This window comes from Syngnathoides biaculeatus, chromosome 2, assembly GCF_019802595.1.
Source record: "Syngnathoides biaculeatus isolate LvHL_M chromosome 2, ASM1980259v1, whole genome shotgun sequence".
Classification (NCBI taxonomy): Eukaryota; Metazoa; Chordata; class Actinopteri; order Syngnathiformes; family Syngnathidae; genus Syngnathoides; species Syngnathoides biaculeatus.
In genome coordinates, this window is record NC_084641.1 from 1997136 (window position 1) to 2141314 (window position 144179).

At 40.9% G+C, this 144179-nt stretch overlaps 5 protein-coding genes across 9 annotated transcripts in view; 1 reads left to right on the top strand and 4 right to left on the bottom strand.

Annotated features, from left to right (window-relative positions):
* Positions 1 to 213: 213 nt before the first annotated feature.
* On the bottom strand, positions 214 to 101603 carry cacna2d3a (calcium channel, voltage-dependent, alpha 2/delta subunit 3a). 2 transcript variants are annotated; one of them, XM_061812428.1, is made up of 36 exons: positions 101272 to 101603; positions 101048 to 101129; positions 80849 to 80965; positions 70095 to 70154; positions 58810 to 58972; positions 56747 to 56878; positions 56206 to 56417; positions 54039 to 54113; positions 51036 to 51125; positions 50480 to 50593; positions 49123 to 49201; positions 46324 to 46457; positions 38150 to 38221; positions 37331 to 37411; positions 36526 to 36600; positions 35616 to 35699; positions 35470 to 35541; positions 34029 to 34090; positions 33896 to 33963; positions 32164 to 32209; positions 31403 to 31500; positions 31239 to 31332; positions 31050 to 31145; positions 30321 to 30442; positions 29658 to 29735; positions 15600 to 15661; positions 15110 to 15154; positions 14959 to 15021; positions 12801 to 12871; positions 10440 to 10515; positions 10256 to 10308; positions 9655 to 9710; positions 7709 to 7823; positions 3496 to 3608; positions 1113 to 1195; positions 214 to 991 (listed from the first exon to the last, which is right to left on the bottom strand). In XM_061812428.1, the coding sequence occupies exons 1-36, from the start codon at positions 101388 to 101390 to the stop codon at positions 899 to 901; spliced, it is 3255 nt and encodes a 1084-aa protein (XP_061668412.1). In that variant the 5' UTR covers positions 101391 to 101603; the 3' UTR covers positions 214 to 898. The 2 variants fall into 2 exon arrangements, with proteins under 2 accessions (XP_061668412.1, XP_061668403.1); XM_061812419.1 differs by lacking the exons at positions 214 to 991; positions 1113 to 1195; positions 3496 to 3608; positions 10256 to 10308 and having other exon boundaries at positions 7720 to 7823.
* On the top strand, positions 22339 to 25230 carry LOC133496628 (leucine-rich repeat and transmembrane domain-containing protein 1). The gene is made up of 3 exons (XM_061812437.1): positions 22339 to 22577; positions 22668 to 22873; positions 24722 to 25230. The coding sequence occupies exons 1-3, from the start codon at positions 22381 to 22383 to the stop codon at positions 25228 to 25230; spliced, it is 912 nt and encodes a 303-aa protein (XP_061668421.1). The 5' UTR covers positions 22339 to 22380.
* An 8305-nt stretch (positions 101604 to 109908) lies between the features above and the next one.
* On the bottom strand, positions 109909 to 128934 carry atp6ap1lb (ATPase H+ transporting accessory protein 1 like b). Of its 2 annotated transcripts, XM_061807622.1 has the most exons (8): positions 128838 to 128934; positions 128324 to 128695; positions 119653 to 119690; positions 119080 to 119162; positions 113845 to 114083; positions 113486 to 113536; positions 112389 to 112632; positions 109909 to 111795 (listed from the first exon to the last, which is right to left on the bottom strand). In XM_061807622.1, exons 2-8 carry the CDS (start codon positions 128455 to 128457, stop codon positions 111559 to 111561), a joined length of 1026 nt encoding a protein of 341 aa, XP_061663606.1. In that variant the 5' UTR covers positions 128458 to 128695; positions 128838 to 128934; the 3' UTR covers positions 109909 to 111558. The 2 variants fall into 2 exon arrangements, with proteins under 2 accessions (XP_061663606.1, XP_061663615.1); XM_061807631.1 differs by lacking the exon at positions 128838 to 128934 and having other exon boundaries at positions 128324 to 128714.
* Positions 128935 to 132295: 3361 nt separating this feature from the next.
* On the bottom strand, positions 132296 to 140119 carry b4galt3 (UDP-Gal:betaGlcNAc beta 1,4- galactosyltransferase, polypeptide 3). 3 transcript variants are annotated; one of them, XM_061812449.1, is made up of 7 exons: positions 139830 to 140119; positions 138245 to 138739; positions 137559 to 137794; positions 136816 to 137006; positions 136474 to 136596; positions 135087 to 135191; positions 132296 to 133938 (listed from the first exon to the last, which is right to left on the bottom strand). In XM_061812449.1, exons 2-7 carry the CDS (start codon positions 138528 to 138530, stop codon positions 133587 to 133589), a joined length of 1293 nt encoding a protein of 430 aa, XP_061668433.1. In that variant the 5' UTR covers positions 138531 to 138739; positions 139830 to 140119; the 3' UTR covers positions 132296 to 133586. The 3 variants fall into 3 exon arrangements, with proteins under 3 accessions (XP_061668433.1, XP_061668442.1, XP_061668451.1); XM_061812458.1 differs by lacking the exon at positions 139830 to 140119 and adding an exon at positions 139607 to 139742; XM_061812467.1 differs by lacking the exon at positions 135087 to 135191.
* Positions 140120 to 142128: 2009 nt separating this feature from the next.
* Positions 142129 to 144179, bottom strand: part of bgnb (biglycan b) — a 7154-nt gene continuing 5103 nt past the window's right edge. Inside the window, exons 5-7 of the mRNA XM_061812481.1 lie at positions 143931 to 144024; positions 142498 to 142636; positions 142129 to 142420 (exon numbers count right to left, since the gene is read on the bottom strand). Of these exons, the coding sequence (XP_061668465.1) occupies positions 142220 to 142420; positions 142498 to 142636; positions 143931 to 144024 (434 nt within the window). The 3' untranslated portion in view covers positions 142129 to 142219. The remainder of the gene's footprint in view (positions 142421 to 142497; positions 142637 to 143930; positions 144025 to 144179) is intronic.

The following is a 144179-nucleotide window of genomic DNA, read 5'->3' on the forward strand; positions in this document are numbered from 1 at the left end:
CGGTCAAAAGTGTATAGTGTACACCAGAGGACAGACGGGTTCAATAACAGATCTACACGCACAACTGCCAAATTTCTGCTCACATGCAGAACGAAACTCGAAGAAACAAGAAAAAAAACCTGTCTGGAATCTGGAAAGACAAACTTCAGGAAAGCTCTTTATGCGCTTTTATACATGATTTTATTTTGAAAAAGTACACAAACAGGACCAATATCGCAGAATAAGGCAAAGCTTAAACTTGAACAACTACTCACAACAGAGGACTCAAAATGTCATAGTCACAGTTTATGGTTGCCACTTGTAAATTAAATAATAAACTCTTTCAATACTGTACAGAGAGAACACAAACAAAACGGAGAAGTGGATTTTTCTTTTTAAAATGTAAGCGGCTGAAACATTTTTGTTTTGAAATCTCAGCCAAATATACAGTTGTTTTATAGTCATTGTTTTTAAATATTCAGTATGTTAAATATCAATGACAAGTCATTTAGAGAAGAAAGTGCACCAGTCTGCAGCTAGTGGGTAGTCCGTGACTTGAATACTTGAATGCCCACCTCTGAGACCACTTTCTCATCACGCAAAAATCTGAACAACCCGAAAAAAAAAAACAAGTTCTTGTTGCGTGTCATATTGCTATAGCACCTGACTGATCACAGTACATTTGGAGCTTTCAGTCCTTTCCTGAATACGTGTCGTCAGGAGATAACTCAGGAAAAGGTGGCGAAAGAAGCTAGAATTGGAGCTCTAGGAGTGTTTTGGTGGCGGGGTTCAGATGTTTTTGTTTTTTTTTGTTTGTGTGCGTGACTTCTTTGTGATAGTTTTACATGCCAAATGGATCTGATAGAAGGTTCTGGATCGATGGATGGATGGATGGATAGATAGATTCAGCCAGCTCTGGTCACCTTGGGAAAAGTGCAAGGAGGAGGCTGAGCAGTGTTGCAGAAAAGGATGACGTGAGAGTGTGAGCTCCTCCACACTCCATTGAGTTCTCCTGCAGAAAGAAGTGAGCCAAACAAGATGATGTATAACAGATATGAAACATTTTAATATGACCCACATGCTGGCTCAGCTGAGAACAGAACATGCAGAGGTTTCTTCGAGTGTGGAAATACCTCTGGGTGGAACGGGTGACAGGTATCTGGACGCCTCCGGTCCTTTTGCATCTTAAGTCTCTCACACTTCAGAGATTCGTTATGTGAAGGAAAGGTTAAGGTGGTAAATAGTGATTGTTTTCTGGATTAAAATGTGTCCCAAAAGTTTGTTTGCACTTCTTTTCTCTATTTCATGTTAGACAGACGTGAGGCCATCAGCATTTAACAGTTCAGGTATTGCAATTTTGAAATTGATATCAGTCCTTTAATTCCAGCAACTACATTTTTTTTTAGTATTTTTAGTTTAGCACCAGTTTGAGATGCTTTATGGCCATTTCACTGCTCCTTAACGCAATGTTAAAAACCCCAAACTCAAACAGCAGACAGGCAAGGTCTATTTAAAGGGCTGCAATGAAATTCAGCACCAACAAAAGCCTGATCCAATAAATACATCTGACAGGGAACCTGTAGCTGTACCAACTTCAGTTTGTTCAAAGGCATTAAGATGAAGAAGTCACTACAGGTCAAGCTTTTTGACTCTCCAAAGTCTTGCCTGATTTCATTTGGTGATAGGACAGAAAAGAGTACATTAGCATTTCCCGACATTCAGTCAAGTGTCATCACCAGGGATAAAAAGACAATAACGCTCGGGAGTTTCTTTCATGTTGATGCCGAGTACAAACACCATACAACATACAGTAAAACAGCATCCAGTGAATCAAGCTTTTAGAGGATGATAATGATAGTAGCAGGCCAAGAACATGGTTGGTTCAACCATGTTTGGTCAAGCGCAGAGCCTCATTCAGAAACTTTTTGAGAGTGAGTGAGGGAGAGGGAGAGAGCGAGAGAGAGAGAGAGAGAGAGAGAGAGAGAGAGAGAGAGAGAGAGAGAGAGAAAGGGTAAATTGTACTACACATTGGCCATAAAGCTTCTCTAATTGAGTTTTATTGTTGTCAGGGGGAAAAAAATTTCATACTAGAGCTTAAGTCATTTAACATCAATACTTAATGGTGAGAAATGCAAATTCTGAGAGCACAGCTGACATACTAAGAACAGTCATCTGCATAATAATGAAAAGTTAGATTTGTTTTTATGCCCCTAAAACAATTGACCCCTCCGTGGATATTGCGCAATCCGCGTCACTGACCAATCAGAGGCCAGAGATCTGCATAAACCAAAGCCCGTTTTTGCTCCCGTCATTTTCTCAAGACAACATTGCATGGTCCAGTATAGGTTTAGTTAGCGTTTTATCACGTATTTGGGTTATTTAACAAAAAATATGGTTAAGAGGTGTAGTCACGGACTTTGTAATAGTGACGACAGGTATCCTGAAAGGCTAGTTGGTGGAGTTCGATTCGTACCCTTTCCAAAACCGAAGACCCAGTACGAAAAATGCCTCGGATGGATCAAACTTTGTGGAACACTGCATCATCAACTAAATCCATCTAATATCAACCGGAACACATATGTTTGCACGAAGGTATGCCCTATATTTGGTTTTCAATACATGTCTCGTATAAATGAATTCGAAGTTCTTCGCTAGCAGAACACTGCTGCGTGTGAACGATTGACACACTTATCCTTTGTTGAGCGATATTTAGCGATGATCGGACTGCACAAACGTATTGATTTCTTGCTGGCTCGCGGCCGGAGCTTAACCAGACTGTGTTTGCACGAAGATATGCCCTAAATTAGATTTTTAATACACGTCTTGTATAAATGAATGAGACGTTCTCCGCTAGCATAACACCGCTACGTGTGAACGATTGACACACTTATTCTTTGTTGAGCGATATTTAGTGATGATCGGACTGCACAAATGTATTGATTTCTGGCTGGCTCGCGGCCGAAGCTTAACCAGACTGTGTTTGCACGAAGATATGCCCTAAATTTGATTTTTAATACACGTCTCGTATAAATGAATGAGGCGTTTTCCGCTAGCATAACATTGCTACGTGTAAATGATTTAATGAAATCAGAAGCATGGCGTCTCTCTCAGTTAAGAATGTATTGTATTTAGAATCTATAATATATCGTTGATTTGAATGAAATCAGAAGCATGGAGTCTGTCTCAGTTCAGAATGTATTGTATTGTATTTGCCATTTTAACTGTTTGTCTTACGTCAGCGCACGTGGCGTGACGTCACTTCAGGAGGCGTGCTTAAGTGCCCTGTACGGAGGGGTCAATTACAGACGGTACTGCAGAAAAAATTGTGAAAATGACAACACTTCGGCTGCTAATATTTTGGGAAATTGGACATTTACAAATTAACACTTATTATTCATGACAGTGAACCTTTAAAATATTATCAGTCTTTGTGTTAAATGAGTGAACACCCATCATTGGCATAGAATCCTGTCCTGCATTTGACCCACAGCCCAGGCTGTTCTCAGTAAAGGATATACATAATTTCAACAGGATCCATGGTGATTGGATCAAACATGCTGCAATCGCACTTATTGTCCACCACCACCATGAAGAGATTACTGCTGGGGATCTGCTGAATCACAAAAGACCTGCCAATCAGAGCCAGATGCAAATCCGTCAGAATAGATATTGACATTGGTAGACAGAGATCACAGTGAAAAAATACAAGTCTACAGTTTTGCGTTAGAAATCTCTGGCGTTGAAGAAACTCCGCTGGCTTCCCATCAAAACTCATCGCCAGATGTCAATCAACACATAAAGACAACACATGTCATCCTCCTCAATTTGTCCTCTTCAATTTTTCTCTTGTACGCAATCCAAGGTGCGCTTCAATGAAGTGTTGCCCAATATAAAACATGCTGAAGTAGACAAAGGGGAACCACTTGTTCATAGTGTCATGACTCCCGCTTACTGTCTGGCCGGCTCGCCCCAGCACCCAAGCCAACAGTTTATGGTAAATTTCACAAAGAAGAGAAGCCAGACAGATGATCTCTTCTGTCTGTGTCTTTTTTTCCCCTTTATCTCTTAGGGTCTCCCTCTCATCTTTCTCTCTGGCAGGTTGAGTTACTGAAGTCACAAAGGACGTTTTATTAGAGACAATGAGAACCACTAATATGAAAAAAACAAGATGTAAATATATTCTTTGAAAGATAATATTGCTCAGTGTTTGAGCTGAAGGAGTGCACTGCATCATACATTCCCTTTCATATCTTATTCAAGAAATATTGTCTTCATCAAGGCAGATTTTTTTTTTAAATACAACTCTTGGACTTCATCAGGTTACTGAACTCAAATCACTATCACTACTACTATTACTCCTCCCAGTACCGATTCGATTTGCATATTGCCGGTTACATATCTTCATTTTTCTATCTCATCTCTCATTCACCCTGACGTGTTGATTCCATGTCCTACCCACAAGGCTCAATGTTTCTTCCTTCAGAAACCTCTCTAGTTAAAAAAAAAAGAAAAAAAAAACTGTCATGGTTATTTTTATTGTGTCTGACTGTAAATAAAACAGAATTGAATTGAACTAGCAGCTGGGAGCAAAAATTACTTAATAACTACATGAACATTCTCCTAATTTAATTGCATGGGCATTTTGACCAACCGCAAGCAGCATTCACTTGCGGAATTGCACCACACTTTGAAACAGTCATCGCACTGTGGCAGACCAAAGCCGCCATGCAGGCCAAGCCTGTCACACTCATTGTGAACAGGACACGCTGATATTTAGTCCGCTGCTTTTGGAGGAAAACATTCGCCGACTGTTCGGCCAATGACCTTGAACATATCGTACCCACAGCAGCACCCCATTCGCATGTCTGTGCGTGCACACACATATTAAAGGTGTAAAGCCTTGTTCTGTTTGAACAAAAAACAAAACAAAAAAAAGTGCAGTCTTGCATACTTAGTAGGAGGTGAAAAACAACAACAATGAAAAAAAAACCCCGTCTGTTAATACAGAACAACATTTCAGGTTAAGACTATGATAATGAGAGTGAAAATGCTATTAGGTTTGCGTACTTTGTTATGGACCAAGAATAATGTAATGCACCTCCTTTGCTCACTTTTAACTTAATGAGACTGTGGGTTAATATTTTCCAATTCCATGTGTGGTTTTCATCTGTCATCATAGTTGAGAAATAGGATCATTATTACTGTATGCGGTTCAAAACATTAATTCAGTGAGGTTTTTCTGGGTGTGATTCTTGGTAGTTCAAACACTTGAAACATTACCATGAAATAATAACATAGAGACACATTTTTTTTGGACACACCAGCAAAATTGGTTCGTGGTCAAGAAATTCACGTTGAAATAGCAGTAGAAGTCAGAGCAAAAGGATGCAACGAGCAGCAGAACCCCCATTAGTTTTCTACGGTCCGGCTGTTGAAACCACGGATAAAGAGCTTAACAAATAGATCTAATCATTTAATTATATTTTTAAATTGATACAAGATTGTCGATAGTTATAATCAAGATATAATATTATAGTGATTTATATGATAACTTGCTTTACAATTTTGTTTTTTTTTAAAACTACATCTGAAATGAATATTAATTACATTGTGATCATACAAAATATTGCTTCGGTTAAATAGCTTCTTTATACCACTATCTTAATCATGATAGAAAAATACTTTTTTTTTTTTAAATTGGGGTGATTACCACTACTCTTAATTTCGAGCAGCCGTGGCATACATCTTAAATTGGTTGCTGCTTTCATAAATTTGTAGAACACTGTAGATTTTTTACTCAAGTTAGTCTTTGTAACTATGTAATCTGTGTCAGATAACTAAGTAAACATAATGTATGGTGATTTTATTTATTAAAAAGACACGAAAAAAAATAGTCAAAGCTTTTTGGGCCTTTAAATAAAAAAGTAATGGCCCGGCCTGTTAAGAAAAAGCCATTTCTTTAGGACACTAGTGGAATACAGTGCGATCCATTGAGGAGACCGATCCACAAATGAATAAGTTGGTGGACCTTAACCCAAGACCAAGTAACCAAGGATGACATCTAAACAAGTGCATGCCTCCCTTTCCTCGGTTAAGGTCAAAATTTGTGACTAAACAATAAGGAAAAGACTGGGCAAATATGGTATCAATGACAGAGTTCTGATACCAAAATCAGAGCTGACCAAAAAGAGATGTTACGTTTGGGAAGAAAAAAAAAAATATTTGAATGATTGGCAAGACTTTTTAGAATATTCAATAAAGTGGACTGAGGAGACTTTTTGGAAAACATTCTGGTGTTGTCCCAAAAAAAAAAAAAAAAATGCCTTCAAATCAGATTAAGGCATTCTAACATGATTATTTCTGAACATAACTCCTCAACCCTATCATTTCATCTGCTCCACTGCCATCCCTTTTCCAATTGGCTGACGAGTTTCAGTTAAAGATATCGACTAATAAATTTCCAATTTGATGTGTCAAAATGACCAATTAACTCAAATGTTTTTCCTTAACAAAGATAATTATCTTCAGTTTTGGTTGACACTGTCAGAGAGACATTCACATATATGTTTATTCATGTTTAGTACATCGGTTGTACAACTGCACTGTCGTATTATGATGGGAACTGTCTAATATTTTAGTTACCTCAAATCCAACCACGACCGTAAAAAAAATAATAATAATAATGATAAATATACAGACCAATACCTCTGATAGTGTTGCTTATACCGTGTAAAAACAGTTTACGTGATAGAATATTTTACGTGAGCGTTGGAATCCTGTGGCTGACTCAAACTAATAAGGAACTCATTGGCTCCTTTTTCGACACATCAGCAGGTTGTATGATATAACCCAGATGATACAAGTGTTGCACAAACAATAAACATATCATTGGTAAATGAATTTCCCCCTTGATAGTATCTGTTAGAACTTTTTACTTTTTATTTTTATGGATGCATCCCTGCAGTGAGATTGTATAAAGAGATGCATGAGGACTCCACACATGCATAGTTCTCTGGCAGCTCCACAGCTGGGAGCAATGAAGGCCCCGTCGGAGGGTTCCGGAAAACACCCCACAATTGCCTGACAGAAAAGCGCAAATTGTTAATGGGGACCACACTCATTTTCCCATTTTTAAAAGGAAGCCTTTTTTCCCACCTCTCTATTCCCCTCTCAAAATGCCTCGCATATCAAACTGCAAGCATGTGTTACCAGACAAATGACTTATTTGGATAATACATTAAAAAATAAAAAATAAATATATATATGTGGGAATTCGTTCTAATGAGATCTCAGAGGCCTCCTGACATTTCTGGAATTTTGGAAGACCTTATGGTACATACTGACTGTTGCTGCTTTAGAACCAGTGTTTCCCAACCAGCATGGCACCAATTTTGAAGCAAAATAGTCACAAAATGAAATATTCATGATCTCGTCTTGATTTATTCACAAATTATCTTACATAGTGTGAACTTTGGAACTGTTTACCTCGTTAACCTTGTGTGAATGTAAAGGTTTACTGAACATTCTGCCATCTAATGGAAGTACAAGTTCTGTCTGTCATTATGGAAAGATGAATTATATATTTTCAAGTTATAACTAATAATGATTACAATTAAGGCACCATTGACTATCTTTCATGGCACACCACAGCGGCCTTGTTGGGAATCACTCCTCGAGAGAGTGTTCACGAGAATGCACGTTCAAGCGTTCTTTGGAGTGTCTGGCGTACTTGATGCAGCTGTCACAGTTGACGTTTCCTGTGTTTTCTTTGATGGTCCTCTCTGAGACAAAAGCCGGGTACTCGGTGTCACATGGGACCTGCATGGTTCGGCCCATCCTCTGAGCTGAAAGAGAAAAAGGTGAGAGGAGGAGATGGATGAGGGTATGAGAAAAAGAGAACGAAGCAAAGCACTTTGCGAGGAGTTCCTGGAACCTGAACTGCCAAAATAGTTGTGCAAATAGAATGCGAGCAAATAGTCAGACACACCACATCCTAGTAAATATACACGCTTGAGAGAAAACAGCATTTGTGAAGTAAGAGTTGTTTAGAACATGTACAGACAACGTGAACCCAAATTCGGATGACTACATGTTGAACTCTCCTGCCACCCAGAGGTCTGAAAGCAAGTTACAGTGTAAAATGTTTTTTCAAATGTTCTTTCCGGGTCAATGTTTCAAGGCGGCCTCATCAAAGCAGCAGCTAATCCTACTTTGCATGCCAAAAATAAACATTGAAACATTAAGTGGCTTCCTCCCATAAACTCTTAACATATTTTTCTTAGGCAAGCCTTTGAGGGAAGGTGGATTACGTTTGTAATTTAAATGGTTTCCTTTAATTGTTGACCATTAATATGTGCATGTGTGTGTACAAGGCCCATGTGTATCAGTGTGTGGCATTTAATTCAAGCTGCTTTATATGGGTGCGTGTCATCTGGGTGTCACGGGTCTATGTGTGCATTGTAAGAAGCTGGAGACCGCTGCTAAGACCTGAGGGCAGCCAGCTGTGAAATTGTCCCGGGCTGTTCGGGAAACAGAAGTGCTCAGCTTCCCTTCTTCGCGATAAGAGCCTGTGAGGAAAGTATTGACTTTATTCCCTCTCTCTCTCATCCAAACAAAAAATATCACCATTCATAACTGAGCTTTATTTCCAGACTGGCTTTCAGTATTCACTATACCCTAAATTATCGGCCGTCACAATGTTTCAAATGTCGAAAGGATCAAATCAAATGTGTACGTGTGAAGAAAATTGAAGCTAACAAAGAAAATAAAACGCATACATGAGTATACTCCATAGTAAGATAGTGCTCACCACAAGTTCCAATGCAATGCACAGTTTGGTACATCACCTAGGCAATTCTTTTTGGACATCCAGATTGAAAAAAAAAACATGTGCTGACAGATGCATACCACGGCTGAGGTCGCTTGGGGCAATCTCATGTTTTTTGCCGCTTTTATTTTTGCCTTTTGGATTCATGCCTCTTCTGTTCTGTTTTTCCGTGGTCAAACTGACGTAAATGCAGTCAAACAGTCAAAGTCTTTGCTCAGTGACTTTTGTTCAAACAGTTTTTGGATCAGTTTACATTTTGGTCTGTGGGTAGGCCTTTCCAGATGGAAAAATAGTTGTTATTAATGCTTAATTTGAAAGAGAAATGTTCGTGTTTATATTTCTCATAAAGTACAGATCTTGATTTATTTCTTTATTTATCTTTCATATAAGATGGAAACCAGCAGTACAGTAAAAATGCAATGTTTTGTCTAAATGCCAGCATTTAATGACTTATTTATTTGATCATTCATTCCTTCACTCATTCATTCAAAGCTGAGCTCCTTAGTTCAAGAACATTTTGCTATGATCACCTCCAAAAAAAAGACTTCGTTTTGAGACTTGATCATAAAAACTAAGTTATTTTTTTTTATGAAGGACATTTAAGCAATGTTTAAAAGTATTGCATTTTACAGGATCAGATGTTTTCAATTAATTTTCTCCAAATATTGTTGATGAGTGTCAGTCACAGACAGAGTTATTTTTTTCTCATTAAAAATATCATGAATAAAACAAGCCCAAGTAAAAGCGTTTGTGTGTGTGTGTGTGTGTGTGTGTGTGTGTGTGTGTGTGTGTGGTGTGTGTGTGTGTGTGTTGTGTGTGTGTGTGTGTGTGTGTGTGTGTGCCCTTACCTTTTGTAGTGACGTCAGACTGCCACCAGCTGTACAGGTTGAACTCAACCAAAAATCTATTTAATGAAGATAGACTGGCTGTAATATTACACGATGAATGTAATTCAACACATTCTGTAACAGTATGAAGAGCAGTTATCAGTCTAAATTTTGTCCATTTTCAACATTTTTGCAAGTGATTAGGTAAATATTTATCAATTATAAATAAAGTTTAAAGTGCAAGTCAAGGGGAAAAAGAACATCCAGGGAACATTCTTCACATTAAAAGAAAGTGGAACATTGATGGAAGTTGACATTTTAATGAAAAACACAGACAGCATAAAATTCACACTGACTGCTCACTCTTGCCAAGATGCACTGTGGTGACAACAAACCACCCAGAACATTCTGCCACCACAGCGTGGCATCACAGGCATGCGCTGGCTATAGGGCACAGCAGGCAGCGACGACCACGTCGACATGCAATGAGCAGAAGCTGACAAACAAATACACAAATGGTACGCAAAAACACATAAATGCGATGCGAATCCCCAAACAAAAGACAACTTTAAGAGGATTTCAATTCCAACCAGAGAACGCACTCCCACATCACAAGTCTTACATGACAAGCTCGGTAAGGAGCCACTTCGCAGCTGAGAGGAAGGCAAAGTAAGGCTGAAGGGGAGAAGAACAATAAGTATAGTAGATGGCCTCACTGCAAAAATTGCAATTTCATGTCTTGATGGAGCTTAACCCAGAGATCGTAAACAAAGAGGTTAGTCATCCAGGACCAGGAATATACTCACATCCAGCAGCATGTGTCCACTGTCACTACTTTCTGAATACACCCAGCACAGAGCCTGGTAGTCATATAGAGTCACCCTGCAGAGACAAAAAAAACGATGCCACTTTTATGAGGACAATGCAATCATAATAAAGTCACTCATCGACGTTTTGGATCACATAACTTTACTATTAAAGATGGTCTTTTCAGGTGAGGTCAAGGAGGCCAGTCATTTGACCACAACCTTCACCGTTGCACATAATACAAGACAAAAGTGGCAAGAAACGATCAATCAGTGGGTAGGTATGAGGGCGTGTGGGTGTGAGGGGGTGGGGTGGGGGGGGGTTCTTGAGAGATCCTTCAAGTGATAGAGGAAGCTGTGTGTCCACAATTTGGAGATAGTTGGAGGGCAATTGATGCATTTAAGGGTTTATCAAATGCCCAGAGTGAGAAGTCTGCGCTGAGGTTAATGAATGTGGATCAGACATACACAGACATACAATCACGGAGACATGCTTAGCCATTCATTTCTTTCCATCCATCCATCCATCCATCCATCCATCCATCCATCCATCCTACCATTTTTTTTAGCTGCTTCCTCACGGGGGTTGCAGAAGTGCTGGAGCCTATCCCAGCTGTCAACGGGCAGGTGGCAGGGTACACCCTGACGTGGTTGCCAGCCAATCGCAGGGCACATAAAGACAAACATCCGCACTCAGAATCACACATATGGGCAATTTAATGTTGCATGTTTTTGGGATGTGGGAGGAAACCGGAGTGCTCGGAGAAAACTCACGCAGGCACGAGGAGAAAATGCAAACTCCACAGAGGGGGCTATGGGATTTAACCCGGGACCTCAGAACTGTGAGGCCAACAATTTCCAGGTGAACCACTGTGCCGTCCCATTCATTTCTATTCACGGTAATCAAAACATTTACTTTGGAAAGAGGGTGTGCACACTTGTGCAAATAAATCGCCCATGTTTTTTTTTTCCTCAACTGAGTTATACAGGTTATCAGTCAGATAAATTATACATTTTTAATTGATTTCTCTTATTATAATTTTTATACATCATAAATACCTGCCATTTGAACAGGGGTGTGTAGACTTTTTTTTTTATATCCACTGACTACATCACATCTAAAAAACAAAGAATATTGGCAAAGGTTTGTGCATTTATTTTGGAAAAAGTGCTACTGCTTTCATAAGAGCCGTTAGAAAGCTGGCTTATATACTGCTTACGACATGGTATGCAAATGATATGGAAAGAAAAAACTGAGCGACCGCATACCTAGTTGAACTGCTGGAGAAGTAGAAAATCTTCTGGGTCTGGTTATATGATGCACCTTATACGTGAATGTAAAAACATCTCTGCGGTTAAACCAGTTCCATCCGCAGCCTCGGGTCATATTAAAACCTCAGTCACAGTACCAATGACACAACTGCAACACGTCACCAGGAACCAATTAGCACTAAGCCAGGTGCCTTTATGTTGTAAGCAGCAGACGAATGTTTAAATACGATACATCAGAATAATATCATACATCTTAGATGTTGCAAGCCTTTGAGAATTCCCATGAATTTGGCTTTTGTATTGCTTGCATTCGGAAATGATCGTCACGTTTAATCAGAAAACTGGGCTGAAAAACAAAAACTTAAATTGATCCTGACAAATGCTGTAAACTGCCAACTTGTGTTGAACTCAAAGTGAGGATTATTCTGACTCAAAACTGAATCAAAACATTAGCGCACTGATTCTACACACATGGACATAGTAGGAAAGGGTTAACACAGTACTGCTTTCATTATCATTAAGATCTACCAGCAATATTATTCACACATCACATCATGCTCAACTTGAAACTAATCATTGTCATCCAACCACAAAAATTTTTTGAAATCTCTCACGGGCCTCGTTGACAACTTGTAATGTCAGCATTTCAGGTCCATTCCTATAATAATTGGAATGGTCCTTCTTTACATATTATTTTAGCGTGTGGGACGGCAAAGTAAGGCAGCCACACTTAATACTGTAATGCAGTTATTAATAACTCAAGGCAACATACTGTACAGGTGTAGCAAATTACAGTAATATTTTTTTTTTTTGTCCATCTCTACAACAACAGGCTTTGTATCCGAGAATGTGTGCAAATTTGGTGTGCCTGAGATTTCCAGTTTCTCCTTCATTTCAGCAAAAAGATTTGCGGTAATCCCCAAACCAAGAAAGCTGCGCAAAGGGTCGGAGTTCGACACTTAATAGCTCAACGTGATTGGGCGAGTTAAGAGCTGTCAGCGCCATTGGAGACGTTCTCTCATTCTGTGGACCGTCTGTGCGCCGTGATGGATTTTCTAACATGCACGCACAGACAAAAATGTGACTTACCTCTTGAAAGAGCCCATCTGCAGGAGCTTACTCATTACAGCTCCCTCGGCTTCTCCAAAAAAGTTCCCTGTCTGAAAGACAGAGACAAGTCGAGCCAGCTTTATTTATACATCGGTGATTCTCACAAAAAGGGATTTCGATGCATGTCCATGCCAACTAGACACCACGTGAGTAAGTGCTTCGGCAATGGAGGCAAGGAGAAGCTGCCTCTTAGGAAGCAACCTCCAACAGAAACAACCCTGACTGGTTGGCTTGAAAAGAAAAAAACTGCTGGGTTGAGGGATCGAGAGAATACAAAAAAAAAAGCGAAAGAGAACAAGAGCAATTGGTAAATGATTGAGTAGATTTGTTTCAGTCAGAGATTATTTATTAAACAAAACTGTTTTATATAATAGGATAGTGTATGTTTTAATGATGCCTATTTTACCCAAATATCCTACTCTACCTGTACATTACCATCTTCATTATTACGTTATGTATACCACTTGGGGGCAGTATCGGTCTAAAGCGGGTGATAATACTAAGCAGCACATATTTCTAAAATGACTGGCTCAAACATACTACATACTGAGTTTGTAGAATTGTTATTTGTATTTTGACTTGATGCTTACTCGCTAAATAACTTGGATTACTTTTTCATGCTGTTTCAATATTTATAATTTAAAATGCCCATTTAATCTAGATTATCCACATTCTTCTTCTCTTCTTTTCACATTTGTCCTGGACACTGGAGTTTAAAGCCAAAGTGTCATCCCTATAAATATTCTAAAATAGATATTGAAATGAAAAATACACATAACATTATTCACTTCAATGTCTATACGGAAAAATAAATATGAGCAGAGAGCGCGTCATCCATGCGCAAAGTTGTGGAAGTGTTATTCGACATCCAAGTGGTTGCCATATTGGCTGCATCTACTGCCCGTGATGTCACCCCAGACATTCGCCATTGAAAACACGTTGTGGCCCCTAAAATGGGAGACGAACAAGCCCCTTCTGACACGGAAGCTCTTTTCGAAGAAGAGAACATCTCACAACCGAGTGAAGTGACCGGGGCAATATTACTCCATTGTTTTGAGCCATATTTCGATGATATGCGGATCACTTCTAACTAACAACAGACTCCCAGAGAGTATGTATGAGCCAGCCTAGCCAAAGTCGTGCTCGTCCGCGGTCCACGGCTTCGGCTCTTCCGCCCACCTAGTATGGGACACGGAAGCTCTTTTCAAAGAGGAGAACATCTCACAATCGAGTGAAGTGACCAGGGCAATATTACCCTATTGTTTCGAGCCACATTTAGATGATATGCGGATTACGGCCAAACCACCTCACTGTCCGATCCACCTCCGAAGTCGTGATCGGCGGACACGGCACCGACGGGCACATCGACACATTTAGCACCTCTGACTTACAGACGCGGATCTTATGTTTCGTTCTGAAAGGATTACATCCCCCACGTCCACGCAAATATTGTTTTTTTTTAGTAGCTCTATACACACCTACCTGTCATTTGGAACCCACGGAGCTCTCGTCCTTTGCACCTGTGCAATCCATTTTTCACGACGAACCGGGTCTCTTGGAAACTTACGAAGGGTAAAACCATCCTCCCGAGTGTTCGAGCAATGTCCGACAATGCAACAAGCCGGCATTTTGGCTAACACGAAGGAACAACGAGCTACCTTCCTGGAGGTAAAACTAATAGAAACAGACGAGACCGCTTGAGTGCACTACTGCCCTGTACGTCACTTCCTGTTTCTTCTAAAAGACAAATCCCTCGAGAGGATTTTCATGGCGGAAGTTACAAAAAGCTATACACGTCAAAGTCATGTTTTGTGGCGAAAAAAAACGATGGGTCCATACCGGCTGCCTTTCTGTCACTAATAACATACTAAAAATCATCCATTTGATGATAGTGGCCCTTTAAAGTCCAATAAGCCTTTGTCTCATGTATTTCTTTAACTTTTTTAAGTTGGCGAAATTCCGTGCCCTAAGGAAGACAGATTGCATCGCCAAAAGCAAGCCAGGACACCAAAACAACTTCTCTGCTACACACACGTTATGATCTTGTTAACAACCATATGTATCCGAAATATGCATTTTGACGTGTGTAAAACTTGAATGGCGCCATACAAAATACAGTACAGTATGCGTGTCTAACCAGAGTATAGTCCTCTGCCACCAGAATGAACCCGTTGTTGTCAATGAGGTAGCAGTTAATGTTCTGTTGGAAAAAAGACAAAAAAACAAAAATCACGTTGAAGTGGATTGACGAGAAAGTGACAAGTAACGTTGGTACAAAGTTGACAGACCTCATCGTCACAACTTATGGAGCATTTCCCATCGAGGGCAGCACACTGTGAGAAGAAAGAAGGAAAGGAAAGCAAAGCATGTACAATATTAGGAAATCTGAAGAACACAAAATTGCTTGCCAGGTGCTCGCTTTTATTATCTTGTAAAATCATGCTTTTAAAAGAATTACATTTCATGCAGTGATTAACAACCCTTGAAAGTCAAATGAAAAACACATTTAGGAAACATTCACAGCCAATGCCCAGAGTACTAATGAGAGAATGAAGTGTTGTTCTTTGGATACCCAACAAGTTCGTTTTCTTCACAGTTAATTGACTTGATTTACAAGCATTCTCAAAATAATTTTGTACCTGTCCCGCCCTCCTCCAATAACATTTGTATCCAACTGCGCTTCAAAATAATGCCTCCAGTGAAATATTTATTGCATTTTTTCCCCTCTATACCTTCAACTCATTCCTGTCTTTGTAACGTGTATTTGTGGTTGTGTACCTGTCTGCTGGCTGTCCAGAATTTCCTCTGAAAGAAGTCTAGCTTCATTTGGATGCCAACGGCTGAAAAGCACAAAATGCTGCCAGTGAGATCATCAGAAAAAGGTCCTGTACAATTTCGCTGACTTCAAAACACAACCATGGCTAGGAAAGAAGATAAACAAGAAATTAAAAGGTAAATTGTAGTCACGTATTTGGAAGTATTCATTAGCACAGAATATATTCACCTCCACCTAATGTAAATGTGGGACTATAGATTACTGGCATACCAGAACGACCTTTCACACCAGACCACGCCTCGCTGCACAAACGTGAAATTGCCTATCCAGTCGCTCTGTTTTTTTGTTTTGTTTTGTTTGTTTGTTTTTTTACTTCCTCAGAGGAGTTGATCTCTCTTCCACAGTGCCAACGTCATCTTAGAATAGGCAAAAATATATTTACAATACTCATTTTCAGAATTAATATTCACCATTTTGCTTAAACTTCTCTCATCGCATCCACCTACAAGCTCACCAAATGCAGTTACTCTGCTAGGAAAAAAAAAAAGGTCAAAACCGATATTGATAACTGATATTGTGGATTCGTATTGAGGTGAGCTGACTACATTTTCAAAATAAAATAATCGCGGGTGATTCATTTGACCGAGAGCACGGACTCAGTTCCTAATCTTTTTCGGTTTGAACGTGCATAAGCATGTTTTTCTGTCTTTCATCTTGACTGCTGACCAATCCAAGGTGTAGTATGGTTTTCTCTCAAACTCATTTGGGACAGACTCTAGTTTACACAACTGTCAACAGAATATGTGCTACGCAAATAGAATAGCAGAATAGATTATGGATGGAAGGTATTGTCTAAAAGAAACCTGAGGAAAATAAAGATCCTGTTCCTTGACTGTTTTTGTTCTCCTCCCGTCTGACATGTTGCCTCGTCATTAAAAAAAAATCTTGCAACATGAACATCTTTCTCAAATAGAGCAGTTGTAGTACACTCAAAAAATGATGTGAAGTACACATGATGTGCTAGTCTCATCATAATTCTTTGATTGAATTATTGACACGGTAGCTGCTGATTTTTTGGTGATGCTAATAGGCCATTGACTGCCAGCACTGATAAATGTTGACCATTTAATCTTGCTGTCAAATCATAATAATTTAGTAAACAGCCTGATGGCAGGCAAATATTATTTGTGCCCAGTGTGGGTGCTATTTCCCCAAGGTGAATTATGAATTAATTATTACAAGTGTGATTACAAGTGCTTCTTGTCTGCCACATCCACATGCAAGGGAATGGGAATTCAACCCAAGGCCTTCCCATGCCAGGCAGGGAGGAAATAAGACATCTTGCATTCTTGCATCAAAAGCTGTACAGTGGCTACTATTAAATGTGTACACACCCCATTCATATACCAACATTTTGTGATACTTAGGAAAAAGACCAGATGAGATGAGAAAACCAGAAGAGAAGACCAGATGAGACATGATGATGAGAAATGTAACCTATAAACTGTACAATTCAATTGCAAAACATCTTCACTCTTTTCAAAAGGGGAACTGAAAATAAACAACTGAAATGATGGGGTTGCACACCCTCTTTTAACTGGCATATGGCCATGCTCAGGATTAGCCAATCACAAACTCGTGTAAAGCTGGAGTCAGCACACACCTGTCAGCATTTAAAGTGCCTCTGATTAATCACGAATCAAGTTCTCTGCGCAAACCTCTATTTAAAATGAGTTTGAATGTGATTGGTCAATTCTGAACATAGCTCTCGCCAAGTCATCATAGGGTGTGCATCTTTGTGGAACAACATTTTTTTTTATAGTTGTTTACTTTTATTTTCCCCCTCGAAAAAGTTCAAATGAGTTTTGCAGGTTATAGGTCACATTAATTATCCTTGTAATGAGCGTTCAGCTGCTCAAATACATCATTTGATGAAAGGGGAACTTATCGCGCTCTTCTGTATATTTGTGCAATTGTTAAGGGCAGTGGTGTGCCGCTGTGGCCTGTTTTAGCTGTGCCCCAGAGGAACAGGTGCAGATTATCTCATCATAAGCTTTGCCAGATCCTTTCAGCAGCCCACCAGTTTTACACCCACTTGGAAAACCCAAGAGGAAAAGCTAATTTAAGACATTGGGCAATGGAAAGAGAGACTAGATCATAATGCCAAAACAGATACTACTGTATATGATTTGACCAACCTAAAAAAAAAAAAAATAGTGACTGAGAGAAACAAAAATAAGAAAGGTGGGAAACAATCAGTTCTCGTGCAAAATGAATGAATGAAACACCTTTTCTAGAACCTCCGTGCAAAAGGGACAAAACTGTCATGCTCACGTTTCTTCACTCTAGGAGAAAAATACATTTCCCATTGTATGATTTAAGCATGTGGGGGTAGTCCAATCTTATGCTATGAGCTGGCGAGTCATAAAATCCACTCCAAATCCACCCATTAGCAACATCCCAGCACAATCCTAGGCAGGAAGAGATGACAACAGGCTTAATGCCTAAAGTTAATTGGAATTCTACTGCGGATTGTAAAACCTGAAGATATTTGAGTGAGTGCGGAGCTAAATGCAATACAAAGCCAAAGCAGTGGTGTGAGAACTGAGTATTACTCGTAGCAGTGCGTATTTTTTCCAACACAGCGATTTTCATGGGATCTTGCACAATTTGAGAAAGTCTTCTTTTTTTGGTAGGGTGCAGGGGGACAGTAAATGTATGTAGAGGTTACTGGATTCAATTTTAGAATTCCTGTGTTGATTTTATAAAAGCTAAGTACTGTATTGGAATAATAAAACTCAATTCTTCTAATGTTATGATTCTTACAGCCTTCAAGGGGCAAATTGCAATCATATCAAATATGTTGTTATAAAAGGGGGCAATGCATTAACAATGAAAAATATGAAATTCTTTTTCTCTTTCATTTTTCCATACTTCATCATTACATTCACACGTAAAACAATTTCATCGTAACTCTGGGTCTGAATACAAAAGTACCCGAGTCTCGATATGGTTCGCCTATTGGAGACGCTACGGTATTGAGTCTATATTATTTTAAAATGTGCAAGTCACACCAATAACCAAAAAGAATTCTCTTGTGTTTTTCGACATTTGTTCAATAAAGCTGACTCTGATTCTGAAAAAAATGCTTTTGGTTTCTGTGTATGTCCACCATGAACTGGATAACCAACAATATCCGCAGGCATTTAACATACAAATACTACAACAACTGCGTTTTTAAGTATTCTAATGTGTATGGTAATTGAGTGCGGGACTGGGTCATTCTCTCAAATGAAATTGCTAACATACTGCATAAGCATGTGGCCTAAATTTTATTTGGCAGAGTGAAGGAAAACCATTCATCCAAAGATAGGATGTGGATATGGATGAACAAGAGGGCGAATAGCATAGAGGACAAAATCCAAGGTCATGCCGACAGTTTAAATATAATAATAACCATGGAAATATTCCCTCATTAATCTGCTTCATCCTTTGTCCATTTTTGCCTCGCCTTCAAGTGACCTAAGAGCTCAAGAGAGCTTAGCAAAAGAAATTCAACGTAGATTTACCACAGCAGCTTAAAATCGTGCTTGTCTACATGTGCATATGTGCATTCGTGTGTTTTGCTTCCTTTTTTTTTTTTTAACTGTGCTGGAAGCATGTTCCGCTGTCCCCTCTGCCCGTGTCTCATGCACATTAGCATTAGCGGATGCCACCACGTTGGGGATGTTCTCAGTGTCTTCTTCCACAGCATGTAATTATTTGAGTATTCGGCTCCAAATTCAACTTTAAGCTTGTGCCATAGAAATAGGAACGGATATGAATATCAAAGTGCACGTGGACCTTAAGATTTAAGAGGCACAGCTGTCCGCTGGGGTATGACACTTTACCTTGAGCAGGCAAGCAGAATCCAAAAAAAAAAAACACATTAAGACAACAGTAAGCGAAGAGGAAAAAAATATGATGAAGCACAAAAATGGCATGATGGGAAATAAAAGAGACAGAAAGAAACAGGCTGCGGGCAAGTGAGAGAGGAAGAGAGAGAGAAAAAGAGAGAGAGCAAGGGAGCGAACAAGAGAGCGAGAGCGAGACAGAGCAAGTCTGAGAGACAGACAGAGAGAGAGAGAGAGAGAGAGAGAGAGAAAGAGAGAGAGAGAGAGAGAGAGAGAGAGAGGAGAGAGAGAGAGAGAGAGAGAGATTCATTGATTCCCACACTGGCTGTCTGGCTGGCAGTCAGCTCTGTGTTCTGATCCGGTCCCTCTGATGGGGTTTCATGCTTGACGGCAGTGTTGAGGATTCTGAAACCAACACAGGCTTCCAAGCCTCATCTTGCCTCGTTTAAAAACTTTAAAAAATAACAGTAAATACTCATTGACCATATTAGCAAACCAAAATGACACTCAGGACATCTCATATCAGCCTCAACGACAGCTAATGGATCCTGAACAAGGGTCAGTCAGTAGGACCCAAAAGGGTAGATAAGAAAAAAAAAGGATAACTTCAAGTGGCCAAAGGACGACTAGCAGATATGAGAGGTAAGACAGCAATTCCCTAACATTTAAGTTCAAAATTATGCATGTGTGCATGAAGGTGGGCTGTTGGGATCGCACAATATTGGAAAAACGGTCATCTGATTCAGCCAAACCTTACTACTTCTACACTAAGATTAATAGATTAGATTTAAATAGCTCTTCTGACCCAAGGAAGTTACCAATGTTCGTAATCATCCCTGATTTAAGAGTTGAAATACAACAGCAATCCAACTGACGTTGTTTGGTTTGTTGCTGTATTTTTGCATCACCTCTCATCACTTCCTGTTCCAAAAAGCTAATGTGTTGGAACGAGGCTGACCTCAAGCAGTAGCCACTTGCCGTGGGCTTTTTGCGCCCATCGTTGCAAGCCTCTCTGCATGCAGCTACTTGGGGCTGGAGGGACACATCCGAGCAAAGAGCCATTCCCCAGTGCTGACCTTGTTCTGGAGCTACAATGCTCCACTGAGGTTGATGCCGTTTATGTATGGCCATGCACGCACTCCGTATAGACGGACGAGTGTGACAGGGGGAAGGAGAACACACGTTGCCGCACTCTTTCAAGGAAACGCTTGTTCATGAATGTGTATGAATCATGCTAAATATTTGTTCCTCACAGGTTAATCACGATTCAAGTGTTTGTGATGTTTAAGGGTGCACTTTGATTCATACTGATTGAAGAATTTGAGTTAAAATGATTAAAAAACCACAACACAGCCTAATTGTGTTTGATTATCAGTGATTGTCATGCTTGCACTGAACTTGGGATTGTGTTGAATGTTGTGGACGTGAGCACAAATTAGACTTCATTCAGTTCCTTAGTGTTTTGACTTGGAGTGCTTCGAATTCCGTTAGGTTAACATGGTTAAACGGTATAACTGAGATACAAATGAATGATGAGGCTCCTAAACTTTATTTCACTGCAATGTTTACATTTGTTGTGGTCGTAAAGGAAATCATGGTGTGTCAATCAGTTCAGAATCTGTAAATAGACTCAATAGTTAGCTCCGTTATCAGGCTTAGGCCAGAACGGCATTACATTTGGTCTCAAGCTACTTCAGCCTGTGCTATAAATACTGCTGTGATGTTCCAGGAGGAATGGACATGTGAAGTCAACTCAAAAGGAATCAGACACCCAATATCAGCTAAGTATGGATTTGTGTGTGGGTAGCGAGTGGGTGAGGGGTTAGACTACGACATTTTGACGTCACAGAGGGCCCAGCTTGGAGAGGTGGGAGTCAGCATCATTATTTTTCTTTCTCAGACATTTGCTGCATTCAAAGTAGTAGTATGTACAAAACAATTTAATGTTATGTTTAACACCATAATAATACTTTGAGCTTGTCACGCTGCCCTGGACACGCTTTGCTTTATGATGGGAGTTGAAGATCAGTGTGTCTGGAGAAAGTGATGAATAATAACCAACGTCGTTATCCCAACAGATGAAATCAAAAGTTTGAATATTCTAAAATATTTGTCACCAACATGGTGTCCCCCAAGGGTCACAATAGCTGCCTGCTCTAAAAATAGCTAGCAAATAAGATACGTTTTTTTTTTTTTTTTTTTTTGTGTTGTTGAAGTTTAAAAAGAAAATAAAAGTAAGGCCACTTACTGATGAGACACTATTGTTTTTATTAAAAAAAATCCCCCCAAACTCAAATTATTAATTTGACATACATCCAAACAAATACGTGGTGTGGACGGCAATAATTGTACAGTGAGAAATGTGAAAGCGTCTTCGTTCATGCAACAAGCACCCGGAAAGTCTGTCTGTCGGTCTGTCTATCTATCTACAGTATCTATATGTATTTATTTATTTATTTAAACACTTGGTATTTATAATGCCAGTAGCACCATCCAAACAGTAGAAAGTTTGGACACATTCCAAAACGCTATTGAATACATTAGGTAAATACAATGCTTTGTTTTAACTTTTATTTTTGATTGATGTAATTACAGTATAAGATGTGTCTATTGCGCTTTTAAGTCCTTTGATCCAATTATTTTTATCGCCTGGTTGCACTTCTGGATGTCTAATTCATAATCGCTATTGTCTGTCTCTGCAGTGGTACTGGTGTGTTGCCTTCTCTCCTTGCTATCGCTGTCACGTGCCTGTCCAAAAGAGTGCAGCTGCAACACAAACACCAAAGCTGTGGACTGCCGGGGTCGAGGCTTGTATGACATTCCCCGCCGATTACATCCAGACACCCAAGAATTATATCTCCAAGACAATCGTATAAGAGGCCTGGGATCGATGGCTTTTCGAGAAATACCCCTCGTTCGTGTTCTCGACCTATCGAATAACTCCATAACATCTGTTTCCCCAACTGCTCTGCTAGGGCTCAGAACTCTGCAACATCTCAGTCTCGCCTCCAACAGCCTGAGAGAGCTCGATAAGCGGTTGTTTGGACCCATTCACTCACTTTCACACCTTGACCTTTCACACAACAGGTTAGACACCACAATCGTCTCAATTGGATGGAATTGTCATTATTACGGTTATTGGATATCATGTTGTTTTCTCACTGTCCCTTCATGAAGCCTGTGGGGTTTGTCCGGAGCCATGGGAGAAACTCTGAGGAACCTGAGCCACCTGGGGCTCGCCCACAACAGACTAACACGAATGGACCGGTCCCTGCTGGAGGCCTTGGGCCACCTGGACAGTCTGACGCTACGAGGCAATCCGTGGAAATGTGACTGTCACCTAATAGGTCTCAAACTGTGGCTTGAGACCTACCTCTTTAAAGGTGCGTGCACGCAAAATGTTTTGGTTTATTACAGTGTCGTTTCTATATGAATAGAATACACACATTACTTTATTGATGTGAATTGCCAGTTTTAACAAAAGAAGGTAAAACTCAATTGGATTGTCTAAACCCACATGAATAGTATAATTGTTTCAAAGCCTTACATAAGATGTTGCAGCATATCCAATATAAAAAAAGAAAAATGTCTGTATGTGTGTGTGTCATTCAATCTGTAAGTAGAGGGTAACCTTAAAGTGATTATTTCCAACTTTGGCTTTGCTATATTTCGCTATATATATATATCTATGTATCATTCCCTTGCCCACAGATCTCCAATTGACATTAGAGCAGTGCTGTAAATGTCCAGCCTGGTAGTAAGGGTTTATATCCCCACTTTGAGAAACTTTATTAATAGTCCTTACACAGCTCCAACGTGTAGTTCAGTTCACACAATCCATGGCAAGATTTTTGAAACAGGATCTGGTCTTGACAACCACGCACCGGAAGGCCCGCTACTACCCCCACTTATAAAAACACACAGCTTTTAGAGAAGGCGTTTGCACAAAGCGAGGGAAAGTCTACCCGTACAGGTCTACTGGAACTCACCATCAATGTACCTTTACCTGTACCAGCTTCTTTAAACAGAAGATTAAGATGCTCTGCAACATGAAGGTGGTACTGGTAAAGCTTTATCACTCAACGAAGCATCAGCTCAAACAAACTCTTGTTGATGCTAGAGTTCAGACACGGCCCAGTGTATAGACTTTCCTTGGCTTTGTTTTCATCAGTGGGGGTAGTTGAAGACCTTTCAGTGTGAGGTTGTCAAAATCAGATTGTGTTTCAAAATACAATACAACATAAATGGCTAGCGTATATTGTACTTTGTGTTGAAGCAGTGTGATGGCCATACAGCTCGTCAAACTGGGGTCAAATTGTAGCTGGGGGACAGAAAAACATCTTGCCAAGTGGCAATTTTGCAACACTGCTCCAATGTCAGTCAATTGGCAAGCCACGGGCAAGGGAACAACATACTTTGAAAAATGGACAAATGCTGATGGCCTCACGTCCCTCAGAAGAGATGCCTGAAACGAAATATAGTAATAGCATATCGTGACTTTTGGGAAATGTTTTAGAGTGAGGGGATCACAGTACACTACAGTGCTTTCGGTACTTTGTTCGCGTTAACCTTTAGTCTGTTGTCTTTTAACAATACTGTTGATGTAAAATTTACACCAAATTTTGGGGGAGTTTGCTGTGGTAGAATGATGCTTCCTTGCCACTGTTAATAAATTAGTAGATCTACTTTTAAAGTTCTGAATGAAACTGAAGTCATGTGATGTTAGGAACACAAGAGTTTCATGAACTCATACAAATTCTCCACTGTTAAATGTGTTCATGTTATTGTTGGAGCTATCCTGGAATCTCCATTAGATTTACAGTATATAACAAAATAACCTTTGCACAGGGAACGCGATAGTCCACAGCCTGGCTGGTTTAAAGGCTGTAAATTACTATTGCCACAAAACGGAACAATGGACCTTGAAACAAGAATGTGTGGTTACGAGAAGACCAGTGATTACCCGGGGAGAAAGGAAAAATGTGTGCTGACAGCAGGAGACAAATAAAAGTCTGACTCAGAGGGTCGACATAGGGCGACCTTTGAAGTACTATCGTTAATCATAACACGCCCATATAGGCCATTCAAGAAAGACATTATAGGCAAGATTAATTAAAAGTGCCTGTCAAGACCATGAACTGGTTAAGGCTGAGCTATGACTGATGTCATCTGTGTAGTGTGACGCCAAAATGATTATAACATAGCTGATGATGGGTGATTCTCCCCTCAAGGTGGCATGGTGGATGAGGTGCTTTGCGCCCAGCCCACAGAGATGCGGGACAGAGACCTGCAGAAGATCCCTTACCAGCTCTTCCACGCCTGCATGACCACAAGTTACCATTACCTGTTTGCCAACATCCATCATCTGGAATCAGAGAGGCTCCTGCGAGGCCACATCCATGGCAACCACGCTCATCCCTCAAGCCACGCGCTCCATGTCCCGATGGCTATGGGGGAGGGATTTGGGGGCGGAGGAGGTAATATTCCAGAGTGCGAGACTAAGCAAAGGCACAGACCAGTCAACTTGCGCCACGCTATCGCCACAGTGATCATCACAGGTGTCGTGTGTGGGATCGTCTGTCTGATGATGCTGGCTGCAGCGGTATATGGTTGTGCCTATGCGGCCATCATGGCCAAATATCAGCGGGAGCTGAAGAAAAATGAGCAGTTGGCAGCGGCTCGTGAAGCCGTTCATGCCAGGTTAGATGAGAAGGAACCACTGGAGAATGCCATTGCCTAGGAGATGGCGACATAAACCCTGAACCTCAAACTTGGGCCTCAACCCTTTAACCTAATCATTTTTGGATGACGTGTGTGCGTGTGTGTGTGTGTGTGTGTGTGCTGTGAGAGGAGGTGGGGAGGGGGAAAGTGTGAAATTTTTCATGTTTGCGTGAGTTGACATTTTTTAAACTTGGGTAGCTAATAAAATTCCACAGGTATATGACTATGCACTGAAAAGAACTGCTACAATGCGAACTCACAGGGGCAGGCCAAAGTAATGAAGTAATGAATATATTCCATTTTGTCTAAGAAGCGCATATCAGAGATGCAGTAGAGGCAAAATTCTATATTTAATACTCTGTATTTGAAGGGTTTTGTAAAGCTCTGGTATGTAAAATTCATTTCAGAATGTGGTTGTCTTTAAACTGTTGTTTATAGTTTTGTTGTCTAATATCAAAGTTATTTTTTAAATGCATAGCTGGCAGCTGGTGTCCATAATGTTTTTCATTTGTTTGTGATGAGAAAAAAAATTGTGATTGTGTGTGTGTGTCTGTATTGAATGCATATATTTCTGGAGGATTACATTGTTTGTGCCTGATAATGTGATATACTTTTGAAGACAAATATGTTTTATCAAGAATATTTTTCTGACAGCTTTGAGGAAATGGTGGGAACTTCTTTAAAGCAATAACAATTTTACGGGTACACTTATATTATTTACCATTATTGTACCATTGCACAAAATCACAAACACATGGAAAACGTTTACTGAACTGTCGGTGGAGTTGTTTGTGTCTCATGCCAACTACGTATTACATCTCTTTCAGTATGATACAAAATAAATGTAGATATATTTAACCAAAGAGAGTATTTACATCAATTGACCAGTAAGAAGGTGGACATGCTCAAATTGATATATTTGTACAATTATGTAACTACCCAAATATTAATCCTTCAATTCCAAAGCAACAGGAGCAATATTACGCTAAAAAAATGAAGAATTGATAACTTTCTTAACAGAAGCCAAAAGAGGAAAACAGTTACCATTAATCATGTCTTAGAACGGAAAGAATAACATTAATATAAGGTTTTTCCTCCATTTAGAGATTTGCATAAGAAAAATCACATGGGTGCTCCAGGTACACCCAAATGACCATTTTACATGAAAGAAAAGGAATTTGGCCAAAAGATAATGACTATTTTTCAGACCTCAAACGGATATCAGCCATTTGGAAATCACGAAAATTTTAAAGGATTTCAGAGGAAGGGACTGTTTAAAAGATAAACTATGAGCAAGAAGCGATATGAACAATAACATGTTCTGTCACTACACTTTAGCATTCATTCTGATGTGATTGATGAACATAAATACATTCCAAGTAATGAGAATAAATTTATAACCCTTCTGAAGGATTTCACTTTGTAAAACCAATAAATTGTGAGATGCTTTTTCCTGACTGTAGATAAAGGTGTCTTTTTTTTTTTTTACAAACATCAATCCTAACCCAAATAAAACTCATAATAGAAACCAAGAATCAGGTTAATTTTGTAGTTTATTTCAAAATTTTTACAATAATACGCTCATAAAAAAACAGCTAATTCCCACCATTTGCAGTTCTATGTTTTCATTTTACAGTTGCATTTGCGATAAGATATCAAAATGCATTGAATTCTAGTTTACTGAAGCATGTACAGCAGATATACTCAGATGCTGTTGCTCTTAACGGCTGACCTGACATTTATGTGCTTTGTGCATTATGCCAGCAAACGCACTGCACGTGGCACAGGATCTGACACGCGCGCAAACACCCTAACAGATACGCTGGCATTCACGTGTGTGTGTGTGTGTGTGTGTGTGTGTGTGTGTGTGTGTGTGTGCGTGCGTCGGGCAACGTTGTGACTCAAGAGATGTCTGCGGGGCACTGGGGCGGAGGATGTCGGGGAGGGGCAGGATAGGCTGACGGGGTTCCGTGGCGTGTGATGTCATTAGCCTGTCCTGTCAAGTTAGTTCGTTAGCGTATTTGCAAGTCTGCAGCTCAGTCGATCGCAGGCCGGGGAAAACTGGCCCAAACCGGCCCACGCTAAATTTGCATTCCAGCCTACAGATCCCCTCCCATCTGACTCTCTTACATAAAATCATTCTTCCTGACATCCTCCAATCTGACAGCCGTGATCATCATTACTGTACATCAGCAGCCTTTGTAATGATAGGCTCTCCTTGTTAAAGTGAGTCGAGTACTTGGATTGCAGCTTCACAGATCTGGCACAAGGATGCAACCTTAGAAGAATACTGAGATAAGAATACGGTTTGCTGCATGTTTACCGTTCTGTCAGGACTCCGACATATCTGTGTGCGTGTGTGTGTGTGTGTGTGGGTTGTGTATGCGTGCTTCCTTGTGTGAGAGAGAGAGCTGTGGCACCACACAGACTCTCCCATCTTTGTCCTTCTGCTCCAATGGTTTCCCCCAGGCCTATAGTACCCACAATGCACTGCTCTCGTGTCAACGCAGTCAGGCACCGTGAAAATGTTTCTCTTTTCTTGCCCTTCTCTGTTCCTTGGCTTGTCTCACCAATTGGTTAATCCCGACCCAACGGTTGTTCTCTGCCAGGATAAAGCTTTGTCCGGTGATTCTTGTGTGGAGATAATCATCTGTGAATATACTTCAGTGTATTACATAATATTGCCCAGAGAAGAATGCTAATACCCACTGGACTGTAGAAAGCCGTTTTTGCATTAATTACCTAATCTTTTATACACTCCATCAAAATTTTAACAGCTAGACTGGATATGTGTTGCAGATATCTAGAATTTAGTTTTGCCATGTCAAAACAAGACATCTAATATATCCACAACTACTTTCCTGCTGTCCTCATTTGTCCTTTCAGATATGCGCAACGTCATTCAGTTGTTCGAGATTTTGACCTGTCACTTTTCATTCTTAATGATGTTATAACTATTTTAATCTGGAGTTGCAGGTATCTACAATTCAGTTGCCAATATCTTCAACTGAATTTTATGCATCTACAATGAGAATACACATACATACAATACACAGAGTACCAAGAGAGGAACTGTGGTACTGCATGCGCAAGTCTGTTAGAATAGTACAGGACATGTACAAGGGCAGCAAAACAGCGGTGAGGAAGTGCCGTTGCTGTGTCAGAAGAATTAAAGGTGGAGGTGGGACTGCATCACGGATCCGTGCTGAGCCCCTTCCTGTTTGCAGTAGTAATGGATTTGTCCCTCTAATGAGTCTGTTTCTAATTCTATCCAACCTGTTCACTCCAAGTCAGAACCTCATCATCTTCATTTCTGCCAATTCCAGTTCTCCTTCCTGTTGTTTCTTCAGTGCTACAGTCTCTAATCCGTACATCATGGCCGGCCTCACCACAGTTTTATAAACTTTGCCCTTCATCCTAGCGGAGACTCTTCTGTCGCATAGAACACCTTCCGCCAACTGTTCCACCCCGCTTGGACCTGTTTCTTCACTTCTTTACCCCACTCTCCATTGCTCTGTATTGTTGACCCCAAGTCATCCACCCTCCCTATCTCTTTTCCTTGGAGCTTCACTCTTCCTCCTCCAACTCTCTCGTTCAGACATACATTTTGTTTTACTTTGGCTAATCTTCATTCCTCTCCTTTCCAGTGCGTGCCTCCATCTTTCTAATTGTTCCTCCGTCTGCTTCCTGCATTCACTGCAGAAAACAATATCATCTCCGAACATCATAGTCTCAGGGAATTCCAGTCTAACCTCATCTCTCAGCCTACCCATTACTACCCCAAATAGGAAGGGGTTCAGCGCGGATCCCTGATGCAGTCCCACCTCCACCTTAAATTCTTCTGACACACTTACAACACATCTTACCACGTTTCTGCTGCCCTCGAACATGTCCTGTACTATCCTAACATATTTCTCCGCCACACTAGACTTGCGCATGCAGTGCCACAGTTCCTCTCTTGGTATTCCGTGTATATTGTGAGGGAGGACATGAGGACAGTGGATGTTAGAATGTTAGGGAAGAAGGTGCACGAGATAGGCTTGGATGGAAAAAGATGACACATTGTGACGTTATATTGGATGAGAATTGTGCTAATTATGCCACAAACTGGAAAAACACACTATTTATTAACCTAACATCTATGAATGTTTTTTCAGTCTTGAAAATTCCTCGGTGCAAGAATCTGTGCACTTTTACATATTCACCTTTTTTTTCTGGACGCACATTCATACAGGAGCAAACGCACATTGAGAGGAAATGATGGTGAAAGAAGGAGGGGCCGAAAAATGGAGCGCAGCTCAGCAGGCTAAATATTCCTGCATGATGGTTAGAAGAGAATTTTACAGCCATTGTCAACTAAAGAATGTGTTGGGGTGGAGTGGGGATGGGGAGTGTGTGTGTGTGTGTGTGTGGAGGGGGGGGTAGAAGCTGCCATCCTCTACTTACCCGCAGCTATGGGTGATTTCCTCTCATCTTGGAGCTGAATGGCAGCGCTGGCTAATACAACACTCTTGTTTTCGGATCCTACAAGCGTAAACAAACCCACACACATGCACACAAATACAAACTTCATGAATCACTTGAAAATTTTCAATTTTAGTTCTGAACTGATCACTGGGTGACCAGTGAGATATGCCGTAAACATAAATGCCAAAGAGTATTATTTCATGGCTGCAGCTTCCTTCCATGAGTGAGCGAATCCAAAGCGAGTCAGTGGCAGTAAATAAGAGGCTTTGAGATCACTTGCATTAGCTGAGACTAATGGAAACCCTGAGGCTGACGACTGATAAAAACAAGGTCCCTCTTTGAAAGAAAATGTATGTAGTTTAGCTATGTGTGTGCAAGTGTGTCACTACAGAAATGGCTGGAAGGTTTCCAAATGCATCTCATTTCAACCCAAAGCAATCAGACACATCCACGAGGACACAACAAGGGATTAATATGAAAGGATGCAGGGGTGCATTGCTATACAGTAGGAGAAATACAAATATTTGAGTGAAGAATAACTACACATTGGAGACCTAAATGTATGTAGTTTTCATTATTTTTAAGCATTTTGATTGATTCCTTTTTTTCAAATTCATTTTTGAAGACCAAAAATGCACTAACCTGTGTTGAAAGGCAAAGAGTAGACAAAGGTGCCAGGAACTTGCTCTGCTGCCCTTTTGTACCACAAGGGGAAGTGATCGGCATTGAAAACTCCTTCTTTATCCTCAGCTGTCAGGAAGTCTCTTGAGACAGGCGGAAACCACAGAGATAATCCATGCGTTATTCAAAAATGTACATAAAATCATCGGGACAAGTTCCAGCCATCCATTTTCTTAGCCGGTTATCCTCACAAGTGTCGTGGAGCGTGCTGGAGCCTATCCCCGCTGTCAATGGGCAGGAGGCGCGATACAACCTGAACTGGTTGCCAGCCAATTACAGGGCACATAGAGACAAACAACCGCACTCACAATCACACCTCGGGGCAAGTTAGAGTGTCCAGTTAATGTTGCAAGTTTTTGGGATGCGGGAGGAAACCGGATTGCCCGAAGAAAACCTACGCAGGCACGGGGAGAACATGCAAACTCCACACAGGCGTGTCCACTATTGAACCTGGGACCTCAGAACTATGAGACCAATGTTTTCCAGCTGAGCCAGGACAAGTTATTTATTGCGTAAAACACAAGAACATATTCATCTGTTTGACACTTTTAGCGAGGTAATGCAGTATAATTTAATGTGCTCAATATTGTAAGTTAGTAAGCAAGACAGTACTGTACATAAGGTATTCAAGTTGCAAATATTCCAAGGACTGATTCAAATCCTGTATCTCAAGAGACACGTCATACTTACTGGCTCGTAAGCTTGTCAGGTACTACAAAAAGGTTGATTCTGGACAGGCCGGTCCTTGTGCCCAGATAGGCAATCTCAACTCCTTTGTCAGAGTTCCTGTGTTCCCAAATGTTTTGAAAAAAAAAAGTACCTTTCGTAACAGGTAAGCATCACATTAGTCCGCATGTGTGGTGTGCGTGCGTGCCATACTCAGACTTATTGAGCACCAAGCTGGTCCAATAGGCCTCGAGCGGGGCAGTTACCACAGCATCAAAAAGGACCTCTTGAATCAACTCATTATCACCTGACAAGAGAAGAAACACGCCTGAAACTACTTTCCAAAGTCCATGAGTAAATTCAAGTGGATCACAAACATTGCAGTTGGGGGTCATGTCCACTGAGGTAGAGTTTGATTGCCTCGATCTGCGTTAGGTAGCGGTGCTCCGGGTGCTCATCTGTATTACAGTACGTCCTGTTGGGAGATGGATAAATTAATGACCAATAAATATGCTTCCAATTGACAGCCGAATTTCGAGGTCCAACATCACATTTTTGGGAAAACAAACTCTGGCCACTATTTTTTTTGGATCATATTTTTACGGGTTGGGTTTGCAATGTTGCTACATTTTTGTTTTAAGCTAAAAATCATCATAATATCAGTTATGTTACACCAAGTTTGGGACATGGTTTTCTGTTCCCATCATAGCTAGAATGGAAGCTATGTAAAGAGGTTTTAATTCAAAAGAAACGTTAGGGTTCTCAAAAATATAACATTGAATACCTATGACACTGGTCAACAACAAATTTATTGTCTGATTTGTTTTGCTCACATGTACAGATATTTTCGTTTTAGGCTTGAATTTTAAACAATGCGGTCGGAGCATTCAATTTAAAGGTACTTAATTTTTATCAATGTCTACTATTTACTTTACAGTGAGCAAAATTTGTAGCATTTGATTAATAAACTGTTAACAAATTGGCATTTAAAAGAAAATGACTGAAAAACGTGGCACAAAGCTGTCTTAAATCATAAAAAAACTTGGACAAAAAAATTTCTCCAGACTCAAATCTAGTTGATTTCACTTTAATTTGAACAAAAAAAGGAATGTGGAAGTCTTCCATATTTATACAGTACCATTCATCTGCAAGGGCAACATCAGGATGCTCTAAGTCGTGAAGACCTGAAAGAAAAAAGATCAAATCAGCAAGCATGAAGTGTAGCCGCAGAAGCTGTTAAAAGCCTTACACTCTTAAATACATGCAGCATGCGTGAAAAATGTATTTTGTGTCGGGTTTTGGCAGGTCTGATTGGATCAGGAAGAGCCAAGTCATGCTCAGGCGGCTGCCGATGATGGATATGTTTGGAGTTACAAAGAGACCACCGTAACATGAATATTTACATGCATGAGGCTGGAGATGGAAGCTAGACACTGTGGTCGACATAATCATCGATCAAGGTATAGCCAACACATCTAAAGAGCCACTAAAGAAATATTAAGCTTCCTTTTTAATTGCGAGGTTTTATGTTCACTTTACTACTTCAACATGTGTGATGGCAAGCTGAGAAGTGAAATTTAACCTCATATGTTGACTTGGGTACCGAAGTTGCGTTCTTGACTCGATTTTTGGCAACTTTAAGCTACTCAATTGTGCTTTACCATGACATTATTAACTACATCTTAACCAGTAATACCAGTATTTTCTCACACCAAATTATACATTACAGCATGAGAGATAATTATATCATTGAGAAAAGAGAAGGGGAGTGACTTAAGACTAGTAAATAAAAGTATAAGTCTACACACCCCTGGTAAAATGTCAGGTCTTTGCAATGCTAACAATGTACATAAATATTAATAATTTAAAACCTTTTTCCACCATCAATGTACCCTATAACCTTAACAACTCAAATGCAATAAAAACTAATTAAGGGAATTAAAAGGAACTGGGATAATGTGGTTGCATCAGTGCACCCTCATAAATAGGATGTGGCTGTGTTCACAAATCACCAGGCACATTTTTAATCTTGGGTTAAATAGGAGAAATAAAGTTCAGTTGTTCTAGTCGCCCTCTTTTTCTGACTTCTTTTTCAAACATAAGCCTCAGAGTTTTGCGCTCCAAATGATTCATAATTCCCTTCCACCTTGTCTTGGGCCCCGCATTCAGCTGAAGAAAAACAGCCCCAAAGCATGTTGCATGTGCATATGTCCTTTTGGTGGTGAGCAGTGTTGAGTTTGCGCCAAACCTATCCTCTGAAATTAGGGCCAAAAAGTTCAACAGTGGTGGCACGGTGGGGCCTCTGTAAAGCTTTGGCTTTACAGTTCTGAGGAAGAGGGTTCAAATCCCGGTCCTACCAGTGTGGAGTTTGCATGTTCTCCTTGTGCCTGCGTGGGTTTCCTCCGGACACTCCGGTTTCCTCCCACATCCCAAAAACATGCATTCATTGGACACTTTAAATTGACCCTAGGTGTGATTGTGAGTGCGACTGCTGTCTGTCTCCATATGCACTGTGATTGCCTGGCAACCAGTTCAGGTGTGTGCTGACTCCCAATTTACATGACTGTGAATGGGATGAATGGGATTGGTTAGGTGTGAACAGACCCATATGCAAGTTATCAGAGAGTGTGCGCACTAGTGCAACCGTCTCTATTCATCTGGTTATTTTTACTTCCTCTTGGGAAAACATTAAGTTCTCTCTATTTTTCTGAGTTGTACGGGTTCTAGTTTCCTATTCAAGGTACAAACAGTTTGGGGATGATTTACCTTGATCTTATTTTTTAATTACAGAAAAAAATATGGCATTTTGAATAGAAAGACTTTTTATATTCATGAGTAGCTTTCAAAAAAAAAGTTGAAGTATCGCATACCTTCCTCTACAGTGACATTCCCTGTGAAGAAGAACTTGCCGTGGCCTCTGGAAAGTGCAACTCCAAGGCTAGCAATAGAATAAAGCAACTCTTTGTAGTGTTCATTGAGCAAAGCTAAATGTCTTTTTCTCACCTGAAAGGAGTACCCTGGATATCTGTGTAGTAGTAATCATTATGCAGCACCAGTACACGTCTCTGTAAAAAAAAAAAAAAAAAAAAAACGATTATACATTTTCAAACATGGGTAGTAACACACTCCATTTACTAGTTATTTTTACTCATATATCATTCTGGATGATTTGTATTAGTCAGAGTAGTTTCAATACACCATATGTTTTACTTTCACTTAAGTATTCATAAGAAGTAGTGACACTTTAACTCTGTTAAAAGGATTACTTTTATTTATTCATTATTGCATGTGCAGTCTATTGTAGGACTTCATCGTTGGCTTCCTTATAGGGCGCTGTTGCCCCAATCCATCTGGATCACTTGTGTCTTTTGACTGCAGTTTGCCAGTCAGAAGCCACAAGGCAGTCACATGATCACAGGCAAATCAATCGTAGGTCAATCAGGCTAACTCATTTTAGGGACAAAAACAAAAACATATATACAGTAGTATAGCATACTGTATATAGTACAGTATAGAGTGATGTAGTCTGGTCCTAAATGGTTTATGGGAGTTTAAAATTAAAACAGTGGTGCATGTGTGTGGATTCCCATTGATTCTAATATTATTTAATATTATTTTTATTTTTTTATTCTAAGATTATCAATTTATTTTAAAAATCTTAATCTGCCTTTTTTTTAAATCACCATTTTCTCAAGAGTAAGTTTTTATTTGAGTTGTTGTGTACTTTCTTGGTCTTTAGTAACCGTACTCTTACTTCAGTACAATATTTGGCAACTCTACCCGAATACCTCTACATTTTTCATATATCCATGGTTAACAACGCATTCACAGTGACTAGTTGTGCAGTTCTCTATCTCATGGGATTTCCTGCAGCATAGCTCCATCTAGCGGTGATGTAACTACTTGCTAGTGGCATGTAATATTTTTTTGCACTGTGAATTTTTGTATTCATATCTATAATATGAATGAGTGTTCTGTGCCTGAACGTGTCTATTGTATTTGGAGATATGTATTTGCATATTGACTGCTTATTAATCAGCTGAAAGTATAATGTTCTTTACAAAGCTTTGAAAGTGCAACACAAATACACTCGGGCTAAGCCAGACACACACACAGAGACACACGCACACAGACACACACAAAGAGACACACCTATGTGTGTCTCCAAAAGACTCATCAGGCTGCTGTCTCTCTCATATTCAGCAACATGTGCATGCCGGAGATAAGCGGCTCACACACTGAGGCAGACAACTCGTGCATGCAGAACAAACCAAATCAGACAAATTCCCCAGTCAATGTTGTACATCACTGTATAACCTCTTAGCAAAGGGCTGCTTTCCTGCCGAGAGCTGCCACTGAAAACCCATTCAGGATCTCGAGAAAAGCTTTTCTTTTCATGGTGTTCATTTAAAAAAAAAAAAAGGTGGGGGTGGGGGTTGCTTACCCCTTTGTCTACGCTCTTTTTCACCTCCATTGAGAAGGTCCCTGTCTTCCTGTTGACCATGGAGTTCCTCAGCTATGAGCACAAAGAACCTGCTGAGCGTCCGCCGTCGGTTTGATGACGGCAGAAAATGACAACGCGAGTCTCACCATGTCATCCTTGTCCTCCCATTCAACCTCAGACAAATCCACGCTGCTGTAGTTTGGCTTCCTTCGCTTCTTACCGTCACCATACTGGACAGGCAGTAAACGTGCACAGAGAAAAAGAGAGGAAAAAAAATGGAAAAAGATTGCGACACAATGACTTCCTATTTGTGTGAAATTTTGACTGAACGATTTCCAAAAGCTGTTTTGACATTGCTTGAATGAAGTGAGTATATCTTATATTAGTTCAGGTGAAATCGATGTTTTTGACAGTATGTGGCGGCCCAACAGCTTTCTAACCCACCCTATGTTGTTTTATCCTTTCTTGCAATTTGTTTGTCAACATGTTTGTGCTGAGCAATACAGCATGTGTGTACTCCAACGTCTCGTTCGTGTTCATCTATCAGCGGAGATAGCCTCCTAACCCTCATTATAAATGCTCATTAACATCTTTAATTAGACCGCTATTAGACCATCTGTCGATCTGTCTCCCTGCCTGTTTTCTCTTTTCCTGCTGCTCCACATCTTTTCTCCACTCATCCTTCCATTTTTACTGTGTCGTGTGAATTCACTCATCAGCCTCCCCCCACTCCTGCACTCCTCTGCTTCATGTATGAGAGGGCCCAATTAAGACAGTAGGGTTACAGTAATCACAACCATTTAGACATTATATCTTTGTATATATGCAAAGTGCAGTGAAGGACTCTGAAGACACTATCCTCATCCCCAGAACATACATGGTCCATTGATTTTCATGTGTGACATCAAAATGTATTGTCACAAGTTGACTCTCACCTAAAAAAAACTGCAAAGTAATGAGGGAATATGTTTCGGCAGTAATGTATGCAACGTAGAAGTGGCGGTCAGAAATGAGTGAACTTGTTAGAGTCGTTCCCAATGAGTCACGAGTACTCACAAGTGGACGTAGATCTGGGTGGGTGAGAATGTAGCCGTTGTTGGTGATTGCAAAGGCATAGCCGTGAATCCCCAACTAGGAGAATAAACAGGGAGAAAGAAGAAAGCAATGTTTTGTCTGACCATAAGGTCTTAGTGTAACAGTTAGTTAATTATCAGCACTGGTTCACAACTTCAGTGCTTCATAGTGAGAGGTGCATATTTTTACAAATACTTTTAGAAACACCAGCCCACGATGCAGAGTAATTCCAAACTGCAACGCAAATGATAAACATTGGAAAACTGACGCAGCATACTGAAAGTGTCAGTGAAAGCTAACAACCAGGTTGATTTTGATCCAACAGTCCTAACGAAACCTTTGCAATAAGCAACCAAACCCAAATTAATCACAATTCTCACTAAAAATAAATTCCAGCTCTGATCATTTCCTCTGATTCTACTAGATGTGAATATAATTCGTCATTTGCAATAAAGTATCCTTTCATTCTTACTATTGTTTTCTCTCATGATATGTGATGGACTATATAAAGGTTGAAATTATCCCACAATTTATGGACAAAAAATACTTGCACATTAAGAAAATAAAATAAATATTTTTTTACAAAGGCGACATTAATGTGAAGTAGCATTAGTAAGCATTATGTATAATTTACTTAACTACAGCACTACAGCAAGAAGGCAAACACAATAAGCATCAAACCTAATCAAAATCTCTTTTTCATCCTCTCCACAGTTTGGTATCCAATTACTGTGTCTATGTCTATAATTACGCTGGGGATTTAGAAAATAATAATAGCATCAAGTACCTTGTATTTGGGAATAGTCTTGAGTAGCTCTGAAACAGGGACATCTGTTCCTACAACCCCTAGTAAAATGCCGTGGTTCCGCTACAAACAGAAAATCAAATGTTAACATTTTAGAAGTATTCAAAGATTACCCACAGAACACTCATCGAATGTAATCTACTTTTTTGTTAAAAAAAATTTTGTTGTGTCTGTGCGCATGTGCGTTTCCGTGTGTTCGTGGTGGCGGGGGAATGCAGCACCAGGGGCGGGTGTTGCTCTACATGCCATTCAGGCTGGCACGTCCACTTCATTTCATATGTTTGAATTGCATTTTTAAATAATTAAATATATCCAAAAAATAATGTTAATTTTTTAATGAATAATACAGTCTACTTGCAGATAACTCGTCCTGCCTTGCTCAAGGGCACCTCAGCAGTAGCCAGGAAGCAAACTCGCATCTCTCCAACATCAATTATTCTTTTCTGAGGTGGCAGGGTTGGAGTCTGATGTGCAGCCATTTTTTTAAACAATGCACTGATCTACTAAGATGAGCTCACAGTTTGCAAGTTCATCTTGGGGTGTAGTAGACAAATGCACTAAGGACAAATGTTGAAAAATACCAAACATTTTCAAACCAATGTTTTTAGAAGCTCACAATGACAAGTCACTTTTTTGAACATTCATATGATTTAATCATGTGTAGGCCTGTAAGATCAATCATTTCAATCAAAAACAAACTGGGACCATTTTGTTCCCCAAACAGGCTCCCAAAGAAAGAGATAATTCATTTCAAATTGGTTCAAACCTGAATCATGGTGGAATAAAGGTGCTAATACTTACAGTCTCATTCTTAGTACTGAACACTGGCATTGCCACAGTGGTCATCAGCACCGGACCTTGACCATCATCCAGCTAAGCAGATATTGGGTGAGTAGATGAGGAGGAGAAAAAAAAGAAAGAGGGAGGAGAAAAATGGGAACCAATAGCGGAACATAATTGAAGAGGTTTAAATGAAATGACAACGTTGCCATTGTCATACACATTCTCTGAACCTGACTTGTAATGCTTTTTAATAGCAGACCTGGGAGTAACTGTGCACTAGATGCAGTCATCCTCAATTAGCTTCTTCAGTCTACACCAACTTATATGACATGTTTTATTCATGTTCATTATTTGACTAAAAAGATGTTGAAGCACAGCCTCTCTTTGATCTCCTTCAGAATAAGCTTGTCCAAAAGTCAGAGCTTCTAGTTAGGATGTGAGTATCTTTCCTCCCTCAAGACCGCCGGAATAATTATGATATTTATCTTTCCAGCGGCTGCCCATCTACGCTTGTGATTTCAATTTCTTGATGAATGCTTGACAGTGTTGTGCTGTGGAGGCTGCTTCACAAGGTATTATATGCTTGTCCACTAAGAGAGCATACATACTTTGAAAATATACTTTGAAGTATTTGACCTCAGTGGCGATATAACAGCTTCTTACTTGCGTGGTACCCTCAGAATGTCTGCGTGCTAACACTTCCACAGGTCGAAACATTTCTTTGTTTCCTTTGCTTCTTGGCTTGTCAGCCTACTGTAGTGACAACTGAGGTCAATGTAATTCCAGTTTTGGGAACGCAAACTACTGTAGTTCAAGGTTGAGTTCACTGTTCCAGAAATGAACTGGTTCAGGTGATAAGTCAAAAAATTTGAACTAAGTTCACCATTCCAACACCAAATTACTTCTAAAAATATATGTAATTTATTTTTATATTTATAATGTAATGTAAAATATTGGCACCGCATTTTCACATTGTTACCACCGATTCTGTCAAAACTAGTAGCCAGCTGCAGCTTTCACCCTACAATCTCAAAAATATGGAGAAAAATGTGTATTAATGGTGTATTTTTTTTTTTAATGAAAACAGCACTTTTGCATTTAATATGGAAAAAAGCAGTATTTCAGGGAACTCATTTTTTTCCAGCTCTTCCTGACTAATTTCACAAGATATTTTATCGTATGTATTTCTGCAATAAAAGTCAATTCTATCTTGCCACAGTGTTTGAACTAAAACATTTTGATGCAGATAAAAACATTCCTAACCACTGTACTGTAGTTGGCGGAGTAGCATGTGAGTCATGTCAAGTTTGCATCCATCCAATGAAAAATCTATGAAATAAAGGAATCACATTCTAAGATATGTATATTTGTAAATGTTTGGCCACTTATAATAACAACTCACAATTTCATTATTCTGCTGCATTTTATTCAGAACTGCAGGAGTCTGATGAGAACACCAAATGATAGCGATACTGACCCTGTTAAATGTTTCCCCACTTCTGCTGCAACAATCAGTCAAACTATTACATGATACTAGAGATTTGCACATTCTGAAAACACCAGCTCCATATCACCACCAATAATGACAGTATACTACGAGCATCCGTTCGGTCTCCATCAGATGCTGAGGAAAAAGGAAACAGGGACCTGAGCTTTGACAGAAGGTAATAGCAATTGAGGACACGGTATTGAACATCAAAGGTAGAAAGTAAGTACTGGGACTGTGATAACGGCAATACTTTGCTACTTGATCAAAGGACAGGGGCGAATGGGTAGGACCTCATCTAAAATAAAAAAAAAATCTATTTCCAACCTCAGGTACAGCATATTGGATCATACATCAGAGGTCTGTAAACATGTGGGCTCTGAATTATTGTGTACTGCCATCAACAGTTGTTGAGCATCTCTATCTACTGGCTAGTGGCTGCCCCTTTGTGGCTGAATGTTCATCCATTTGTTGGAATTCAGGCTTGTTGTACGACACTGGAAATGGAAAAAGTGTAGTAGATAAAAGGAGCTGCCTGGAGATAGACAACAGGCAACATTGTTAAAAGTCATCATCACCATGGAAGTGGAACTTCTACTTTTCTTTCCCCGGGGGAGGAAACATCAATTTGTAATCTTTCATCATTCACAATCTCAAAGAAGAAGCCCCATCCTTTTTCAGCGATCTTTTTTCTAGCTTTGTGTACATGGCCTCTCTCACCCTTCCTCCGAATCATGTCTTCCATGTCGAGAATATACACCTTTTTTTGTTCCTCGAAAGAGTACTGCTTCTGTCAGAGCTGCAGGTAGACAGCTGAGTCTTGACCTGAGGAGTTTGCCCATCGGTGTTGTGCCATGCGTTTGCTGAGTGATTTTCTTGAGTTGAAACAATGACTGTGTTATAAAATAAAGTTTTTAGCATGCTAAATGTGTGATTGAACATCTTTCTGGGAAGCTACAGCTGTTGTGTTCATGTGGGAGCACAAGTGCGACAGTATATGATTGCTTGGGTTGACAAGCTTTGTGATGAGGACGGCACCTGCTGCTGCATTTTTGCAATTGTAATCAATGACGCTCTAATAAATTAGTGATTTTTCTGAATATTCAATAAAAGATTGAATATAATTTTGGGGTGCTCGCTGTTGTGTTCACGCAAGACCACAAAAGTATACAAGAGCAATCTAAGGTTTCATGCCAACTTGAACAAAGCAGTGTATGAAAACTCAAGCAAGATGTCAGCTCTTTTTTTGATGGCCAAGTAAGTAAACAACACATTTGTCTTTGGTAGTTGGAGCCGCTCTAGTATGACATACATGTTGAGTACGACACCAGACAGACAAGGAATTTTTTTTTTATGGACCATTAAAATTCTCTGTAAACCTTTGACCTCAAAAAGGAACACATAGTAGGAGAGGAAACTGTAGCTGCATGGGGTAGATTGCACCTTAGGGGGACACAGATTGATGCCTACCCCTTTTTCTGATAGCTCACGGGCTCAAAAACATTTCTTTTTCAGAGACACAAACACAGACATTGCAACATCCCTCTCAAGACACTGACACAAGCCCATGCCGTAAACTTAATGTCTAAGGGGATACCTTATAATCGAGGTTCAAGAGACAAATGCTGGTGAATGTGGTGACCCTTGTTTCCTTCGAGACTGAGCTCAATAACTTTAGTGTGTTAGCACAGAGTAGAGCGCAATGCACCCATTTAGGATGCCGCTAAACGGTCTGTGGCAGCCCATGTCCGATCCTTTATAAAAATGAGTAAACAGTAAACCTTTAAAATTAAGCATCCATCCATATTCTGCACCAATTATCCTCACGGGGGTTGTGGGCCTGCAAGAATGCGGACTACCAGGACAAAACCTAGGCAGAACATGCAAACTTTACATAGGTGAGGCCAGATTTGAACTCAGATCCTCAGAACTGTGAGGTAGATGCAACAAACAGTCGTCCAACATTCCACATTAAACTAATGTTTTAGGTAGAACCCTTTTGGAAACCTTTTTGACTCCTCGCCATAAATGATGTGTCACTCGCTGTGGTGGGCACAGAGTTCGATGTCTGGGTCTCTATAGCAGACAGACATACAAATAAAATCCAGCCATTCTGAACAACATCCAGCATCGCTAGACTCTGGTCTGGCTGAAGAGTATGTCCAGCACCAGAATTCGATCTGTAACCTGTTCCACAAACCAAAAACACAAAAACTAATTTGTTCCGCTGATCCTACGGCTTCACTGTACAAATGGTCATTTGGGATGTCTGAAAAGTCAAAATCATCTCAGTCCACATCAGCGTCACAATCTTTCCAACATTTTTACATTCTTTCACTGAGATTGTGCAAGACAAATCGTAGTTAAATATTTTTTGTCAAAGTAGTCCACAGGGTGTCAATTTGAGTTTGTGCATTTCATTTTGTTTACACGAAAAGCACCATGGCAGGAGCTGTGTTGGGAAGATAGCAGGCAAATAAAATTAAACACAACCACAGTGACAGACAACAGTGTAGCTATTTGTCATTTCTGCTGAGCTGCCCTGGTGTCTATCACACGAACAGTGTCAAATTTCTGCCAACTGGAATCTACGCGAAGTTTATGTTCATTGTGCAATCAAATAAAACAACTGAAATAAATTCAAGAAACCAAAAAAAAAAAAAAATCAGAGCACATTATCCAATCAGTCATTATAGGGTGCTGAATTACCATTCAAAACATAAAAATGAGATATTCCATAAAATCGGACAAATACCAGAAGTAGGCTTTTTCATACCCTCCCAAAAAAAATGTTAACCTTCATTATGGTCACAACACCAGCTCTCGAAATTGTGACATGCATGGCTGACACGGCACATCCACTGATGAACGAGAGTTCAGCATTTGTACAAATGTGTTTGTATGTTTGAGAAAACATGCAAAGGAAACACCGACAACAACAATTACTATAAACGTTTAAAGTGGGCCTGTCATGAAAAGAATGATTTTTGGTATATTATTAATGAAAAACCCACAGCCAATATGGTCCCATGTGTTTTTTCGCCACAAAACATGATTTTGACGTATACAGCATTTTGTAACTCCCGCCATGAAAATCCTCTCAGGGATTTGTTTTCGAGATGAAGCAGGAAGTGACGTACAGGACAGCGGCGCCCCCTCGTGGACTTGTTTGTTTCCATTAGTTTTGCCTCCCAGAAGGTAGCTCGTTGTTCCTTCGTGTTAGCCAAAATGCCAGCTCATTGCATTGCTGGACATTGCTTGAACACTCGGGAGAATGGAATTACCCTTCATAAGTTTGAAAGAGACCCTGTTCGTTGTGAAAAATGGATTACATGGGTACAGAGGATGAGGACTTCGTGGGTTCCAAATAACAGGTAGGTGTGTATAGAACTCCAAAAAAAAAATAATAGTTTGGGGCGGACTACGTAATCGGTTTCTCTCATAACGTAGCAAAAGATCTGCGTATGAAATGTGTTGATGTGCCCATACAGCTACTAAAAAAAAATTATAGTTTGGGGTGGACCTCGTAATCGGTCTCTCTCATAACGTAACAAAAGATCCGCGTATGAAATGTGTCGATGTGGGCGTCGCCCAGCCAACAATGTCTCACTCAGCCTCGTCTCAATAGTGATCATCGCGTACTGCGGCGGTTTTGAAGATACCCCTAAAAGCAGCATGGCTCGGCTCCACCTCCTCCTTATATACCACGGCGCCGAAAATCAGCCGCATTCGGCGGTCACAGCTTCTGCGAAGGCTGCGCGTCAGGCTTTGCGACGGTGGCGGCTCTGAAGAACCCAGCCGAGAATGCGTGACTCAGTCGCGTGCGTGCATAAAGTGCCCCGGCTCGACTGTGTTGCTCAGTACTGCGGCGTCTGTGAGCACCCCCCTAAAGCAGCACCGCTTGGCTCTGTCATAAGCCACATCGGCCGGCTGCGATGAGCTGCGATGGCTCATCTCCGAAGCGGAAGTGGATCAGACGGGGATGCGGTTTGGCCGTGATCGCATATCATCTGAATATGGCTCGAAACAATAGTGTAATATTGCCCCGGTAACTTCACTCGGTTGTGTGGTGTTGTCCTTTTCGAAAAGAGCTTTGGTGTCAGAAGGGGCGTCGGAAAATTCCCAATATTTTTGTTGTTTGGCTTCCATATCAACGGCAGAAGTGACAATGACATCAAGGACAGAGGACACGACTAATATGGCGACCATTTGGATGTCGAGGGACACGCAATTGTGCAGCATTGTGCATGGATGACGTGCTCTCCGCTCACTTTTTTTTTTCGTATAGACATTGAAGTGAATACCGTTATATGTATTTTTCATTACAATATCTATTTTAGAATGTTTATAGGGATGACAGTCCCACTTTAAAGAAACAACAGCTGAAACAAGAGTGACAATAGGACACTGAAGGCACTATTTTCATGACTGGCGAAAATCTGGCAGTGTTAAGCATAAATCTGCATGGAGGCAGATTAGACCAAGTTTCCAGAATTTCACAGACACACGCAAGCCGTCATATTTACAAAAGAATCGTCTGCACAAACGTGGGAATGAACCAGACTGAATTTATTCATTCTCTATTCAAGCGGCTCCTCCCATTTCTTTTAAATGAGTCACAGTGACAGTTTGCATGAAGATGTCTCTGTGAGGAAGAGGACAGAGCGAGCCATTCATAACTGGAGCACTGTCACTGCTTTTAGCTAATACGGCAAGAGAAAATGTGAGCAGGTACCCTTACTAAATACAGATTGAGCTGCTAATATTTGTTGGCCAATTAAATACTGAATGTTCGCAACCCACCCTGATCAAATTCTCCAAAATCACATTAGACCAACATTAACCTGCTGTAGCGATTTTCAGCCACCAGATTGTTCCATGTGGCGGGGGCATGTCAAAGGATGCACCGTCATTGCACCAGCTTGTTGTAGAATCAAGAAAATCAAGAAACGCCAATTTTGTTCTGCTGCTTCAGAGCCGCCATCTACAAAAATAGAGCCCCTAGTGTAAGTGTAATGTAAGCCCCTTAGTGTTTCGTGTAGTTGTTTCTCCAAACCAGACTGTCTGACTTATTGTTTTGGAATCTAAGAGCAAAATCACACACACGACCAAGCATGGTCATCACCACACAGGCCACGACACAAAACATCACAACACTGCAACGATCTCAAATCACTATTTTCATTTACCTTTTGTGCTTGAGGGAGCTAGCATCAGTTTAAGAGGAAAAAAGAAGAAGAGGGTGAGAAGGTCACTGCCTTTTTTTGAATTGGTGATAGAAATCATACAAATGTTTTTCTGCCCAATAAGGGTTCAATAAGCAATGGGACTAATACTAATATTAGTATATAATTAGTATATAATAATAATACCGCTTGGAGACCACAAAAGACTGGGAGGTAAATCTGATAGATGATACACACTCAAACAAAAGTAATGAGAATTGGACCATGAATTTAAAAACTTTTGATATGATTTCATGGGTTTATATGGGAAATTTTGGCCCCTGCTTTTATCCAGAACAAAATGAAACAAGATGCATCATATTAGATGTCACTCGTTTGGGATCTCCATTCTCGTTCATCCCAAAAGTTTGTGAAGGGCTTTTGGTTCTCAAGCACCTTAGTACCAAACTCTACTTTTTTTGTTGACAGAAGTTTAACACACAGAAACGGTGGAATTTGAATTTTTCCTCAATGTGGGATAAAAGAACAAAAGATAGAGAGGATGATTTGCTGAATTGCCCTTCTGGGACAAATAAAATATTGTCAATCAGAAGCTGTATCTTGGAATTTTTTTGTGTGACTTTTGGCCTGCATGTATTTTGTGAACAGCATCCTTTACTTTAACAATTGGTAGGTCTTGAGCCATCTTAAAACCGCTACTCATGTGTTCAGAGTCACAACAGAGACTGGAGCCACATGCTGATGACTCACCATGGGCAATTGTGGACAGCAGAATGAGGGAAATTGATCGCACACCAGCAGCATGAAAGTCAATGCGTTAACCAATACAATAATAATGACAGATAGAATTTCTTTTGTATACCGTATTAAAATCGACAAACTGAAGTCCTTTACTCTTATAAAGAGCAAAAGGTTACACTGTACCATGGGCGAAATCTTGGTTTTGAGGAACAGTCTACAATACAAAATTCAAACTCATCATGATAATACATTTATGAGCATTTTTCATTGCTGTCATATATTATTAAAGTTAGACTGAGTTGTAATTTGTTGCCGTTATGTAGGATCTTACATTGTGTCTAATGGGTGCAGGAAAGCTACTGGATCTGGATCTAACATTGCAGGTGCTTCCTCACTGATTTTGCACGTGGCAATATTCAAGAGCCATACAAATACTTATGTTGATGAATGGGTGTCAATATGTTTGTCCATGCCGTGTAAATAGATAAGTAAAGGCACACAGCAATGGGTGAAGTCATTTTGGTAAAAATTGTGCAAAAATCACAAGAGAACTTTCCAAAACACATACACACACAAAAAAACACACACACACACATATAGTGTCCATCTCTTAAATGTACACAACAGAATAATTGTTTGTTTAAACATTTTCTGTTTTGTAAATGCTTTGGCCTACTTGGTAAAAAGTTAATGTACATTAAAACGAAAAAAAACCAAAAAAAACACAAAGTATGCATATCTTTCTGATTGACTATCTAAATTCCAGTTCAGCAACTTACGGTGCTATCAATGTAGGCCTCAGTCCAAATTGTATCATGTTCCCTGTCGATCACCTTGGGACGACTCAGCACGTGGAGATACTCCATCACATTCTCTTGGACATCTGCCAGTGTGGATATTTGAGTGAAGTAACCTGTTGAGAAAAGTTGGACAAGAAACTACTGTGAATTACCAATAAATCTACCAGTAATATAGTTGGAATTTGCTGAGTCTCCTCCCTCACATTTCTACCGGTCTCACTTCAAACAGGGATGAAAATTTTTAAGTGCATCATTAAAAAAAAAGACTTGTATTACAGTCCACCCAACATTATCCAAAAGCACATGAATCTTCTTCATTTCTGGCAGTTTACTCGGAAGGACGCTAAGGAATAGCATCCAAAATACAGTTCAGCAGGTGGCACGAGATTGTGTCGCTGTGAGATGAAGCTCGATACATGTTCAAGATATTGCAAGATCATTTCCTGAAGTCAAGTGAAAGCAAAACCAGCATGGGTTTGGAAATAGGTGAATGATATGGAAATGTTATGCAACAACGTCTTCATTTACTACAGATGTGATGCTATTTGGTATTACGATAATGTCGCCATTATGATGCTAATGTCCATGTGCAAGAGGAAATGCGTTCTTATCTCAACAGGGGGCAGAGAGACTCGGGGAAGTCAAAAAGTGACGAGGATAAGGGAAACGAGAGAGGCCACATTTCCACTCGTCCATAAAAACAAACTGTCACCATCACCATGGGGCAGTCAAGGAGAAAATCATAGCTAGAGGAAATAGATTTTGGGGTCAACGGTCCAGGCAGTGACCTTTATTCCACATGGAGAAAGGGGCAGTGCCAGAGGAGTCTAGACTAATACAAAGCATCAACGTGTGATGGGCAAGAATCAGTCAAAACTTCAAAACAATCGCAAGTCGGAACAGGCAATAGGGAAAAAAAGGTTCAAACATAACTTTAACTTGTTACAAAAGAAGGTATGAAAGTAGCAATGCAAATAATTCAAAAGAAAGAGATATGGCATGACTTTCCATCTTGACCAGGAAGTGAACCGTGTTTTCTTTTAATGCTAAGACACATTGGGATGGAACTATCATTTCACCAGATTACAGTCAATTACTACATACGCAGACACACGCATGCACACGCACGCATGCACACACACAGAAAAGGCTCACTTAGGGCACGAAACAAGCTGCCTCATTGGAGCAGCATCGTTTATCACTGTGCTGAGTGAAGAATGACGAGTCCCTCTGGAGGCCGAAGGGCATCCTTCGGGCTGAGCCACAAGGGAGACGAGTTGAGAAGCAATAAATAAATAAATAAATAAAAAAGACGCTTCCTTGCTTCTAGTGACAGGGTACACCTGTCATTGATACAAGCCAGGACAGCAGTGATATGAACTGTGCAGGATGAACGTATAAATATATATATATTCTTAATTAAGCTCTTTTGGCTTGATGTGTTGGTGTTGTCAAAGTATGTCATTGTCAAATCAACTAATTTTAATTCTCTGTAGATGTACCGCTTCGGTTATTGATCATCAACTTTTGTTCTGATAAAAACAAATCTATCCATTTTCTCAGACGCTCATCCTCACAAGGGGCACGGGAGTGCTGGAGCCTTAGCCAGCTATTTTTGGGCAGGAGGCGGGGTATACCCTGAACTGGTTGCCAGCCAATCGCAGGGCACATTGAAACAAACAAACATTCGCACTCACAATCACACCTATGAACAATTTAGAGTCAACAGTGTTGCATGTTTTTGGGATGTGATAGGAAACTGGAGTACCCGGAGAAAAGCCACGCAGGCATGGGGAGGATAAGCAAACTCCACACAGGTGAAGCCGGGATTTGAGATTTCAGAACTGTGAGGCAGATGCTCTAACCAGTTGTCCAGCATGTCACCAATTTAAAAATAATTGCATGATTATAATAAAAATCAACACTTTTTGTATTTGTGAGGCTAACGTGAAAACAAGTCCACCAAATCTAATCAAGTGATAATTGGCAAGGTCATTGGCCATTGATGGAACCTTTGAAAATTTTCTACCAAGAATATTTGAGCGTACTGTCTCTTCTTTGTTTGTTGACTCTTTGGCGGAGAGCATGAGGGCTTGTTGTTCCATGCGCCTTAATTGGCAGCTTGTTCTCAAACAGGATTCTTAGTTTCTCCCCATTTGACACTTTCCATCTTTTTTCCATCAGGCTGGGACGTTTGCAGTATTGTCCCTGGCACTCTATTGAGCGGAGAATTTTGGCATGATTGGCCTTTCCACATTTGTCTCGGGTTCAGGTTATTTTTATTCATCTCCTCCAGTGAGAAATTTCTCTCAGAGTCGAGGAAAAGGCACATCACATGAACGACGTACACGGGAAACAAACAACTAACACAAAAAATACATCAATTTGAAAGACTGGAGTGGCTTAGATGTTGACCAACACTGGACGCCTCTACTGATGCATTGCCTGCACTTATACACCTCCACATCACCTACAAAATTTCTATCAGAACATCCACGTGAGGATTCCCCTCACATCATCACACCAAAACATCCATTCTGTCATCAATATGAAAATGCAATGTCAGCAGTATACAATAATTGCCCAACACAGAAACACTGGACTCATTATTGAGCTGTTCATGAGCTTGGTTGAAACTGGAACAAAATAATGTATGTAATGCCCAAAGAAATACTGTAAGAACTCATGTTTCTTTGCATCTCACATTAACATGACGCAAACTCTCTTGACAAAAATAAATACATAGATGAGCATAGTATAGCTCTGTGTTGATCTTACCTTTGTTAGCACATGCCATCCATTTCAGATTATCTGCAAAGGCTGATTCTCGGCCAATCAGGTAAGGGAATATGCGGACCTGCGGTACAAAAGGAGATAGCAACTGCCAGTCATCTTAATCAAATTTCCAAGGGGCCTACCCCCGATAGCGTGGAGAAGATAATACAGTCAAAACAAGATTCATTCATTCTGTTTTTGGGAGTGATTAGCTGGGCTCCTCTACGGGGCTGGAAATTGATTTAGTTATTTTTTTTACAATGAAAATCAGCTCTAGTTGTAGTTTAGTATCATTAATATCATGTTTATGAATCCAAACACAGACCAAATTAATCAGTGCAGAATAATGCCACAAAATCATTCAAGGAGATTACAGAAAAGTTGGGAAAGTCACCATGGCAAGATATCATGGAGAGTAATGAGAAGATCCTCAATACAAAATCAGTCACGTCAAGTATAGCCTGCAGAAGAGTGTGTTTATCTATGCGTGTGTGTGTGTGTGTGTGTGTGGGTGTGCGTGCGTGTGCATGTGTGTGTGTGTGTGTGTGTGTGTGGTGTGTGTGTGTGTGTGGTGTGTGTGTGTGGTGTGTGTGTGTGTCTCAATCCATACTTTGCCAGATTGGACCAAATGCAAGCCCTAAGGGGCACAGCTGCCTTAGCACCCAAGCTTGTTATTCCTGCCTTTCTTTACCCTGACGGCATGTGTCTGCTTTTGTATGTGTGCGTGTGTTTACATGTGTGCCCGTGGGTGTAGGCTGATACGTCTACCGAATGGGCCACTACATGTTTAAATGAGCGTGTGTTTATTTTGAATAGCTGCACTTGACATAATCATGTATTTATTAGATAACTTCACTTCAAAAGCCTGCCTCCAAATAAGTCAACATTGAGTCTTTTTTCCCCTGTCACTATGATGAATCATATATACTCATAATAAAAACTGTATATTGTTTTGCAGCATTAAGACAGAAACGAATATAGCGAGCCACCTGTTGCCGAGTCCAAATTTCCTTTTAGTATGGATAATGATGCTTCATTGTCTGCTGTTCTAAAACAGCTGCTATCTACATAAGTACACCATCTGGGCAATAAACATTTACATTCATACAGACTTGGAGCATTTGTATTGTTTTCTCACTATCACACGTTAAACCAGTATGGGTACATTATAGGCCTAAGGATAAAAGACGTCTCAGTAGTACACTTCTCTGGTCATTGAGAAGTCAAACAGAAAACTGCCCTCAATTTTGTTTAATATGAAATGCATTCATAGTCTGCTGTTGTGTAGGATTGTGACCTTGATACAAAATTCAACATAATCTTTACAATAATGTGTAGTGTGCGTAATATATAATGCGACCTTCCTTTCTGGCCAGTTGTACTTGGCAAAGATGGCATCATAGGTGTCCACTGCTCCATCTGTAACCAACATAATGGCTTGGCTACACTCGCTGCCTCTGCCGGTCTCGTTGAACTGGGAAAACGGAGAGCCGGGGAGAAAGGACAACAGAGTTACTTGAGGAGACAAAAAGAAACAGCACTTCGTTGCACCACAATGCATATAAAAAAATTAATTAATAATAAATCACAAAACAAAATAAAGCATTGAATATGATCCAGAAGGCAATGCATTGCTAATCAAATGTCATTATCTTAATCAAACTGAAACTGATATTAATAGCAAAGGTTTTTCAAAGACTGATGATATGTCGTGTCAGTAGTTCACTGAGATATAATTATTACATTCCCTGTTTAAGTTTAATTTTGTATTTCTTCTTAAATCCATACTGAAAATTGGCATGTCTGATTACGTTCTCATTGTGATAAATCATCTTATATATTTTGCCGAGATCGGTTTGATTGATGGACAATGAATTGCAGCATCGTGATAATGCATCTCTGTAGTACTTACTAACCTCTCTGAGAAGAATGAAGGCCTCACTTAAAGCGATGTCTAGCATTCCAATGCCTTGAGCAAACAGCTTGTCAAGGTGCTCCCGGAAATGCTGAAAAAATTTAGTTAATGTAATATAATAATCGGTTTCACTGGCATTGTAACAAATTGTGTCATTAAAGCACATTGAGAAAGCAAATGTTTAATTTTAAGGGCCAAAGGTTCCATTACTACAGATGTCAGCGTACAAACCAGTACCAGTACCAGTAGTTTATCTTGTCATAGTGTACCAGTTGGTACACTAAATTATATTCAATTTTTTTTTTATTTAATTGTAGAGTTCAAAAGGAGATGTGGCATTGCGCCCTACACAGATAAGATGACGACAGAAATGCAAGTAGTCATTAAGGTCGTATTTCATGCTTCTTTTTAATATTCCCATGCAAAAAATAGCAATAAAATGAAACAACACAATATGGAAATATAATGAATCCAATGTTCCCATACCTTTACACTGCGTATTTTTTAAGTTACTTTTTTTCCCCCATTTTAACCATTATCATGCTCTTGCTGGTATCGGTTGCTACAGGGTTGAGGCATATTCCACGCACTATAAATCAAAATCAAATGAACTTTAGCTACAGGCTTAGAACATTTTGAGGTCTTGGTTGCATATTGTGCAGACAATTCTGGTAGACATTTTTGTAATTTACACAGCCAAAAAGGGAACATACATTTTTACACCGTTTTACTTTCTGGCATCAATGTCTGAACATTCTAGCCTCACCATAACCAATTATTATTTCTCCCCACCTTTTCCTTCCACTGCCTCTCTTTTTACCACCTCAGGTCTTTGGCTCCCCTGAGAGGAAAGAAGTTTCGCCACGCTCAGTGGGAGGCCGTAGCTCTGTTAAGGCCATCCTATCAGTGTGTGTCTGTCTGCCCCCCCCCCCCCCGACACACACATGAACTAACATTATACAGTGAATGCGTCAAAATATCCTCAAGCGTCCCTGATCCAACTTGAAATGGCATAAGGCGCAACCTCTCCTTTGGCGTGAGGAAAAAAAGGTTAATCAGTTTCAATAAAAGGTTTCACCCTGGAGCTCAGCACCTATTACCTGCTGCATTTGAGTGTGACAGAATGAAAACCTGTACAATATTTTATGTTCAGGAGTTAAGATTCCAATAAATGTCCCAACACAGCGGGAGATGCACTTCATTTCGCAGCAGTCTGGAAGAACGTAGTACTAGTACTGATGACATATGGCCTAATATTAGTAGAGGCTGCATCAATCCCAGTATAGATGATATTGATACTTAGGTCAGTGTTAATATTGAGACTTAGCAGTGAATTAGATGGTTGCTTTCAGTTTCTCTTGTATGTACACTGGTGCGGTTTCACAATTTTTTTTTAAATCATGAATTTGGGGATTGTTTAGCTTTGGCAATGTTATTCATTGTATTTTATTTTTCCTGTGATTGACTGCCAACCAGTCCAGGGTGAGCCTGTCTTTTGATAGGCTGCAGCTCCCTTGAATAGCATCACAAAAGTAAATACATGAAACAATAAATTCACAAAATGTGATAAACACGTCTCAGTGTCTACTGACAACGAATACTGGGCACAAATCTGGAGGAATACATTCTTAATGGGGGATGCAGCATCTACAACTGATCCAGTTTAAAGTACTCTATATAGGACACATTGCATAATATAGTATGCATAAAATGTACTCTTCAAACTCAAAATGCACTCATTGTGCTGAAAAACTGCAGACACTTCCCTTCACACTCTTTGGACTTATTCACCAGTACAGCACTTCTGGTCGATAATTGCATAGAAACTCACCTCAGTTTTGAACTACAGGATTCAAACTCCTTCTACTCTTTGTCTATTGGTTATCCAAAAAGAATAAACATGCTCAACTGATACTTGTAATTTTAGCTCTCACTAAAAAACCAAATTGTTAAACTGGAGAGATAATCCACAACCTTCAACCAATGGATAAGTCTTATCATAGAACACAGAACACTAGCAATGATCTCTGCTAAAGGTAATAACCAAATAGATAACTTTTGGAAAAACTGGTCACTTTTCATTAAAATGGTGAACCTTAGTCCTTGATTCTTGATTCTTGTCTGGCCAGGCAAGAATGTGATTGAGAAATGTAATGTAACTGCAGTAGTACTCTATGTCTTTTCATCTATTTGTATGCAACTCGAACTATCTTTTTTGCTCCGGATCTGCGGTCCAGGGCCTCTGGGGGAACTGGGCCTGTCCCCCCTCCTCGTTCTCATTTGTCTCACCCCCATCACTCTCCCCTATTTTAATGCACGACACTCCACCGTCCACAATGATGGTACAAGGAAAATCGTTGCCATTCAGGGACTTGGGAACTATCGAAACAGGGTGGGTGTTGGGTTTTCACATTTGTATTACTTCATATTTCTGGTCAGGGCTGGTCGTGGCTATTCGGTATGGCTAGGGGACCACCCGGATCCCAAGAATTTTATGGCGGGATTCACTGGCAACCAGGGTGTGTACCACGCATCCTGCCCGATGAAAGCTGCACTGCCGCAACCCTTGTGAGGATAAGCGGCTCAGAAATTGGAGGATGAGTGGATGGATGAATGGATGAATGGATGGATGGATTTAATTTCAAATGAAAAAAACAAAGTTAGACTATACGGACATTTAATGTCTCATGAAAAGGGGAGCACTCTGATCATTGTGATTAGTTCAGAGAATGGTTAAGGATGTATTTATTGCAGAAGATAAATTCTAGAATCCATGCATAAGCAATTAATTTCATATACTGTCAATTATTTTCATATTTCACAGCCAAGATTCAAATGTTAGAGTTAGAGATGATTCTACAAAACAATACCATTTACCTGATGAGAATATAATTTTGAAACCACCCCTAATTAGCTTCAGCAAATTGAGTCATTTCATTTTTTTTTTCTTAGAAGTGTCTGTCTTTTGAGGGATGGAAAAATTGGAGACTGAAAGAGGGCTCACATCTTTGTTGGCAACATCAGCTTGGACCAGGGTTCCATTCAGACATGGCTCCACGTAATGCAATTCGTCATTGTACTGAAACAACATTAATAGAATCAGTAATTTATCATTAGTAGTACCAGTATGTACAATACACTTGTTTAAATTGGTGGTTAAACAATGCTTTATGGCCCCATCACACCATGACGTTCTGGTCAGCGTTCTATAGCGTTTGAGGAAACATTGGTAGTCGCCCATGGTCGCCGGGATACCTCCAGAAGAGCGTTGTTTGAACGCTAGTGAACGTCAATGATCGCTGGGAATCAGCGGAGAATGCCGGTCCGGAAAAAAAGTTTTGAACATGCACAAAAGTTCTCACCGAGACCAGCGTTCATCAACGTTTAATTTTAAACGCTGCAGAACATTCAAAACGTTCGTGGAACGTTTTACTAAGGTTCACCGAGCGTTGCACGCGTTTGGCTATCATTAGTCAGTCGTAACTCTAGTTTTACTTGGTTGTTACTTAATCGTTTGCTTTGCAGTGAACGACTCACTCGCAACCTGTCAACGCCCACTGAACAATCCCCTAGCGCACACAGCGTGTAACTAAAGTCAAACAAACGTCGTTTGGAGTACATTGAGCGTCATTCGTGCGTTTCCTGAACTTCCCTGCATATGGGTATATAAACCGATGCTTTGTAAGCAACGTCCATTTAATATTAAGCTACAGTAGAGAGCACCTACTATGGAAGATCCAGAAAGCAGCAGTTCGTTTTCGCTGAAAAACTCCACCGGACTATCCTCAAGAGCCCGGTCCAGGATCCTGCAATCCTTTCTCTGCTTCTTTTGCCTCTTTGTCGGACCGTCCTCACTGGGGTTTGTGAGGTGTTTAGGGTCCCCAGGGGGTGTCACATGGTGCGTGACTTCGTGGACGTGCTCTTCCTCCTGCTGTTGTTTTTCCTCCAAACACATTGCTCATGATGAAAGAGGCTTAGCTTTCTTACTAGCAGCGCTAGTTGCTGAAGTCCGCGCCTTAACTTTTTTTCTTCTCGGCGGCACGATGCTCACGCTCTAACTCACGACAACAACTGAAGTGACTATGAACTTTCCGGGGTTTTAGTGCCGGTTCCACTGTAAAAATTACACGCCAGCAAAACGCTTTTCTGTCGTTATTCACCCATTGGTCACACGCTCAACACGCCTGTCTTACGTTGACAAATCGCTCGTCGCGCCCAATTACGCGTTTGCACAAGCTAATGGTTTTTACGGGTATCTTATTTGGTCGCTGTTACACGCTTTTCGTGCGTTAGACACACGTTAAGTCATGCGTTAGACACACGTTAATCACACGTGTGTCATCCGCGTTTGAGAACGCTGAAAAATAGAACAATTGAATTGTTCATAGGACGTTGACCAGAACGTCATGGTGTGACGGAGCCTTTAATGTGAGGATGTGCAATGTGCCGCACATCCATAAACTGGAACCTCTGCCACTCCATGATAATTAAAATCCTAAAAGTGCAACAACAAAAAAACAGACATTGGCTAACAACCTCTTTCCCCAATTTATATTTGTACAAAGTAGTATTACAGTATCACAAGAAACTATGATTACTTTGGAAAACTCGACAATCGAAACAAAACATTTTTCAAGGGTTTGAAAAGTTTTTGTCTGATTATAAGCAAAATGCAACAGTAACAATTGAAAATAATAAGGAAATGAGACAATGAGGCAAATAAATCTGGGAAACACATTTTCCCAATCTTTCTTCTCCTTTCTAAAAGAATAATTTTCTAAATAATGTGATTAGGACATGCAATGATAATGACAACTTTGTTCTGTGGTGAGACAGAATGTGGGCTGGCAATGTGACAGGCTACATTTTGATGTGAAATAGCATCAGACACAGACGTGTGTGTGGTGACACACACACACACTAACAATGGTTTGGATGCCTGAGGCGGGATCCAATCAACAACTGTCTTTTTTGTGCTTCAAATCTTCATTCAGCAGGCTGCTAATTGGCCATGAGCGTGATAAGGGAAGAAGCTGATTTGTTCCAGCATTTCTTCATATCTTAGTGAGAGACGATCTTGGCTCGTCTATCGGAAGCAAAAACTGACTAGTTCTAAAAGTTAATATACGAACACCATCCTTTAAATAGAGCAGTGAGCTGTTTGATCTTACGGCGATGATGTTGAAGAAGTCGTCATCTCCTAAAGTGTCCAATATGGAGGAGACCGTCTGCCTGGCGATGGTCATTCTGAGACCTTTCATGCTTCCGCTGACATCGACGAGAATAACGACATCTTTCGGTGATGTAGCCGCCTGGATGTACCACTTCCTGTTACGGCAGTCAAAAGCGATGACTCCGTGTTCATCCGGTTTCCATTTGATCCCTTGGATAGTGAAGAAAAAAATTACATTATATTGCCAGAAAATGTCACAAGAGCACCAAATAACAGATTCTGTTTCAGCTTGATTGCATTATTTGGAACTTTCAGAGCATAAAATAAACTGAAAAAGATTTTTTGTTGTATCGCTCCGTCTAAAAATCGATCAACTATTAATTTTACTTCCAGCTATATAATTATGTTACCATATGCTCATGTTCGGGCTCCTTCCCTGCTGGCCCCACAGACCCACATTTTCCCCAAAATGGTCACAAAACACACACAGTTACCCTCCTGCAAAAAGAAAAAAAAGTGACATGAAAGAAAACCCTTACCTGGATATTGTCTGAAAAAGCCTTTGGCACTGCCAAAGTACTGCCATATGAGTGATGGGTCTCGCTCAAAGTTATCCACAAAGACTTTATTCAAGGCTTCCGACCAGTACACTCCATTAACGATGGCAGAGTCTAATGACGATTCATGGTGGGCGAGAGGAGCGAAGGGGGGTGGGTGGGTAGAAGTAGGGCAGAAGTAGGCAATAGTTCAATTTGAAGAGAACATTCACTTGATTCAGATAAGTACTGACATTCGTACACGGTGTTTTTGTGGTTTTCGTCAAACTGCTGTATGAAGCTCACTCTAATGTTGTGCATGTATCGCCAACTAATTTGCATTTTAACGAGAAAATGATAACTACTGCCTTGCACAGAAAGTGGCAGAACTAAAATGGGCCAAACTAACAATGGAAAGTCCATCAAACACAAACACATGAGCGTATGGATACAATATTTGGTTTGCTGGGCTGTCTCACTAACATGAGACAAAGCAAATACAATGTGCTCCCAGCACTTTATCTCACTTGGGAAAAAAGATCAGAAGTCAAATGAGTTAAAACTCAAGTGTTCTTCTACAATACATAAAATAAAAATAAAATGAAAAATCAAGATGAAGGCCTCTGAGAAACATAGAGTGTAGAAAAATGTGGGGTGATTGAATTAAGAGAGGTGAACACAGCACACTCATCAAATAAGACCCAGGAGCCTGACATAAAGAGAAAAATAAGTGTGGATGGAGAGGCGAGCAAAAGCATTACTGAGGAGACACAGATATGAAATGGAGACAGAAAAGCAGATAAGACGTTCCTCATCATCTACGATGCTTGCATCATTGTTGTGCTGTCATCACTCGGGCCAATAAGCAAGGAATGAATTTGTCTTTTGGAAGGTGGCGTGATATGCAACAGCAAGCCACCTCCGTGGATTGGAGGGGAGACATATTTGGATCGCAACCATTTGCACAACAATACATCTGCTTTTTCCAATTTGAATCTCTATAACAATTTCACAGAATTTAGCTGCAAAATCAGTGACCTTACAATTTTGGATGCAATACATGCAGTAAAAATTCACAAACGTCAAATCCAATATTTTGTGGTATATATTGTTTAACCATATTAATCTCAAGCACATTTGACTTTAGTTTGCCTTCAGTCGCAAGTGCAACAGGATGAGGAGTCCGTAACCACAAGAGTTCTGGGAATTAGAGACACACGACCCTGACTTCAAAGCGCAAGTGCTTAAATAAAAATGTTCGAAGAATCATTCTTTCCTCTAATCCAAGACTCTTAGTCTTCTTTTTCTTTTCCCCAAACGGGCGAGTTGTTGCCCACCAAACAAGCTCCCTGCAGTCCTGGCAAATACGTGCACATTCTCACTAGCCGTGAACAAAGCCCGAGGATTTAAAAACTCTCCAAGCTCTTTCCCTCTCTGTCTGTGCGCCATTCTATTCATTTGCCGGTGAATCAAATCAAGATTACGCTTCCTCTCCTCGCATTAGCCTGCCAGTCTCACTCTCATAGAATTTTCATTCACTTCCTTTCCATTTCATTCAGTCTCGTTCTGTCACTATCATTTGATTTTTTTTTCTTCCCCTCCCATCACCTAGCAATAATTAAACTGTTTCTCGGACCTTCCATCAGTCTGACTTAACCTACTTTCTTCCTTCTTACGCACCCTCAATATAATTCTGCCTCCGGTAGCTGACTTTAAGCCCACATGACATGTAGTCTGTCCACTAAGCCGTGTTCAAAGGGCCAACTTGATTTGGTTTGACTGTATGAATTGTGAATTCGACCGGTGTTTGACTTTCGAACAATTCATTTACTGAGTATGTGACCAAAATAATCGAAAGTGCGACGTTTAATAAATGCAAATACGGAAGCCAGATGCAGAACGCAAATTTCATAACTATCTATGAATTATTCAATACAATTATATCCTGTGAAGCAAAGAAAATCCACATAGCGTTGTGGACTGAAAAAGTAAAACAAATATTTGTCTGCGTGACAGTGTGATGTCATTTATTTTCATTCTTTTGCAAAAAGAGGAGGCAACCATACCCTTGTTGTACATGTTAGTGGGCACCTGGACCACGCTGAGGCTAAGATTGACTGACAGGTTGTTAAAGTGGTCATTGGGTTGGAGGACAAATTCTCCGCCGAGCTCGACGTGATTCCCTTCCTCATCCACTTCATTGATCAGCACCGCATTGAAGTACTCGTACTGGGGACGAGAGAGAGACATAAGGTTGGCTTTGGTAAGGAACCTTCACACAAATTAAACCTGCAATCAGTGCCCGGAGCATCTCAGTCAGCGTATTATGGGTGCTGAGGTAACCTGAACCCAACCAGACATGTATGATATTAATGTGGAAAAATGCTGAGGTAATGATTCGCCCCTTTTGCCGCCGCACTCTTTCGCTATCAACATGCTGCGCGCAGTACTGTATTTTTAGAGCTGTACATGCTGGAAAGACTATTAATAAATGATGGAGCTCGATAAATATAGCACATTTGGCTCCCTGCATCCCCGAAGCTGAGATAGCACCCATGGCTGAGGCCTGAGGGGAGAGCGCAACACGCAACTTGCACCACTTAAGCAAGTGCCGACAGAAAAACTTCACAGTCAAGTAAAACATCAATACATGTTAGTATTAAGTGGTATCAGGGCTGGCCAGCACAGCGACATCGTGGCGAGTACACCTGCCTCACAGGCCAGAGGTTCAAGGTTCCAATTCCAAACTTGCTGTGTGGAGTTTGTGCGTTGTCGCTGTGATTTGAGTGGGGTTTTTTTTACATTACTGAGGCTTTCTGACAAATTCCAAAGGCATGCATGTCAGTTTTATTGTTCACGCTAAATTTTCCATAGGTGTGAATGTTTTTCTATATGTGCATTGTGATTGGCTGGCAATCAACCCGGGGTGCACTCTGTCTCTTGGCCAACATCAGCTGAGACAGGCCCCAACTCCCAAGTGAAACACTGACCATGAGCGCTATGGAAAATTAAGGAGTGAATTCACCCAGACAAGATCGTAACAACATATACATATACTCATTTGCTAGTCTTTAATGACGTGCATGTTATTTCATACCTTCAAAAAGAAAGTAATGAGTGCAGCACAAACATGATTCCTAGAGTGTCATATAAGTTTGCGCTGCTCAAGTCAGGACACGAGTGGTCTAGTTTTTGAATGCCTTGAAATGTAATCCAGTTGGTAATTTGATTTGAGTATTCATATCATATGTAAATTCAATCAATTTTGATTTTAGAAGACATGATGTTGATAATTGATTGATGGTATCTTACTTTTTCTCTCGCACTAAAGTCCAGCAAACCAGTTGGAAATGGACTTAAAGACTTCTTGGTTGAACATAACCTTGAGCTCTTATTGCAAAAGGATAAGATGTGTTGAAGGTCATAAGGAACCATTAGGAACACTCTACTCAAAACATCTTCTACAGAAACCCTTCTACCAAGCATCAGTTCACTGTTGTTAAAGGAAATGGATATTTATTCTTAGAGTGCATTTCCTACATAAGGTGAATCATGTGCGTACATCATTAACAGCTTTTAAAAACAAATAGCAAAAACTATAATACAAAAAAACTGCAGAAATCTAAGACAGATGACTAAAATTACTGAAAAGGGTGCAAAAATGAATTAAAAAACCATGGATAAGCTCTAAAATGTTCAATCATAAGCATGAAATTTGAATACTCCTTGTTTTTCTCTTCCTCTGCATGCACCCATTCCCATAAAGACTGGTTTGAGTGCAGCTGGACGAAGTTAATTGTGTGAGAAGATGGTGGGAATGAGAAGAGGGGAGTTTCTTTTCTAGTTTTTTTTTCTTTTCTTCTCTGTCTCTCTTCTGTATAACTGTTTTTTTTTTTTTGCTTGCACTTCAGTTAGAGGTATCGACTACATGTACCTTTTCCTCTCTATCCAAATCTTTCTTTCTTTCTCTTTCTTTCTTTTCCTTGTAATAAAAACCCAGAAAGACAAGATTTCTCTCTGAGTTATTCTGTTAGAAAAGATTTTGGCAAAACAGCAGCTCCTATTAATTTTGAAGTTAGTTGAATAAAAATCATCATGATTTCATGACAGGGGTCACTGCACATGCACGTTCCTGCTCCGTGTGCACGTGTAATATACTGCGTGGATTAAACCATGAAAGGATACGCCATGTACATGCTGATGGTGGGTAGCGTCCGGGAGTATTTTTTTTTCATAAAATGCGTTAATGAAAGAAAGGTCTTTTGGGGTACATTTTATTGAAAACCACACTGCATTTTTATGGTCCTCCTTTCCTGCCAGTATGCCCAAAAATCTACCCTTCCGATAGAGCTCGTGCACCTACGTCACCGAAATCAGTTGACTGACCATATTGCCGGTCAAACAAAGCATTGTTCAATGCTAAGTCTGTTGAGACGAAACGAAAGTATGATACCGTTAAACATTTAGAAAGTGATAATAAAGGAAGGTATATAGAAAAATTAGAGACACTTGGCATAAATTATATTCGCCGATAAGAAGTTGAACTGTTAATTCGCTTTCGCTTGTTTTGGACAACCAGATACACACATGTATCCGTATGAACATGTATCTGGTGAGCAAGTCGTTGAGATTTACACGGAAAAGTTTGAAAGCGAATAAAAGTCTAGAAGCACAGAAATACTTCGTTGCTGGAGCTGTTCTCCACTGAGAGACGGCTCGGGAAGGCAGAAGCATACTCGGCTACACGTTAACCTTTGCCAAAATCCATCGATTGTTTCAGCTGGTATTCAATACAAATACAAATATTTAAATAAATGACCCCTGGTTTTACACAAACTCGCATTCCTTAACTATGATTGAAAAAAAAGACGACGGCTTGACGGCTCGTGAACGCGGAAGTGTATTCAGCTACATGTTAACCTTTGCCGAAATCCATCGATCTCTTCAGCTAGTATTCAATACAAATATCAATATTTAGATAAGTGACCCCTGGTTTTACACAAACTCTCCTTCATTAACTATGATTGGGAAAAAAAAGAGGACGGGGAGTCGGTTCCTTCATACATGGAAGCGTATTGTGGCCACACGCGGACACACGCCTCTAAACCTCTCTGTGCGACAGATGTTTTTTTTTTAATACGCATTGTTCTCAAATGAGTCAATTTGGCATTATAAAAACTTTGTAATTTTAGATTAAGAATAATTCCTACCTGAAATGAAGTGATCACTACACAGGTCGTGCATTTGGCTGGGGCCATCACGTTTAATTGCTGAAATCCATCGCTCCTTTCTGGTCTTTTCTGATGGTATGCTATAGAATGATCTCTTTGAATATCTGTCTCATCTGTTGTGACAACCAACAGCACACCAGGTCTCGGGTATTATAAATATTCTCCTCCGGTTCAATGTCTCACACAATGTGGAGCAGCTCTGTTTGACCGACAATAGGGCGCCATGAAAATGGTGACTTCACGAGCTCTATTAAATCCCTACCTCTTCTGCATTCTTTGTTCATGCTGCATCTGACAACCCAGTGTCCATTGTCTTCATCTCTCATCAATCCCTTCACTCTTTGACTGGTCTCAAAATGCAAACCACAGGTTCATCTGATGGTTTTGCCATTTTTCTAATCTGAAACTACCTCAGCCTTGTCCTCTTTCATGTTTTATTAACTTAACGTAGTTTCACTTCCTCGTGGTTAAGTACAAATCTCAAAGGCATGGGGAGAACATGCAAACTCCACACAGGGAGGGCCGGGATTGAAGCCGTATCCTCAGAACTGTGAAGGTAACGCTTTACAGCTGCTCCACCGTGCCGCCACATATATTATAGTACCCTTACTGATAAACATCTAAACTGTGATCATGTAGCTGAAAATGTCACTAATATAAATCCATATTATCTTGGTGTGACAGAACACCTCCTGATAAAGTAATTGAATATGTATTCAATATTTAGACACAGTGTTTGGACTTTAATCTATCCGTTCAAAGTATGTGGAATGTACAGTGAGATGAAAGAAATACCACAACAGTGGTTAATGAGGTTCTTAATAGACTTATTTAAATTCACAACATGTGGGCTTTAATTTTGATTTAAATTACAACCATTACCCTGGGAGTTTCAGCAGTTTTGGAGTGAGTGTGGGTGTGTCAATGTGTGCATCTGCGCAAGCTCCAGTGCGTGTCCGCTCAAGTGAGATTGTACGCACGTGTGCCAGGTGTGGGTGTCGGTTTGAAGTCAATTATGCAATTCCAGTAGTTCAGTCAGAGAAGGAGTGCCCACTGCCACTAATGCAGTCCCTGATCATGGCATTAACAGCCTGATCTTGATGCCCAAAGACCACGTATCCACCATCAGCACCCACTCAGTGTGGGCCGGATAGAAGACGAGAGGATAAGGAGGGATAAAAGAACAAATAAAAAAATGGTGCATATATCCATTCCCTTTCAAAAATATATATTTACATACTAGTACATCCGTTGTGTGCCTTGTTTATCTGTAATCTGATGCTGTAAAATGGATAGGTTTCATTAATATTTTCAAATAATTTTTGCCACACTTATTGGTGATCACAGTATTTGATCTATGTTTTGTAGTTAAAAAAAAAATGCTGATTGTGCGATGCATTAAATCAGATAAATCCATCCAGCCATTAAACTGGAGGGATTATAAATTAAAAACAATCTGTGAGCGTCCGATAACAGAAAAAGCACGTTTTTTTATCGCTGATTGACCAAGATCACAAATGGCGAGCGGTAAATTTTGTGTTCAGGCTACGACATTGCGTGCTCTTGGTGGGCGTGTTGCACGTGATCTGCTAAGATTGCAATGTTTTACTGAAATCCCCAACACCAGGCATTTAAGTGTTTGTTCACTTACTCCAACAGATAGTGGTCACTATTGGCAACAGGTGTAAAAGTAGAGGAGACGGCTATATTCAAATTAGCGTTCTGCATTTTATGTCGCACTTGTGGGTTGGGGGAGATTAGGGACAGAACTGCAAGTACAAAATGAGTTTTTGAAGTGATGGAATTGGAATCGCAAGTGGTAATGAAAGACAAACAAAACAGCTCCAGAAAAAAAAAAAATCTATTGCGCCAAGAATTTGTGGTCAGCCAACAACAGCATAAAACAATGTTTTGTCATGTGAATTGATTTATATGCCCCTCTTGTAAAATTTTGCAATTATTATTTGGCACCGCACACATGGGAGACTCCAGCTTCAATTTTCACTGAAACCAAATGACCAATGTACAAGGAAATGCAGCATTGAAACAATTTTTGTCTGAGTGACTCCTTCTTGAGATGCAACAAGACCAAGCCGGTGGCTTTAGATCATTCAGAAGCTCAAAAATTTAATTTCTGACCAAAAAAAAAAGAACTGTGAAAATTAACTAACTTTCATGTTAGTATTTGCTTCTAGCACAAAAATGTTAACACCATCAGAATCAGTTCTCACTGTCACCTCTCATGTTGCCTGCATTGCTCTGGCACATTTGTTTAAGTTTATGAATGCTTGCAGGAGTTCCTTCAACATTGTGGAAAGAATTTTCATTGGGACTGAAATGAGGACTCGGTTGGCCAGTTAAAAACATTTGACTTTTTCCTCCTCAACCATTTATATGTGCTCCAGATACATGCTTATGGTACTTTCATTGCTTAGAAGGCTTTCTCTTTTCTTCCCTTCTCTTCGCTTCTCCTGTTCTTTCACCCAAACCTACTGAAGCTCTATTATCACACTTTGTTCTATAAATCCCTTGGTAACCCTCTAATTTCATGAATCAAAAGCTTAATGCTTAACTATCGGAGTGTTTTTGTTTAGAAGCTTCCTTTAGTTATGAAAAGAAACAGGGGTGTGCGTTTATACTCCAAATACAGTACAAATGTTTTCTTGTGTCTAACAGTCTTTGGATGCCATATTTAGTATTTTGGCAAGCAGTTTCATAATAGCAAACACCCTATTGTGGTGAAAACTTTGTGGCCAATTTCAAAATCTTTCACAGAATGTGGATAGGTACCCTTTGGCATAAAGGAAAAGTGAATTCAAAGTTCAAAGACAAAAAGTCCAATTTCCTACTATAATGAATGCACACACTTTATATAAACTATTTTGTGTTGGCTTCCCACACACGAAAAAGCATAAAATTGAAAATCACAGCCAAGAGGAGGGAAGAGATAGGGCACCGGAAAGGACCGTGACGCCACAACCCTCTGGTGTTCACTTTCAACTTCCACCACTCCCAGTGTGTGAAAATGAGACTGGAAAACAACCGGGGGCATGGATACAGGTAATATGGGGGTAAACACAACAGTGACAGAAAAAACCTGGAGGGGAACCCCCGGAGGGGTTCATGATTTGCGCTCAACGCCATTCTTTATGCAAAAAATAAATAAACAAGGAATGAAAATAAATAAACAAGGAATGAAAAGGTAGGGCAAAGTGGAGCAGTGGTGTTTATAGTTTTCCTTGAAACGGCTCTGCTGCAGTCATACTGCTGTGTCTGCGTCAAATAATTTTGTATTTCTACGACTAGGTGAAAACAAGGTTTCCGTGGTAGTGTTGGGGTTCCAAGAGTCTAAAATAAAATTTCTGATTTCACTGAGGTCCAGTAAATGTCATTACTAGTTATCATCAGCATCTCTCAGCTGCCCAAGTTCTGTCCACTGGAAATTAGTAATGAACTCAATTACAGGATAATTAATTATCTCTTCAGATGCTCCTTCAACTCACCAGAGGAAGTCGTGGCAGTTAAAGACCAGCACATCTTCATACAAGTGAAGTCAAACATAAAACTATCAACATTTTGAACATTTCACGTGCAGCAGGCCCTTGATGTACTTAAATCACAAATACAAATCTTGGACAACATCCATCCATCCATTTTCTTTGTCGCTTATCCTAACGAGGGTCGCGGGGAGTGCTGGAGTCTATCCCAGCTCTCAAGGGGCAGGAGGCAGGGTACACCCTGAACTGGTTGCCAGCCAATCGCAGGGCATATAGAGACAAACAGCCGCACTCACAATCACACCTAGGGGCAATTTAGCGTGTCCAATTAATGTTGCATGTTTTTGGGATGTGGTAGGAAGCCGGAGTGCCCGGAGGAAACCCACACTGGCATGGGGAGAACATGCAAACTCCACACAAGCAGCTCCGGGATTGAACCCGGGACCTCAGAACTGTGAGGCCAACGCTTTACCAGCTGAGTATGATATCCTTTGGAATCCTATAACAATTATACACAAAGTTTTCTGTACTTGTCTGTGATACTGCCAAATGAGATGAAAACTGATCGAATTGCACAGATTTTTGGGAGGATTCACTTCATTTTTTTGCTCATTTCAATGATATTAATTAATTTTTGTAATTGATTGTAATTGATATTTCGTTTTGGAGGAAGTTACATTACAGTGCTACTTCAAGATAATAAGTTACTGAGGCAACCAAGAAGAACACAACAGTATATAGACAGTACTGTCGATTCGAATAACAGAAGTAATCATTGTCATTGAAAGCGTATACGTCTGACAATGGGTTGCTCTGCTCAAGTCACAGCACAAGTACAAGTCAAATATGCTTTGATAATGGAAAACAAACAAACTGGCACATCTACAAGCATGTGGCTTCTTCTATGCCCTCCTTTGGTAGTGACAAAAATATGACGTTTATATTCCCAACTCCATCTGCAGGAAGCAGCACTAGGTTCTGCTATCGGTTGTTTCTCTCTGTCTTCCGTGGATGGACTTCATTGGCTCCACGGGGCATGGCAGACTGCTCTACGCTTTCCTATTTACAGTACAAGAGCATTGCGGGTAAAAGAGCGAGGGAGGGAAATCAGAGCAGATTACCGTGCCAATTTCTCTTGGAAGCAGAAGAGCTCTGGAATGGATAGATAAGGAAATTCCAAGCAAACCCCTGCCAGCCAAATATGTATCCAATAGCCAAAAAACACACAAATACACCCTAAATCGTGATGGAGGAGGTTTCACCCTACAGGGTGGATGGGTATTTTTAACCCAGCTGGTGATAATTACCATGTATTTACCGTGGTCTGCAATAGAAAGCAATATCAGAAATAACACCGCTAGAGCTGTGGGCATTTAGGCACGCATGTATGTGAGTCTTTGCAGGTGCAGAAATACGTGAACAAATATATACCCACAGGATTTTTCAGTTACGTTCTCAAGTGAAAGAAAAAAATAGGCAATTGAAATTCAGCTGTACTAAACTTGTTGACCTGCATCACATCATAACATTAAGTGTGTCCGAGGTAGTGGATCAATCACAGATTCAACCCGATGCCCTCCCCCTCCCATGTCGGTGCTGCAGATTAATTACAATCCACGACGACAGTACAACTCACAAATATTTGTTACTTTAGTGTCACGGTAGAACAAAATGTCTTCCTTCTGATTATGGTCAGAAATTCGGGTGTTACTTTAAATTGGGGTGCTTTGGACCGTCCCAGCGTTATTTGCTTTAACTGTTATATTGGAGCACCATTTGCAATTTGGAGTTTGTGTATTATTATTATGTCACAAAATATTGACCGTATAAGGAAGAAAACCAATTCTATACAATATAGAAGACATTTAAAAGGGATAGTCAGAGTTTTATTACAATTTCATGTGCAGAGCCAAGAGAGTGAGTATATTGGTAGAAGGTTGCTGAGGATGGAGCTGCCAGGGAAAAGAGCGAAAGGAAGACCAAAGGTTGATGGATGTTGTGAGGGAGGACATGAGGACAGTGGGTGTTAGAGAGGAGGATGCACAAGGTAGTCTTAAATGGAAAATGATGACGCGCTGTGGCGACCCCTAACGGGACAAGCCGAAAGGTAAAGAAGAAGCAGGAGAAGGATATTTTTCACCAGCTGTCTAGTAGTAAAATGTTTAAATCCACATTTTGTGATATTGCTACGGTGTTTGTGGGTGATTTCGTGAGTGGGGCAATTAAAAAAAAATAGCAAAAGATCTGTCCTGAGTATAGCCTCCACTACTATTTCCCACTACCTAATTGTGTGGCTATGTATACTCGTGTGGGTGTGTGTGTCCTTGTGCGTGCGTGCGTGTGTGTGTGTGTGTGTGTGTGTGTGTGTGTGTGTGTTGTGTGTGTGTGTGTTGTGTGTGTGTGTGTGTGTGTGTGTGTGTATACAGTATTTACCCTTGAGGCTAAAAGCTCTGTGATACCCCCATTGCTTTTTTTTTCTCCCACAAATTGAAACACAATAAAACAATACTTTGTACACAAAAAGCCCATACGTTAATTTCTGATAAAAGGACTTACCATACAAAACAGAACCATGTGACCAACAATACTCGACTTGGGAGCACAAAGAGAACACCTATTAAGTGATTGAAATTTAGAACACCGCCACTCCAAGTAGTTTCAATAAATAGACCATAGCATGAACAGAAAATAACATGGCAGTCGCTCTGACACCTTGAACGGCTGACAGCATTAACACAAATTCACTGAGCACTTCCCCAGACTCCAAAAGTTGTGGAGTAGCAACTACTCCCAAGTCGGCTTTGCATCACATTTAAACCTCAACTTCCTGCTGCGTCTCCTCCTACGTTTCTAAACTCCCAACTGAGATGTGTGCTGTCGACAAAAAAATAAATAAAATCATGACAGGAGCATACAACCACACACATACATTGCTATTTAATTTTTTTTCCCCACCGCCAGCTCTCGCACATACGCAAACATATAAAGCCAAATTGCACTCTACAAATTAAAGCTGCTCAAATTGATTTGGAGCAGAACGGTGAGGGGAGCAATAGATGTTTGGATAGTTATTAAAGAGCTGTAAACCTAAACACAATTTAAGATTTATGAACATTCTACCAGCAAAAAAACATTCTGAATAATTTATTCTTCTCTGAGAAAACTGATGAGTTCCCTCCCACGTATAATTTCATCTTCAGTAATTCTTAGTTAAGATGATTGTGCCTGAGCACAAGAGGATGAAGGTTAGGATTTGTGTGAGCGCCTGACAGAGTTAAATGTCCGAGGTTACACGATGCCTCCTGAATGCAAAGAGAATCCAAAATAAAGACAGAGGCAGATTATTCACGTATGGATTAAATGCTCGAGTTGTATCATACATACCAAGATTTCGGATGTATAATTTCCATTTTTTACCCCCCATTAAATTCATCAAACGTTGTACGTATAAGTTTGTATGACTGTACACCGGTACTTTGAGGAAGTGAAAAACGTGTACTTTTATTTCAATGTGATGTAATGTAATGTATAATATTATGAATTTATATACAGTATATGTAAACATTTCGTTGCTCACTGAGGGTGTGCTGGGGAATTCAATCTGACCCCCTAACTCTTCTCGAAGAATGCGCGTTGACGACACAAGCACATCTCAACAATGTTTTGAGTTTCCGAACAGTCCAGAGAGTCGCAGAGCAGTGCAGAAGTGCATTTGCGAATGCACCCTGAGAATTGTGTTGATCGCATTCAGCGTCTTGTGGGGATTTATTTCTGGTACTGCCACTCCACAGAGTGCATCCCCAAAATTCCAAAGTTGCTCTGCTGCTTTTAAAAAGAAAGTGGGAACCAAGCGAAACTAATGGAGGAAATCCGAAAAGAAGGTTTCACCTGGTGAGACTGTACTGATTTCAACAGTAACCTAATATACGTATACGTACATAACATCGGTAGAAGGGACATCTTAAATTTGGGGGTGCATGTACAGTGCTAACGCCCTCTGGCAAAAGGGTACTCATACATCAGACCTACTTACTTGATTCAGTAGAGATTTTTGTGATATGCTGCATGCCTGACAAGGATCTCAGGTTTCAAAAATTCTACGATAGAAGTAATTGCACACTTTAGTCTGAAACGCTTGCAGAATGAGCTTTTACTGTTTTCGTTTTATATAGTCTCTCATCAACACATCTCGTCGGACAAATAAAAAATGGTTACATGCTTTCATGTTCATTCTGCTGCTCAATATTCAACAACACCCCTCACAAAATGGATGGATGCAAAACAGTATGTATAATAACATGGCACCTTTAGATTTTAAATCATGCAGCTTTGTATCTAATTCTGTTCATCTGTTGGCATGGTAACTTCTGGGGAAGTGTGAGCACCTGATTAGATGACAGGTACAAGCTGATACATTTACTGCAAAATGGAATTAATGAGAGATGCACAGGAGCAAAGAAGAAAAAAACTAAATCCTGTAGAAGAATATTCACAATCTTCTCTTTGCCACTGTCTTCATGGTCTTCTTTGATACTTAAAATATATTATTTTGACTGACCAGTTAACAGAAGAAGCAATGTTGCTATTGCCCTTGTGTTGATGACAGCAAGTGTGCATGCTCACCTGCAGGTCTGGATCCTCTTCGTGTTGTAGGTGGGCTTCCTCTGCCGCCACAACAAGTCTCTGGTGATGTAGAAAACAGGACGGTGTCAGAGCAGAAAGAAATGACACTAAAATCAAGGAAGACTGTCTGCTTGCTACGACTAGACTAGACTAGACTAGACTAAGATAGGCTAGGCTAGGCTAGGCTAGGCTAGGCTAGGCTAGGCTAGGCTAGGCTAGGCTAGATTAGAATAGAATAGAATAGAATAGAATAGAATAGAATAGAATAGAATAGAATAATGTTTTTGTAAGAGCAGATACAATGAAAATGGGGCACAACACCAGGATTTGAAGAATAATAATGAGCAATAAAAATGAAAAGGAAATATTATGACAAGTGATGTTGATTGTACCAAATGAGCATTACTAAACATTGACCCCTACTACCGTTAACATTTTGGATGTCATACTATTCAAAAAGCTATAAAGTTATTGCTCTGAAAAATATTTTCTATTGCGAATACAGCCAGTGCACTGGAATTCTATATTGGATTTTTTACTTCAGCTTCCTTTGCCACATTGGATTTCATTTAATGTTGTACAAAGTTTACAACTCTACACACCCGTTCTTGGTAAATCAATACCGAAAACCATCAGGACAAACATAAAGCTGGCAGATATTTGGCCATCTTGTAAAAAAGGCTATTTTCCTAACTGGTTTGGCAACTGAAGTGATGGCTAAAGCCAAATCAGTGGAAGTTATAAAACAAACTCACTCTTTACGTGATGCTGTTTTACACATGTCAACACTCACCCTAACAACCCGTAGCCGCTAATGTCTACTTATAGATAATTGAAGGATTATAGACATGCAGCCGCTACCCTGGCTGTCCATGCTTCACCGCTGGCTTTGGTGACTTCTGGGACTTTTAGTGATGCGCTTTCATTTCACATTTCCATTCAAATGACTTCATTGGTAAAACGATTGCAATTTCCCATCTTCACCTGTGCCGTGTTTGCATTTGTGTGTTATGCTATCACTCGCAGTCTGATTTGAGAAGCAAAGGTGCTAATCCAATGGTGGCCAATCATTTTTCCACCACAGCAACACACCTGCCGTTTGAATAATGCTTCATATTATTCTGTCGGTGATGCAGACACTGTATATTTATTCATTTCTATGTTTATTCAGCACTATTTCTGACAACCTTAAACTTTTCTTTTTTAAACCCTAAAAGCACACACTAAACACTTCCCCATATGGGGATAGAGAGGTGGGTTGTGCATGTGCCTGAGAGCCGGGAAACAATGCCTTTAGAACACATAAAGATTAGGACAGTGTAGCAAGGGGAGGGAGAGAATGGAATACGAAAGTCACTTTCTCCAAAGGTCTGAACACTTAGATTCACACTAACTGCAAAATGTCAGGCGCCACCTGTGAAGTCCGTGTCAATAGAAATACTTAAAACTAGACTTTTGTGCGAGTGGGTGGTGTGAGGATGGGTGTGCATGTGTGTGTGTGTGTGTGGTGTGTGTGTGTGTGTGCCTGGTTGACTGCCTTTCCCCTTTTTCTGATGTTTTAAAATATTAGCCTTTTAAGAGATTCTCTATTCTGCTGCCATTTTTGAAAATGTCACTGTATGCGTGACTGAATGTAAATAGTGTTGACTATGTGTGTGTGTGTGTGCATGTGTGTGGGTATCACTTTTATAAAGACGTTCACCAAGCTTGAAACTTCACTGAATAACTTGAGGAACATTTTCTTCCTTGCGTTTAACAAAATAGTACAATGTTGGACAAGTATATTTTAAAAAGAACTTATTGTACAATTCGCCATCAGCATAAAAACACACACTGACATACAACACAACTGTGTCCACTCACTACAAGTCAGCACACACCTAAACACAAACACAGAGCTTATCCTTGTCATAGGGTGGGAATAAAATTTACAGGAGTGAAGAGTACATATTGTTCATGTTTTCTCCCACTTCCAGATTCTTTCAAGTTATTTCACCCCTTCACCTTTAACATCACATCTTTCTGCATCCCACATTTTATGGGATTTATCACCTGCTGCATGACCTGCTTGCATTCTACTGACCCATGCTTCTATACCACTGCCTGAATTAAAAAATATATTTTTTTCATTAAAAAAATGTGAAATCTAAATTTAAAATAAAAAAAAGAAACAAGCTACAGTGTGTGACAAATTCAGTGTCAAATTCAAAATACAGGGCAACCATGAATTGCACTTTTTTATCAAACACACACACACACAAGCACAGACAGACCTTAGTCCTCATCTGATTGGGGCCAATCAGGCACAGCTTCCATCCCAAAATAATGTCACACATGCGTCACGTTTTACATGTTCAGAGCATGCATATTACACATTATTCTCAGAAAACCACAAGAAAATGTTGAAAGTGGACATCAAAATGTGTTCACTATACATACACCATTCCTCAGAAATATTGTTGACACTTTTATATTTAAAAAAAAAAATATCCACAGTACCAACCCTCCATAAACTTTCATGGAAATGTGTTTTGCAGTGGCTTAAAACAGAAGCCTCCTTGGCATCAATCATTATTTCACAGGAGTTACTGTATAATTTTCTAACCTGAAGCCATTACTATCCCTTCAATGATTTCCTTTTTTTCCCCCATATCATAATTTTCAACACACTCCCGTCCCAAGTCAGGTAAATTCATCTGACATTTTGCATTCATTTAGCACCTTTCATTATGTGACAAGCTGTGATTAAAATTTGCCTGATAAAGGATTTTGATTGTTTACACTTTTGAAATTCAAATGAGGACCCCCTTTTCAGCCGTCAACTTGATTGTCTCATTGTTTTTGAAAACATATATCTTCCTGCACTGGAAGAATAATAAATGCAGGCTAAACCTCAGCTGGATCAGGCTCAGTTGGCTCGATCTTTCACTATAAGTTTGATGTTTGGCTTACGGTGCATGGCTGAGTTGCATCGGGATCAGCACTGTTTAGCTCCTCAATAGGACTGGGGAAAGCAATTAATATTGCTAGCGCTCCCAGTAGAGAGTTGCAGCCTCAACAAAATGGAAAAGGGCTCTGTTTCACTTTGCTTCCTGCACTTGGCACATTGGCATTGACTGAGAGCCAATGGGACAAAAGGATAGCGGTGGAACAGAAACAAAACAAACGTGAATAGAGAAAACCCATGTCCTGCATTACATCTTTCCTTAAAACTATGACTAAGTTTTTTTTTCTTAACTTCACATGCATCTTTTCCACCACTCATGACTACATTTACCTTCCATTCTTCCAGAAAATTTTCATTCATCTTAAAAAAAAAAAATTGACCCAAGAAAGAAATCACTGTCGTGTTTGTTTTTAACTGCTGGCTAACATACTCATTTCAAACATAAGTGTTCTAGAGACAGGACAACACAATGATCAGCATCTAGTGAGGGCCAAGAGGAAACTTCAGGATGTGACATTTGCAGACCAGAAGTTGTCTTGCAGAGTAATACCGCACCCTTATTGCTTCTGTCCCAAATAGAAATGAACAAGTCAAAATCTTCTTGGAGCCATTAGCTTACTGTGGTGATCTAGAACTCTTCTTGAAACAGCCTTACTTTAACAACACCACTCTGGGTTTAGACAAAAGAAACACTACCCAAAGTGACTCAGCAAAACAATTTCAATGTTACATTTTTCTCAACTCTCTCACGTCAAATGCAAATTAACGGTCCACTAGAGAAGCAATTTTAAGGTTTTGTCACTTACCATGTAAAATATTACATGGCTAAGCACCTTCCTACCTTGCTGTCTTGGGGTACTGTATGTTCTGTTTCGAAACTTATATTGCAACCAGCTGGCATTTTAATAACTCTTTTGAAGGCCAAAAAGAAGTCTGGGGGTTCTACAGCATTTTCTATTCACGCTCCAGTACTCTGGAATGCCTTACCCATGCTATTCTTGTATAAATGGTCCAAACAGCCTTTCTGAGCAGTTGTGAAGGGACTTAAATTCTGCAGCTTGGTGCCTGTACGTTGGGGTTCACCCCAGTAGACAAGACCGTTACCACCCTCTTCTTTTGTGCCGGAGAGCGCTCCAGCTGGACAATGAGAGTGAGATCTGGAAGGGTGTGATCGGTAGAACGGCCAACTCTATCAGAACCAAAGTGATGCTTTGTTATGGACCTCTGTGTTCGTCACAGATTGTCCATAACATGCACTTTGGGCCAGGACATCCATGGCCACAATGATTGACCTTGTAGTGGTCACATTGGACTTGCAGACATATTTGTCGGACACTCGGGTGAAGAGAGAGAGGTGGCAGTCAAAATTATTCTCATTGTCTGCAGAGAAAGTATGGCAAAGACCCCTGTCATAAGGGGTTTTAATTGTCACCTTTGACAGACTTTACGATGCGGGAGCAAACATGTTGAGCTGGGCAAACCTGTGCAATGGCCGCACTTCTTCTTGTGCCAACAATTCCCAAACCTGTTGGTGGACACCTGTGGTGAGGGATGCTGTCAAGCTGAAGAAGGAATCTCAGTTGCCCTTATGGGGCTGTAGTACTCTGGAGGCAGCTGATGGGTCCCAGCAGACAGAGCTGGTTGCAGCTTTCGTGGTTGCTCAGGAAAAAACTTGGGTGTGGGAGGAGTTCAATTCCAAGCATACTGTATTTATAAACCATATTTGCAAATACAGTACAGAATGCAGCCCTATGGGAGCACAAGCCAGTGCAGTCTGTATGCCGGTCCCAACCCAGGTTGAATGCAGAGGGTTGCGTCAGGAAGGGATCTTAACATATTTCCAAACAAATATTGGCGTTCTTCTAAAGAATCCCATACTGGATCAGTCGTGGCCGGGCTTAACAACACCCGCCCTCAGCATCATTAACCTGCAGGGCGTCGGTGGAAATTTAGCTAGTGTGGGTCAAAGACAAAGAAGAAGAGGAAAACGGCTTCGTCGGCAGAAGAAGACGAGGAATCCACAGAGCTTACAACTGAGTGTAGGGACTTTGAATGTTGGGACAACGGCAGGAAAAGCTCAGGAGTTGGGTCACTTGATGATTAGGAGAAAGGTTAATATATTGTGTATCCAAGAGAGTAGATGGACAGGTACTAAAGCCAGAGGTTTAGGAGCAGGGTTTAAATAATTTTACCACGGAGTACAGTGAATACTCTGTTCTTGAACGTCCCCGTTCTCGAACAAATCACTTTTTGAATGAAAATTTCGAGATTTGTTTTGTTTCTATTTTCGAACGAAAATCGGTACTCGAACACCCCCAACAAAACCCGGAAATAACATAATGTGAGTGGCCCGACCAGCTGACCCATGACACGCTTTGTTGTGAATTCCCACGCCGCCAAAAAAGTCAGAAATAACATAACATGCGCCACCTGACCAGCTGACCTATGATGTGCTTTGTTATTGTGTATAACGCAGCCTCTGCACATAGACGTGTCCCTGTACCTACATTTACTGCCTGTTTTTTCTTCCCATTGAGGATTATTAACCCCCAATCATAGCTCCAAAGAAGTGACACTAAAAAGTTTCTTTTGGAAAAGAAAAGAACTTCCAGGGGGACGAGTCACCCCCAAAGAAGAGATTTGATACAGTAGTTTATCGTTTTGCATTGCTTGTTTCTTGTGAATTTTAATAATGCTCTGTACCATTAGCATTTCTGCATTTCTCTTTTGTTTAAATGATTTCGTTAACTCGAATTACGAGTTAATGTTTTTCTATGTTACTTATTGTAAAATATTGCTTGTTTAAAGTTATTCTGCACTTTTGTTAAGAAAAAAAAATACAAGCCTGGGGGCCAAGTCGCAATGCACTCCCAGCTTAGCCTACTCTACTATTAAAGCATACATTTTAAGCAAAAAATATATATTTCTTAAATATATATATATATATATATATATATATATATATATATATATATATATATGTATAACATGTTTAAACTATACACATATTCCTACTAAGCAGTTTATTATCAGGAAAAGCTTAAAAATGCTTTGAAAAGCCAATTTTTTTCAAGGCTTGGAACGCATTATTTCTTTTTCCATTAATTTTAATGGGAAATATCGATTTGGTTTTTGAACAAATCACTTCTCAAACCGCCTTCTGCAACAGATTGTGGTCGAGAATCGAGGTTTTAAGGAAAGAGCTAGCTACGTATGTCTTGGAGGTAAAAAGAGTATTACATCGAGTGACGAGGCTGAAACTTGAAATTGAGGGTGTTATTTATAATGTGATTTGTGGCTATGCTCCACAGGTAGGATGTGACCTAAAGTTAAATTCTGGAAGGAACTAGATGAAGTAGTTCTGAGCATCCCAGACACAGACAGTTGTGATTGGTGCAGATTGTAATGGACATGTTGGTGAAGGAAACAGGGGCAATGAAGAAGTGATGGGTAAGTACGGCATCCAGGAAAGGAACTTTGAGGAAAAGATGGTGGTGGACTTTGCAAAAAGGATGGAAATGGCACTTTTATTCCAGAAGAGGCAGGTTCATAGGGAGGCGGCGGTAGAAGCATGTAGGTGGATTAAATTTTGTGCAGATGATGTAATCTGAAGGAGATTACTGACTGTAAAGTAGTGGTAGGGGAGAGTGTAGCTCGACAGCATAGGATGGTGGTGTGTAAGATGACTGGCGATGGGGAGGAAGATTAGGAAGACAAAGGTAGGGCAGAGAACCATGAAATGGAAGCTGAGAAAGGAAAAATGTTGCATGGCCTTTCAGAAAGAGGTGAGACAGGCTCTCGGTGGACAGGAGGAGCTCCCGGAAGACTGGACTATTACAGCCAAGGTGATCAGAGAGACAGGGAAGAAAGTACTTGGTGTGTCTTCTGATAGGAAATACAGTACAAGAAATACAACTTTATATCACTATTAATCTGTAAGTGATGTGAATATGAGTGGGTGTGGTTGTTTGTTTACACGAGCCCTGCCCACTGACCAGTTCAGAGTTTACCCTGCCTCTTGCCCGAAGATAGCTGCGATAGGCTCCAGCACACCTATGACCCCAGTACAGAAGACAAATGAATGAATGTATTAAATAATTCTGGTGCCTGCTGTAATAATTAAAATGTCAAATTCTAGGAAAAAGAAATTACATTTGAAGTCGTATGTGTGTGCTTTTATTTTTCACATATCACCATGGACATGTCCCCTGCTCGCCACTGGTAATCAGGTCGAAGACTACACAGGCATGATTTCCACAGGAAAAAAGGATATTAGGAGGGACGGACTGATAGTAGAAAATGTGCCACTAAAGGACGAATAGTGCTGAAAATGGAGGCTTTTGAAGTGCATAGAGTACGGCTCAACTTCAAACAGTGTTACAAGAGCTCCACTTTAACTTGGATAACACAGTGATTGCTGGTTCCTTGTAAGCATGTGTTGGCATACAAATATAGGCAGTGCATTTTTAATGTCTATGCAACAGTGGTGGTGAAAACTAAGACGCTTTTAGGATATATTGTATACCTCCTCTATCTCTGACACAATTGGTTGACTGTTATGATATTCAGCGAGCATACTAAAAAAACACAATGCCAACAACTACACAGGGATTACCTTGTTGAAGTAAAAAGATACAAATTTGAAGAAACACCTGACTATAATGGAAACACACAAACAAAGCAAAATACAAACAACCATTTCATAAAGACACACACACAAGCTAACAAGTAGTGCTTTGTCATACCATCGCCCCCTTTTCAGATCAAAACCATAACTGTAACACACACTTTCACTGAAACATTACTTCTAAAAGACACATATTTACAGGTGCACCCCTTATCCCTCGGCAGGTGGCACCGAGAGATAAAGAGGCGGAATTGACAAAGAGACTGGGAGATAAAACCACGGTGACGGACAGGGCTGAGCGCCTGCACGGAAATTGAATCTCTGGAGCGCCACATACACTAAAAAAAAAAGAAAAAGAGGAAACAACAGCGATGAGGGAGAGCGAGAGAGAGAAATCAGACAAAAGAGAGAGGGATTTTTGAGGACAGCTGCAAGCGTGCAAGCTAGAACTGACAGATGAGCATTTTGCTAATATAGGCAGAGGGAAATTGCATAGAATGTGAGATGAAGAGAGAGGACTTGCCTTGGACTCCCATTGTGCATTCATGACTAATAATTCCACGGTAGGTGAGAAAATGAGGAAGGTTGGCCATGAAGTGGAAAAATGATAGCACCTGATAAGGAGTAAAGTCTCCATTCATTTAAGTCATACAGCCTTTCTTCCGTTTTCCACATTTCCAAGTTTCTCTTTCATTTTTTTTCTGTCTTCATCATATCCTGGATCAACGTATATATGCCCCTTGCAGCTAATCAAATGCCACTACACTTTCTCCATTATCTGAGGCGCTTCTCCTCATAAGGGTCACGGAGGTGCTGGAGCCTATCCCAGCTATCATCGTGCAGGAGGCAGGGTACACCCTGAACTGTTTGTCAGCCAATCGTAGGGCACATGGAAACAATCTCTCACAATCAGACCAGGGATAATACAGTCTCTAATTAATAAATGTTTTGAGGATGTGTGAGGAAACCGGAGTACCCAAAGAAAACTCCACATGGGCAGGCCTGGGATTTGAACACCCATCCTCAGAACTGTGAAGCCAACGCTCAAACCAGTTGCTGCACCGTGCCACCGCCACCAGACATATCAAGCCTTTTTTTCCCCCTCAATAAAAGCTGCATTTTTAGATCAGACCTCTGTTGGGAATCTGCCTCTTACAGGATTCAGTTCCATTTGTCATGAATGGCAATTTTCATTTTAGGAATGAAATTAACACTTCCGTGGAAATAAAATAAGTGTTTTTGTTGTTCCTGCTGCTGTTTTGTTGTGGGTGTATCTAAACCACTCACACTGCAGGCAAGGTCATTGCATCCAGTTTTGATGGATCAGTTTGAAGCTTATTTTATGTTGGTGTTAAATGACTATAGACCAGCTCCATCCCTCCATCGCTTAGCTCTCAGAACATTTACTTCACACTCACAATCCCCTGAGATGAACAATTATCAGGCATTCTGCATCCAGGAAGAGGGCTTGAAAGGACCCATTAACCAACTGAGTCCTTATATCTACGGGCGTTTTACGCACTCTCCCGGAGACGACACACAAAGCGACTCACAGTATGACTGGACTCCATCCATCTTATCACTGAGTGCAAAAAAATTAGTCACATCAAAAAGGCACATTCATCTCCCAGTGGCAACAGATTCAAAAGAAATATCAGTAATAATAAAAAAAAGAGACAATTATATAAGTGAGACAAAGCAAATCTTCTAGTAAGGATTAAAGTGTTTCCAAAATTGAATTCAGTATTTGAGAGGAGTGGCTATCGACATTTTTCAGTTTCAATCACCGTTGTGTTAAAGAAACAAAAACCTGAAATGGTTTCCAAAATAATTAAAAACTGACAAAGGAATACAGAAATGTATCAAAAATTAAACCGTTTAAATAATGTCTTGTTTAATATTTATGCAACTATTTGTCTTAATTTGATCCCTTTGGCTCAAATTCTGCTTTCGGACATTGACAGAACATTTTTTCCAGGAATCATTGATAGTCTTGAGATGAACTTGTACACTGTGCACAGATTCAGATTTGTTTTGTGTTGTTGTTTTTTTTTTTTGTTGTTGTTGGGGCGTTTCTGTGTACACCTCATACAGGCAAAAATGTTTGTGCCCTTCTTTTAAACTGCCACTAGAATTGATGGGAAATTTCCAAACTCCGTATTGACAATCCTATTTGCCAACTCAGATCAGCTACATGTGTCCATGAAGCATACATTGGAAAAAAGCATGGAAATGTGGAAAGGTACCTTAAATGATAAAAAATAATAATAATAAGAGAATGGAGACAAAGGTAAAGCTAAAACATGTAAATGGTTTAGCACCATCTGTGGTTGTTTATTTTCTGCCTGCCTTCCTTTGACTGGACTCTCCCGGAAAAATCTAATTTGTTGCCCGTGCCATTTTGTCCTGATAGGATCTATCACCTGGAGCTAGACGAGCATGCATCCTGAACCACAACAGATTAACACATACATGCACATACCCAAACCTGAAGATGTGCTCACAAAACATATTTGCAAGAGCAGCATTGAGAATCGATCAAGCACAGAGATGATTGTGCATATTTAGCAACATACAGTAAAAGGCAAAACAAAAACTGAACATTGTTGTTAATGTTAAAAACATTTCCATACTATCAGATACAATTTGGGATTACAAGGAATTTAGACGAAGACTTCATTTAGTCTAACTAAGGATCCTAAACAAGAACAAATAGCGACAGTAAGAGCAGTCCAGACCTGTCTCCGACTGAAAATGTGTGTGGACACATTATGAACCACAAAATACGACAACAGGGACCCCGGACTGGTGAGCAACTAAAGTTGTATATCAAGCAAGGGAGGTAACAAATTGCACTTGCAAAGCTTCAACAATTAGTGTCCTCAGTTCCCAAATGCTTCTTGCTGTTAAACGGAAACGTGGTACAGTATATTAATGTTTTTATACGGTTATATTCAATATCCCAGCTTCACTGGAACTTGGGTTTGAAGGTCATTTAAGTGAAACAATCTTTCTCGCTTTCCTAAATTTCAGCTGACACACTTGGGAATTGTGCACATGCAGATATATAACAATCCAAAGTTAAGGTAATGAATTTAATAAATGTTTTATGGTTTCATAATTGATCCATCTTCTTAATAATGGAATTCATTATATACTTTAATACAGTATGTGCAGTACCTTCATTGCCTGGGCTTTCTTGTGAAACATCTCCTCCATGTTCTGGGCCAGTCGCTTCACCAGACGCAGCCCATCAATCTCCTCCACACGCACAGCCCTGTCGAACTCCTTGTATTTCTGCAGGGGGGGAAATTATGTACCGAGACCATTAGCACCACTCTCTTCACTGATGTTTTATTCATATGACAAATGAGCATGACAATTAGCTATTTGAGAGGGTAATTGTTTTTATTATTATTATTAGTTTATTTTCAAGAACAATTAATCATTTGATCATCTTTTTTTTAATCAAAAAAATAAAAGAAATGCCCCTCAAATAATACGAGAGATGTGTTGATATCTGTTGTGTTTGCAATGGAAATGCTGCAAAAAGAAAAAAAAAAGGGTGGGGGGAGGGAGGTCACAATCAGCTATATAGCTTCATCCTGATCTAGATGAACCGTATACATTTATCAGCCCACTACCACTTCAACCATACAGGAAGTGGTAGTGACACACCGCTTCCCTCGCTAGCTAACCCACGCAGAATCCCATTAGCCCACTAAAAATCCATTCACACACACGCTTGCCATCAACAGCACCTTAACTTGGAACGGTGACTTTAAATCCGGTTAATTCCAACAACCACACATGCCCCATACAAGTTTAGTTGTTAAGCAAGATAGATCTATGTCCCCATAATATGAGGAGTACCTGATAAAATTTACATACACGCACACACAGATAAGTAAGGAAGCATAGACTATATGATTTTCTAAAATATGTGCAAAGCTCCGGGTAGGGATTTTTCACTCTTGAGGGGATTAAATGGGAGATTACGGTCAGATCATATGGTGCACCCTCCCATCTTCTAGGCACACGCTCTTCGCTGATCCTGTACAGCAACAGACAAAAGAGCAGGGTGACAGGGGGTCCAAGTTTGTGGGAGGGTGGGAATGGGTCCAGCAGTTTATCAGATTCAAGACATTGACTAGGAGGAAAAAGGTTGTTCTCAGAAAAAGGTAGTATGACATTGTAATGAATTGCACTTCATAGAAAATAGATGTGCTTGATTCGGCTTGAACAAATGGAGGATTTGTAATGAATATGCCACAACAATAAATACATAAATAAATGTAAATATTTTGCTGCATGCCCAAGTGTAGAGCTTTCAGGCACGTCAAATGCATGGCCAATTATGTTTGTGGTGTGTGTGTGGAGGGGGGGAGGGGGGTGGGACACACCAGAATTTATTTAGGTGCATATGCATTCAATTTGAGCAGATGCCATGAGGCTTGTGTTGCCAGAACAAGATACAGTTGTAAACAGATAATAAACAATATTCTGCATGATTTTATTTTTTAGAGGAGCCTCTAAATTGAAATTAAGTGCAAAGAAGATCTGAATACTTTGTTGCAGTTTCAAGTTGTAATGCAACAAAATTGCTACACTCTCAACTGCAAATGCACAGAGCAAGATCACACAAGTCGGAAAACATAGTTGAAATATAAATGTGATACACTGTAGTATGTATAACATGGAAAGGGATAATTTAGGCATTTAAAGATACCATTAGGACGGGCAAACATATGGGCAGATAGATACTGTAGATCAGGGGTGCTCAATACGTCGATCGCGAGGCAGTTTCGGTCGATCGCAACAGCGTGCCGAGAAAAAAAAAAGACATCAGTCGTATTTTTTTTTTTAACTTTAGCTCACCGTGCATGTGCAAACAACAACAGTACAGGAAAACACGCTGTCAGTCAGTTCCTCCCTATTTTAAGCTCTCGCATAAGAAATCTTAACAGACATGAGTATGGATGCTGCAGTAAAGAAGACAAAAACATATCACTTTCATACGGAATGGGAGGCGGACAATTTTTCAACAATGTCATTTACGAAGTGCGTTTGCCTCATCTGCCAGTGAAGTGAAATGTGGAGCGGCATTTTCGAACTGTTCATTGAAATACAACTCTGACATTCTGCCGAAAAGCAAGCTGCTAAAGAGAAAAGTGAACGAACTAAAATCCAAAGTGGCTGCTCAGCAGTCACTTTTCAATAGCGAAAGCCGCCACGGAGCCATCTTTCCGGGTTCATCACATTATCGTTAATAACAAGAAGTCCTTCCATGACAAAGAGAAGGTAAAAGAGGCATAGCTGACTCGTTGTTCCAATCTTTTAAAAATAAGGCGGAAATACTATCTTCAATAAAATCTTTGCAGCTGTAAAGGAGTACAGTTACACGGTGCTGTGAAGCCATAGCTGGTGTGTGGAAGGACATCGGAGAGTGAGTGTTTCTCACTGCAGTTGGACGAATCCACTGACATGAGTGACACAGCCCAGGTGTGCATTTTCATTCGTGTGGTGTTTAGTGATCATCAACGTGAACTCAGATAGTTACAAAAAGTGTTTATAGTTAATTCTGTTGTGCTGTGCAATATTGGTTCATGGAGTTATGCAAGGCACACAAACATACATTTATGCATAAAGAATCCCCAATATACTTGAAAATAAATATGTTTTGCGTTTTTGTAGTGGGTAGATCTTTGTGACTTTGACATTCTATTTCGTCATTGGTCATTCTGAAAAAAAAAAAAAAAAAAGCACCCCACCCCACCCCTCATTGATCGCCAGAGGCTGGATGCTTGAGAAGTCGATCTTGGGGTAAAAAAGTCTGAGCACCCCTGCTGTAGATGGTTGTACAAGAACCAATCGGGGTCAATGTTCATGCAGTATAAGGTTGCACAAGAAAGAACTGCCATCAAAGACGGAAAGGCTCTTAAGTAGACAACATTTTAGAGCAATTAGAGAGATTACAGGAAAGTGAGTTAGACTGCTCCAGGCACTATTTTTAAGGAGTCCAATTTACAGTACGATGGAAGGCAGATAAAACTCCTGTTTGTAAATGTGCACGTCTTCAAAGGATTTCTGTCTTTTTCTGTGTATTACGGCAAGGCAACCCCCCACCCCAAAAAACATCTCTTTAAAATGCACCAACATGGTACGTAAATATTGTATTGTTTTGTTGGCTGTAACTCCAGTACAGTAAGATTACAAAAAAATAGGAAGCAATGCACATCTAATAAAGAGTAAATATAACCTCAAAATAATTTACATGAGTTTTCTTCTGTATGGTTTAGTAAAAATATAGACCCCCTTTTCCCTTCCCAGAGGCATCCATGCAACCTCGCTGCAAAGCACATACAGCATACATGAACTTTCAGGGACATTGTAACTGATGACTCAGCAGCCAAATCACTGCATCTTCATCCACGTGAAGTCATAGCAATAATCCCCCTGAGTGGGTGACAAATCCAACACTTGACTTCAGCATGTGGGTGGCGTTGATCCCGGGGAGTCAGGCCTTCAAACCGGGTTTTAGAACGTCGTCCCTTCCTGGCTTTTTTAAAATCGTTTTCACAAGCGTTACAATGGAACAATTTTGTTCCACCTACCATTCTACCTACAATAGAGTCTCTTGTAAGGACTTTGGGATGTGTACACCAAAATAAAGACTACTATAAAATAGAGACAACACTGAGTGTATGCAAACTCAGTGAAGAAAATGAGAAATTGAATGACTTGTGTCCCTCTGTTTAAAGCAACCTCACACTCTCGGGTTAGCATTTGGAATGACATCAGAAGAAAGGCTAGACTAGACTAGAACATCAAAGAGTGACTATAGCAGGTAAGAGTTTGAAAATTCATGTCTATGGAGGAAAACTATTTTCTATTTGAGAAAGAGCTAGCGGGTGAAGCTCTTAATTTGTGGACTGTCTAACTCATTTCATTTTACCCAACTCTGTTGAAAAACACCAGAAGATTTGACCAATGCCCCTGTTAATACAAGCTAAAATGTTCTTTTAAAATGCTGTACGAAATCACTGCTTGTCAATATATTTGCTAGAATGTTTGGGCATTTCTTGTGTCTCAGAGACCTACACTAGAAAATAAGCTAAGTGTCAATATTTCAGCCTCTCGTGAAATGAGTTTAGCGTTATAAGTCATGAAGTACACACATCTATGCTTTGGCTGCAGCAACTTGATTTAAAAAGGAGCATCTGTTCATGTTCACCAGTCAAGCAGGATGTCCTGCTGCGCACTGTGGCACAAAATGCGATTTTGCCTCACTTGCCAGTCAGCAGATGAAAGCAAATGTTGCCATTGTCACAGAATCACTGCTTGCCTGTCATGGCTCCAGTTTGTGGACTCGGTTGGAACAGTATCCTTTTTTTTTGTTTGTTTGTTTTAAATACAAAAAGTTGTTTTATTTCCATCTTTAATACGAGGTTATTTTAGATAATTTTAGAAAAATAAATAAATAAATTGAGCCAGCAAAAATCAATGTATTTATTTCTGAAACAATGTTGATGAATTTGTGAATGACATCAGGGGAGAGAAACTCTATGGTCCTTCAAAATATATAAATAAGTAAAATAACACAAATCAACATTGATTCCCAACAGTCAACGATAGTTTTTCAACAATTGTATTTCTAGTCACCAATAACCATTTGATGGATATTAAATTGTTCCTTTTAGTTGTGCACAACTGTGTTTGATGTTTTGTTTTGTTGTTTTCCAGTTAAACTGGTTTTAATAACCTAAAGACAAGTAAAACCTCTCAGATGTAGCATTTAAACGTCTTTTATCAACGTGGTGTCCGCTGGATGGGTGCACTCACTAGCCATTTTGGCATTGGTAATTCTGATGGTCTTCTGATAAAGACCAGCAAAGACTTCGGACGTCCCACCGCCGCCCTGTGCTTCTCGGGGACTTGGCTTTGTGCGACTGTGCCCAACGCAGCCGTTATCCTACCTGGCCTTGAACTGCACCGGGCGGACCGTGTCACAGAGTTGTCGGGGAAAACAAAAGGTGATGGGATATGCTTCTATATTAATGAAAAATGGCGTACATATATTACACAACACAGCAGACACTGCAGCCCCCTTTTATAGTTGTTGTTCTTCAATTGTAAGCCATTCTACTCACCGTGTGAGTTTGCTTCCTTTATACTTGTATGCGTGTACATTCCACCTCAAGGTAGCATGAACGCAGCATTGTTAACGCACGCTGAACAAGTAAATGAGATTGAGAAAAAACACCCTGACTCAACCCTCATTATTCTTGGAGATTTTAACAAAGCTAATTTCAACCACGAAGTCCCAAAATACAAGCGGCACATAGACTGTCAGACCAGGAAAAATAACAATTTAGTCTACTGCTGTACCACAGTAAATAATGCATACCATGCGATTCTCCACGCTGCCCTAGATCCCGCCAACCACTGCTTAATCTACTTAATACCTACAATACATACAGGCAAGGACTCAAATGTGTGAAGCCTTCAATAGAATCTGTGGAAAAAGTGGACCAATGGGGCAAAATTAGAACTTCAAAACTATCACGGCAGAGATTGGAGTATCATTGAAAATTGCCAGCCTGGACGAATATACGGACACTCTTACATCATATGTCAGTTTCTGTGAAGCGGTTTTTATAGTATATTCAGACATCCAATAACAACAAGCTGTGGTTCACTTGCAAACGTAAGCATCTTCACCAGGCTAAAGAGGTCGCATATCGTTGTAGGGATAGAGCCCTGTAAAATCACACCAGGTGACTAAAAAAATTAACATTGCGAAGACGAATTATGGAGCAAATCTGGAAAAATAGTTTAGTGCTAATGACTCCCCATCAGTCTGGCATGCATTGCAATCGCTAACCAATTACAAGCGATGTACAAGCGGAGAATTATAGTAGGCTAGCCGATGACCTGAACAGCTTTTACTGGAGATTTGAAAAGGATAGACTGAAATGATTTCAAGAGTAATTTCAAGCAATTTTTTTCCACACTCAGCAAATTTGACTAATATTGTGACAATATTGCAGATGTTTATACATTTGTTTACAACAATAGTTCATATAGGTTCACCTCTAAAAAGATATTTACTATGAACACCCTTTTTTTATACGTACAGTACAGTGTATGACCATCACGTCGACCATTAAGAAAGGTGGTGATACTGGAACCAATTGTTTCAATTCATTTCTCTGGGGAAAAGCAGACCCAAATTTTGAACAAATTGGAAGTCAACAAGCATTCTGTTCAACCTCATTGGTTCCAATCTCCAATATGCACGGATAGATTTTCTTTTGGAAGAAAATGTTTAAGAGCTGTTGCCACCCTTTTATCACATTCTATGTTGACGCGTTATAGCATAGACAAGTGAGTGACGTCATCTGTGACAATCTGCATTAGTCCCTAAGGAGTTGATGATCAAGTGATTAATGGAGGAGCAAAAATTTCATTTCACCCAACGACTGAACCCCGATCTCCCAAATCCTAGCTCATTTAACGCATGACTGTTACCCACTTCATCCGAGCCCATTTTCACACAATCTCACAGCTGTTTGATTTTCTCTGACTCCCTTCGCCAATCTTGATTCAAAATGTCAACAGGCACATGTTGTGCTAACCCCTTGATTTTTATTACAATTCCTCTGTGCTATATTGTTCATAAGAGCCCAGTTCTACATACTTCTTGATGGAAATTATTAACTCAGTTCAACTTTCGAAGCAGAATTTGGAAGAAAGAGCCCAATGAGGCAGACATAGTCGCCTGATGAAGAACAAGTGTGTAGGATGATATTTTCTCTCATTCAAGCTCATCTTTTTTTATGGTTTATGCTTTACTCATAAAGAGCAGTCTTGTTCTTTAAGACCGTCTTCTGTTGGTAATCAGGCTGCAAGTGGAGGAATCTGGTGGTGATTAAAAAAAAAAAACTGTCAAGTGCAAACCATGTGCACACTGTGGGAAATTGTATCCAGCAAAAATTTTGAAGGTCTTGTTCCGGTTGTGGACCCAATTGGCCGGTCTCTGTATTTTCTGTTGAGACAGGTCAAGACCAGCCCTGATCTGGTATTTTTTAACTTCATGAAAGTAAAGGGGAAGCACACAACTCATAAAAAGCACAGCTCAGGACTGGACTCTTGATCATTTTTATTCAAATGAGCAAAACATTTGCTATCGTGATGTGCGAGGATTGGAGCAGGATTTGGGGGCAAAAACCATGACAGATTTCCCTCAACACCACACGTTGAAACTGAAAGTACTCTCAGTTCTTCCCTCCTCTAACCCATCGTTATAGGACCTCCTTTAGGTCTCAAAGGCTGCATGCAGTCTCTGACTCTGTAAAAGCGACTAAGCTTTGTGCATATCCAAGAGATTAAAATGTTTGTAAGAATTGAGTTGAAAAAAATGAAGTTTTTTAACATGTTGTGCTTTCAAACTGTGTCATTGGTTATCAAATTACATAATCATTTTTATGGTCTTGGTTTCATCTTGGTCTCGTATTTTTTCGGTCTTGGTCTTTGTCTTGGCCACTGTGAGTTATGGTCCTGGCCAATTTTTGGTCTTGGAAAATTTGCTATTCAAAACCTGTCAAAAAGTTACAAATATGGGAAGTTCACCCTGAAAAATTACTGCACAAACTCCCATGAGGGACTCTCACAAGCCGGAGGGATTTTATCTGTGAATAGGGAGTGAAGAAGTGTTGTAATTCCCAAACGGTGTGCCACAGCACATTAGTGTGCTGTGAGATCATCATTATCAGGTCTGAAAATTATTTTTCATTTATGACAAATATTACATTTTTGGTCATCTATCTAAGCCTGTGACATATAAGGGCAAGAAGAGCAATTAACTTGTCTTCCACAAGATGGCAGAACATCCAATTGAACAGTGTATCCTGAAATAGCTTTGTGTTAAGCAAGCCCAGATTTTGACATGGCATAATTTGAGACAAGATCATCGTTATATAAGTTCAAGTAAATGATTTTTGTCTTGACTCAATAAAAGCTGTGAAACGCTAGTGTGTATGGGTTGATTAGGAAATCCTTTCTTTGCTCCATATGCACAAGTCCAAGCATCCTATATTGTCATTACTTGTACAGAGCAACACTTGACTCCCCAAAGCCATGTTTGTAATTATAGTTTTATCACCGGGAGGATAGAGTGACGGAGTGACGAGGGCAACTGCCGACATGGGGTGATAATAGAGCACCACCTGGTTCTAGTGAATCTGTTTTTCTGACATATTCCTTGGAGCATTCATGTGTGTCTGAGAGGGCAACCACATGCAGATGATGACTAAACATTAACTGATGTTACACTCCTACAAAAGTGGGTGGCAGGAGCTTGGGCCCGAATCTAAGCGCGAAATCACAAGAACTCCCAAAATAGCAAAATCATGATTCTGCCCTCCCCCTTTCAAAGCCTCCCTCATGTGCCAGGCGACAAATTGTCCCATCAAAAGAGGAACGCTGACTGGAGACCGTGTGGAACAATTAATTTCACGCTTGTCCTGGCTGCCTCAAAAATGTGTTGGTCCGAGTTCGTATCTGGTGGCACAGAGAGGGAGGATTGCAGAAATCCCTCACATGGAGAGCGCATATAACTCATGCATGTACTGTAAATGCTACACACACAGACAAAGCTCAATCATAAACAGCAGCTTTTTTCTGAAATGACTGTCCTCGCTAGAATCTTTCAGAAATTGAGTAGCATCGATTTGTGAGAAATAATTGCAGATGCATGGAGAAATTTGAAGTCATGCATAATCTTTTGACTAAACATTGAATAATACTGTGAGGGCAGGTCATGTCTTGATTGGAGTCAGGTGACCGCAATCAATTCATATCGTGGGCGCTGGCCTTATTTTCTTTGTTTCATTTCAAATTAAATAATTGATTCATAAAAGGCTTACTGTATTCTATCAGGTGGTGAATAATTAAATAAACCTGTAATTAAACTATACACCAATATTATCGTCCTGATCAGAATTGGCTGATAATTGGCATTATATGATGATCGGCTGATCGTCTTTAATGTCATATTTCGCCAATCCAATCAATGACATCATTGATCAGCTCCGCAAAAGACACTCTGTGTCACAATCATGTGCAGTATATCTGAATCCAAAAGCTAGTTTTATTTTATAGTAGTATTGTTATAGTTTGTTGTTTTTTATGTCTTTTGATGTAGTACTGTAAATATTTTATGGCCAATAAAGTTATTTAAAGAATACATGTCACTGGAGCTACTTTTCATTTCTGCCGCTTGTATCCGGGCTCCTGTTCTTTCGGTCATGACCCACAGCTCGTGACTGTAGGTGAGAGTAGGAACGTAGATCAACCAGTAAATTGAGCGCTTCGCCTTTCAGCTTACCTCCTTCTTTACTATAACGGACCGATACAAAGTCTGGCTCACTGTAGACACTGCACCAATCCGCCTAACAATCTCCTGTTCCGTTCTTGCCTCATTTATGAACAAGACAACAAGATACTTGAACTCCTCCATTTGGGGCAGGATCTCATTCCCACCTTGTAGAGGGCACCCTACCCTTTTTCCTTCTGAGGACCATGGTCTCAGATTTGGAGGTGCTAATTCTTATCCCAGCCGCTTTATACTCGGCTATGAACTGCTCCAGTGAAGGTAGCAGATGACAGATGGATGAATCCAACAGAATCACATCATCTGCAAAAAGCAGAGATGCAATGCTGATGCTACCAAACCGGACCCCTTCTACGCCTTGACTGCACCAGGAAATTATGTCCATAAAAGTTATGAACAGAATCGGTGACAAAGGGCGGAGTCCAACGCTGACCGGAAATGGGTCTGACATACTGCCGGCAATGCGGACCAAAACCTCACACCAGTCATACAGGAACCAAACAGCCCATATCAGGAGGTTCGGTACCCCATACTTCTAAAGCAATCTCCACAGGACTCCCTGGAGATACGGTCAAATGCCTTCTCCAAATTGACAAAACACATGTAGGTTGGGTGTACTTCTATGCACGATTTGACCCACTGTTTCACGGCCAGAACAAAAAGCGCATTACTCCTGAATTTGATATTCAACATCCTGATGGACTCTTCTCTCCAGCACCCTTGAGTAGACTTTACCAGGGCACCTGAGGAGTGGGATGACCCTGTAGTTGGAATAAACCCTGCAGCCACCACCCCAGTCTGCCAATCCAGAGCCGCTCCCCAATGTCCACAGGTTGTTGCAGAGGCGTGAAAACCAGGAGAGCTTCACAACATCCAGAGCCTTTAGGAACTCATCCACCCTTGCCACCGAGGAGCTTTTTAACCACCTCAGTGACCTCAAACACAGAGAACCCAGACTCTTCTTCCTCATGGGAAGGCATCTCAGTGGAATTGACGTATAAATCGTATTCTCCCGTCTGACTCACAGCATCCCGAGTCGAGGTCAATGGTGCCCCATACCTTATACATAGTGTTGACAGTGTGCTGCTTCCTCCGCCTGAGACAAGGGATGTTGGACCAGACTTTCCTCAAAGCCGTCTTTCTCCGGGGCCTCACCGAACCCGAATTTTTGCTTCAGCGACGACCAAAACTGCATTCCACTCAGCCAAGTGCTACCTACCCATCTGCTGCCTCAGGAGTCCCACAAGACAAAAACGTCCAATAGGATTCCTTCTTAAGCTTCACTATTGGTGTTTACCAATGGGTTCGGTGATTGCCAGCAATAGGAGTTGAAATTCCTTTTGACAGGGGAATCTGCCAGAGCACCCACCCTCGTTAATGTTAACATTCATTAATAATAAGAATAACACCAGCAAACCAAAGAGAAAAGAGTGGACAGTACAACCACTGGACAAAACCCATGTTGGTCTTTCTATTAATTTAAAAAATGTGCACCAACATTTATGAACTTGTCCAGACCTCCTGTGTGCATGTGCGAGTGTGTGTTTCTGCAGCTTTAAATGCTGCCTGAGGCTTATTGAGTGGAAGAGCAGAATAACAGCTGTGCAATAACATGAGCATGCAGCACGCGCGTATGCGGCGGAAGGCCCTGTCGTTGTTGCTGCTCAGAGGAGCTCGGAATGTTTCCCAGTGTGGACGGCGTCTGTTAGATACGCACCATTGCCCGTAAGAGTGGAAGCCAAATTTCTGCTCTCTCTAATGGCTGCCATGTCCGTGCAATGTGATCAACATGTCACACACACGCACGGACACACACACACACATACAAGTACTCCTGATGACTTTGGCAACTTTATGGATGAGAGAACAAAATGACTTTTCTGTTTCAAAACCAAATCCTGTATAAACAGAGAAAAACTGTCCACATTATAAGATATAATTGCATAAAACTAACTCAATGATTTTAGGAAACTGGAAAAATTTGAATTGATATTATTAAAGCTGAAACAATCTTTAATAATATAATATTGATCCTTCTGTACCGCTTTTCCTTATTACGGTAAACCGGAGCCAATCCTAGGTAGTTTTGGATAAGTGGTGGAGTACAACTGGACTAGTTTTCAGACAATTGCAGTGCAGTAATTATCAATCGACTGTGATGATTCCGACAGTCTCACAAAAAAGCACTGATATAGTCAACAAAAACAACATTCCCAAGTTAGCCAAAAACACGGACTTCAGTTTGCAACTAGTTTGTATGAATATTCCAAATGTTGCAATTTATTAGTTGACTTGTTATTTTTCCCACTACCTCTTTTGAGGATGTAGAATTGTTTCTTAAAGTTTTCAGCTGTTTCAATCAAGCATCTTCAACACAAATTTCACTATCAGCATTTTATTGTTGCAATTATTGACGCTTTGAAAATATGGACATGGGCGTCCAATGACAGACAACAATGAGAAAAGCCGACAGTGACATCACTACTGCAAAGTGTTGAAGTGAATTATGCAATTTTAGTTTTCAGTTACAGTATCAAGTAGATGTATGCATTTTTATTCGTCACAGTCATTGATAGCTAATTGCAAAAAAGCCAGGGAAGGTCTCCTAGAACATCTGAAATAGATTTGGGGTTATTCAGAGGCACTTTAAATGATGGAAAGTGTGTGATGACTTCTTTTTAACACAAGTTTGAATATGATTTCATTAATGTTGAACACAGCCAAGTTCCACTTATGAGGGTATACATACTTTTAAAAATCACAGTATATTCCCTTGACAAATTATTTTCATTACTTTTTTTTTATTGTTGAGTTGTACCATGCATAGATCATATTAATGGTAAAATGGTTCAGAAATGATCTAATTTGACCTCATTTTTTGTATCACAAAAACTGGGGTGTTTACACTTTATTTATCTGCTTTGCCTGCAGCTCTGCAAATTAGACCTCCAAGTAATAAAAGCAATGCTTGAAATAAATAGAGGTTTTTGTTGCAACAAAATACGCACTTTGCGCATGCTCCGATTATATGCAGTCGCACTGCTGCTGTCTGCAGCCAAAAGGTCGAAAATGCGTTGTTTACGTGAGACGCCAGCAAGTGCAGGTGAAGGTCGTCAGTGGGCGGGGCAATCGCTCTGCTCATCTAGAAGCTCTATCTGCTGAGGCGTGATGTGCAAAAAGAGGCGCACTGTCGTGCCCTGCAAAGTTGAGTCCAAGTAAGAGCATTTGTGTTGTTGTGGGTGATGGCATAGCGGTCGACTTGGCACGAATATTGCGACTGCCAAGAGAGTGACACCGATGCAGGACATTGTGCTGGGCCAGCACAACTTCAGTATAGTGAGGCCTCATGTCCCGAGATCCCCTTCCATGTATTCTTTAGTGCCGTAGCTGCATTGTATCCATTATTAAAACAAAGCGATGGCAGGGGAAGAGGGGGAGATTTTGAAGGGTTGCCAAATAATTGGGGTTGTTGAATACTTCAAATAAGGGTTCAAGTTTAAGATTTTCCCTCAAGACTTTTTTTTTATAAATGCTTTTACACAAACAACATTTTGACTTTTATCTGTTAGCTTCCCTCTATTTGTAGACGTTACAGTGTTAAAAAAAAAAAAACAAATTGTCCGTCAAAATGGAATAAGTTTAAAATAATGAGCATGTGTGTGTGGTACTGTATGCTCTTCTCCTGAACTCTTGTTTTTAAGAAATCAATTACCTTACAACAAATGTCAATTTAAAACAATCGAGCACATTAACTCCGTAAACTAACCTTAACCATAACCACCTAAACGGAAACATCTTTTATCGACATTATTCTCGACTTACACTTGGCAAAGCTGATGTGGATCCCATCCCATGAATATGTTCACAAGAACCTCTGGTGTCCGTCTTTACCTTCAGGAAACTGCCCCAAAACTTATATAAGTATGATCGATCCAGAACTCAAAAAGTGCGAGCCCTTCGCACAAAGCTGCACACACTTTGTGTTTCTCGGCCCTCCCTTTTACAAAGCCCCCCAATGTTTACTGGGGTTCTGGAGCAATGGGAGTGAGCAATCCGTCACAATCACAGAAAGGTAATGTGGATGGCTCAAAGCCGTGCATGTGTGCGTGATTGTAATTTATGAATCCGCCTGTTGACCTGCGCTGATGCACGGTGACATGCTCGTCATCTGCAGGCCAACTGAGGCAGAGCAACAGCTGAGTCGCTGATGACAGAATATATTCATCTTTTGTTTGCACCGCATTCGACTGCCATGCAAAGTATAGCTGGCATGCACTTTTGCAAAAAAATATTGAAGTGAATGAGGAAAAAAAACTCCCCTCATTAACAACAAATAAGCCACTCAATCCAACACTTCACATCAGCATTGTCCCAGAGGTTGGCGATAAATCAAAGAGGCACACTGCAGAACCAGGCACCATTTTGATTTTCCTAAACCCACAAATACAGCGTCAGCACGTGTGATGTAAATACTTTAATCTGGTGGCCAAAGGCCTTGCTTCCCTGCACTTGAGCTTTCTGCAGCAGAGGTGGTGCGTTTGATTCACGATGGCTTTTCTCATGCTTTTTTTCCCCCCACCAACAAAGCACTAATTACATTGTGAGTAGGTGGCTGCATTGGCCAACGCTGGAAAAATCAAAGCATCAAAACACAAACTACACCCCTTGTTGCTGACTTTGTAATTAAGTTCTTTTATTCTCCGTATGTCAGAATTGAGCATCATACAGACAGTAACCCATATTGCTAGGCCATTTTTGGTGGTCGAGAACAAGTGAGTATGGAGAAGCGAAGCAAGTGGAGCAGTAGGGGTGCTTTAAATGTACACCCTTCCACTCACCCTCACCTCATCCCATCACCAGCCACGCCAAACGGGACCTGACAGCTAGTCAATTTCCCCAAAACTTAATCTCATCTGTAGCCGTCTCCTGTATACTGACACATGGCGTAACGTTGGAATGCCTCAGACGTCACCCATCCCTGGCAGCAGATTGGTAACATCGCACATCCCACACTCACACTAAGTCATCGCCGTCAAAAAAAAAAGGCAGAGAAAGGTAAAAAAAACAAAATACTTAATAACCATGAAGGTGTAAAAAAAATACACTGCATAATACTGAGAGGTCTGCCATAAATTTTACACATACATGCATAATATGAGGCTGTTTTCACACAATCTTTAGTCAGCTTTTTTCACACGTGAACATCTGAAGTGTGTTCATTTAGGGAATATAGTGTATGCATGAACAACCCGAAAAACACTCTTTACTGTAACACAGTACATTTCCTTACATACTCTTAAACTTCACAGAGTGAAATAATCAATACCTGTATACAAGCAGAACTTTTGACATCTCTTTTATTGTACCTCATCATTTCCTGTGATGGGTACCTAATGTTGTGGCGAAGTGGTTTAGTACTATCTTTCAAAGGAATCATCTCTGTCTAAAAATCGTACTTTAATTGAAAATAATCATCAGCCCAAGACAAATAAGATGAAATGGTAATGCTCAATCTAGTTAATTAACCCTAAGTGCAGTTCATTATGACTCAATGGAATGCAATAAGTGACATTCCATTGTTGTGCCCGATAGAATTCAGCTGATTAAAAAGTGATACATTTGGGGAGATATAAATACAGTTCTGTAGAAAAAGTATTGGCTCGCTTCCAAAATTCTTGTCAGGTCATGCTACTCCATTTGAATCTAATTGAAGTCTAGACTTTGACTTGGCGACTCCAAAACTATTATTTTGGAGACATTCAGAAGTCGACTTACTGAAGTGTTTCGGATCGTTGCTGCTGCTGAACCCAAGTGCAATTCAGCTTGAAGTCACAAACTGATGGCTGAACATTCTCCTCCAGGACTTTCTGTTAAAGAACAGAATTCATGGTTCCATCAATTACAGCAAGTTGTCCAGGTCCTCAAAGAGCAATCCACCCCAAGACCATCATTCTTCTATCACCATGTTTGATTGAAATGCTGTTTAGCTCACAACATCCAGCAACCTTCTCTTTGGTCTTCCTCTCACTCTTTTGCCTAGCAGCTTTATCCTCATCACCCTTCTACCAATATACTCACTCTCTCAGCTCTGGACATGTCCAAACCATCAAAGTCCACTCTCTCGACCATTATCTCCAAATCCTATCGAACCTTCTCTCTTCCAGGAGCTCAACATCTTCATTTCCGCAACCTCCAGCTCAGCTTCCTGTTGTCTCTTCAGTGCTACCATGTCTAATCTGTACATCATGGCTGTCTTCAACACAGTCTTATAAACTTTGCCCTTCATCCTGGCAGAAAATCTTCTGTCACATAAAACACCAGACACCTTACCCAGCTGTTCCAACCTATTTGGATGTTTCTTCACGTCCTCATCATTACTCTGGATTGTTCACCCCAGCTATTTGAAGTCATTCACTATCGCTTCTCCTTGGAGCCTCACTCTTCCCCCTCCACCTCTCACATTTGCGAACATATATTCTGTTATACTTTGGCTAATCTTCATTCTTCTCATATCCAGTACATCCCTCCATCTTTCTAATTGCTCATCCACCTCATCCGTGCTTTCACTGCATATCACAATGTCATCTGCGAACATCACGGTACAAGGGGACTCCAGTCAAACCTCTTCTGTCAGCCTATCCATTACCAGTGCAAACCAGAAGGGGCTCAGAGCTGATCCCTGATGCAGTCCCACCTCCACCATAAATTCTTCTGTCACACCTACGACCACTGTTCTTCTGCCCTCCTACATGTCCTGTACTATTCTAACATACTTCTCTGCCACACCAGACTTCCACATGCAGTACCACAGTTCCTCTCTTGGTACTCTGTCATAGGCTTTCCCTAGATCCACGAAAACACTATGTAGCTTCTTTGGACCTACTCTGTACCTTTCCATTAACATCCTTAAGGCAAATAATGCATCTGTGGTACTCTTTCTAGGTATGAAAAAAACTATTGCTCACAAATACTCACTTCTGAGTATACCCTCCACTACTTTTTCCCGTTACTTAATTGTGTGGTTTATATATATACATCCATCCATTTTCTTAGCCGGTTATCCTCACAAGGGTGGAGCGCTGAAGCCTATCCCAGCTGTCATCGGGCAGGAGGCAGGGTACACCCTGAACTGGTTTCCAGCCAACCGCAGGATACATAGAGCCAGACAACAGTCGCACTCACAATTGCATCTAGGGGCAATTTAGTGTGTCTAATTAATGGTACACGTTTTTGGGATGTAGGATGTGTGCCCGGAGAAAACCCCCACAGGAACAGGGAGAACAAACTCCACACAGGGAGGGCTGGGATTGAACCTGGGTCCTCAGAACTGTGAGGCGAACAGTTCCCAGCTGATTGTGCCGTGTATATATATATATATATATATATATATATATATATATATATATGTGTGTGTGTGTGTGTGTGTGTGTGTGTGTGTGGTGTGTGTGTGTGTGTGTGTGTGTGTGTGTATAAAGTGTGACATCCATTCTTTTTTTTGCATTGCTTTTCCTGAGTGTGAACCAAAGATATGGCTGCTATAAAGTTAAAGTAGGTAAAGTTAAAACCTGTATTACGAGTACCTCCTGCTCAATTTTATTTGAGTATCATCTTCACTTTTCTATCACTGACATGCAGTATTAGAGCTTTCATGTTCTCATCTCACTGAGCGACGACTCCTGCTTGTTCTGGAGGGAGCAACCCTCTTTTGGCCATTTTGTCAGGAGACATCTCGGTGGATCACACAGCAAAGCTGAACAACAGCTAAGTAGGATGACATCAGAAAGCAAAATATGCACAGTACACCAAGCCATACGTGCATTCTCTTCTTCAGCATTGAGGCAAATGGATTCCCGCATAGCTGTCACACATCATTACACCTTCTTATCGTCCCCTTCCCTTTTGCTCTGTTACGCTCTCCCGAGTGTGTGAGAACGGCATTGTGATGATCACGGGTTGAGCATGCTTGATGTCGATATGCAAACTCTTATATACACAGACTTATAATGCACATATTGTATATATTAAGAGCATTCAAATCAACAGAAACAATCCGAAAGGAAGACATTTTAATCCAAGTGGCGTGCAAAAACATGTGATGCAAATATGTAGCCTTTTCATCAACTAAATTCAATCTCTTTATGATTATTATTATCCTTTTATAATGTCCAAAATTTAGAGGCTCTTCTGCCAAAGTTATGCACCAATACTTATATCCATCTTGAATGTATTCAGCCACCAGAATTCCTCCACCATAAAAAAAAAAACTTGAAGGTTATTAGTGTGGTAATGTGTACTATACCTTTCATCACTAGAGGGCTTGAAATTATTGCTCTGTAAAAAAATTCCCACTATTTTGACTCCAGGAAGCTATTATGTCAGTGAGCTGAAAACCAGTGCAGCCGCCATACTGTGCACATGAACACACACATACAAGCACAAACCCACAAACACAAGCAGGCGAGACGACAGACAACTTGTTCAATGATACATGAAATTAAAGACTTCAGCAAAATAGCAGAAAAGAGGGTAAAATACACAGAGCTCATTGTGACAATCATTTGGCGATGTTTAATGTTTCAAAAGACTGCAATGTGCAGTTTGACTGTGACACACAATGTGCAGTGTTAAAAAAAAAAGTTAATGATCAGTGTTTTCTTGTTCAGGGACACACACACACAATTTTCCCTGATAGATATAACCTTGAAATGAGAGCTGTGGGATAGATTCAGGAATTGGAGCTGGAGGACAAATCAGGACATCGGGTGAAAGGGGAGACAGTGGTTTTGGGATTCAAAGATATTTCAGTCAAAATATGTAATGCAGAGTGAGCTCACAGGATATTTATGAATCTCCCAAAAACCACAACTGGCTTGGACGGGATAATGCGCTGTTTCTGCATGCTGAAAACATGCAAAGGCTGAAAACAATGTAATACTAAACTGTAGAGATAAAGCTTTATAAACTTTTTCAATATATTCCTTTGCCTGATTTGGGTGTGTTTCCATAAACGGGTGGGCATGAGACAGTTTAGAGTTCAATATAAGTTCCGTCTCCCCCTCCACGAACAATTATGTATGCCTACTCCCCGAAAATGCATCTTTTCTTCCCATAGTCCACTGGCGTCGCCACATCAGAGCGCCTCGTTGTTGGCCTTAAGTGTGCACACATCACACAGAGAAGCATGGAGGTGTGAAGAGAGAAGAAAAAAAAATTCTTAAGTCAGATTTGACATTCAGCATCTGGCCCAATGCTTCAGGCCACTTTAGAGTGCCTCGTTACTGGCAATCACGTGGGATATATTCCAGTCATCCGAAGTTCAGCTGTATTTAATTTTAATTCACAATACCTTGAAACTGAATCATCACTTAAGTAGTTTTTTTATATATCAAATGTAGAATTGATGTTGATTCTCAAACTGTTCATAATGTTACAGTGGCTTACAATTACAAATACACATTTAAATCATGAAGGTGGTAGTTCCAGAACCAAGTTATTCTTTTTTTTTTTTGTGGTACTTGGTGTGAAAGTTTTGAGTTGTAACAAAAGGGTAGCTTGCCGATAATTTTGTTCACGTGTATGAAAGACATGAGACGATGTTGTTGCTCTTCATCTGTTTATGTAATGGCAAAACCAGTGTCATTGCCATTCAGTGGGAAAGGTGAGATGCACTTTCTTCTTATGTGTAAGCAATCAGGTGAAACATCCCCAGTTGCTGTTATAAAGTACACTTTTCCAGCAACAAGGTCTGCAGTCTCCCCTTTGCTCAGTTAACCCTGTGGCCCTCATTTGCATTTTATAAGGAGGTCGTCGCGTTGTGAGGAGGGTTATCTCCTCTTTGGAGGCGGCAAAAAGATGAGAAGGGTGAACAGTTTTTGTGCCGTCAAAAAGATAACACCCTGACTCAGCCTTATCAGCGGCTGATGAAATCCACGCTTGCAGCCATACAGTGGATACATGTGATGGTGATGCATGTGAATATGCGCTGTGTGGTCATGTTCACACACATGAACCGCATCAACCCGCCACAGTGGAGCTTGACGAACAACCCTGACCGACAGTAAACATAACCCCTGGCCCCCACCTGTATGTGTTCAACAGTTATCCTTCTTTCATTGACTCCCCCACTCTTCATTGGGGAATTTATTTCACCACTCTAAAATCTGAAAATGGCACGATGCAGAGGAAGACCGATCGAAACTCTTGTTCGAACAGCAAGCACAAAAGTCACCTTTGAAAGTCAGGCGTCAAGGTTACATCAAATACCTTGAAAGAAACACAAGCCTAGTTGCATGCTCACATGTCAACGTACAACGTTTTTATCTGAGCATGTTTAAAGTTAGATGATCAGAAATGAACATGTTTCAGTAACAAATCTCATTGCATCACTGAACACATGTGCACAAGTACTAAGTCCTGGAACAAAGTACAGTACTGCACAATATGGCCCTTTCGACAGCAACACTCAACATAAATACTGTATGTGTTGGAACACATGCCGCTTTGCCTGTTCACCGTGCATTCATCCATTTTCTGACAATTTGGAGGATCATATTCAATTAGCAGTGGTTTAGTAGCACAAAAATCAGTGTTCAATAATTCTAAATGCAGTACATTTTGTGTTTTTTTTTTAATCCATGGCAACTGGATGTCCTCACATAGTTTTGTGTTGTGTGAATTCATCTATGTGAGTGGCTGAACTCAGTAATGTTTTAAAAGGGAACAAGTCATTTTTTCAAAATATGCTTTCAAATCATTTTGCATTCAGTAGTCATCCCAGCTCTCCTTCCCTTAAGTGTCGAAAAGCAACATATGTACAGTTTTCACCTGCACTGTAAAACACTGATGGGGGTCCTGCTTCTCATTTAGCCCACTCATGTAACCAAACAATGCAACCAAAGTTAGTTATTGTGCAGGTATACCTGCAATCATGCCGGTGGGGGTGAACTGAATTGAATTAAGTGCCAATTAAGATGAAGTCAACTAACCTTCTGCAGCAGCTGGGAGCCTGAGTACTTTGCAGAGATTGACTTCATCTCCCCGCCAAATGCTGAAGCCCAGAGCTTCACTCTGTAGGTTCAAATACCTTATGAATAACTATACAAGGATGGAATCATGTTAATAACTTCACTAACAGCGACAAGGAAGAATCACAAAGAGATCAAGTGAATGGATAGAAATCGTAAACTTTATCTTAATTGCATGTACTCACACGGACGGAGGGATGCTTTGGTGGGAGCCTCCAACCTCAGTTAGGCTAAAACTCAGAGTTGAGGAAAGTAATAAAAGACACGCACTCCACGCACGGACCTTGCCCCCTTCAACCTGCATCTTTGCTCGCCTCTGACGCGCAGTGCTTGTTGGTTTTACGCAGCCGCTCGGGAAATGTGCCCTCCTCCAGAGAATTCAAAAAGAGAAAAAGGGGAAGAAAAAGGAAAATCACCCGAGCTGTCTGGCTGACAGACGCATGGTGGACAATATGCCGGGCGAGTGGGGAGCTGCAAACGCTGCGTGACTTGTCGAAAGTGCGGCGACAGTTGTGGCACAAACACTAACCGGTTCCGGCGCACACGACTCGGATGGGAAAAGTCCACAGCGTGCACAGATCTCAGAAACAAGACACACAACTGGAGTGGAGGTTCAGGTGGCAGCTACCGGAAAAAGAAAAAAAATACCTCTCTCTCTCTCTCTCTCTCTCTCTCTCTCTCTCTCTCTCTCTCTCTCTCTCTCTCTCTCTCTTCTCTCTCTCTCGCTCTCTCTCTCTCTCTCTCTCTCTCTGCATCTGAGAATTGGCTACAGAGGATGCTGTTGTTGAATTACGGCATAGTTCTGACCCAAGCACACACTCATATCCCTCCACACACACACACACCACACACACACACCTCTCTCTCTCTCTCTCTCTCCTCTCTCTCTCTCTCACACGCACACACACACACACGCACACACACACGCACACACGCACACACACACAGGCAGGCTTTATTACAGGGCTTTAATAGATGTCCTTTAGCTTTCATGTCACATCAAGTCATGCACTATATGGCCAGTTCACTGAAGCAGATTACTGCCAAAGTGCTGATGGAGAGAGAAGGGGTGTGCATACAAAAGGAGTGGTGAATGGCAAGCAGGAGTTTGGCATTGTCCAGCTTTTTGGTGGATGCCTGATGACATGTCATTTCTGTCTCCCCCAAAAAAGCAACATAGCACTGGCAACGTGTGCGAGCATCTGGCTGCAGGTGAAAGGTGACGAAAGCCCTTCTGGCGATGCATCCCGTGTGGCAGCTCACATTTCTCTTGGAGCTGCAAATATTCTGGCAAAGCTATGTGACGGGATCAGCAACGTTGAATAATGTTCGCTGCATAGCAGTGGTGGCGCTACAACTATCTTAGGGGAGCTGAAGGACAAGTTTTAGTGTCTTAGCACCCCTAAAAGCAATTGAAAACTCTATTAAACAATTTGGTCCACTACAGATTGTGTTTTTTCCAATTTAGAACGCAGGCGCCATCTTGGTTTGGTGAATTCGCGTAAACACGCGTAACTAAACAGGAATCATTTCGGGAAGGCGTATGAATGGGGGCGCACTGCTATGTTATCGGTTGCTCAAACAAAAGTGGGCGTTGTAAAGCGTCTTTCTTTCGACTGCCAGCTGTGAGCTGTGTGTGCGAGAAAACGGAGCATTTAGCTACCAAACGGCAACAACTGTGGCTGTCTCGTATTAGCTGAGCTGATGTAGCAGCCAAGCACAATACTCGTTTGTGAATGCAATGCATATCTCCAAAATCTGTATTTTCTGCTTCATTTAAAAAAAAAAAAAAAGAGTGACCGCACCGCTAGCTGTTTCGTGAGTTGAGTTAAAAATGTAAGAAGTGGAGAAAAAGGTGCGGGCTCCACTTGGGACTTGTCCCGGTAAAACCTTTCTCTCTCTCCCTCTCAGTAACAAAAATTAAAATAATATTCTACACCTCTTTTGTTGGTATAATCAACATAATTTAATACAACGCTGACTATAATCACGTGGTACATGTTTAAATCACTAACCTTAGCAGTGTGGGGAGACCGGTTCCTTACAATGGATACCGCCACATGACGAACCCACCTATTGATGAATTGGTTGTATGCCTCCAATTCTTTAGTTGGTCCACGGTATAAGTGCTTGTCGAGAAGAGGTGATACTGAATGATGTCTGGATAGGTTACCGACGCCCACAATTGTGTGCTCCATTTGTGTTTCTCCAAGGCATACGGGTCAATATTGTCAATCAAAGCACACTTTTTGTCCCAACGGTTTCTTGAAACAACATCGAATGAGCACCGATAACTTTCAAAAGTATTTTTAGCCATCAAGCGTCACTTTGCGTCGTACGAACATTTGTGCAACTTTGGTCTATATGCAAAAGCATTTCAGTGAACAGCGCCTCATGAGAGTGAACCCATCCAACATGGCCAGGTGCCCCGGATGTAGTCACGTGGTTGAAAATAATCTATTGTTGTCACTTCAGTACCCACACGGTGGTGCCTTAATTTTCCTTTCACCCAAGCCACTACTCGAGGAGATGATGCAATGCTAATGGTGCGTATTGGGTCCTCGATCATCTTGCTGTATTTATACATACACACATTCATCCATTTTCTTAGCCGCTTATCCCCATAAGGGTCGCGGAGAGTGCTGGAGCCTGTCCAAGCTGTCAATGGGCAGGAGGCAGGGTACACCCTGAACTGGTTGCCAGCCAATCACGCAACAGTCGCACTCACAATCGCACCTGGGGGCAAATTAGAGCAATTAATGTTGCATGTTTTTGGGGATGTGGGAAGAAACCAGAGTGCCCGGAGAAAACCCACGCTGCCACAGGAAGACCATGCAAATTCCACACAGGTGGGGCCGAGAATGAACCCAACTCCTCAGAACTGTGAGGCCAATGCTTTACAACTGCTCCACAGTGCTACCACTTTTTTTTTTTTTTTGTGCACATTTAAAAAAGGCCAGAGTTACTTGGCGAGATGAGTTTGCTATAGAAGAAGATCTCCTCTTTACCTCAACCTCATCTATGGGATGAACTGAAACTGTAATAAAGAAGCGCTCATCAAAATCGGTAGCATTGAATATGACCTCCCAAACGAATGAATCCGTGATTATACAATCAAAAAAATAGAATAGACCATGTTTCCTACTATTTTTATCAGCAGAGTTCATCAAGGAGTTTTTAAACAACCTACCACCAGCTGCTAAGGAGATTTTAGTGTCCAGGATATAACGGCAAGTAGAAATGTAACTGTTATAACATCTAAATCTTCTCATCTTCCACATTTGTGTTTGGGGTTAAAGCCACGCTGGTGAAACACTTGATCATTTAAACAAGAGTCATAATGTTTACACGGTGCTGGTTTGCAAGCCAATGTGTCTCAGCAGAGGACACCTGCAGGCTGACAAGTTTGATTAAAAGGGTGGGGGGGCAAATCCCAACTGATGTTCGTTTCACCCAAGAAAAAAAAAGCAAGGGTTGCCTAAAGCGCAGTGCCCAACAATTGGCAGCTTCAACGGGCTTCCAGGAGCAAATTATGGGCACGAGTCCTCCATTCAAATGTAAGATTTTAAGCCATTTTAATTAGTAAGTTCGAGTAAGACTTGTTAATGACTGCACCTACTTTAACTTCAAAAGAGCCATGCCATTGCACAAGATCACAATAAAGGAAGTACTTTTATGTGTTTTTAAGCACATAAATTAAGACTAAAACAATAGCTATTTTAAACTGAAGAAAAATTTGCAAGGGATCAGTTTTTCTGACATTTCTGCCCTGAAATTCTCAGTGCCTCATCAATTGCATGTCTTTGCCTCAACTCTTGCTTTTATCTGCGGTTTTATGAGACTAGCAAAACACAAATATTAAATACATGACCTTGACTAATGAAAATCTGAGTGCGTATTGGCATCTGAAAACATACTGAAGAAGTAAATGTGTTTTTGCCAATCGCCCCTCGATTGTAGTATCAGCATTTCACCAATGTGTGGTGCTCATGTGCAGTGCTTTTTTTTTTTTTTTTAGCTTTTTAGTGACGGCTTGCAAAATCAGGTGAAATGGGGGATCAGCTGGTAAAGCATTGACCTCACAGTTCTGAGTACCAGGGTTCGATCCTGGCCCCGCATGTGTGGAGTTTGCACGTTCTCCTCGTGCCTGTGTGGATTTTTTTCCGGGCACTCTGGTTTACTCCCACATCCCAAAAACATGCAACATTAATTGGACACTAAATGGCACCTAGATGTGATTGTACATGTGGCTGTTTATCTCTATGGGCCCTGTGATTGCCTGGCAACCAGTTCAGGGTGTATAACCTCCGGCCTGTTGACAGCTGGGATAGGCTCCAGCACTCCCCACGACCCTTGTGAGGATAAGCGGCAAATAAAATGAATGGAGGGATCGCACAATTGAAGTTGAGGCGGGCAGCCCCTTCATATTTGGACAATCGGAATATGAGATGTTCAAATTCAGTAATTCAACCGTTTTTTGCATTCAATAAGAGAATCTATAAATCAAAGGCCAGAGAATTCAAATTGTAAACAGTTTTAGTTTATGATTATTTTTAGAATTATTTTTACTCTCCATGATGCGCGAAATGTTCTGCCTTCCCTGACGTCGCTGCTTCTGATAACATTACAACTTGAATTTAAACCCCACAGTACTAAATATCATTCATATTTTGTTGTACATAAAGTAAGGCAGCAGATCTCTCGTGAATTATTTTCTGATAAGCTATTGAACAAAACGGAAAATGTTTATTAGCTGTGAAACTCATTTGATATAGTTGAATTTACTGCATGACATGGCCCATTTGATATAGAACAGATTTAGAAATGTGCAATATTTGGTGTGCTCATTTTGAATCAACCATATGCTATATAAATATAGATAAAAATGTAACTACTTTACATAATCTACCTGACAACTAATGAATGAATCGAGTAAGACCTGCTCAGTCAAGTATTCGACAGCTTGAGATATTTTACTATCATTTGTGAAATAAAAAGGGCTTGTAGGCAAAGAAAGCAGTAGGTAAAGTAAAATGAAATTTTAGAAAAAGTCTGTAAAACACAAGACATGTTGGAAAACATCAAGTGATGACAAAGAAGATGGAAACGCAAACATGAACGATGCAATTGTCCAAATCCTGTTGTTAAACGACTTTAAATATATGCCATTCCAAATTCCAAAAAGGTTAGTCATGATCCACAAAGAGAGAGAACTGAGCAGCACAGATGTAGTTTACTGTAAAATTATAATCCCCAGGTGACATTTAATTTTCACTCCACTCTATGTACAATATTTTCATTTATTTATTTATTTTTATTTGTTTGTTTGTTTGTTTGGTTTTTTTTTTGTTTGTTTTCTTGCACAACCCAGAGAATCGGATTGTAGACACAGAGATATGCAACGATAGATCTCAAAGGGGAAAAGGTTAGCAAACAATGCCACACCTTCTGAGCAGGGCTTCGCTCAAGGTCATCATGACCTGAGTTAAGAAGAAATCGACAACTAGTTGCCATTTTCAGTTATTAATCGTGGTGAGCAAACATTCCGCTTTCTCTAGATTTAACAATGATGCACACAAAAAATATATGAATGAATGCCGTATTTTGTCTTCATACGAAACTCTGCAACGAATAGTGGACTTCAATTTTATCAACTTACCAGTCAAGAATGTCAATGAAACAACATTTTTGTAAACTGTATTTTGTCATCACGCAAAAAAAAATACTAATCATACATTCAATATAATAACAAACAAAAGAGTTTCCTAAAATGAATACTTATATTGCAAAATTTCAACAGAACGGGGCATTGTGCCAGAAGAGGTGTCATGATTAAAGTGTCCAGCAGATGTCGCTGTCGTAGGTGAGATTGAAACCCAAAAGCTTCAAGTCATTGATAACAAAAGTTGTTTTGACAGAACGACCCCATACTACATCCAGCTCCGTCTGCACATGATTACACATGCAATGCTGGGCCAAACCAAACCTTAATGGGACCCAAAGCAGAATTTGATATGGAGCCCCTCTCCTACCATGATTAATGTTTTTTTTTTCATTATTATTATTAAAAAGCCCGCACACACACACACAACACACACACACACACACACAATTACAAACACATTTTATACTGCTTGGTTGCCTTATGGCTTGATCCAGCTCGCACTATGTGCATGTATACTTTATGTGCACAGCAGACAAATTGAGTTGAGGCACCCTAAGGAAAAAAATAACTAAACAGATGGAAATTAAGTTTGATGACCAACAACCCATTGCATGACTGGAATATATGCAGAAGATTTAAAAAAAAAAAAAAAAAAAAAAAAGATCATGAGCAGAGCCTCCATGAGAAGGTTTCAAAATACTGAAGACTCCAAATTGCTTTCAAAGAGCACACGGATAATTTTTCAAGCACGCGTTCACAGAAAGCAACGAGTGGTGCGCAAGCACATGCCCTTTCACCTTGGAAGGAAAAAAATGCTTTTTTTTGCAGTAGCACTTTTTTCCTGTTCATTCATCCATCCACCTATCCATCAATTTTCTTCACCGCTTATCCTCATGAGGGTCACAGGGAGTCCTGGAGCCTATCCCAGCTGTTAGGGGGGAGGAGGCGGGGTACACAGTGAACTGGTTGCCAGCCGCACTCACAAATTTAGCGTCTCCAATTAATGTTGCATGTTTTGGGGACGTGGGAAGAAACCTATGCAGGCACGGGGAGAACATGCAATTTCCACACAGGTGATTGAACCCGGGACCTCAGAACTGTGAGGCCAACGCATCCAGTGTTTTGATATTTGAGGGGCATCTATTTGAGCCCTCGGAAGAATTGCACAAATACTTTTACTTTAACTGATTCACGGTTAATTAGAGTCACACGCCTGATGCGTTTACTAACAGTCTACTTGCCTTCCCGACTGTCTCTACAGGAAATCTTTTAATCCAGTCACAGTGGAAGAGCTCAATGGAAAGAAAATGGCAAACATGTATGTTTTTGCAAGGCAACAGAACTGTGTTTTGCTGTTTAAAAAAAAATCAATAAATAAATGAGAGTAAAACCAAACCAAATTGTGTGAAATGAAAGGTTCAACTGGCTGAAAGCCGCAGGAAAGAAGTGTTTTATTTGGTGCGATAAGCAGACAATGTTGAGACTCTTTTGCATTATTCCAAGCGCTCCTCATTCTGGACACAGGATTTGCCCAAAGAATCTCCTTCTTTTTCATATTCAACATTTTCCCGGAAAAAACTTTTCCTTTCCCCTCATTATTTTTTTTTCTGCTTCTCTTGCCTTCCACTTGAATCTTGTTCTTTCAGATGTGAAACTTGTCAAGTGTTTAATTCAAAACTTTCTGCTTCAAAGCCTACAAGAATATTTATATTCCTGGCTGTGCATATGTAGAACAGCGCGATCCACCCCCAAAATTCAGATTCGTCGCTGGCCCACAGGCTGCGCTGCCTTGTTGATTAGTGCCTTGTTTGCAATAATAACATGCCCAAGGGCTAAAATTAGGCCCCTTCGTTCTGGTTGTACTGATAGGGAACGGGGAACTTTGAATCTGTGATTGTCTTGACTGCAAGGTCAAATTAAAAGTTGCCTTCCCGAATCTTACACAAATCAGTGATTGGCAGAATAACAGGAAAATCTGTGAGCGTAAGAGAGTGAAGGGATTGTCAATATATATATTTTGATATTGAAACGTAAAAAACAAAGTATGACGAGGAGATTCCTGCAGAGGTTAAACCCAACAACCCCTCCTTTCAGGCTGAGCTCCCAGCATGCAAAGCAGCTTATTTAGTGCCTCCCCGTTGCAGTTTGGTACCAACAAAGGAGTTGTGTGCATGTAGAACCCTGCGGGCCTCTTCTTTGTGACTGGCAGCTTTACATATAAAACAGGCAGGACTATCTGCCTCTGCTCAGGCCAGGGCCACAAAGTCCACAATCGGCAGCTTTCAGCACGACAAACAACCTCACTTTGAAATTTCATAAATTAAACACAACACGGCGCCACAATGGCGCAGCTGTAGAGTGTTGGCCTCACAGTTCTGGAGACCGGGGTTTAATACCGGCTCCGCCTGTGTGGAGTTTGCATGTTCTGCCCGTGCCTGCGTGTGTTTTCTCCTGGCACTCGGGTCTCCTCCCACATCCTAAAAAACATTAATTGGACACTCTAAATTGGTGTGATTCTCTCCATGTGCCCTGTGATTGGCTGGCAACCAGTTCAGGGTGTATGCCGCTTCCTGCATGATGACAGCTGGGATAGGCTCCACCACTCCTGCGATCCTCGTGAGGATAAGCAGCAAAGAAAATGGATGGATGGACATGATTATTGATCTTTTCAGGCCATCATAAAGAACCTCTCCCTCACATGCTGATGAATCTTTCTTTATTTTTCATTTCTTAGCTTGCATTTTCACTTGAATCTTGCTGTCACTCTTGTTACACGTCAAACAAAGACGAAATTGGTGACGCTTGTCCTGCATTAGCTTGGCATAACCAAAGACAGAATATTTTTGGGCAAACATTTGGTGACATCTAGAGGATGTAATGTAACGTCACACCGTCCGCAGGCACATGGTCATTCAATTGAGAGTCCCACATGGTACGAGTGCAATCTTTTTCAAAATGTTGTCACTACATAATCACGAATTAAAGAAGCTTTTCTCACTATATATATATAATGGAATTCACGCTGTAAACATAAAATCTAACGGATATAAACGGTGAATTGGAATATTATCTGTATTCATTCACATCACAACAAAGCAGGCCATATCCTCTAAATATCATTTATTGTTCAATCAGTTGGTCCTTGGACAACCTACCCGCACTCATTCCATACTTTTCAGGATACACTTATGACCAAAGAACACATTTGACACTGCTACAGATGAACAGAACTGCCATATCAAATGTTAAGATACTTACTGTCATGCTGACTTTTTTTAAATAAAATTTATTTTAAACCAGTGGTAATGACTTAGTCCTGCTGTTCCTGATGCTAGTGTGGCATCTGGCATAATACTGGCATTTATATTTTTTCACTTGCTGTTCGGCATTCCGTAATATTGTCCCTCTATGGCAGCAATTTGGACGTACAGTTCAATTAGACTGGACTTGACTTCATCAGACAACCTTTTTAAATAAGAAAACATTTTAAGAATGGGGGGGGCATCATATCCCTAATCTTAATACCATTGCGCAATGTTTTGTATTTATGATCCGTATTGTGCTGTTTTTAAAGTAAACAGCTGTACTTACAAAGAGATCCAGATGTATCTACAACTTGTATATGAGCATTGTTGTCCAACACCAGTAACAGTTTTTCATGGTTACGTCATTTATAAAAAAGACAAAAAGAAAAAGAAAAAAATGACCTCCTCAGAATGACACATCTGTACATTTACTGTTTTTTTTTTCTGTACATAGCTGGAACGGTTAGCTCTTTTTTTCCACAACATCCCACTCACCATAATTTGTGGCAAGACTTTTGAAGCTTCACTTTGGCATTGACAACCATAGAGGAGCCTTGGCCTCACTGGTCCTAAAACGTGACTCTCAGGTGAGCCGTTTCAGTGATGCGCTCCTGTGGCGCTCTCTGGCGGTCCGTCTTTTGCAGCATTGTTCCTCGTGTAGTCTTTCAAGTCTTCTCAATGGTTAGTGCGTTTGCTACTAACCGACATTGTGCTAGTTTGAGTGTGTCGAACCCCCTTCCCCCTCGTCGCCATCCATCCGTCCGGTCCGTACAAGGCTGTTTCACAGTTAAATTCCAAGCAGCAGTCTGGTTTAGGGGCGGGGTGAGTGACATCCAAAGCTCTGAAGGGCCTTTCACTCCAGCCAGACGCTTGACCAGAGTTTCCTTGTTTTTGCATTCTGTCAAGCTCCTTCTGTATCGTGCCTCGTTGTCTTATTTTAAACTGCGCTTCATGCAACACTTTCTGATTATCAGGAAACACCGCACTAGCTCAGCTTGAGCAGCTTTTTATGGCATGCAGCTAACACGACTAAGAGTGGCTTTTTTTGAAGAATATAGTTGTTGCAGCAGTAAGACATAGGATACTTTTTTTGAGAGCTGGAAAGATGATGAGCGACAAAAGCTTGTAATGTGACACTTGTGAGACATTTAATCGAGAGCATCGGATGTCAGCTGTAATAGCGACAGATAGCCTGGTACGGGTCGCATGGCTGGCTGGGGTAAAGGCCGCTTGTTGCCCCTCAGGGCCCAGGACTGTCCTTGACCTTTCACATTTGGATCATTAACTGAAGGCCCAGGAAAGGCTTGAGCATCCAGGACGACAATGGACGCCAAGATACAAGTCAAAGAGGAAAGAGTATCCTGCATTTACTTGCAAGCGATTTACAAGGTTGGTGAACAGGCTTTTTGTCAAAAAAAAATACTCAGTGGAGGATACTTTTTCCATGACTTGCTCGCCGCCTCAGCCTCGCTTTTCCTCTCTCTGCCCCTGTCCCGGTTTTCTCACAGGCTGTTTTTGTCCGGCAACTCAGCCTCTGGACTCCGGGGGAAGTAGACGGTGGCCTTGTGCTCCTCATAGCGGTCGATGTGCTTGAGGTGGACAACCATATGAAGGGCGTAGGCCAATACCAGGAGTAGAATCAGAGACGTCACCAAGCCCATTAGGATGGCCGGCGTCAGGAAAGTGGCGCAGTCACTGGCCGATGCGAACTTGTCTGACTGCACATTGAAGGCTTGAATCTGAAAGAGAAGGCAGAAAGATGAGATTAGGCTGAACTAAAGAGGACAAGAGACTCTTAGTGGACCTCACGCACACAGGTTGAGGCAGCCTAGCAGATGGCCGAGCACACTGAGTACAGACAGACCAACAGACTGCCAAACATACGGTGCAACTAACTGATGGCACACAAAGGAACATGGCTGGCAAACATACACATGCACACAAGTAGAAAATGGAGTGGGGGGGAGATAAAATTAAACTAGCAGCGAGAATGAACACGAGCATCACATCCTGAATCATCACGCTTGCGTACATTCTTTAAAATTAACAATGCTGGTTGATTAAAACAGATCAAATTTCAATGGTTACACAAACATAGAAAGCGAGTCTTGACAAACATCAAATGCATCAGCAAGCCTTCAATAAGAGACAAACATAGGAAATGATGACGAATAGCTGCTCTATTATTTGATTTCTCTCAACACTGCTGGGATCAGCAAAACAAGCCTCTGCTTTGCTAAATAAACAGTGGGTAAAAAATAATTATTATCACTGGCAGAGGCTGGTAGGAGCCTAAAGAAACAAGAGCTGCACCCCCTTTCTGAAATCGTACTTGGAAATCGGTGAAAGTGATGTGCCAGTTGGCGGATGTGTCCGTGTGGGAGCTGGGCACCAGTAGGGTGTCATATTTGTGCAGACTGCTGACGTGCTGGCAGTGGTAGGATGAGGTGGCGGGCGCATACACCTCGCTGGCGTTGAACGTGGCCTCTTGCGTCCAGTTGTAATGGATGTGCACGCTGTCCAGGGTGAACCAGTTTTGACCTGCTGCCTCGTAAAAAGTGTTTGACATCTGAAGCCTGGAGCAGAAGGCACACATCAATTAAAAACCACAACAACTCAGATTTCACAAATTAAACTCAGGAAAAGGAATACAACATCTGTTTTCTTCCGGTTTCTCCTATTTAGCGAGTAAGTAGTAAGTAATTTAACTTTTCACTCAAGTCTTCATGTGCTGTTTTTAACCTCTGCAGCAACAAAAACAAAATAGCAGGAACACATACATAGTATGAGCTGTGACACTTCAAATAGTAGTTTAGTATGAAACATGCTTGATAAATAGTTTGATTGATTGATTGATTGATTGATTGATTGATTGATTGATTGATTGATTGATTGATTGATTGATTGATTGATTGATTTTAGATCTGCCTCACAAACAAAAGGATTTCAGATTAGAATTTGGGCTTTCATTTTTGCACGTTTACCAGTGGAAGTTCCTTGAAGAACCTGAAATCATCCACACTCAGTGTGCATGTTAATTCGAATGTATGTTGCTCTCTGTCCATTCATCCATTTTCCATGCCGCTTATCCTCACAAGGATTACGGGAGTGCTGGAGTTTATCCGTGCTAACCTCGGCAGGCAGGCAGGCTACACCATGAACTGGTCACCCATCAGTTGCAGGGCAGATATGGGCACCGTCACTTAGCGCGCTGCAATTGACTGGTGACCTGGGTGAATCCAATTATAGAAAGCACTGGAAAATGGATGGACTGCTTATTTTTTCATATAAAATTGTGTTCAGCATTTGCTGTATTTATTCATGATGCATGTATTCAATGTTCTGAGCAGTTTTCGTTAACTCCAGTTAAAAATGTCCACAAAAGGTGCTGATTGGTAAAAACATTTCAAGCAAGAAGACAAACAATACCTGATTACAAGACCTCGCAAGTCTTCCACATCACCAAACTTTAATGAAAGCCTGTATAAAAACAAAATTCTGTCAAAAATAGCCTTAAAAACAATTTCGCTCAGTCACCACATTAAGCACACCCTTCTCTTAAAAGTAGAACAAGTGCAGTATCAAAAACGTCCAATGATACGACAAAAGGCCAACATTGTGTCCGATATTGTATTTATTTAACACCATTTTGATGATTATGTGTTGCTTTAGCTCATCATTATTAATGCAGAAAAGTGCCTGCAATTTTCCAGTTTATTTGCAGATGAAAAAAGAAAGAAATCGACCCCAAGGAGAAGCAAGCGACATGGATTCTTCGTCTTACTTACGTGGCTTTCTCCTTGGTGCAGACTGAGCCTTTGGTGTCCACAGGCGAGTTGGGATTGAACACTCTCTCGGTCAGATCGATGAAAGTGTGATTCCGGTAACGGATGGCCAGCCGCTTGGCCTTGAACAGAATGCAGGTCTTCCCGTTGTAGGAGACGCTCAAAGGGCCGTATGGGCCCATCAGCGACTGGAGCAGCTTCCTCTTGCTGTGAGACATCGCTGAGTGATTCCACTTGAAAGGCTTTAAGCAGAAAAGAACACCATCCACAGTTTATTGAGTTTAACTTTACTATTGACAGTAGCATTCAATGGAGAAAATGAGTGGAACATTGGAAAACGGTTCGAGTAAACCTGCTGTGGGATTGTGTATCAGGAGCATTCTTCCTCTGTAAGCGGTAATGGTGAGCAACAACGCAAAAGTCAAATGTTGACAGACCATTGCTTACTGGTTGTTATTTTGGTAAAAGAAAAAAAGGAGGAACATGGTTTGTAGTTACCGGTAATTACAACTATATTCCCCGAGGTAAATTTGCTGATGGGGGGAGGGAATCTAAATAGAGTTTCTCGGGGGTCTGAAAGCTTGAAAATGCAACACAAACTACCTATCTCTCTTGACAGATAAGAAACCACGAAAGCCGATGCGCGGCTCCACTACACTTTGCCTACTAGAGGGAGACAAGAACTGAGTCTTTATTGTACTGCACAAGCATGTTGATCCCACGTTTACCCATTTGAGGAAAACTGGTTGAACTGTGCATTAACTAGTTGATTGAGCTAGGCTATACAATTGTAATATAACATAAGTGCAGATGATCAGAGGATCCAGCAAATGAACCTAATGTAGGTTGCTTCCTCTGATGAATTAAACAAGATTCCTGACACCCGACACAGGGCCAATTCTGGGCTTTCACTTTTTTGGCATATAAAACGAGATTTCACAGACCTGAGTGGTGAGCAAGTCTGCCTGGCAGTCCTTTTTGGCGTTTACATGTTTTCTCTGGGCTTGCATGGGGTCTCATTGGCTACTTCAGCTTCCTCTCCCGTTCCAAAAACATGCATTCGTTCAATCATTGATCAGTTTCTTTCGATTGTCAATAGGTGTGGATGTGAGCCTGCATGTTGGTTTGTCTGCTGACCAGTTCACCTTTCGCCCAAAGTAAAATGGATATGCTATAGCTCGCCTCTGTCCCAATGAGCACAAGCAACACAGAGATCATATCCTGGAAAGACCAAGTCTTTCATATTTGTGAAAGTGTGTTCAAGTGTATGTATAAATTTATATATAATGATGATATATATAATGAAAATGGTCCCAATTTCTTGTATGGAGGACCACTAACCCACCATTTCCCCAAAAAGATGTGAACATGGAGACAAGCATTAGTGAGAAAGCTTGGATGGATCCACAGTGATGAAGGGTGCTATCTGGTCTATTATGAAGCTGAAAAGGGATTTAAAATAAGTCAAGCATGTGAGTATTGCGGAGGAGTCTCTTGATTTTCACAACAATGGCAAATTTGGAATATTACAATCGCTGTGATGTGTCTGTCTCTCGACGGCACATGTAATAACGCCTAAAAATGAATTTTCACAGGGTTCCGACATTAACAGCAGAATGCTCAAAATCCATAAGTCCCTATCATGTAGTATAATCACAATAAATCCTTTTTAGAAAGCTTCAAATTCAGGTGACCTTGTTCTAAAATGTGCTGAAACTCCTCTTGTGCGTTTGGGCAAAGAAATTTTTGAACAGCTTATTAACACAGCTGACATGACCACAAAGTGAAAGGGATTTATTCAGAGTTGGATTTGAGTTAGTCAGGAGCAGATGTTTGCTAAGAGGGAAACGTAATGTATATGCCAGGAGCTCCTCCATCTTTTTAATCGCTCTGCTCTGAGGGTCCGTTGCATTGGAAGGTAATTGTGTTAATCTGACACTGTTTTATGAGACATTTAACTGAAAGGGCTGTTTCTATCATTTAACTAACTGGCTAAGAATTGTTGCATACCGTTTATGTATTTCATGCCTGGAATGGCCACTTTTGGGAATGCACAATATTTTGAAAGAAAAAAAATAGAAGAAAAAGAAAAGGAACCAGAAACTATGTACATCCAGCCATTTTCTGCGTTGCTTATCCTCACGAGGGTTGTGGGAGTGCTGGAGCCAATCGTAGCTGTCATTGGGTAGGAGGCGGGGTACACCCTGAACTGGTTGCCAGCCAATCACAGGGCACGTGGAGATGGACAAAAGTCGCATTCACAATCACACCTAGGGGCAATGAATGAAACAGGAGTGCCTAGAGCAGACATGTCCAAAGTCCGGCCCCCGGGCCAATTGCGGCCCGTGGACAAATTTTTACCGGCCCGCGGGCTCTATCATGAAATCAATAATATGCGGCCCGCCAGCACTGTTGACCACAGTATAAAATACATGTGTACAAAAAGCTATTTTTCATATTTTTCATTTCACCAGAAGATGGCAGTAGCCCTGTGGCCGCACTCTGGCCGCCGTGACCCTTGACCTTGCGTGATCGTTTCAGCCCAGCCCATTTCTAACATGGCGTCTGTAAACAAAAAAAGGAAAGTTGACCGCGAGGGCCGCCGCTTCCAGGACAAGTGGAAATTTGAGTATTTTTTCACTGAAATACGAAACAACTGTGTCTGCCTAATTTGCCAAGAGACTGTGGTTGTTTTCAAGGAATTCAACATCGAGAGGCACTACCAGACGAAACATGCTATCTACGACAAGCTAACTTGTAACAAACGCGGTGAAAAAGTGAAGCAACTGGAAGCTGTTTTAACGGCACAGCAAAGCTTTTTCACAAGAGTCCGTGAGTCAAATGAAAATGCCACAAAGGCAAGCTACGAAGTGGCAACGCTAATTGCAAAGCACTGCAAACCTTTCACTGAGGGTGAATTTATTAAAGACCGTGTAATGAAAATGGTTGAGAAAATTTGTCCCGCGAAGAAGCAAGAGTTTGCCAATATTTGCCTGGCTCGTAATACTGTGGTACGGAGAATTGAAGACGTTTCATTAGATATTAAGAGACAGTTAGAGGCAAAAGGAACTGAGTTTGACTTTTTCTCGTTAGCGTGCGATGAAAGCACGGATGCGTCCGACACTGCTCAGTTACTGATCTTTTTAAGAGGAGTGGACAATGACATGAACGTGAGTGAAGAGCTTCTGGACCTCCAGAGTCTGAAGGGCCAAACAAGAGGAACGGATTTATTTGTTTCTGTTTGTTCCACCGTAGATGACATGAAAGTACAGTGGAATAAAGTCACCGGGATTATTACGGACGGCGCACCTGCCATGGCTGGCGAGCGGAGTGGATTATCAAGCCTTGTCTGTAACAAAGTCAGCGAAGAAGGAGGCAGCGCTATTAAACTCCACTGTATTATTCATCAAGAAGTTCTCTGTGCCAAATATATGAAATATGATAATGTTATGAAACCGGTGATAAAGACTATTAATTATATGTGCCACCGCCAGTTTCAACAGTTTCTTCTCGACATCCAGGCTGAATACGGAGATGTTTTGTATCACACCGACGTAAGGTGGCTCAGTCGGGGGTCTGCGCTGCAGCGCTTCTTCTCTCTCAGGGAGGAAATTGGACAATTCTTGACTAAAAAGGGACAACCCATGCCACAATTAAATGATCCTGTTTGGCTGGCTGATTTGGGATTTTTAGTTGACATAACGCGACATCTGAATGCGCTGAACACAAGCCTTCAAGGGCAAAATGCAGTGGTAAGCCAACTGTATTCACACATCAAAGCCTTTCGGACCAAGCTGCTACTTTTCCAAAGACACCTGTCACTGGCGCAGCCCAATACCGCACATTTCCCGTCGCTGCAGGAAATTGTGACCAGTTTCCCACAGATCAATATCAGTGCGCAAATGACAAAGTATGCAGCAGACATCTCATCTCTGGTTGAGGAGTTTCAGCAGCGCTTTCGGGACTTTGCAGCTATTGAAAAGGAGATCACGCTTTTTTCCTCTCCTTTCTCCGTGGACCCTGATGACGCTCCAGACCACCTGCAACTGGAGCTCATTGAGCTGCAGTGTGACGCCGAGCATCGCAGTCGGCACCAACAGCTCCCTCTTGTCAACTTCTACCGCCAGCTGGATGAAGGCAGGTTCCAAGCAATTCGGACATTTGCTAAGAAAATGCTGAGCTTGTTTGGCTCCACATACATGTGCGAGAAGACATTCTCCGTTATGAACATTAACAAGAGCCGCATGAGGACGAGACTGAGTGACTCTCACCTGCGTGACGTCTTGCGCATCAAAACCACTGCTCTTGAGCCAGACATGGACTACATACTGCAGTCAAGATCCCAGTATCACCCTTCACATTAGTGCAGGCAAGACCTTTGTTAAGTCCTCTGAGTTGAATAAATTCTTAAATCTCAGTTAATTAATTTTTTTGTGATGGTCAAAATCACAGTTTGAATATGCAGTGATCATTGTTTTGTTTTCAGCACTTTTCCTACAGTGAGCATATAATAGTGAATAATATGTAATGTTTCACATGAACTTAGATATCCTTTATAGTTTTCTTAATTTTTTGTGGTTTGTGATTTCGGTAAAAACCTAAATGTAAAAAAAAATGTAAAAGTAAAAGTATGCCATTTGTAATTAAATTAAAAAAAATCCCAAAAAGTTAATTTGTATTTAATGTTAATGGTTCAAAGAATGTCAGGCTAAATAGTCGGCCCCCACACATTTTCACCTTACCAAATCTGGCCCTCTTTGCAAAAAGTTTGGACACCCCTGGCCTAGAGAAAACCCACGCAGGCACGGGGAGAACAAGCTCCACACAGGCAGGACTAGGATTTGAATCCAGGTCCTCAGAAGTGTGAAGCCAACGATCTAACCAGTTGCGGCACCATGCCACCCCAGAAACTAAAAAGGAAACTTTATTCTATAGAAGTCAGCCAAAACCACATCTGACAGATGGCCACACAGATGTGTCGCTTAGTATGGTGCAGTGTGTGTGTGTTCGTGCGTGTGTGTGGATGCGTGTGTGTGTGTGCATGGAGGCAAAGATGTTCCTTTGCTGAATGTGACACCCAGGAATATTCTCACATCCAAGGTCACAAACAGTAGCCGAGTGTTCTGTTTGGCTTTCGTGTGGGTACAAGAAGTGGATGCACAATTGTGATGTGCAGATAAAGATGAGGCAATGGCGCAGAGGCAGAAGTGCTGTGCTGTGGGTGCGTGCGTTGCGTACCTGCAGGATTCTCCTGAGTGGGTTTTCATCTTCAGGCGTTAAAACAATCTCTTCGCTCTCTAGGCCATACTCGCCATCCTGACCTGAAAACATGTTTTCACAGTGCAAGGCTATATCAGCATACAAATTAAGATGGTTCAACATAATCATAAAGGTTCAGCCCCTTTCACACAACCACACATGCATGCTACTTGACACACACATGCACAAATAGAGCCTGCCTACACCTCCGTGCTCAGGCTCCGCTCTATTTCCAGTTGTTTTGCGTCATCACTGTGACTCATCAGCGGTTATTTTTTTATTTTTGGCAGAAACGCCATGATTCGGTATTTAGAAATATCCTCATTTGCTTGCATCATGAGATGATTGAAATTGGAGCAGTGTTTTTTGTTCTTTTTGTTGAACCACCTAAAGGTAATCTGCCGGGTTTGGGGTGCATAAATAACCCAAGACATCCATCCCACTTCTGTTTGCATTAGAGTGAAGCAAACGTGTGTCGGGAACAAAATGCATTTGTCAGCATGGTTGGCTTGATTGAATCAGGCCTTCCGTCACGCCATGTTTGTCACTTACTTGATGTGACTCTTGTGGCTTGTTTGGGGTTCTCTCTGCTGTGAAAAAAAGAAACGACATCATCAGATTTGGAGCACAAAGCAGGAAGTGACACACTGAAGATTTATTGACGATGTCAAATAAATTGAAAATAACATCTTGAAGCCTCCTTTTGGATTAATTGGTCACTTTTTTTGCCAAGCAGCTGTTTTTTTTTTTTTATTCCTAAGTGTGTTGAGTTCGCTGCCACTATACAGCACTCATATCTCAAGACTATAGACCACTGTACAGTATTGTGAAGTGATAACTGATATCAATGTTCATGATCACTCTATCTCTCTCACACTCACATACACACTATGAACATCTTAAGCACATTTCCTCTATACTGTACAAACAAGCTCAGATCTTATCTGCAAGTCTGTCTCCTTGATTGCAGGGAAGGATCCAATTCCTTGGCGGACTGCTAATCACCGATGTGGTACTGAGACATCTTTTGCTCTGGGGGCATATTGGACATGCAATTATTTCCCTCGCGTGTGTGTGTCAGGTCCATGGCCTAGCTACTGCAATGGGCGGTGCTTCCTGTGAGGTGGGTGGCCAGGCCACTGCCCTGGGCAGTGCCACCTCTGACAGCTGTCACAGCTGTTGCATTTTGGACATTAATGGACAAGCACTTCAGTGGTGAATGTGCCTTCGGCATTTTCCAGTTCGTTGCGCATGGTTTACTGCATCCTGAGATACTCCGGTACTGTGCGTAAGTCGCAGGTTTCATGTAGCGCAATCCTTTGTCACAGCGAGCCTGTGCCTCTTTAGTTTGACCACGTCTTGTCCATGTTTCTTAGTTTGCCTCATAGTCATCGGACCTTGTGCACGTTTTTGGATCTTGCTTGCTGCCTAGTGTTTTTGTGATTCCACCTGTTTTGGATTGCCTTTTTGTGTTTGACCTCATTTAGTAATAAAAACACTCTTAAGATCATGCTCTTGCCTCAAAGTCCTGCATTTGAGTCCGCCCCCGTGCCGCGGGCTCATGACAGTGTGTCTGAAGCCAGCATCCGCTCCACGCTCACTCAAAGTCAGTCCTCCACCGACAACTCGAGTGAAGCTAATCCCGTTCCTTTTAACCGTCCAGTCAAAGACGTCATACAGTGGAAATTGGCTTACAAGGCGGCACCGGGTGGTCCCGTTCTACTTGTCGGGATGCTTTGCTCTAACTCTGTGGTCTGCGCTGACCTGTCGCTGATCATCCAGGACGCTTGGTAATCCTCACACAATAGCTTGTTATAATTGACCAGTTAAAGGTAAGCCTAATACCTTTTGAAGAGAGCATGACAGCTACAGTCTGCCATCTGTCATGTTTCTTTTCCAATTTCAATGTTTATTTATCACCTAATCAGCCAATAAGGAACTTTAGTGGTGCATAAATGCCGTTACACCTTGCTGGGATCAAAACATGTTGGAATCAATATTCATGTCAACTTCAAGCACTTAAAAGTTGTTCAGTGGGTCAAGGTGAGTTTAGTTTAATCATATCTAGCAGCAGCAGTTGGAAATGTGTGAAAGGGCAACAGCCAACGTTGTTGTTTTCTCTTTATTCTTCCGAAGTAGTCATAATCTGGATGTATAGATACTTTTGCCATTCATGCAAGTTGTGTATTTGAAGCAGTTGTGCTGACTTTTGGCTTTGTTCATGGAGAAGAACATTTTTGACGTCACTGAGATGTTCAGCCTATTTTTTAGGTGCGTGTTGTTGCCCAAAGTTTTTTTTGTTTGTTTGTTTTTGTTTTTTTCCTGGCTCCTGCATCCAAGTGATGTGCAGAATGGCTCAGACACAGTTGACATGATTTCCACCCCACATCCTCCACCCCCGCATCTCAGACATTAAACATTCAATGTTGTGCTTGAGGGAAAGGGGGAATTATGGTCCACCTATAAAATCACTGCAATGTCAAGTCAGACTGGGCTTTATAGTTATGTTTTCTGCATTGCATGTGATTGCATTCAAAAAGTCCAGCACATATGAAAAAGTACACACTGCTGTTCAAATACCAGGTTTTGTCAGATCAAAACAAAGGAGACCAAGATAATTCATTTCAAGCGTTTTTCCAGCATTAAAGTGACCTATGATCTGTGCACACTGTAATCTTCTTGAGAGTGGAAGTAAAAATAATATGGTTGTAGATATGTGCACACCCTCTTCCAACTGGGTATATGGCCATGCTGCTAGAATGAATCAGTCACGTTCAAAAATGTGCTAAATGGGAGTCAATCAACACCTGCTACCTTTAAAAATCATCTATTAACCCCAAATAATGTTCATCTGATCTATTTAGCTTTTCCAAACTTTTTTTCAGTCCACGTTTTGTGTTAACACACTGTTGTTTCAAAACGTTCATAATTTCCACTAACAAGCAGTGTTTGTGCTCGCATCTAACATATCTTTTCGAATTATGACCAAAACGTTTAAGCTTGTTTATATCTGATATTAACACATTTCCAGATTCAGAGATTTCAAGAACAACATTTTGAAAGCAAGGTTGGGTCAAGTCTGCCCTTCTGAAGTGATTGCAAACAGTACTGCAAGTTGCCAAATGTATTTATATAAAAGTCCCAGCGGTCTGGAGCAGGTATCCACCCATCTAGTGCAATTTCCACCTGGACAATGTTGTATAGTTGGGTGCCAGGTGGATTAGGATTAGCGGTGAACACAGGCCAGGTCGACAGGAGCGCCGCCGCCAGAGAGACGGAGGGCACCAGCAAATTGAAGAGATTAACAAAGTCAGAGATTAATGAAGCCAGAGTCAGCAGCATACTGGACAGTACAAGTGCTAAGTGAGTATTTTGAGCAATTTGTGAGACAATAGCAATTCAATGTGGAAAACAAACTAAATGAGGCTGGAGCATATTCTACTAAGGCCATATTCCTTCTTTTCCTTCCCATCAAAACGAGCCTCCAACCAACAACATTCATACCATACTATGACAAATATTACACAACTGGCTTGCTCTATCGAGGAAATCAGCCTGAGACTTGCTAAGCCAAGGGCATGATGATGTCTTAACTGCTGTTAAGAGTAGTTCGTGTCTCTGTAAATTAAGAGCTGCACAGGGGAAGAGGTGGGAATATAAGACAAAAATGATCATTGTTGCACGTCCAACAGTACAACTCAGGCTCCATCCATCACGCCCACCTCAGTATGGCTGAAGGGGACCAGAGGAGTGCACAAGTTTAGCTAAAGCCCTCGAGTTTGTTCTGATGCCAATTGACCCCTCCGTGGATATTGCGCAATCCGCGTCACTGACCAATCAGAGGCCAGAGATCTGCATAAACCAAAGCCCGTTTTTGCTCCCGCCATTTTCTCAGACAACATTGCATGGTCCAGTATAGGGTTAGTTAGTGTTTTATCGCGTATTTGGGTTATTTAACAAAAAATATGGCTAAGAGGTGTAGTCACGAACTTTGTAATAGTGACGACAGGTATCCTGAAAGGCTAGTTGGTGAAGTTCGATTCGTACCCTTTCCAAAACCGAAGACCCAGTACGAAAAATGCCTCCGATGGATCAAACTTTGTGGAAGACCGCATCATCAACTAAATCCATCTAATATCAACCGGAACAGATATGTTTGCACGAAGGTATGCCTTATTTTTGATTTTCAATACATGTCTCGTATAAATGAATTCGAAGTTCTTCGCAAGCATAACATTGCTACGTGTGAACGATTGACACACTTATTCTTTGTTGAGCAATATTTAGCGATGATCGGACTGCACAAACGTGTCGCTTTGTTGCCGGCTCGCGGCCGAAGCTTAACCAGACTGTGTTTGCACGAAGATATGCCCTATATTTGATTTTTAATACACGTCTCGTATAAATGAATGAGACGTTCTTCGCTAGCATAGCATTGCTACGTGTGAACGATTGACACACTTATTCTTTGTTGAGCGATATTTAGCGATGATCGGACTGCACAAACGTATTGATTTCTGGCTGGCTCGCGGCCGAAGCTTAACCAGACTGTGTTTGCACGAAGATATGCCCTAAATTTAATTTTTAATACACGTCTCGTATAAATGAATGAGGCGTTTTCCGCTAGCATAACATTGCTACGTGTGAATGATTGAATGAAATCAGAAGCATGGCGTCTCTCTCAGTTGAGAATGTATTGTATTGTATTGTATTGTATTTGCCATTTTTACTAATTGTTTGTCTTACATCAGCGCACATGGCGTGACGTCACTTCAGGAGGCGTGGTTAAGTGCCCTGTACGGAGGGGTCAATTTGGCAAGGTCAGCAACCTTGGGACCGCTGCAGCTGTGTGATTGGCTGAGAAAGTCACATGGTCCCTGAGTGGAAAACATACTCTTTTACATCATAAACGCCACCCTTTTGGCTCACCTCACTCCCTTTTGATATAGCTATGTATTTGTACACACCTGCCAGTGTGCCACCTGACGTCATCGGGATGTTTTGATTTGACCACAAAGGACTCAAATGGACTGCATAGCTGGAAAACTACTGTCTCATGTGTTCATGTTGATGCTGATTGTTGTAAGCAGCAATATATGAAACAGCACAAGAATGCATATTGAAAATCAAGACTTCACAATTGATGGACAACTGACATTTGTCACACGGGGAACTACTGTAGACATCCTGGGACTAAAAACAGGAAGTCCTCGGTTTAATTTAGGCAATATGTTGTTACAGCTATCCGACGATGACCTACTAACGCCGTCTCATTTGTGTGCCAAGATTTGGCACACTCTCAAGCATGTAGACGACATAATACTGTACGACGCCGAAGAGGGCTCAGCCTCCACAAATATTTAGCATCCAACTGGGCGAACGTCAGCGGCACGCCTCATTTATCATCATCAATTTGTGCGGCTCGAAGTCTCCATTTGTGATATTGGTGAGATTCTGTTTCCTGTTGAAAGTCCTGTGATGTTCAATTAATTAACTGAATACCTTTTTCATATACTGTACATATAGCTTTTAAGAGCAGAACAATAGCGCAAATGACTACATGAGCGTGTCCTATAAACACTCACTCACATTGTGGGTTGTAGTAAAATTATATGGAGCCACAGCGTGGAGCATTCAGCTTGCACATCTGAATCAGAATCTCAGCTTTGACCTTCCTGTGTGGAGTTGGCAGTAAGTTCTCCCCGTGCTTGCGTGGCTATTGTCCAGCATCTACGGCTTCTTCCTGCATTCCGAAGATAGGATTTTTAGGTAAAGTCAAGACTTAATTGGGTGTGGTCCATCGTCTATATGCCCTGCGACTGACTGATATACACACACGCATGGACCCAGTCTCTCCAGATCACTCGTGACTGTCAAAAGGATAATTTACATCAATAAGAATGAACCTGAAGCTATACTTCTATATGTTAAAAAAAAAAAATCCTGTATATTTTATAAATTGTTGATGACAATCAATTGTACTATATTGTATTGGACTATAACAATGTACGACATCACAAGTGTTTCAGCCTCTTAATTGCTTAACACAAGACCTGAAAAACAAACGGCACAGTTGACAAATTGAAACAGTTTACAGTACGGCCTGAATGCTGCCCAATTCAAGCATGCGTCATCTTTACGTTGAAGGTTTTATTTATTGTTCTTAATATGAGAAAGAATGTCCTTTTGAAAGAAATGTTTGTCTCCTTCATTGGCATTGCTGTCATTCTTTAGAATGCCAATGTTTGCTTCATGTGGCTCAGGTCGATTTCATAAACATCAGGACCTCTGCCAAGGTCAAACAAGCCTATTTTGGGGGAGCACTAAATAATATGAGCCTTGATATGAACTGCGCTTTTTTCATAATAACATACATGTTATATTCAAAATAAGGAAAAAAGTAGTTGGTTGAGCCACACCTTTATCCCGATGTACATCAAAATTGAAAGTTCTTTCACAGCACATGAACCAGCACCGTTCTGTTTAAATAATCGGTCAAAGAAAACACCACATAATCCCATGCTGGGCAGGTGCAGGCAGGCCTATTAATAGATTTATTCATTGAGATTAGATTGAGATGTTGCTCGTCCCTGTTGGCATTTTTGTGGAAATTTCATTACAGCTTCTAATTTAACAGCAAGTCAAGTGTCGAACAATTCAATATGCTGCAGAGATCTAACCAGATTTTTGCTCCTGAACTCAAGTATCCTTGGTTTATGGATCAATTGAGTAAGAAACTTGCTTAGTAATTATAGACAGATAATTTCCACTGTTAGCTGTTGCTCTTTTAAATGTTCATTCATCACTGATCAATCTTCAACTACAAAGCCAAGATTTTGCTCTCATCAGTGTCTTTATTCGGGTTAATGTGACACTGTTTGAAAGTTTAAGGTTGCCTCGCTTGCACACACACACACACACACACACAAAGACACACGCGCACACACTATGGGACTAGACAGCAAAATATGCCTTAACCCTTAATCTTGATGCAGCGTCACTTTGTTGAAATAGCAGTGCACTAGAGGAAGGCTGCATATGCAGGTCATATGTCACACAAAGTCCTTTGGATGTTCGATTTCCCCTGAAGGGGAATTGCGTTGCACTTCAAAAGAAATAAGATCATTCTAAGATGCCTGAGAAATGTAACGGCTCTAACATTCTGAGTCATTACATTCATTTGTTTAGAAACATGGTATATTTTAGTATAACAGTTGGGTTCAAAATAATAGCAGCATGTTTGGAAAAACAAGCGGGGCAATGCTCAACATATGTTTAATTAACTATATACAACATACTATTATATATCATATGGCTTTATATGTTAAAAACTTTTTTCCTGTTCAGCATCCTGTTGAATTTGTTTGGAAGGAAATAAGCAAAGTAGAGCAAAGCACTCATTGAGCTTTACATCATTAAAAGTATTTAAAAACAGAGAAAACAATTAATAAATAATAAAAAACAAAGCACTATTAAAATAGCATACAGTGCCAGAAATATCATTTAAAAATGGAAATATGTACTCTAAAATGCATGAGAAAAAAGATTTTAACCTGGATTTATAAACATTCACAAATAAAACCAAAAAAAAATAGTACTAATACAGTACTTGAAAAAGAAAAAAATGTAATTTTGATGCTGTGTATACACATTTCTTCAGGGATTTTTCTAAAACATGATGTTGTAGATTACTACACAGATCCCAAATTGAGAAAGTTCAGCTGTACCTTTTGACATGGTGAAAATATCAATATATCAATTTGATGAGTAAAAGAAGTATTTTTCATTCTGTATTTATAAAATATTGAAAACTGTTTGGCACTAATCCATTTTGAAGCAAACTTCACTTTCAGCCACTGGGATTTGTATTTTTTTCATTTTATTTTATTTTGGAGTGTGTCCGAGCTAAAACTGATCTTGCAACTTCAGGACCCAAGCTGTTCCATTTTGATCCTAGCCCAATGGGATCAGAGCTTTAAGAAGAAAGCAATGTACCCTAATGCATTGGCATGGGAACAGATAGGTGGGAAAGTTCAATAGGAGTTCAGTGTAATTACAGCAAAAACAAAACCAAAGTTCCCTTCATCCATCCCTCCATCCCATCCTTTCATTGGGTCTACCATTTGAGTTTAGCCACAGAATCTGGAGTTTATTTCAGTTGATCCAACCCCTAGAATGATCACAAGTAATATGTCTCGAGGTTGTGAGCAAGGCATTGAGTGGGAATTTGTCTTTATGACACTCTGCTATGCAAAGCTCTACACTGTCAATGGCAACTTAAAGCTTTCCTGTCCACAAGCTGCTGTATTTGTGGTCTCTTTTGCCTGCGTGGGGACTTGGCCCGTGACCATGCCTTTCCATAGTTCAAGTTCCTGCAGATCAGCTTCTGCTGGCCCTGACCTATCGCATCCTTTTATTCATGATGTATCCGTTCCTTGAGAGATGCCTTTTGTTGGTGAGCGTAATCGTGTCAACAGTTCACCCCGCAAAAATACGTGTGGCACGGCGTGGAATAGTTCCACGAGGCGGGCCTTGCTTTTGGTCTCTGTAATGACTCTGTGAGCCGGCGAGGACTCAAAGCTGATGTTCAGTCTCGCTGCCGTCACACTGTTGTCAGTGGCCTCTGAAAGTTTGAGCCACATTTGACCTGCAGGACTGCAACATGCAGACACGTCTGGCTACAATTGCCTTCCCCAAACTCCCACCTCTCTCACTCTATCCGCCACACCACCAAACCAGCACCACCCATCCTCCCTCCCCTCCCTCCCGTGTTCTCTCTCAATGACTGCATCAGTAAATTGACTCCAGCAGACCACCCTTGATGCATCCTCTCCTCCCTGTCCCATCCTTGTTTACCTTCTCTCCGTGTCCCCCTCCAACCCCTCGCATGCCCGCAACGCCCCCCCACTCCTCCCACCCCAGCCTTATTTCGCATCTTCCTTTCGAACCCGACACTATTGTATGTATATAGACAGCAGCCTCATCTGTGATCGATGAGTAGCGTCTGATGCAGTCCCCAAGACTGAGGAAAACAAAGGTTCACAGTGCAGCCCTCTGCAAACACGAGCCGCATTCGCTGTTTAGGAGATGACCAGCCAAGGTGAGATGGAGAGGTAAAACGAAATGAAGGAATACCAAAGGAAGAATCAACCTTGCATCCCACCCCGCATGCACACACACGCACCTCTTTCGTTCATAGCGATGGAGAGGAGGATGTCTTTACCTTCTGTCCAAGATTTCAGGCACTTCATCGTAGCTGAGTCCCGACTGCAGCTCTTCGTCGGAGAGAGTCAGAGCAGGCCGGCTGAGAGCAGACAGCAAGGCGATGGAGCACAGGAGGAATGCGTGCGCAGCCATTGAGACAATGAGAGGAGACTGCCGCTGCCAGAGCGGCGCTTCATAATCTGCTCCGCAAGCTCTTGTGAGCGGCACTGGTCAGGGCCAATCAGCGGAAAGCACGGAGCATCGGCGTGCGTCACAGTCTAGCTCGTTGCACTCTCCTCCCCCTCCTCCTCCTCTTCTCAGCTCTGCTTGTTTCACGCTGCTCAGCCTCCCACATCCACTTCTGAGCTCTCCATCCACTACACACAGGTAGCTGCAGGCCAGCCCCACATTTAGGAAGCGTCTTGTTCTATGTAACATACCTTTGCTGCCTCCAACGTCATCCTTACATTTGCATACACACACATACACACACACACACACACACATGCAGTCACAGCAGCAATCACACAAACCTGGCAAAGTCAAGGTCAGATCCCAGAGGATGACAGGAGGACGTTGGCAAAGGGAGGGGGACAAGTCGGAGCCACAACTGCATGACCTAGATCTCCAGTGTGCTGCAACAAAAGCAGAATTAATTCACATGATCTATGCGTTGTTGTGAGCTCACAGCTGAGGAAATTGTCCAGTGAGGCTGCAAATATGGATGACAGCAGCAGCTGAGCAGCAGTGGGGGAGAGACTGGAGAAAGGGTCCAACCTCCGCTGACCCTGACCAATGATTCGATTTCCGCCATGGCTTTCATCTGTCATGAACATCTCACCTAGTCGTCCATTACATTATTTTACCATAGCTAATGAGCAAAATATCAAGAGTGGTTATATAACAAAATGGTTTGACTTACTATGGTGGTAGATTTTCTCATCGATGCGTCACATGGACTCCGTCTGTCCTTTTTCCTTCCACAAGAGCACTGCTTTGTTTACAATTTCAAGACAGATACCATTCAGAAATCCTCAATACTTTGGCATCTGGCATAAATAGAATATTTATTAATTATTGCCCAGAGGTAATTGACCAGGGTTCAGCAAGATAAACTGATCTTCCTTGCATGTTTTATTTCTCTACATGAAAACAAGAACACCATTGATGTTGACTGATGTCTGTCACAAGATGGACGAGGTGGTACATCTTCATCTCCAGTATATATGACTTGCCTATGAACATATCATCTCGTTCCTAAGCCTTTGGGTATAATGTGACATCACACCACTGTTTGCACCAATTTTAGGAAGGCTTTCTACAAATTTTAGGAGTGTTTTTATGGGAATTTTATGGGTAACTTTCTTTCAGAAACACATCTGTGAAGTCACACACTGGTCTTGGACGAGAATCCTCGGCTTGCAGTCTCCGCTCAAATTCAGCCCAGAAGTTCTCTTTCACGCTGAGCAAGGCCAGAAATGTGTGCAGGCCAGTCAAGTGCATCCACACCAAAGTCTCTCATCCATGTCTTTATGGAGCTCGCTTTGTGCAGTGGTGCAGTCATGTTGGAAGAGGTAAACTCTCGCCACAAATTTGGGAGCGTGGAATTGGTTCAACTCCGTTCATTAGCAGAGACATACAGAGTTCCTCTTATTGTAATATTTTGGACAATTCCACAGTCCCAGCAGTGAGCTACCTCACAGATGGGCCTCTAGAAATATGGATGAGAAGACATCCCCATAAAGACAATCCTAAACATTGAGGAAAGCCTTCACGGAAGTGTTGATGCTGTAATGATGTCATATTAAACCCTTTGGATAAAGAAGGGGATGTCATTTAAGTTCGTAGGCTTGTGAGTGAATACTTTTGGCAAAATAGTGTAAAATTATGCCATTGACAGATTTTTTTCATGACTATGTGACCGATGAGCATTATAAAGTCACTTGTGGAGTCCCACAGGGATCAGTACCTGGCCCTCTTTTGTTCAGTATTTAAAAGCTGATTCTGGCGATATCATACAATGACTGACACAAGAATGGTAAGCTGCAAATTCGGCTGAGTACATTATCAACATTAGTACTGACCAACAGAAATTAGGTGAAGGATTAAAATGCATACATTAATTTTCCTTTTACTTTTACTATTTTTAGCTTTGTCAGAGATCATTAATCTTTTTCACAAAATGAGAGTAAAATAATTTACTAATAGCAATCAAATTTGGTACGGGTTCTATTTACCATTACCAACATCTGGAGAGAAATTGTCCATGCTGACTTCAAACATATAAATCTGACCTGTTAGGTTAACAGCCTCAGTGATAATAACTAAACGTTAGCAGATTCTTCCCTTCACCTAAATTCCAATTCAAAGTCTATTTCATTCCCACCTAGCAACCTAAGAACATCAATATCAATCCCGTACAATTCAATCTATCTCGTTCTAACACATGGTAGTGAAATGATGACGTTCAAAAGTCTTGACAAACCTACAAAAGCAAATGTGTCAAAGGATAATATGAAGGCTTAACAATATTGTGTGCAAAGAGGTTTGAGTGTCCCCGGGGTTAAGATAGGTCAGTTGTGTCTCACAGGGCTCACAGTAACAGGAAGTGACTAAAGGCTGTCTCAGGCTGCCGCAGTCACTTCAACAGGCCAGTGTGTCAGTCTTCTGCAGAGAAACTGCAAAGTAGACTGTCACTGCTGTCATTTACTGACATAAAGCACGCTAGAGAGCATCCAGGTGGAAGTAGATTCCTCCACATGATCGCTAATAAAGAAACGCAAACATTTTGTGCGACGCTTGCTAGTGACTTTATTCCCGTGGAGCGAGTGTGACTGAGGTAGTTGTTTGGGATGCACCGAAGCTCTACTTTTGTTCACCCAAGTTTGCGTTTGGCCATCTCTCAGTGGGTCATGCAGCATTTGCGATTATGAAACAGATCGAAAATAAAAGGCCGGGAGGGGTCACTGTCTATTTATAGGAATGAGCTCATGTCCAACTTTTTTTAATCCCGCTCTTCATGCCCACACAGAACACTCATGCAAGCGATGATGTAACAGGTTTGTGCAGTTTCACAGCAATGTGTTGATTAGAAGACATGGCTAATCATTTTCGAGTGACCAGTTGTCATCAACATTCACACTCAAACGGTGTGGGCGGTTCATTACTGTCCGAGTGTCTTCACAGCACACGTGCAACGATTATGAGTTGGGTGTGAATCAACTTGCTTTTGCAATATCACCTATGAGTAATCTGTTGCTATGGCACATGTTGCAAAACACTTACACTAAACACGTTATTATAGAATTGTTCTTTATTTGCTCCACTCGGCAGTTTCAAGAGCTTTATAAAAGAATCTGCTTTTACAAAGTCGCCACTGTCAGAGGTGCAACGTTAATTTCACAAATTGTGAATTATTGTGGGTGTATGTATAGTCTGCGACTCAAAATATGCTTCTCCTAATATTTAGTACATGTAGACTAATACAAGAAAAAGCTCTGTGTATATTAAGGAGTGCAGTTGTACGTTACCGCAGTTGTACGTTACCGCAAAGCATTTTCAAACCGAAGCCTCGCTTACATTGTCCATCAATGTGGATTTCATCAGACAGCGCAGATGCTTCAATTGTTAAAGCCGGTCAGCATCCGAAGTGAATTCTCTTTCGTGAAATAAAATTCACTTTTAGAGTATAGAACAATGCCAACGTGAACTAAAATTTGCAGATACACTTCTGAAATTGCACATCACCCTTACAGTAAATGCATTCTATATTATCGAACAAATATGTAAGTTAATAATTTTATTTAAATAGATACTCCTCAATTAATATTTTCTTTAACTACCTCCACTGAGTAACTGATGTGCGATCATGTTGTTTTGGGTGAGCCAGAATTGAGAATGAAGTTGCGCAGCTTTAAGCTGGTAGGGTCTATCATGTGATGCAAATGAGAAAACCTCCACGCAGAGAAATGCACACACGTGATTGGCTGAATCCTGTGAATGGCGAATGTTAATACTTAACATTCATGTCACACACGCTGCAGCTTCATTCATTCCTAGGCTCCAGTCGGCTTTGTGCCACCTGATGAGCTCACGTTATGAAGCCATCAGCACATCTTTGATAATGAGAGATGGACATATAGGATATAGGCACAATCAGACAAATGTCATCGACCATTAAACAAGTCATATAGCTCACAAGCGACTGGAAAAACAATTAAAATACATTCAAATTTGTATCTACTACATGGAATGATAATTGCAGATCATAAAAGCATCATATTTCAAGCCACGTCATCAATTTAACGTTGTGTGGAGCAGCAAGATGCGCACTGGCTCCCCCCCACATCCAACACCACCACCACAAACAAACACACCCATCTCTCCTTTTGTAAAACTCAAAAATTACATTCAAAATGGCGGAGTTAAGAAATAAATAATGTCTGTCCTCTGAGAACAATATCGTCCTTCTCAATTGTTTCCATGCACATTATAATGAAAATGAGATTCACAAAATTCACCGACACAATTCGAGGCTTCTGATAGAGTCATATTTAGCGATACCCTCTATGAAGATGCTTTAAATCTGTACAGTGTTTGTCACAAGTCACTTTTAACGCTGAAACATTCTGACAGAAGACACAAGGTAGGGATGTGCCTTAAATATTAACTGCAAGGTTGCTTTTCCTATCCCGGTTAGTATGAATAACACCACAATATCAAGAAGCATTACTCCATGTAAAAGGAGTATCATTATAAATCATGCCCAGTGTATGATGACAGTCATGATCGATAAATATTATGAGTCAAAAAGTAGAGTTCCGTTCCCCTCTGATCTGATTGTCTAGAAACTAAAACTCAAAAAGAGTGAGGCACCAAACAAAAATACAAACCAGTAAACAAATAAAGAGGTTTCTCTATATAAATATAATCTCTAGAGACACTGATGCACAGATAGAAAACAGCTATACCGGGACAAATGTGTAATCTCTCAAATTGCACATCCCTGCGCTCAAAATGTTTGCCACGAGACCGGAGAAATCATGAATCTCGGGTCGGGACTAGTTTATAAAAGCGCTTTACAATAGAAGGCACAAGTTTTATTTGCAGCGCTCCGGATGAAGGTGCAGGTTAGCTAGATTGTTCAACCCAGTTTTGCCAGAAAGCCTGAAGGGAAAACCAAGTGGCATCCAAAACCTGTTGCAAACAAAGAAATCTGGTCTACCACCTAGCCCTGTAGGCATTCCTGCATCTTTAAAAAAACAACAAAAAGCCATTTGGTGCTACATGTGAGAAGCATCCACGTTTCCTTTCTCCTGTCTAATTTCATTAGCTGCCTTTGTCCGAGGAGGTTCTGTCTTCGGGGTGTCAGGTCTCGTCACATTGACATTTACCGCCTTGGATCCTTTGCTTTCTGGCCTCTTTGTCCCCCGATTATCTGTGGCTGCGGTCTTGGAGGTGCTACGTTGGTGAACAGGGGTTGAAGTTTTCCCCTGAGGGCGACGGGGCTCCTCTCCAATGTCAACTGTGAGGTTAGTGTAGAGGGGTTCCCGTTCTCTGGAGAGGAGCTCGTAAGTCAGGGAGTTGAGGCCGTCAGAGCGCCAGTTGAGTCTGGTCCTTTTCAGGAGGTCAAATCTAGAAAAATTAAAATCACTTCATCTTCATACTTATTGGATTAGGGAGATGTTATGCTGTGAAAATGCATATTGGTAAAAATATGACAAATTGGGCATGTCTGGCTAATCTTAGCATTTGCAGAGCATGTGGAGGATGTCCACTTAGCAACATGATTCCATTAGCAAGAAGTATCTTCTCTGAGTTTGTTTGAATTATCATGAGTGCTTTTATACATTGCAGGAGAACAACTTTCACTTTGTTAGTGTGTCACTGACCTGCTGAATGAAGTGTGTCATGTTTTGTCACTAAGGGGGGGGTTTGTGATACGTAAATGCACCACGTCATGCAAGAGGAATGTCTATTTGCCCATTTGTTTCACATCAGACTTTTAAAACAGAGCACTGGGTTCCATTACGAGCCAAGTCAAATGAATACACCCACTCACTTATGAAGACTACAATGATATTACTCGTGATCTTTCCGAGTAAAAAGTACTCACCCTGCTTTACATGTGTAGTACGATTCCACTATTTTATCCTGTTAGATTTCAATATGAAGTTTGTGAGGCGTCAAACTTTTTTGCATTGATCGTCAACGTTTCACTGTAACTCTTGACATTGCGTCCTGCTCCGTCCAAAATCTTAATTCTGTGTACATATCTTTGCGTGAAATAGTTGAGACCTCTCTGTATAACTCTATTGGACAAGTCTGACGCATTTTGCAAAAATCATACCCAAATATCACCTGGAATAAGGGGATAGAGAATCCCGGTCAAATCTGTTATGTTCAGTCACCATTTTGGAAGATTGTGGGGCATGGCAACTGTAGCTGAGGAGGGCGGAGCTGAAGATCACCAGTCGGAAAGGTCCATTGCAGGGTCACGTGCAAAATGTGCAATACGGTGGTGATCATAAAATATCCATGATCAAAATGACTTAATCAAAATTCTTGTGGAAATTAAAACTATGTAAAAATCATCAAAATGTATCATACAATCACATTCTGTGATTTTTTTTTTCATATAAAATGAAGAAACACATTTTTAGAGTCTTATCATTGTGCAAATGTTTGGCCACTTCTAATAAGGCCTCTAAATTTAATTTATTTTGCTATGTTTCCACAAAGACAATGATCGTCAGGCGACTGCTGCAGTGGTTTGTTCGTACCTGTGTGGGTTTTGCTCATTCCCTCGGTCACCTCTGTGCTTGATCATTTTGTAGTGACCAACGGCCGCTGGGGGGCGCACAATCTTCATGCCAGACAGACGCACCCTGGTGGAGCAGCAGACAATGTCAACACCCACAGAAAATGCATCCATTTTCTGATCTGCTTATCCTCACAAGGTTTGCGTGAGTGCTGGAGCCTATCCCAGCTGTAAACGGGCAGGAGCCAGGGTACACCCTGAACTGGTTGCCTGCCAATCGCAGGGCACATAGAGACAAACAGATGCACTCACAATCACACCTAGGGGCAATTTAGAGTGTCCAATTAATGCTGCATATGTTTTTGGGATGTGGGAGGAAACCGGAGTGCCTGGAGAAAACCCCCGCAGGCATGGGGAGAACATGCAAACTCCACACAGGCAGGGCCAGGATTTGAACTGTGAGGACCAGCTGTGCTACCATGGCCCTCCCATGGAGAATCAGTCAGCAAAATTCAAAATAAAAGACTACATGCTATGACCACTACCAGGTGACATTTGTCTATGATGTCTCTGGTCAAGGTACATGGGTGCTCAACATTTAATCCTTCCTGTTAAAGATGTTTTTTTCCCCCCTTTTCAAATTATTGCTGATGAGGTTAAGTTAAAAAGTATGTACAAAAACTGCATGCAACTATTGAAGTTATTAGGAGGGAGTGCCAGTAATATTATAGAAATTCCTCTCATAGTAAAATGCTTCCAGTATTTGCAGTTTTGGACTATGGCCTCACATTATGCCGCCTGTTAATTGTTTTGTTTAGTTGTGAAGTTATGAAGTAGGATAGACATGTTCGGTCGAAAATTGTTGTTTTTTGAGTTTAACAAATTAGATGGGAGCAGAAAAAACTATTGTAGCCCAACACCAATCACCAATCCAGCTCTGTCAAGATGGTATCGATATCGTGTTTCTGCTTTATCTGTTTATCCACGTTCCCTGTTGACACCTGGCTGATTTTCCTTTATTCAATTCCTGTTGTACCAAGTGTCTACAGACATCTGGACAAGGAATCATGTGCCATGTGACTCTTGGCTCCAGCTGTCTTTGGATTTGACTGTGTGTAATGCGTCCAGTGTGTCACTTAGTGGGAAGGAGGCAGCAAAGGGAGAATCCCCACCTGACTCGCTTGTCAATGCAAACATACTCACTGAGCCCATTGAGGTACACAGCAAAGCCACAGTACTGGGAAGTGACGTGAAGATGAGAGATGACGTTAGCTCACAAATAAGTCAAGTGGTGGTGAAAGAAAAAACAAATGAACATGAAGCAGTGAAAGTAGAAACAGAAAACTATAACGAGCGAGCAAAGCCAAAGACGATCATTATATTTTGACCGTGTCAAACTAACATGTTACCTTGCGGCGATGTCATCGTCCTCTCCACCCCAGCCCCAATACTGGTTCGGGAAGCCGTTCATCTTCATGTACTGGTCCGGAGTTACTGCAGAGACCCCACCAAAATACTGCGGGTAGGGTAGTCTACGAGGGTCACACAGGCAACATAAGATTCATACACTTGGCTATTTTCTGATCATTCAAATTTGGCAAGGGTTTTAACAACATTCTTCTCTGTGGTGTGTCAAATTTACAAGCGACATTATTGAGTATCTATTTTAACCTTCTAGGTTCTGTAATTAATCCATTTTGGAGCTCAGATGGTCATAGTATGTCCAACACATTCTAATCATGAGCACCGACCTGTATCGAAATTTGTCCATGGCCACAGACAGGTGTGTGGGAAACTGTTTGTGGCAGGTGTAGGTATTGTGGTCGTTCTCCGGCAGCAGGTCGACATCATGCAGGAAGATGCAGTTCCAATCTTCATCTCGTAGAGCTTCCCTGACGCCAACGTTCAGCAGCTTGGCTCGGTTGAAGGTTCCATTTCCCCACTGCGAGACAAAAACAATGCGGGATATTTTCCAGAAATATTTTTGAACTGGAGCGGAGGCAACACGAATCCCTTCCGTGGCTCACTCCACCGACTTCTGACTTCATAGTTAGTTTACACTTTCTTCACCAATGTGATATCTGTGAAAAGGTCCGTGCATATGTCACTGCAGCACTCATGCCGTGTTCTACACAAGTATCTGCCTCTCCCCGGTTCTCTTTTAAAACTAAGAACTGTGGAAGTTCTATTCTTGCATGGATTCAGAAAATCATAAAGAAACCAACAATGTAGTCCAACAGAGTGACCCTGCGCGAATATTACTGCCATAGCAGTTGAATTGCACTAGCATGTGTCTGTAGATACAGCAAAGGTGTCAAACTCATTTTCATTTGCAGGTCACACAGTTGAATAAGTGGGCCAGACCAAGCTGTAAATAACGGTTCCAAATAATTCCTTTTTTGGGGGTGAAAATAATTACAAATACATTTGCAACGTATTTGTGGTTGTACAGAATAACATTGAACAGTTTGCATCAATAACCTGTTCTCCTGACCTGCTGCACTATATAAATGCTGTAGTGGATCTGTTGTCTCTGCAGGAAAGGATGGAGGTGGTAGAGGAGAGCACGAAGATGCATCTGCCGGTTCCGGTACGGTACCACAATGGCAGTGTGGTACCGGGATTCACAGTCCGGTGGGCGGTAGCGTCCGCCCGGCAACACCAACGGGTTTCTCGTTCTGATCTCCTCTAAAGTCAGAGGTGATGAAAGGTGCACGGACACAGGCCCGACTGTGGGGAAAGGAAAGGTTTGACGTACAATCCTTCCAATTAGACAGATCAAAATTTATTTTATCTACAGTAGACCCCCGCCTGCATACTAGTTCGGGAGCCAGGGATTCACCTTTATGGATTATTTTGAATGTTTATTTTTCAGTATTTACATTTTTTCCCATTTTTCTTTTTGTTTTTTTTTTTTTTGGGGGGGAGGGGCAATAACCAATCCCCAAAACACTTGTTGGCAGTTTCTCCCTGTTTATTATAACTTTGGGGGTTAAAATTTGGATTTCTTTTTTCTCAATGCCAATATCCAAAAATATTGTAGAACTGGGGCGGAGGCAACACAAATCCCTTCCGTGACAAGATTGGTCATCAATTATACACAATTTGTATCTCTTTGCAGTCCAGCCTAATGCCTACGCACCCTCAAATCGTGGGGGTTCACTGTTTTAGCGTCCTCACCCAGCAGCGGGGACACAATCTGGCATTCGGCCAGCGGCGGTCCCGTCACAGGAGGTCCAGTGCCAGAGTTGCGAGGTGGGGGAGGCGGCGCTCTCAGATGACTGAGGTTGGTGTAGACGTCGTGGGGTCGCGAATAATCGAACTCTTGCTCCGTGGTGTGAACCAGGACGGACACCAGGCCTTTGAAGCCCCCGAAGGAGAAGTATAGCACAAAAGCAAACTGGAAGCCCACCAGCAAGGCCAGTGTGCATGGGGAGTCCAAAGAGCGCCCGCAGCATGCCATCATAAGCGATGTCAATTCCAGACACGGAAACAGGATGGGTGGAGTTGTGGGGAGGGCTGGGTGGGGGGGTGTCACAGAGGAGAGGAAGAGGAGGTGATGCAGGGACAACACAGTGGGAAGGCTCACGTCTGCACAAGGAGAGTGGCCATTATCTGGGACAGATGATAGTCATGCTCAAACTCAATCTGGACTGCCATCACCTTGTGGCCTCACTGAGAAAACACAAAAGAAGAACACATTCACCAACAGGAAGTACATGAATTTCGTGTAAAGGTGGGGGCATGAGCCAAAGGAAAAACAATTTCCGTTTTGGTGCAAATGTCTTGTTACTGCTCAAGGACACCACAGCACTGAGTTTGGGTGACAGATTGGTTGGAGTCTTGAATCGAGGTCCCCATGGTGGCAGGTGAACTAAACCATTGGTCCACAAGTTCATGGCTGTGGATAGGTTTCTATAGCAGGAATGGTCCAAACACAGAATCAATGCACCAAACTTCCCTTAAATATGTTGAGACAGATTTGTTAACCTGGAAGTGACATGCTAACAACAGAAGTCTGTGCTCTACCTAACGCGATTCTCGTCACTCTCCATAGTGTCCATCCATTAATTTTCTATAAAGCGTGTTCTCATGATGAAATACAAGGTTAAAAAAAAACATTGTTGCTGGTATTCAATAGAAGAATGGCTTGTGGTCATTACAGCAGTCCTTTTGCAGGGCTTTAATTTCAGCTCCCGTGGGACAAAGTGTGTGTTGTGCCAAGTGCATGATGAGAAGAGAGGCGGAGATTGCGATGCCAAACTCCACCTCTCGCTCTCCTCACCATGCACTGCGCGAAAAAGAAATTCAGTATTGCACGATGCTACAGAAATGCCCTGCTGCGAACTTCACCTAACATGCTTGGCAATGGCACGCAAGTCTAAATAAATGTCCGGTTTTTTTTCGTGATTCAGCGATGTGGCATTTCCGTACGGATGCATGCCGCCGATGCCTGCAGACCAAATAAATCCAACGCCACAGTTCTCTGTCAGTACAAACAATTACACGCAAGAGCCAGCCTGAATTCATCACGTTACTCACGCTGTATTTTTCTTTTTCTTTGACAGTCACGGAGAAGCTGCTTCGGAACGAGCTCGGACAATAACAAATGGTGCAGTAGCATCCGTACTTCAGATGAGATGATCCAATCGACAAGGCAATGAATCATCTCTGACAACAAGTCCAAGCGCGTGTCCACTCGTCGGCCACAAGCCAGCTGTTAATTCTGATGCGTTTGCAAGCTCTGTTGCTCCCGTGCACTCACCAGCCATAAGATCGCTGCGACATTTCCGAACCAGCCCGAGGCTTCCGTCGACAATCCGCAGGCCGCAGCCTGCCTCCCGAAAGAGGCGATGGACCAAAACATCCAGCTTGTTTGCAGATGCTCTTCGCTCCTCCTCCTCTCCGTCTTTCCTCCTAATCCCTCGTTTGAGGGCGAAATGGGTCGGATGCAGACGAGCTCACACGCGAGAGCGTGGCCGGAGACGCCGCATGCATGATGTCCTCCTGCAGGTGTCACCGCGAGAGCGACGCGAGCGCATCATCTGTTGCACCTTCGCGTCATCACTAAGTGACCAAAACACGTCAACAGTCCATCAAAATGAAAAAGACAGCATAAAAAAAATGGAAATTGAAGGAATGACAGACAGATCAGCCAAGGTAGTTTTTGGAGGATGACGATGATAATCATGACTATTGTTATTATTTCTTTATATATCTTCTTAATTCATGTTTATTTTATTTATTTAAAGGGGTAAATGTATTTTTTTAGAAACACGTTAATGTGGTAATAATCCAACAAATATTAAAGGACTCTTGATAATACAACTCATCAGGCCAGATTAAAGAACAAAGCATGGGGGGCACGGACCATACTTTGTTCACACCTTCGAACTAACACCGGAATGTCTGAGGTTCATCAATACTTTGCTGGGTCGCCAAGCATAACATTACATTACTAGCAAGATAGGCCTTATTTCGTTTTTTTTTATTTATTTATTTATTTATTATTTATTTATTTATTTATTTATTTATTATTTATTTATTTATTTATTTATTTATTTATTTATTCATTCATTTATTTATTGCTCCAGTGGTAATTAGCTGCACTAAATTCACTATGTTGAATTGACCGAAGCAGGTCAGGGTGGATGCTTTGTTTCATATTCTCGCCCACAGGCAGCAGCTTTTCCCTCTTCTGCCGGACTGAACACAACACTTTATTTACGTGTATAAACATTCACCTTGACAGATCCTTTGTTGCTCCACAATAGCAGCGAAGCGCAATGTCGATTCAGCACTAGTCCAACGTGTCTGGCACCTAAATGTGTGTGGCTTATTTAAAACGGTTGAATGAGTGCATTGATGCCGCATGAGTAGACGGTTGGATGATTGGACTTCAGTTGATAGACCTATCGCTGCAAAATGGCACATAGACATCTTTGACATAATTTATTTGCATTCTGTTGTGTTGGTAATAATCTGTGAAGGTTTACACTGGAAAAGATGTACATACTGTATAGCACCATTAAACATAGAATATGGGTTTAAATTCATGTCTTCAAGGCAGTATGCGTATATTCCAATAAGGACCCGTTGACATCTTCTCGAACAATCTTAGCAATTAAAATAGTAACAGTTATATCATGATAATAGTAGAATGTGTATGATTCATTCTACCAATGGTTCCCCTTGTTTAATTTTTCTTCAATATGATATTGGACCCAGAGGTTGCTCTCTGGCTTAATGCAGCATTTCGAAATGTCTTTATTCACATGCAGCAGTAGCTTGTCAGATTACAGAAAGGAGAAAGGACAACATGTCGACGGCAGAAGCGTCTTTGTGTTACCAAGCACAGAGAAAAGGAAGCAAAAATTGTGCAAAACCATGCATCAACACTACTTGAGTTTGCAGCACTACGTGTACACAATACTTTTTATTGTCCGTAAGCAAAACCGGTGTGTGTGTTGCTCGAAATGGGGCACACCCCCACTACTTTAGTGCCCCCTCAAGGACTACTTACAGAGCGCAGAATAGTGATAAAAGGCACAAGTGACTCGTGACGCAGAACGGTTGGCAGTTCAGTCAGATGAATACAATACGTGTTTACAGATGAAGGAGAGGCCGCTCGGTCAAGTGAACCCCAAATCCGAAGAAAACATGTCATTGAACCAGCTCAACTCAAATTTGCATCTTGGTTTCTGTAAGTCTTGGTGTTGGTTGCAACATGGCGAGAAAGTGAGAGTGTTAGATATTAACGCCATTTTTCAGACAAGTCTCCTTTTGTACAACACGCAGTCATAAAAAGCAACATTTTCTAAATTTAAATATCTATAACTAGGCTTTCTGGGTATTGTCAACGGGTAATCTTAATACAAAAAGAAATAAGCTTCAACTATAAAAAGAGACATTGTGCAAGGGACAATTATTATTATTATTTATCCTTTTGTTCTGGCCAAACATTCTTCTCAAATAAGAATTTTCTCTGCCTTTAAACTTCCATTTCATCCACTTCCTTCCCATCAAAGAAAAATAATGAAAGAAAATCTCCATCTTCCCAAATATTTAGATTTTTTTTTATTAATTTAAACTGTCTCCTTCATTCCTCCATCATGAGACCCTCCTAATCTGCATTTGCGAGCAAACTCCCCTCCTCTACTTTTTGTAGTTTCCGAACTGGACGGCCATTCGGCCGCTGACGCAGCGGAACGTTGCAGGCTGCACCTCCCAGTAGTTGACGGGGTTGGCGAAGAGACTGATGCCGTGGTAGAAAGCCCTCTTCGTTCCTGCTGGTCCTTTAGGACAGAAGGCGTTCAAATCCACTTTGCCGATGTTGTTGTTGTGAAGGTACACCACCTTGGGAGCAAAAGTAGAACATTTGTGGCTTGTCCTTGCAAAAACCGTGACAAAGCCGAGGGTTGCTGTGGACACACCTGCAAGTATTTCATATCTGGGAGGCCTTTGGGAACCGTGGAGAGACGATTGTTGTCCAAGTGCAGCTCTCTGAGATGCGCTAAATAGGCAAGACTTCCACCTTCGATATTACGGATGTGATTAAAACTAAGACCCAACCTGGAACAAAAATGGTAAGTACATTGGAGTGAAACCTGTCTTACGGTCTCACCGTTTAAATAAATTTTACCAAAATTGTGTGGCTGCTTTGAAAGGCCATCATCCAGTCCAGCGACCCCAAAAGATCAAGAAACTTTTTTGCGACATCTTTTTTAATAATGAAAACAGAACTCTAATAAAATCCTAATTTAGAATGTAAAGCAACAGTTTCATGTTAAATCAGTGCAGCTTTGTGCTGCTCATTGTGGTGTGTGCACCTTGGCCACTAGGGGGCATCATAACACAGGCAGCCATATCATATACAGAGTTGATGATGAAACAGAAGACCATCTCAACAAAGCTGCAATAAAATAATTTCTTGTTTTTCCACGTGTTAAAGAATACACACTGTATTGTTAAGTTCTATCTGTATGTGTTGCTACCCCTTGTGTCCAAATTTGAGTTGTTTAAAGGTTTAGAAATACACCAACATCAACGCTAGTTTTGCTAGCCCATCTATGGCGTTTTGCATTAAAAAAATAGCATTTAGCTGAATTTTTTTAGACATAATTAATGTGGTTTGGTTGAACACACAATGTGTGTCTTTTTTAAGACCTGCTCCCTATCTGTCAATCTGCTGCTTGTAATGAACTTCATTGTCTTAATAGCTAACTCGCTACCTAATTGTAGCTGTCAACGTGAGAGGAAAAAAATTTACCCCAGCAGCGGCTCACATTTAAAAAAAAAACGGACAAATCGAGGTATCACATAATCTGGTTAAAGTTATAATACAGTAATTATCATTAAAAGACACACAGAAAAACTGCAAAATCTCTCCTGAAATAGTGTCATTTCTTCTCTATATGGATTAACCCTGTTAAAAAACAGTTCACTATTGTGTATTTTAGCCGATTTTTTCTTTGTGAATTTGATATAATTTGATTTGTTCCTTTTAGGCTTCAGCTCAGGACTGTTGGGAACCTGCTCTATTCTTTCTACGGCAAAATTCATGCAGTAGTCTCGGGAAAAAAAAAAAAAACTACTGTGTAGAGGCGAGCAGTTGTCGTCAATGCAGTCGCAGTTCATTGGTGCAAAAACACCTTGGCATCTTCAACACATTCTGACCAGAATCAGGATTCATCACAAAAAATAACTTTCTTGATTTCACTCAGATGTACTGGTCATCCCACATATGCATGTTCATTTTAAATTCAATGACAATGCTTGTTAAAACAGAGAAATTGGTTACCGTATCCTAATTTGCAAACTTCTATGTTGTGTGAAGTTTTTTAAAATGCCTCCTACTGAAGGTTACCTGAACAAGTTCTTATAGCGTTTCAGGTCTTCCAGTTCCACAGCCTGGATCTCATTGTGGTCAAGATGAAGCTCATGGAGACTCTCGGGAAGATCTGAAAGAAAAACATCAATTGTCTTTGTTGGGCTCCACTGAGACTTAATAAATATATTATAAATAGCTGTTTATTGTATTGCAATCAGGAGTGTTTAGATTTCTCATCATGCTTGATAAGACCAACTGGAAGTGTGGGATCTTCCATCAACGCAT

Excerpts from the sequence above, each read along its gene's own strand:
- LOC133496628 (XM_061812437.1), top strand. The coding sequence starts at position 22,381 with ATGGCTTTTCGAGAAATACCCCTCGTTCGTGTTCTCGACCTATCGAAT. Across the intron at positions 22,578-22,667 it reads CTTGACCTTTCACACAACAG|CCTGTGGGGTTTGTCCGGAG; the intron begins GTTAGACACCAC and ends CCCTTCATGAAG. Across the intron at positions 22,874-24,721 it reads TGAGACCTACCTCTTTAAAG|GTGGCATGGTGGATGAGGTG; the intron begins GTGCGTGCACGC and ends TCTCCCCTCAAG.
- b4galt3 (XM_061812449.1), bottom strand. The coding sequence starts at position 138,530 with ATGATGGCATGCTGCGGGCGCTCTTTGGACTCCCCATGCACACTGGCC. Across the intron at positions 137,007-137,558 it reads GCATTTATATAGTGCAGCAG|TGGGGAAATGGAACCTTCAA; the intron begins GTCAGGAGAACA and ends TTTGTCTCGCAG. Across the intron at positions 136,597-136,815 it reads ATGGACAAATTTCGATACAG|ACTACCCTACCCGCAGTATT; the intron begins GTCGGTGCTCAT and ends TGACCCTCGTAG.
- cacna2d3a (XM_061812428.1), bottom strand. The coding sequence starts at position 101,390 with ATGCAGGTTGAAGGGGGCAAGGTCCGTGCGTGGAGTGCGTGTCTTTTA. Across the intron at positions 32,210-33,895 it reads GAATGTCACTGTAGAGGAAG|GTCTTCACGACTTAGAGCAT; the intron begins GTATGCGATACT and ends TTTTTCTTTCAG. Across the intron at positions 15,662-29,657 it reads GAAATCACCCATAGCTGCGG|CCGTTGGCATCCAAATGAAG; the intron begins GTAAGTAGAGGA and ends TGTGCTTTTCAG.
- atp6ap1lb (XM_061807622.1), bottom strand. The coding sequence starts at position 128,457 with ATGGCTGCGCACGCATTCCTCCTGTGCTCCATCGCCTTGCTGTCTGCT. Across the intron at positions 119,691-128,323 it reads CCTGAAATCTTGGACAGAAG|CAGAGAGAACCCCAAACAAG; the intron begins GTAAAGACATCC and ends TTTTTTTCACAG. Across the intron at positions 111,796-112,388 it reads TCACTTTCACCGATTTCCAA|ATTCAAGCCTTCAATGTGCA; the intron begins GTACGATTTCAG and ends CTTCTCTTTCAG.